The 129,910-nt window shown below is 44.6% G+C and overlaps 2 protein-coding genes and 1 long non-coding RNA gene across 3 annotated transcripts; 2 read left to right on the top strand and 1 right to left on the bottom strand.

Moving 5' to 3' along the window:
• Positions 1 to 13,387: 13,387 nt before the first annotated feature.
• LOC136582302 (uncharacterized) lies at positions 13,388 to 83,869 on the bottom strand. The gene is made up of 3 exons (XR_010787168.1): positions 83,806 to 83,869; positions 16,982 to 17,051; positions 13,388 to 13,563 (listed from the first exon to the last, which is right to left on the bottom strand). It is a non-coding gene; the product is annotated as an uncharacterized lncRNA (long non-coding RNA).
• On the top strand, positions 16,869 to 57,762 carry LOC136582299 (cathepsin W-like). The gene is made up of 11 exons (XM_066583218.1): positions 16,869 to 16,943; positions 17,100 to 17,154; positions 18,368 to 18,481; positions 20,064 to 20,203; positions 22,861 to 22,954; positions 23,807 to 23,887; positions 29,833 to 29,952; positions 32,159 to 32,223; positions 46,316 to 46,400; positions 54,394 to 54,452; positions 57,237 to 57,762. Exons 1-11 carry the CDS (start codon positions 16,872 to 16,874, stop codon positions 57,342 to 57,344), a joined length of 993 nt encoding a protein of 330 aa, XP_066439315.1. The 5' UTR covers positions 16,869 to 16,871; the 3' UTR covers positions 57,345 to 57,762.
• Positions 83,688 to 118,491, top strand: LOC136582301 (cathepsin W-like). Its single transcript, XM_066583220.1, has 11 exons — positions 83,688 to 83,767; positions 83,925 to 83,979; positions 85,821 to 85,934; positions 87,159 to 87,298; positions 88,520 to 88,613; positions 89,549 to 89,629; positions 98,568 to 98,687; positions 101,228 to 101,292; positions 107,444 to 107,528; positions 115,984 to 116,042; positions 118,206 to 118,491. The coding sequence occupies exons 1-11, from the start codon at positions 83,696 to 83,698 to the stop codon at positions 118,311 to 118,313; spliced, it is 993 nt and encodes a 330-aa protein (XP_066439317.1). The 5' UTR covers positions 83,688 to 83,695; the 3' UTR covers positions 118,314 to 118,491.
• Positions 118,492 to 129,910: the final 11,419 nt, after the last annotated feature.

Below are 129,910 nucleotides of genomic sequence, written 5' to 3' on the forward strand. Positions count from 1 at the left end.
TTGACAGTAGCATTTCCTACTGTCAAAGTTGCAACACACAACATGAAAACCACGTATTCGTGCGATGCGATGCAACAGAGAGGAAGGCTCCAAAGGGAAACCTGGGCTACAACACCTCAGTCATGTGCATATCGCTGGGCCAGCAAGGTTTTTGGGTCGGGTTGTTGCATGATACAGAATATCACATGTGTGAAGGAACCTATAGGAAAACATGGGCTTCTCATACATGCAATTTGTAGCATTGTAGCAATGGTACAAAATTGCGCGACTTTGTCGCCCATGTGAACGAGGCCTAAATAGGATGTACCGCAGTACATGTATTCCTGTAGCTTCATGCATTCAGCCTCAGGGGTAATTATTATTTCTTTCACACTGTATGTGTCACAACATTTACACCGGTTAGGCATACACCGAAGTGATCCCACCCTCCTGTCACTTTTCATTGGTTCCTTTTTAAAATTCCGGGGACAAGAAGGGGCCACAATATTTTTTAAGGTCTTATTTTTTCGAAAAATCACCCTAGGATGTTCTGTTATAGAGGGATTTAACAGTGGACTGCATTTAAGTATGCTGCAATGTTAATTCAAAACACCCCTTAATTTACCATGTAGTGCATTATATTTAGCTATAAACTCTACTTCAGAGATACCCTCCGATCTAATCTGTTTGGATTTATCATCTATTATCGCATCATTACTAGATGGATAGTCAATTTTTCTAGCCCTCTTGTAAGCTGTTTCAACAAAAGAGCTAGGATAACCCCTTTAAAAAAACGACTCTTTAAAATGACTGAATTCAAACAATCAATTGTTTGAATCAAAGAACAGTTTCCATGGACATGATGAAACTTACCAAAGGGTAGATTGGTCCTCCAATGGCATGTGTGTCCATTGGTAAAATCCAAATAACTGTTGGTGTCAACTGTCTTAAAATGGGTCCTTGTATGCACTTTATTATCCATAACAAAAATGTCTAGATCTATAAAATATTATCTCTTTCTGACTAAAGGAGCCAAGATTCCAATCACTATTAATGAGGTCCTTGATAAAAGATACTATGTTCATCACCTTCCCAGATGAACAAAATGTCGTGAATGAAACACTGATTGAAATGAATATTCTCATGATGTAATTGCCATTCAAAGGCTCCCATATAGAGATTAGCCAGGCTAGGGACAAATTTAGTCCCCATTGCCATTCCCTTTATTTCAAGAAAATAGTTGTCATTGTATCTGAAATAATTGTTTTTCAGGATAAAACTTATTGCATTCAATAAAAATTCCCTCTGATGACACAGCATAAGGGGATCCTCTTTTACAAATAACTCAGCAGCCTCTATACCCTTTTTATGCGGAATGTTCGTATAGAGAGCTTTAACATCCATGGTGACCCAATAAAATGACACCTTCCTTGTAATATTCTTCAAAAGTGTTAGAAGGTGCCCCATATCTTTTAGATATGCTGGAAGAGTGACTACGTACCTTTTGAAGGTGCCTGTCAATGAATTCAGATAACCGACTGGTCACGAAATCAACCCCTGACACAATCGGTCTCCCTGATGGATGCGGTGGGGCTTTATGCAATTTGGGTAAAAAATAAAAATACGGTATATTGGGGTTCTTTAAACATATAAAATTTCTCTCAGTTTTAGTCATGCTGCCGTTGGAAAGGGCTTGATCTGCAAGCTGATATAATTCTTTCTGAATTTTCCATGTCAGATCTTCCAAGATCCTCACGTAATTGTCTCTATCCCCCAATATGTGGAGGGCCTCTGATATGTAATAATTATCTAAAATTACTGTAAAGCTGTAAAGTACATAAGGAAGCGGCCATGGACTGCATAGATGGAGCATGCCTGTAAGGCTAAGAAGTGGTTGCAACCTCCAGTCTGGGGTTAAGTTTGAACAAAAAGGGGTGTTACCTTAAAAGTTAAAAGTGAGGAGAGTGGGAGGGGTGGCATATTCTGCAGTGGGACATCAGTACATGCAGTCTGAAAAGAATCTAATATTCCTCTATGTGTATACATATTTTTTTCCTCGGTACCTCTGAAGTAACAACGACTTCATTATATTTTTTGTGCGAACGGCAGGTGGATGTACACCATTGCTAGGCTGCTTGACAGCCTCATCACGTCTCCCATATACTGTCCTCTCCCCCTCATCACATCCCCCAAATACTGTCCTCTCCCCCTCATCACGTCCCCCATATACTGTCCTCTACCCTCATCACATCCCCCATATACTGTCCTCTCCCCTTATCACAGCCCACATATACTGTCCTCTGCCCTCATCACAGCCCCCATATACTGTACTCTGCCCTCATCACAGCCCCCATATACTGTCCTCTCCCCCTCATCACATCCCCCAAATACTGTCCTCTCCCCCTCATCACATCCCCCATATACTGTCCTCTCCCCTCATCACTTCCCCGATATACTGTCCTCTCCCCTCATCACATCCCCCATATACTGTCCTCTCCCCTTATCACAGCCCCCATATACTGTCCTCTCCCCTCATCACATCCTTCAAATACTGTCCTCTCCACCTCATCACATCCCCCATATACGGTCCTCTCCGCTCATAACATCCCCCATATACTGTCCTCTCCCCTCATCACACACCCCATATACTGTCCTCTCCCCTCATCACATCCCCCATATACTGTCCTCTCCCCTCATCACATCCCCCATACACTGTCCTCTCCCTCATCACATAACCCATATACTGGCCTCTCCCCCTCATCACATCCCCATATACTGTCCTCCCTCATCACATCCCCCAATATACTGTCCTCCCTCATCACATCTCCCCATATACTGTCCTCTTCCTTCATTACATCCCCAATATACTGTCCCCTCCCCTCATCACATCCCCAATATACTGACCCCCCCTCATAACAACCCCCATATATTGTTCTGTCTCTCCCTCATAAAATCCTTTATATACTGCCCTCTCCCTCAGCATAGCCCTCATATACTGCCCTCTCCCTCCTCATTAGAGCCCATGTATACTGTCCTCTCTCCCCTCATTATAGACTCCCAAAAATATACTGTCCCCTCCCATCATCACATCCCCATATACTGCCCCCCGATAACAACCCCCATATATTGTCCTGTCTCCCCCTCATCACATCCCTCATCATAGCCCGTACATATTGTCCTCTCTGCGCTCATTAGAGACCCCATATACTGTCCTCTCCCACCTCATCACATTACCCATAATCTGCCCTCTCTCTCATCACATTCCTCATATATTGCCCCCTCCCCTCATCACATCCCCCATATTCTGTCCCCTCCCCTCATCGCATCCCCCATATACTGTTCCCTCCCCTCCTCCCATCTCCCATATGCTGTCCTCTCTTCCTAATAACATCCTCCATAGACTGTAAACATCGTCCTCCCCCTCATTACATCCCCCATATACTGTCCTCACCCCCCTTATCACATCTGCCATATACTATTCTCTCCACTCATAATATCCCCTATACTGTCCTCTCTCCCCTTATCACATCCCCACATACTAACCTCTTCCTTCATCACATCGCCCATATAGTATCCTCTCTCCCCTTATCACATCCCCTATATACTGTCCCCTCCCCTTATCACATCCCCCATATACTATCCTCTCCCCTCATCATATCCCCTATACATCACAATTATCATATACTGTCTTCTCCTTTCTCATCACATTTTGCATATACGGTCCTCTCCCCACAATTACAGACCCCATGTAGTCCTCTCTCCCCTTATCACATCCTGCATATACTTTCTGGTACTGATTTACCTTGACACCACTGGAAGTGGTGGATGTACACCACTGCTAGGCTGCTTGACAGCCTCATTACATCTCCCATATACTGTCCTCTCCCCTCATCACAGCCCCCATATACTGTCCTCTCCCCCCTCATCACATCCGCCAAATACTGTCCTCTCCCCCTCATTACATCCCCCATATGCTGTCCTCTCCCCTCATCACATCCCCCATATACTGTCCTCCCTCATCACATCCCCCATATACTGTCCTCTTCTTTCATCACATCCCCCATATACTGTCCCCTCCCCTCATCACATCCCCCAAATACTGTCCTCTCCCCCTCATCACATCCCCCATATACTGTCCTCTCCACTGATCACATCCCCCATATACTGTCCTCTCCCCTCATCACATCCCCCATATACTTTCCTCTCCCTCATAACATAACCCATATACTGGCCTCTCTCCCTCATCCCATCCCCCATATACTGTCCTACCTCATCACATCCCCCAATATACTGTCCTCCCTCATCACATCCCCCATATACTGTCCTCTTCCTTCATCACATCCCCCATATACTGTCCCCTCCCCTCATCACATCCGCAAAAAAACTGACCCCCCCTCATAACAACCCCCATATATTGTTCTGTCTCTCCCTCATAACATCCTTAATATACTGCCCTCTCCCTCATCATAGCGTTCATATACTCTCCTCTCCCTCCTCATTAGAGCCCCTGTATACTGTCCTCTCTCCCTTCATTATAGACTCCAATATACTGTCCCCTCCCCTCATCACATCCCCATATACTGCCCCCCCATAACAACCCCCATATATTGTCCTTTCTTACCCTCATCACATCCCCATATACTGCCCCCCCATAACAACCCCCATATATTGTCCTGTCTTACCCTCATCCCATCCCCCATATACTGTCCTACCTCATCACATCCCCCAATATACTGTCCTCCCTCATCACATCCCCCATATACTGTCCTCTTCCTTCATCACATCCCCCATATACTGTCCCCTCCCCTCATCACATCCGCAAAAAAACTGACCCCCCCTCATAACAACCCCCATATATTGTTCTGTCTCTCCCTCATAACATCCTTCATATACTGCCCTCTCCCTCATCATAGCGTTCATATACTCTCCTCTCCCTCCTCATTAGAGCCCCTGTATACTGTCCTCTCTCCCTTCATTATAGACTCCAATATACTGTCCCCTCCCCTCATCACATCCCCATATACTGCCCCCCCATAACAACCCCCATATATTGTCCTGTCTTACCCTCATCACATCCCTCATATACTGTCCGATCCCTCCTCATCATAGCCCTTATATACTTTCCTCTCTACGCTCATTAGAGACCCCATATACTGTCCTCTCCCCCTCATCACATTACCCATAATCTGCCCTCTCTCTCATCACATTCCTCATATACTGTCCCCTCCCCTCATCATATCCCCAATATACCGTCCCCTCCCCTCATCGCATCCCCCATATACTGTTCCCTCCCCTCATCCCTTCCCCCATATGCTGTCCTCTCACTCATAACATCCTCCATAGACTGTCCTCCCCCTCATCACATCCCCCATATACTGTCCTCTCCCTTTATCACTTCCCCCATATACTGTCCTCTCCCCTTATCACATCCCCCATATACTGTCCTCCCTCATCACATCCCCCAATATACTGTCCTCCCTCATCACATCTCCCCATATACTGTCCTCTTCCTTCATCACATCCCCCATATACTGTCCTCTTCCTTCATCACATCCCCCATATACTGTCCCCTCCCCTCATCACATCCCCAATATACTGACCCCCCCTCATAACAACCCCCATATAATGTTCTGTCTCCCCCTCATAACATCCTTCATATACTGCCCTCTCCCTCATCATAGCCCTCATATACTGTCCTCTCCCTCCTTATGAGAGCCCCTGTATACTGTCCTCTCTCCCCTCATTATAGACTCCAATATACTGTCCCCTCCCCTTATCCCACCCCCATATGCTGTCCCCTACCCTCATCGCATCCCCATATACTGTTTCCTCCCCTCATTCCATTCCCCATATGCTGTCCTCTCCCTCATAACATCCTCCATAGACCGTTCTCCCCCTCAATACATCCCCCATATACTGTCCTCACCCCCTTTATCACATCCACGATATACTATCCTCTCCACTCCTCTCCACTCCTTTCTCATCACATTTTGCATATACTGTCCCCCCCCCCCCAATTACAGACCCCCATGTAGTCCTATCTCCCCTTATCACATCCTGCATATACTTTCTGGTACTGATTTACCTTGACGCCACTGGAAGTGGTGGATGTACATCACTGCTAAGCTGCTTGATAGCCTCATCACATCTCACATATACTGTCCTCTCCCCTCATCATAGCCCCCTATATACTGTCCTCTTCCCCTCATCACATCCCCCATATACTGTCCTCTCCCCCACATCACATCCCCCACATACTGTCCTCTCCCCTCATCACATCCCCCAAATACCGTCCTCTCATCACACCCCCCCAAATACCGTGCTCTCCCCTCATCACAGTCCCCATATACTGTCCTCTGCCTTCATCACATCCCCCAAATACTGTCCTCTCCCCTTATCACATCCCCCATATACTGTCCTCTCCCCTCATCACATCCCCCATATACTGTCCTCTGCCCTCATCACAGCCCCCATATACTGTCCTCTGCCCTCATCAGAGCCCCCATATACTGTCCTCTCCCCCTCATCACATCCCCCGAATACTGTCCTCTCCCCTCATCACATCCCCCATATACTGTCCTCTCCCCTCATCACATCCCCCATATACTTTCCTCCCCCTCATCACACCCCTCATATACTGTCCTCCCTCATCACACCCCCCCCCCGTATACTGTCCTCCCTCATCACATCCCCCCATATACTGTCGTCTTCCTGCATCACACCCCCCATATACTTTCCTCTCCCTCATCACATAACCCATATACTGGCCTCTACTCTCATCCCATCCCCAATATACTTTCCTCTCCCTCATCACATAACCCATATACTGGCCTCTCCCCTCATCACATCCCCATATACTGTCCTCCCTCATCACATCCCCCGATATTCTGTCCTCCCTCACCACATCCCCCCATATACTGTCCTCTTCCTTCATCACGTCCCCCATATACTGTCCCCTCCCCTCATCATATCCCCAATATACTGACCCCCCCCTCATAACAACCCCCATAAATTGTTCTGTCTCCCCCTCATAACATCCTTCATATACTGTCCTCTTCCTTCATCACGTCCCCCATATACTGTCCTCTTCCTTCATCACGTCCCCCATATACTGTCCCCTCCCCTCATCACATCCCCAATATACTGACCCCCCCCTCATAACAACCCCCATATAATGTTCTGTCTCCCCCTCATAACATCCTTCATATACTGCCCTCTCCCTCATCATAGCCCTCATATACTGTCCTCTCCCTCCTCGTTAGAGCCCCTGTATACTGTTCTCTCTCCCCTCATTATAGACTCCAATATACTGTCCCCTCCCCTCATCACATCCGCATATACTGCCCCCCATAACCCCCATATATTGTCCTGTCTCCCCCTCATCACATCCCTTATATACTGTCCAATACCTCCTCATAATAGCCCCTATATACTGTCCTCTCTGCGCTCATTAGAGACCCCATATACTGTCCTCTCCTCCCTCATCACATTACCCATAATCTGCCCTCTCTCTCATCACATTCCTCATATACTGCCCCCTCCCCTCATCACATCCCCCATATTCTGTCCCCTCCCCTTATCGCATCCCCCATATACTGTTCCCTCCCCTCCTCCCATCCCCCATATGCTGTCCTCTCCCTCATAACATCCTCCATAGACCGTCCTCCCCCTCATTACATCCCCCATATACTGTCCTCACCCCCCTTATCACATCCGCCATATACTATCCTCTCCACTTATAATATCCCCTATACTGTCCTCTCTCCCCTTATCACATCCCCCATATACTTTACTTTCTTTCTTATCACATCCCCACATACTAACCTCTTCCTTCATCACACCCCCCATATAGTATCCTCTCTCCCCTTATCACATCCCCTTTATACTGTCCCCTCCCCTTATCACATCCCCCATATACTATCCTCTCCCCTCATCATATCCCCTATACATCACAATTATCATATACTGTTTTCTCCTTTCTCGTCACATTCCGCATATACTGTCCTCTCCCCCCAATTACAGACCCCATGTAGTCCTCTCTCCCCTTATCACATCCTGCATATACTTTCTGGTACTGATTTACCTTGACACCAGGTATATCAGCTAGTACTACATTTGTGTGTAGCTCTTCCTAATTCAGTTTAAACTGTTTTTCATACCTTGCAAAATTTTATTACTATTGTCGTCCTATTACATACGTAATTGGGTTATGATTAATTGGTGTTCGACCTCCTGGGAGCCCTGCCAGTCCTGAGAATGAAAGGCCTTCAAATGTAGCTCTGCATAGTGGTACTCTCTGCAACTTGCCTGTGCAGGAAACTGCAGTCTGCCCCATGCACTTAACCCTTTAAGGACGCGGCCCTTTTTCGTTTTTTATTTCATTTTTGGTTTTTCCTCCCCCCTTTTAAAAAATCATAACTCTTTTATTTATCTATCGATCCATGTCTGAGGGCTTGATTTTTGTGAGATGAGTTGTATTTTTCAATGGTCCTATTTAATGTACCGTATAATGTACTGAAAAACTTAAAAAAATTCTAAATGGAGTGAAATGGAAACTTACGATTCTTTGATCGCTCCTGCAGTATGATGTAATGGCATAGCATTACACTATACCCCGATCTGACAAGCATTCTATCAATCGTCGTTTGCTCATTTGCTTGGGCAAGTGATAATCGTTCCATGTAAAAGCACCCAAAAGCAGGGAGGTAGATAAGGACTTCATTCTGTATTGTCTTCTGTGTATTTCTGATACTTAAAGGGGTTCTGTCACTAAAAAAGATAAATGCTATACTTATCTATTCCTCCACCACTCCCCCCCCCCCCCCTCATACTTACCAGATCTTCACCTCCCTTATCTTCTCCTGTCTCCTGCAGTCCAGGGGGTCACTTCACCTCCAGCTGCCTGATTCTTCTCCCTTCTGTGAGATTACGTACATTTAGTTGGCAGTCTTCCAATGAACGTTATGTCACAACTCACAGGCCAGCAGGAGGACTGCCTATCTTCTTCAGGGATTGCTCATGCGAGCTGTGTCTGAAATAGATTACTATTCCTTCCTAGGCAGTGAAGCTACAGCACAGGGATGTGACCTTCACTGACCCAGCCGAAGGAATTTGAGATATGCAGACCTGATAACAAGCTGGGCTTAGCCTGCAGTGAGCTGACCTGGGACACTGGAGAAGCTGACAAAACCCCTTTAAGCCCCATTTACATGCAAAGATGATCACTCACAATTTGTTCAAAAGATAGTTTGAGTGACAGTTTTGAGCGATCATTTTGCATAAGCTACTAATGTGAACTTACTAATCATCAGTAGTAGTTTATTAACTTCATTTGCATGTATTTAGAGAACAGCAGGTTATCTGTCTCTAAGTACATCTCTTTTGCTCTGCTGTGGGCTGCACATTGAATTCAATGTTATCAGCACTCCCCATGGAGAACTTACAGTGCAGTCCCTGCTATCCGGGACAATGGATTTTATGCTGACTTGAATTCAGTCCTCCAGTGCTGCCCACCATACTTCTCCTGCATGCTATGTCATCAAACAAGATCCACCTACACAATTGTGACATTTTCTGCCCCATCACCTAGTGTCATCTTGGCATTGTGGTAATGCAGACTGAGGATAATTAACCTGGACAGCTGTATAGGTGTGTCTGGAGGAGATAAAACCTCCAGACCCACTGAGTTGCAGAGAGCTAAGGGAGGATGCTGAGCCAACTGCAGGAGCTGCAAGCCTGAGGGCCGGTGTGCACCAAACTGTGTCTGTCACGAGTCCGACAGGGAAGGACGCCCCCTAGACACTCTGGTTGGGTATGGTGACAAAGATACTGTGGTTTTTAAACCCAGAAGGAGAGAAAGAAAGTTCTCAGGACTTCAAATCCAGAGGGTTAAATGAACTGTGTTGAAATGAGAATGCTAATGTCTGGTCAGTGGTCAGTCGGCCAGGTTTTGTCTTGTGTTCTGGTGTATGTGTAGTTTGGAAATACTGCGAACCATTGCAATAAAGCTGAAGGAGATTTAAAGAAGTCCGGTTGTCCATAGTCTCTGTAAGAGTGGTACAATCCATCTCAGGTGAAGTGGATGGCAATCTTATTTGCTGACTAAAGCCCAAGTTGTCACAGCACGCAGGTGGGGGTCGCTGTTACAGATTTTGCATTGGGACCCAGGAGCTCTTGTACTCTTAACATGATCAGTGAGAGTCATTATGTTGGATGTAGATGCTACAACTTTTCTGTGGATTGTTTTGTATTTGCAACAAATTTGCATAATAAAGTCGCGTGTCTGGATGCAGCCCTAAACTACAGTGTCATAATAACACGTCAGCCCTATAGACTTTAAAGAAGCCCCAGGGTCTTGGAGTGTGACAGTTCCCGGGAGGGGGGGGGGCATCTTCATCTATGGCCTCCTCAAAGTTCCGCGGACGTGCTGCTGGCTTCTATGCATGTGTGCCACTGGCAAAATGTCAGGCGCATGCATAGAAACCAGGAAAGCCCTGGAAATTTGAAATCTCCCTGCTCCCAAAGCCTGGAGATTTCACGGTGGGATATGGTATCCGGTCATGCGATCATGTAAATGTTAAAGTTCTCTCTCCTCACGGATCTGATCCATGAGAGAAGATGAAATCACTTACTTAAGGCCCCCAGATTTGTCCCCCAGCAGGATCTTTATCCACGGACCTTTACCTGGCTTCTGTCCATCAGGAAAATGGCAGATGTAAGTGGAGATTTAAAGCCTGGAGCAGTGAACAGGGCGCGGTGAGCGGTCCATGGTCACGCGATCATCCTTATCTTTTGGTATTTATTATCCATATGTAAAAGTTAAAAAAATAATTTAGATCGTTACCTGCAATGCCTACATAATTTACAATAAGTCCCCCGGGAATGCTTACTTTCCTGCAGTTCCAGGAGCAGCTTGTTGAGTGCCTTCTGTTTGAGACCACCGCACCTCAGCAAGGATACGAGACTGAGGAAGTACAAAGGTTCACAGAGCACAACTTTTTACACTGAGGTCAAGAAATAAAAACAAAAAAAACATGGCAAAAATAATGTGTTTTCTCTCTCTGCTCTCAAAGAAATAAAAAAAACAATAAAAGTTTTACAATATATTATATGTACCTAAAAATGGTACAGATAAAAACTACAGTTCGTCGCCCAAAAAAACAAGCCCTTCCGGTGTATGTGCAGCTTGGAAATACTGTGAACCATTGCTGTGTGCAATAAAGCTGGCAGACACCAAAGATTTAAAGAAGTCCGGTTGTCCAGAGGGTTAAATGAACCGTGGTGAAATGAGAATGCTAATGTCTGATCAGTGGATAGCCGGCCAGGTTTTGTCTTGTGTTCTGGTGTATGTGCAGTTTGGAAATACTGCGAACCATTGCAACAAAGCTGGAGGAGATTTAAAGAAGTCCGGTTGCCCAGAGTCTCTGTAAGAGTGGCACAATCCATCTCAGGTGAAGTGGATGGCAATCCTATTTTCTGACTAAACCCCAAGTTGTCACAGCACACAGGTGGGGGGTCGCTGTTACAGATTTTGCATTGGGACCCAGGAGCTTTTGTACTCCTAACATGATCAGTGAGAGTCATTATGTTGGATGTAGATGCTACAACTTTTCTGTGGATTTTTTCGCATTTTCAAAACAGAAATGGACACATGAAACAACTTCCAGCAGGTCTGCAGACAACATCAGACTTGAGAGGTGCAAAATAAAATTATCTTTCAACCTGAGATATGAATCTGTCATATTTTTGTACATTTTTGGAGCATTCAGCTCCATGGAGATGATTATCTAACACCATCTACATTCTGTGGTGGCTCTGCAGTACATAAATATTAACACCCACTAAAAAGAGATTACTACTTTAATCTGGTTCTGAGACATCTGAAGAAAGAAAAACCACGTAAAACATTTTAACTTTAGGACCCCTATTCCTGCACTTCTGTCAGAGTCTTGGTAGCTTGTAGTTGGTTTTAGTGCATGTTTGTCTGTTCATTGCTTCTCTGAAGTAACTTTGGAAAGTGCTACAAATTGCATGTATGTTGAGCCAATGCTTTCCAATGGGTTCTTCCACACGAGCCATGTTTTGTAGTCTGCAACATTGCGAGACTACAAAATCGCAGCATGCTCTATACAACCATGATTTGCGATTTTGTTCTAGCTCATGTCTCCCTATGGAGCCTTCCTTTTTCTTGCATCGCATTGCACAAAAATGTGGTCTTCATGCTGTGCGATGCACATTTTATAGTAGGAAGTCCTACTGTAAAAGCCCTAGCTGCAGTAAAAAAAAAAAGAAATAATAATAATACATCACCTAAGAGGCACTGTCCGGCTCCGACGCTGGTCTCTTCTTCACGTCGACTTTTGTCTTCAGTCTTCTGCCAGCCCTTCCTGGATTGAAGGATCAAAATCCCTGCCTTCAGAAAAGGGCTGGCTGTGATTGGTTCATGAGGCCGGTGGATCAGCCAATTAGAGCCAGTGCTCAATGAACCAATTACAGCCATTCAATTAACCAATTTTCTCATGTCACTATTGTGTCGCCCTTTTGGATGCCCTTAGAAAAGCAGTATATCAGCAGCACTATCACTTGTACCACATCAGTGGGAGGTTAGCAAGTATGCAAAGCTTATATAACGGACCTGGCACAGTCCATATAGATCAGTCCCAAACGCCACAAATTTTGCATCCAAGAGTGCTTCAGATAAAATGCATCCGTCTTGATGCTCCTTTATTACTCCATAGACACAGAACTACGTTTTAACCAGCGCAGGGGTCTTTTCAAGTTACTAACATGTAACAAACACCTATACTGGTTGCATGCCTTGCAGCCGCAGGTGTGAGGCCATGATAGCACTGGCTTCCTTTGTTGATCGGATCATCCTGTTCAGTCAGTCTAATACATTGCAGCGTCAAAAATGGTTACTGCACCTGCGCACATTGTTGAATACTCGCTGATGGTGTCACTCCATCTCCATGGCAATCCAGTGTAAATCAGTACTGCAGCCCACATCTAACTCTCTCACTTGCTTATACTGTGATCAATGATCACCCTAATTGTGCTATATAACTCCGATTAAATAAACACATATACAGTGCCCATATTCACATGCCTATCTATACAGGATACTACAGTAATTAGAAAAAACTTGCATCCATACTAACTGCAATGTGTATGTGTCATCCATCAAAGGGTTATATGTATATATCAGAATAACAATAAGGATCTTACAGCGAACAATGAGTACCAGCACCTGAAGAATATTGTCATTCTCATAGTGCAACTACTCCAAAACAATGTGTATCTGTGAACGCCTATCTTCAGTCAACATTGAAAAATTCCTCTGTTTCTGTACATTCCACCCTCACAAATTGAGAAAGACTAAAATCTTATCATACATCATTAAAGGGCTCTTAATTACATCGCAGTACTGTCAAAACGGACATATAGATGTCATAGGGAAAATAAATCACATATAGCAAGTGAAATTTGAAAAAATATATATATATATTTTTTATATATTGCCGCCAGCTATGAGATTTTTACAGGGGTGAGCCAGGCAACGACACCACAACTGCCCCAGCATGGAGTCTGTAAAAAAAGATATGCATATTAAAAAACATTCAATAGTTAAAAACAATAGAACTGAAGACACATGCAGAAATCATGTCAAACATATGATAATGGGTCGTATTCCAAATTTAGTCCCATGGGCTATAACATATCAAGCTCAAATATCCACTTGGCCTCCCTGAATTTGAGTCTCCTCTTCCTGTCTTCCCCTCTCGCACTATGTGGCTCACAATCAATGATTTGGTATCTCAATTGGCTAATGGAATACTGTTTCTCCAAAAAATGTGTAGCCACCGCCACGTCAGTTCTGCATTCCATTGTAGTCTCACCAACACACAAAAGCCCACATAGTTCTGCGGCCCATTTGATTGCGGCCTCACATACATGCGTTTTGTAGAGAGAATTTGTAGCCCTTGAGAAAGAGGCCTTAGGAGAAATCACAGTAGGGAACCTGACCTACCTGCAGATTGTTACACACAGTTGACTATCCAGGTCAAGTTCAGCTCATAAATAACGCAGGACGTATTACAACCGAATCTCCCTCTGATCGAGTACCGTCTCCCTGTCCGTGGGTGGGTAAATGAATTAACTCTAAACATGTTACAACAGCTTGAGCAGCATAAGCAGGAGAAAATGCCTGTCTTCAGATCGGCAAGTAACCATTGTGTCAATGGTCTCTTACGGATATGAGTAGTATGGACTAATGTGTCCTTAAAAGTAACCCCACACCGGTAAGCCATTAATGGGGGCACACAAAATTCAGGAACATGAGGATGACACCGGGTCTACACTGCCCAATGCTTTCTGACAATCTATGTGTGTGACTCTACCACTCATGGGACATATGATAAAATAATGGGGATACGCGATTATTCTTTACTCTTTTCTACAGAAGTCAAAAGTGTGTTACGGTTAGTGGAACAGGCCTTCACCATAAATTGCTTTGTCAATCTATCAGGGTAGCCCCTTTGTTGGAATTTACTGCACATCTTGACTAGGCGTGCATCAATATTTTCATCCATTACAATCCTTCGCGCCCCCAACAGCTGGCTCCAAGGCAAGGAGTCGTACATTCTGGGCGGATGACAACTACTGTACTACAATACAACTATAGACTGTTTCTTTCAGTTTGTTTAGTATAAAGGTAAGTCTTCAGTTGTCCCTCGCTCTTATAAGTCATTGCGTTCAGAAACTGCACCCGTTCATTTGAGCTTGTGAGTGTAAACTTCAAGTCAGGGAGGATACTATTGAGTTCAAGGTGAAAGGAGTGTAACTCAGCTTCAGGTCCATCCCATATAATGAAAATATTGTCTATGTATCCCATCCAAATATGAACCTTAGGCCAATACTGCGACGTTTATATGTGTGATTGCTCTACATATGCCATATAAATATTGGCGTAAGTCGGAGCCACGTTCAAGCCTATCGCAGTCCCCCGACATTGCCTGTAGTAAGTATTACCATACAAAAAGTAGTTGCTATGAAGGATCATTTCTAACAATGTCAAAAGAAATGTCAACTTCCTATTGGCGCCTCTAGACCTATCTTGTGTTGGATGTTAGTATATGAGGTCAGTGTTTCTTATAAAGTATAGGTGTTTGTCACATCTTATTAACTTGAAAAAGACCCCTGCTCGGGTCAAAACATAGTTCTGCAGCCCATTTGAATGCGGCCTCATATACATGCGTTTTGTAGTGAGGATTTGTAGCCCATAAGAAAGAGGCCTTAGTAGAAATCATAATAGGGAACCTGACCTACCTGCAGATTGTTACACACATATAAGTTTAGCTCAAACAGGTACAGTGCCAAAGGATTCAACATATATGTGGTCAATAACTAGCTGGGGTCAGCTCAGAGAGGCTGGGTTGAGTGGGTGACTGCATATTAGCCTGCAATGAACAAGTTGCTCCTCCACACCATTGTCTGACTGACTGCATATCTTTAGAGCTTATGGCGGTTGCGCCTGCCCTACGGCGATTGTGCCTGCTTTATGGCGATCGTGCCTATGGCGACCGTGTCTGCTTTGCAGATTATCAGGTATTGCATTTTTGGCTTTTTCAGTGAATAATGTCTTTGTTGTTTTCCTCATCTCTGTGATTTTATGTAATTTATAGTGAGTTAGCGTAGGTACTGACGGACGCAATGTGGCCTCGACGTGGACCGTCAGCCTATGCGTTTTTGCCAAAATGCAGTACCAACACCCGCATTTTATCAGTATGCATTAGTATTTTTGTATGTAGTTTGCTAGGGTTGTTGGGGGGGCCCAAGATGTCAGCCAGCGTGGCCCACTTTGGAGATACAGGGCAACCTGCTGTTATATCAGTGAGGGTTGATATCCTGTATGGTGGATCACCATCCATTTGTGGCTGGCATCTTTGGTATCATTCACATGTGCAGGCTATCATTATATGGAGTCGCTCCTCCCCAATCTGGGCTGGGTTGAGTGGGTGACTGCATATTAGCCTGCAATGAACAAGTTGCTCCTCCACACCATTGTCTGACTGACTGCATATCTTTAGGGCTTATGGCGGTTGTGCCTGACCTACGGCGATGGTGCCTGCCTTATGGCGATCGTGCCTATGGCGACCGTGTCCGCTTTGCAGATTATCAGGTATTGCATTTTTGGCTTTTTCAGTGAATAACAGCTCAGAGAGGTGCAGTAACAAAAATGTAGTATGGAGGCCCAAAAACTATAGTAAATTCAAAACTTACTAAATTTAGCAACGAAATAGGTATTGAATACAGACAAAGTACAAGGGGGGCACAAACACTGCTGTAAAGTAAGCCGGGTGAAACATAAAAATCCACAAAATTAGAGCATGATACAGGGTAAATGGCTCTTTAACTGGAAACTAGATAAAGGGGTTTTCCAGTTGTAAAATATTGATGGCCTGTCCTCGGGATAGGCCATCAATAGTAGATCTCTGGCGGTCCGACACCAAGGACCCCCACGGTCAGCTGTTCTCTGGAGCAATAAACTCAGGTAATTTCTGCAGGAAGCAGACAGCTCTGTTCTCACTGCAGTGGCCAGAGTTACTGTATAAATCTGCCCAGTGCCTTAGAACACCAGCCCAGAGAATTACTTATTTGTGGGGTTCCCATGCAGCAGACTCTCACCAATCTACTATTGATGTGTTCGCTTTCTCACCACAACTTCCTCTTTTTGAATTTTTTTGCATTATTAGTTGGAAATGTTCTTGTGGCTAGCACGCAGTATTGACCAGTCACCTGTCATCTTTTTATAGTTGTGGTTTCCTTATCAGATATAAATTAAGTATATAACAGGTTTTGCAATTTGATTACTTAATCATACTTAATTCTTCACGATGTATCGAGCCTTCGCACTTCACGCTTTGTTGTGTGTTGTCACACATACCGTCTCAGGGGTCACTGAATTGGTAATTGCTGATTTTTTTAAATATTGTCGTATACTCACTTCCTTTCTGTTAATTCCATGAACTTGTAGCTTTTCCTTCTTTCCTATCCAGAGTTGAATTCAGGCTGATCTGTAATAGAATTCTGATGTAAATATTAACTAAATTTATTTTTACCAGGAGGAGTTTGAGAATTTTATGAAACAATTTAATAAGGTTTACAAGAGTCCAAAAGGTAAGCACATCACCTTTCTGTGCACACTTATTATTGAATTATGGTTTTTAACCTTATGCATGTCTTTCTGTGAATTTGAAATACATATTATGATATCTTTATAAAATATAGTTACCCAGGGATGAAATTAAACAGTAGCGTCTTTTCTTTCAACTTGCACATTATTATGTTCCCATAACGGAACAGGAAAACGGAACTCCCGACGCATATGTGAAAGCAGCCTTAGTTATATAGTTATGTAACACTTCTTCGATGTTTCAAACTGAACTGGACACATTTTTATCCAGAGGGCAAAATAATGAAAATATATTTAAATTATGCATCCAGTTTTAATAATAATAATAATAATAATTATCTTTATTTGCATAGCGCCAACTTATTCCGCAGCGCTTTTCAAAAAGTTTTAAAAATCAACATTTATAATTTGCCCTGAGAAGGGAAAAGCTATAGGAATCACTGTGCATAGAGCAGGCTGTGAGAAGAGTGATTGGACATGAATGTCCACCAGCACTCAGCCCATTAGTAGACGTGCTCATTGCTATACACTCTTAACACCAGGTGGCATCATATCATGTAAGTAAATGTCGTAGCTCTTCCCAGGGTCATTTTTGTAACAGAATGTTAATGACAAATATTATTTTTTACAATCTATACATTGAATATGATAATAAAATGGGTTGTGCAAGATAAAATATTGTTTTTACAAACAGGTCCCCCACTGTGTGTAAACATATCCAAGAGTTCATACTCACCTACTCAACACTTCCCGCGAGTCCCCCACTGCTGCTCCGGGTCTCCGCTGTGCTGTTTTGCTTACAGGCAATGATTGCTGAACTGTCATGGGCTGCAGCAGCCTGTTTATCAGCCTGCAAGCATAACGTCAGTGAGGAAACTCGGAACCGCTTGTGGGAGATGAGCGGGGAGCAGTGAGTATGAGCTCTATATTATGATTACATTGGGGGGCTTGTGTCTAAAAAACATTTTATCTTGGATAATCCTTTCAATGACGGGACATCACAATATCTTTCATTTAACATGATTTTGGTATTGATCACTGAATGCCACTAGGGGTTCAGGATAAATGTGTTAATTTTTAGGTAAAGTGCGCCACCTCTTATTTGGTCTTGAACCTACTTTACAGTTAACTATGCTTTCTAAACAATATGTACTACCTAACAACGAAACTGTGTATTTTATCGTTACATCTTTGCAGAATATCAATATAGACTGTCTGTGTTTGCCACAAATCTAAACATTGCACGTCAGATGCAGAAAACGGAACTAGGAACCGCAGAATATGGGATCACTGAGTTTAGTGACCTTACACGTGAGTTATCATGAAATTAATCTTTAAAGGGATATTCTAGGTACAGACATTTATGGTTTATAGATAGGTCAGACCCCTCCATCCCCATTCAACCATAAATGTATTTCCATGAAATAGCCCTTTAAATTGAAACTATGGTCAAAATTTCATATTCCTTAAAATGTACCTACTAGGTTCATACAACATACTAGGGTCCTTTTTTCACTCTGGTCACACAAATGTACATTTCACACTACAGACAATAAATATTGCTACATACTATTGGGATGTACAGTGGAAATTGCCAACACAATGCCCCCTCTCTCCAACCACACAGATTTCCTGTTCTGCTCAATCCCTGCATTTACTCTTCATATATTGTTATTACAGAAAATTGTGCATTCCTTGTTAGCTAGTTCTATTGGCTCTTTGGTTCTAGTACAGTATGAAGTAGCCAAAATAGAGCAGAACATTCTCAGCATCACCAGTATTATGTGTAGAACGTTTGCAGGGGTGGGCAAAGCAAAAAGTCTGTAATGTGATGCCACAGCCAGTAGATGCAGAGCAGGAAGTCTGTAACCTGATGCCACAGCCAGTAGATGTAGAGCAGGAAGTTGGTAACGTGATGCTACAGCCAGTAGATGCAGAGCAGGAAGTCTGTAACCTGATGCCACAGCCAGTAGATGCAGGCCAGAAATCTGTAAGGTGATGCCACAGCCAGTAGAGGTACAGCAAGAAGTCTGTAAGGTGATGCCACAGCCAGTAGATGCAGAGCAGGAAGTCTGTAACGTGATGCCACAGCCAGTAGATGCAGAGCCAGAAGTCTGTAACGTGATGCCACAGCCAGTCGATGCAGAGCCAGAAGTCTGTAACGTGATGCTACAGCCAGTATATTCAGAGCAGGAAGTCTGTAAGGTGATGTCACAGCCAGTAGATGCAGAGCACGAAGTCTGTAAGGTGATGCTACAGCCAGTAGATGCAGAGCAGGAAGTCTGCAACCTGATGCCACAGCCAGTAGATGCAGGCCAGAAATCTGTAAGGTGATGCCACAGCCAGTAGAGGTACAGCAAGAAGTCTGTAAGGTGATGCCGCAGCCAGTAGATGCAAAGCAGGAAGTCTGTAAGGTGATGCTAAAGCCAGTTGATGCAAAGCAGAAAGCGTGTAACGTGATGCCACAGCCAGTAGATGCAGAGCAGGAAGTCTGTAAGGTGATGCTACAGCCAGTAGATGCAAAGCAGGAAGTCTGTAAGGTGATGCTAAAGCCAGTTGATGCAAAGCAGAAGGCATGTAACGGGATGCCACAGCCAGTAGATTCAGAGCAGGAAGTCTGTAAGGTGATGCCACAGCCAGTAGATGCAGAGCCGGAAGTCTGTAAGGTGATGCCACAGCCAGTAGATGCAGAGCCGGAAGTGATCTCAGAAAAGGAGGCACCATTTTGGAAACTTCTATGTTCAGCCCAATGAAGGCACTTTCCTTTTCACTTCCGGAATGTGCATTTCGGGGATCAGAGGGATAGAATTAACAGCCCTAGTCATTTGCCCATATTTCATACTGAGACTTGTAACATCCATGTTTTTTACTTAAATTGTCATTATGTATCTAGATGAAGAGTTCATAAGAAATGGTTTGAGTTCTATTGCTGTTCCTCCAAATAATATGACACAACTGAAGGTAGAGGCTAAACCAGTTGGCAAAACCTGTGATTGGCGAAAGGCAGGAGTCATTTCAGAGGTCAAATTCCAGGTAAGATACAGATACAATATGAACATTACGATATATCACTAGGGGCTAAGAAAAAAATACCAAAGTGCCATAAGCAAATAATTTGTGGACAGTTTTCACAATGCTAAATGAAATAAGGAGTGCAAGTTTTTAAGGAAGCAAACATCAGAGTCGGAGGTTGTTTGATTAAGAATTATAAATATCAAAGCTAGCTGCGCTTTTCTGCTTCACCTCTTACTGAAAAGATTCTCCTTTGCAGAACTTTTACTTAGGCCGGGCTCACACAGTCGGACCAGATTCTGACCGCAGTGGGTTCCGGCTGTGAGTTCAACTGGCGACCCTGCGTACCTTATTTTCTCTGTATTGCGGATGACCGCGGCGGCTCGCTGTTGGTCATGCACAGTACAGTTTTGTTTTTTTAAAGGGGTTCTGACATGAAAAAAAAAAAATTGTACTCACCTTGCCTGGCCTGGCCCGATCGCCAGGCATGTCCCCTCCAGCCGGCATCTTCTTCTGTGCCTTTAAAGCAGAGCAGGAGTGGTCAAAAAGACCGCTTCCTGCTCTGGTCCGTCCGTCAGGCACTTCCGAGGTCAACGGACGGACCGCCACAGCAAGCACGTCACAAGCAGTGCTTGCTGTGGGCGGCCCGTCCGTCCAGCTGAACTCCGGAGTGCTGAGCATGCGCAGTGGAGACGCGGCCCGTCCTGACTCCTATCAGAGGGCACCTCTCCACTGCGCATGCGCGCGATCCCGGAGCGGCGCGGCTGCTGGAGAAAGAAGACTGCCTGCCGGGAGGCATACTAGCACTTTCTGCTTAGGTTAAGCAGCGCTGCTGATTAGAGCCACCTGATTGGCTCTTCGGCACCACGTGACTGCACAGCGTGCACCAATCAGGTGGCTCTAGTCAGGCTGCTTAACCTAAGCAGAAAGTGCTAATATGCTGCCGGGAGATGACCCCCCCGATGTCAACAACAACATGAGAACAGGTAAGTGTTATCTTTTTATCCTTTAGCAGCCATTAACCCATGGGTTCCCTGGGTCCATTAGGCAGACCAGGGAACAATGGCTGCTAAAGCATAAAAAAATTATTCATGTCAGAACCCCTTTAATGTTTATATTTCCTGCTGTTACTTAGCAATGTTAATTGTGCATGGATAGCAGGGTCCACAGCAAAATAGAGCATGCTGCGATTTTTCTCCACCCGCGAAATACACAATTTGTATCCAAGAGTATAAGCTATTTTACATGCTTTGCAATGCCCGCTTTTTGCTGAGGATTCCGCAGAGTCCCCAAATCTTCTCCTTATAAATTAACCCTGTACATTATGCAATTGATTTAAAATCAGTCATATACATGGGCTTAATTATTATAAGGGTAAAAGTTGGCACATGGGAGTAAAACATAGCAAAACACCTACTCAAGCTCCTAACTGGAGTAAGTTTTCATCTGGTACACTGAGCCAAAGCCATTGCTACAAGCAATGTAAAGGAGATTTCACAAGTCTTCACATGCAGCTGGTTTAAACCCTGGAAATAGAGGGGTTAAAATTTGTGACAGATCCGCAAAAAAATACCATGGCAAAATCCGTACCGTAATGGTGTGGATTTGCCCCCTGCGGATTTGTGGCATATTTGTTGTTGGCTTCCCGCTGTGGAAACCCGTAGCAGATATGCGCCATGTGAAGGTGGTCCAAAACAGTATTCCCATGCAACAGAAAAAGCCTGTGGCTGAGATTTTACCCAGATGTAGCAGCCAATGGCGGCACAATCTTCCCCGTAAAATCTGAAAGATCGTGAGGCTATTGGCAGCTGCAGGAGGGTAGAGTCGCAGCAGCAAGACTGTTTTTGCTGCATGGGAACGCAGCCTAAGAGCATGGACGCATGTAATGGAAATGCTGCAGATTTACTGCAAAGCAATTTGTTGCAAAAAATGCACATCATTTTACCGTATCAGCAGTGTGGATGAGGTTTCAAGAAAATCCGCAAGATATTGGCATACAGTGATGGCAAACTTGGCACCGCAGGTCAATTTCTGTAGCACTAGAATGAATAAATACGCGGGTGTTTTAATACTGCTTCTGCAGGCAGTTCTATTTGTGATTAATTATCCCCATGCTATTACGAATCTTTGAGATTTGCCGCATGATGTTGATTGATAGAGGTGTGTTCATGGTGAAATTGTTTTGCTTAAGCGAATATTATTTGTGAATTTCTATACGAAACACTGTGGGGAATTTTACAAAAAAAAGTCACACTGTGCATGGCCGCGTGCGTGAGATATGTGGTCATACGCAGTACACACCCTGGCAACACACGGTGAGACATCTGCAGGGTTTTACACATACGGTCGGTGAATAACGCATTATGTTGTAAATGAAAAAGCAAAAAAAAACAATATTTGGTTGCTCTGGGCTCTATTTTTAATACTTTTCATATATAAATTGCAGCAAATTTAAAAACAGAGCAGCAGGCCATAAGAGTAATATTAGAGAAAGTTCTGGAAGAAAAAGACAGTAATTGCTTTTGAGTAGTAGTGCATATATATATATATATATATATATATACATATATATATATATATATATATATATATATATATATATATATATATATATATATATATATATATATATATATATATATTAGCACATATAACAGCTCTTTAAATTCATTCTCTAGGGAAGGTGTGGCTCTTGTTGGGCTTTTGCTGCTGTTGCAAATATTGAGGCACAATGGGGAATCCTTGGATATCCAATGAACCTATCAGTTCAACGTAAGTAACTGCCCTTCTTTGTCACAATGCGCCTGAATTAGTATAAAGATGAGACTCCTATACATTACTTTCAGTTCTCTTGTCCATTTTTATGAAAGATGCCATTTACTTGCATCTTTTACCTGGGCAAAGTTGTGGACAGTCATAAGAATGGGAGGGGCCAAATGACAATGATCACATCTAGCAGAGTTTCTTCTAAAGGTGGTGGGAAAGGAGTGATATTGATGGTCTGTTAATAGTTAGAATATTGTGCCCCTTCATTGTTGCTTGGCGGGAGGGCTAGGGGTCATACCCAACAGTCAAAGGTTGAATCATAAAATAGAATCATAGAATAGTAGAGTTTGAAGCGACCTCCACGGTCATCTGGTCCAACCCCCTGCTCAGTACAGGAATCACTAAATCATCCCAGACAGATATTTGTCCAGCCTTTGTTTGAACACTTCCATTGAAGGAGAACTCACCACCTCCTGTGGTAACCTGTTCCACTCATTGCTCACCCTCACTGTCTAATATCTAATATGTATTTCCTCCCTTTCCGTTTCATCCCATTGCTTCTAGTCTTTCCTTGTACAAATGAGAATAGGGCTGATCCCTCTGCACTGTGACAGCCCGTCAGATATTTGTAGACCGCTATTAAGTCTTCTCTCAGCCTTCTTTTTTGCAAGCTAAACATTCCCAGATCCTTTAACCATTCTTCATAGGACATGATTTGCAGACCGCTCACCATCTTGGTAACTCTTCTCTGAACTTGCTCCAGTTTGTCTATGTCTTTTTTAAAGTGTTTCTTTTACATATTCTCATCCTAACATTATTTCTGCTTTCACATTTGTTCACCTAAATGCTTTTTTCCAGAGGTTCTAGATTGTGGTCCTTGTCAATTTGGCTGTAAAGGAGGATATATTTGGGATGCTTATACAACTGTCATACAGCAAGGTAAGATACATTATATTTACTTATAGAGGAATTTAACATAATAGGTCATCTCAACTGCTACTAAAAGGTTTTTTCCTAATACAGTACTACTTACATTAAAAACATATAGCATAAAAATAGAACATAATTTAACACAGGTTTCTAACCTCTTAAAACACAGGATGCTTATTTAAACATAAACACCATTTAATACTATTTTTAGTCCTTCCTAGTATTGCCTGAAATATAGCACATCTGTTACGTTTGTCCTGAACTGCAACAAAACCCAGCAAAGATTTGGTACCTGAGGGGTTAGGACAGATGTGTAAGCTTGGTGATCCGGTGGCTAGACACAGAGGCAGACACAAGAGGTGCTAGCGTCCTCCTACCAAGGGACGATGGGGACAAAATAAGGCTTGGGCGTCCGCCCACCAACAGACAGGTAGGACAAATCAGAACTTTGCTAGCAACAACCAACGGATACAGGCTTCAAAAAAAGTAAAAAATGAATCCAGCGCTCGCTAGGGAACACATGCGGCAACCCTTCTCCAAAGTCTCAGTAAACAATTTTATTTGCAACGCGTTTCGTTGCGCTCTGGCGACTTTTTAAAGCAAAATCTAATTTGTGGTAACAACTCAACGGATGGGTGGATAAAAAATAGAACAGCATACAGACATAAACCAGTGACTGACAAACACTGAAAACCCTCACCTAGCATATCTGCACACATAAACAGATGGAATCGCCACAGTAGGTAAGAGGTATTAGTTTGTATTTTGGCCAAGACACTTAACCCCTTAGGCCTCGGTCAGACGGGCGTTTTTTGCCGCGATTTGCGTATCGCATGACGGATGCGCATCCGCAAATCGCGTGACCGAAAAATCACCGGAAAAATCTGCTCCTAGCCGTGTTTCCTTTGAAACAGGCCCGATCACAGGAGCACTGTCCAGCCCATTGAATTCAATGGAGCCAGCAATACAGCCGGCTCCACTGAAAGCAATGGGCTGCCGGCGAGTGCAGGATTGAATGACAGCTGAGAGCTGCCCCAGATTGGTCCCTGCGCTGAGCCAATCAGAGGCAGCACTCACTCACCCATTCATGAATTCATGAATGGGTGAGTGAGAGCTGCCTCTGATTGGTGAGGGCTCTGACCAATCAGAGGCAGCCCATTCAACAGGCGGGGATTTTAAATCCCCGGCTGCTGAATACTACCCAGAGCAGTTCAGGAGAACTGCCGGACGGCCGCAGCTGAACTCCGTCTGCAGGGACAAGGTGAGTATATATATATTTTTTATTTTTGCACATTTTTGGATGATTTTTAGGGAAGGGCTTATATTTTTAAGCCCTTCCCGAAAAATTCACCCCGCGCTCGCCGGCAGCCCATTGCTTTCAATGGAGCTGGCTGTATTGCCGGCTCCATTGAATTCAAGGGGCAAACCTCATTCTTCTCTGCCACAGCTGTTACAGCTGTGGCAGAGGAGAATGATTTGTGTAGTATATGTTCTCAATGGGGTCGGCGCTGCTGCCGCCAGCCCCATTGAGCGCATATAGAGAACACTAGGAATCGCAGATAGGCGCGATCTGTAATTCCTTGTTTCCTATAATTTATCGGACAAGCGCATAAAAAGCGCCCATGTGTCCGATACCATTGCAAAGCAATGATTCTATAAAATCGCAGATCGCATGCGCAAATCGCACGAAAAATCGCCCGTGTGACCGAGGCCTTAGGGAGCTTTTTTGCTTTTTTCCATTTTTCTTTGTTCTTCCTCTCTTTTAAAAAATTGTAACTCCCTTTTCTTATCCATCGACGTCGCTGTATGAGGGCTTGTTTTTTGCGGGACGAGTTGTATTTTTCATTGGTACTATTTATTGTACCATATAATGTAATGAAAAACGTTTTTAAAATTCTAAGTGGAGAGAAATGGAAAAAAACTACATTCCACCATATTTTGGTGCATCCCGTTTTCACGGCGCACAAACTGCAACAAAAATGACCAGATAACTTTATTCTGTGGGTCAGTACGATTACTACGATACCAAAATTGTATAGTTTTTTTTTGCTGTACTTCTTAGATTCTTTTTTAAAGGTATTTAATTGTTTAAAATTATTTTCTGTCTCCATTTTCTGCGCACAATAGCTTTTTTATTTTTCTGTCAACATAGTTATGTGAGGGCGCATTTGTGCAGTACATCCTGTCATTTCCAATGGTACTATTTTTGAATATAAACAACTTTTTAATCGCTTTTTATTACATTTTTTTCTTGGAGATAGGGTGTGCAAAAAAGCGCATTACTGGCATTATTTTTTTTTCGGACGTCGTTCAGTGTGCGGGCTAAATAATGCATTACTTTGATAGATCGGACTTTTACAGACACAGCGATACCAAACACATATTTTTGCTTTATTATTTAGATTTTTTATTGCAAATATGGCAAAGGGGGGGGGGGGGGAGTTGAACTTGTATTACTTCTTTATTTTTAATAATTAATAAAACTTTATTCTTTTTATTTTTATACTTTCTTTTAGTCCCCAGGGGGACCACAACCTGCGATGCTTTGATCGCTCCTGCAGTAGGATGTAATGCAATAGCATTACATCATACTTCATTCTGACAGGCAGCCTACCAAACCACCCCACGGGGACGGCTTGATGGGAAGTCTGCTAAGACAGCCATGAGGCCTTTCAGAAGGCCCCCGACTGCTATGACACCTGCACGGCTCCCCCGATCTCACCGCGCGGGGGGAGGGTCGTACAGGACCCCCAAACATCGGTCGGGGGATTTAGATGCCCCTGTCTGAATTGACAGCGGCATTTGAAGCGCTCATAGCCTGCGGGTGTCAGCTGTAATAAATAGCTGATGCCCGCACTGTATTGAGGGAGATAGCGGCGCTATCTCTCTCCATACACGTCCTGCAATGGCAGGATGTAAAAAGACTATTGGGCCATCACTAAGGTGTTAAGACCATGAGCCTGTGACAATGGTCCTCGTTGTCTCATGGGTCCCTACTCTCACAACTGGGGGGATTGGCTAGCTGGAGAAACTCCACACCCAGCCAGCTCAATTATCCCACATCTGTGGAAATGTGCTCCTGGAAAGCTGTAGAACTACAGGTCCCAAACCTAACTAAGGCTTAAAACAGACATATGTTCATCAAGTTCAGCCTATCATCCTGCACTATCAATCCAAAGGAAGCCAAAAACACCATTTTATGGGAAAAAATTGCTTTACAACTCCTTACCTGCCTCAACGATCCTTCTAAAGTAAGATAGTGACTATATATGTAATACCATTGCACTCAAGAAAGGCGTCAGACTCCTCTTGAACTCTTTTAGTGCGTTTGCATCACCACTTCCTCAGGCAGAGAGTTCCATAGTCTCATTGCTCTTACAGTAAAAAACTCCCTTCTATGTTGGTGTAGAAATCTTCTTTCCTTTAGACATAGAGGGTGCCCCCTTGTTACAGTTACAGTCACAAGGACAGGTTCCACACAGCTTTGCAGGATAACTTCATTCAGCTTTACTGAGGGACATGGTTTATTTTTCAATGTCCAGTTGTCTCCCTGGACCGCTCTCTCTGGCTCTCAGCCAACTTCTCCTCTAAGTGTGGCAGGAACCAACACCTTAAGGCTGGGTTCACACAGCGCGTAATTTCCACGGAATTTCCGTGCAAAAATTTTTGCACAGAAATTCCACCTGCGACTTTCCCGGGATTAGCCAGCAAAGTGGACGAAATTTGTAAAAATCTCGTCCACACGCTGCAGCCGATCCATTGTAGCCAAGCTGTGCTGAAATTGACATTCTGCATGAAATGTCAATTCTTTCCGCGTTTCCATGGCAGCCTCTTTCCTTTCTATGGGAAGAGATAACCGCAGCAGAATGCAGGCGGCGAAGCCGCTCCAAAAACTGCAGCAAAAGGCCGCAGGTTTTGAAGCTGCATGTCTCCTGCAGAAATCTCACAGTATTTCCGTGTGTTCATTCCGCGGGATTTCAATCCTGTGTGAACCCAGCTTTATTCTACTTCCTGCAACATCTACAGGTGTTTTCCCTCATCTCAACACCAGAATCCCTGGCTGTAGCTCCCTACAGGCCATTCTGTGTACTACACTCCTACAATAGTTATTAGGTCGCCCCTTAGATATCTTTATTTCAAACTACATAACCCCAATTTTGATCATTTCTTAAGGTCCTGTGGTCCACCCATTCAATTAATTAATTTAGTTGTCCGCCTTTGTACCCGCTCAAGCTCTGATAAGTCCTTCCTTTGTACCCGTGGCCCAAACTGTACACAATATTCCATGTGTGGTCTGACCAGTGACTTGTAAAGAGGAAGAACAACGTTCTCGTCACGTGCCCCTAGACCTCTTTTCATGCTCCCCATGATCCTATTTTCCTTTGAAGCAGCTGCCTGCTACAGTTAAATGTACAATTAACTAATATCCCCAAGTCCTTTTCCATGTCTGTTTTGTCCAGTGGTTTCCCATTTAGTTTATAATGGTGACATCCATTTTTCCTGGCTACGTCCTTAACATTATACAGGGTTATTCAAAAAGGAGCAGATTTCGGGATTTAATTACAAACTAACTGCAAAAGAACAGGTCCACAATCCGCACATCACCGAAAAGAGGAAGATTGAAAGTTTTTTATGGCATACCAGTAAGGTCCATTTTCTGCTGCACCGCAGCGCTGTTTCTTGTTGTTCACAGTTTATAGGAAGATGGCGACACCACAGGAGAAATAGTCTGGTGTGCTTAAGTTTGCCAAGAGTGAATCCATTGTTTAACTGAATTCTGGCGTCAATTCAAAGAACAACGGCCTCGTCACAAGCAAATTTATGAGTGGCACAGAAAATTTGTTGAATTTAGTTGTATATGCAAACAGAAACACAGTGGTAACTGTTTCTCCTGTAGTGACACCATTTTCCTATAAACTGTGCACAACAAGAAACAGCGCTGCGGTGCGGCAGAAAATGGAACTTACTGGTATGTCATAGAAAACCTTAAACTGTTTGTGGACCTGTCTTTTGTAGTTAGTTTGCTATTAAATCCTGAAACCTGTTCCTTCTTTTTTAATAACCCTGTGTTAAACCTCATTTGCCGCTTTTCTGCCCGAGCCTCCGACTTATGCAGATCCATTTGCAACTGTATCCTGTTCTCTCTGGTGTTAATTATTTTACATCGTTCTGTAAATATTGAGCAACTGCAAATATAATTTTTTTCACTGTACAATCCCTCCATGAGGTTGTTAATATATTAAAAAGAATAGAGCCCAATATTGCCCCCTGTGGTACCCGACTAGTAAAGCCCCATTCACTCGCAACGATTATCGCTCAAAATTCAATCAAACGATGGCATATGAGCGATAATCGTTGCATGTAAAATTGTTTACTCTTCGGCTGAACAATGATTTTAGGGGTGAGCTTAAAATCCATTGTTCAGCTGGAGAGTATATAACACAAACCACATGCTATGTTCTGCACGGGAGCAGCTGATTACATTGTATTCATGCTGACAGCCCTTGACAGCTTGTGTGAGTACAAAAGAGCTAATTGCATAGCTCAGACCACCCGCAGGGATCTGCAAACAGCTCCTGGAGGCTCATTTACACACAAATGAAACTGATAAAGTGCTAATTGGCATTAGTGTTTATTAGCACTTTATGCAAAATAATACCTAAAACTGTCAATCTTTCAATCGTTTGAAAGATTGTATTTGCGTGTAAAGGGGCCTTAACAGTGACCCGATCAGAGTATTTACCATTTATAACCACCCTCTACTTTCTACCACTGAACCAGTTACTTACCCACTTACACACATTTTCACTCAGACTAAGCATTTTCATTTTATATACCAACCTTTTATATGGCACAGTATCAAACGCTTTAGAAAAAATCTATTGTATTATATAAATTATATAATTACATAAACATCATACTTTAACTACAATTTTCTCTAATTTCATCTACAGAGGGATTGGTATGTGAAGATGATTACCCATATGAAGCGATAACACTGCAATGTAGAAGTAAGCGGTTCAAGAGAGTTGGGAGTGTATATGGCTTTGTAATGCTCGATCAGAATGAAGATGGTAAGGAATATAATATTGAGTCAAATTTGTTCTTTGTATGGTGGAAACTTTAACTGTAAAGAAATCCTGCTGATGTTCCTAGGTAAAAGGTTTATACATGTGCTATGTTTAGCAAATGTGAAAATTCTATTTATCTAATTTAATGTGTAAATGCATATAGTCATCAATTAGATAATCACCTAAATATATAAAAGGTATATGCCATATACATTTCATTGCTAGGTTACGACCATTGTAGTCCCAATCAATCCAAAGAACAGGGTTCCCCAGACCTGCAATACAAATATACAGTTGACTACAAAATAGGAGGTGTGGAAGCAGCAATGTTAATTGGCTCAGCTGCTTCTATGTCTCCTATAGACTTCAATAGAACATTACTCTATACAAGCAGCCAACTCTTAGCAGCAGTGCGGAACTAGGCACCTCCCTGTTCCTGGGAAGAAAGGTGTTTTGATTTTTGTTGTTCTGTGTGCATGGTATGTGCAAGAGAGCTGTTCCATTCCCTGTTGGTCTGACATTTAGCAAGCACTGGGGATACGTTCCACTCCCTCTGATGATGCAGGTGGTGATACAATTTGCAAGTCACCAGCCCAGAAGCCTCATTGCACCAGCCTGCTCTGCACTTGTAGGAATGGCCAATATAAAAGTGCTATTTTGGAGAAAGAAGTGCAATGTGAAGCACGGGGTTCAATAGACTGCCAGGAGGTCTCAGTGACCAACAGAGGGCTCAGTTACAAGTAGGCCCATGTGCGATGCTGATGGGACCTAAATGACTTTCCCAACAGAGAAATGGAGAGCGTCACTATGACTGTGGTGACGCAGGCAGCTATAGATGACATCTGTGAGACGCAAAAAGCTAGTGTCCATGCATGGGAGGAGGGGGATCTTCCTCCGCACCATAACCTGATGATGACAACTGACCAGAGACAGCTTGAGAACTGACCTGAGGACAAGAAAGGCAGCAGTGATGACCAGGCTGCAGTCCTAGACCAGTTGACCAGATTACTGGGCTGCTGGTGCAGATGCCAGGTGAGAGAGTCAGTGGAAGCTAATGCCATTGAGAGTGTAGGGTCCAAGAGGTGGATAGCAACAGGGTTAGTTTCACTGAGTCAATGAAAAGTATTGCCTCAGCCCACACGTCAACACCAATGGCAACATAACTGTGGAAGGCATAATGCCCTGGGCAAATAATGCTATTATAAGGAAAAGAGACCCCAAGCCAAGCCAGCCAGTATTGTCATCAGCCCTGTGTCAGGGAGGCCCCCTTGGGACTAGGCACCTATATGTTGTTGTTAGCCGTTTAGTTGTTCACAACCCTCAGTGACTCTGAAGTATCAGCTTTGACAGTATCAGCTATCGTGTTCTTTGGCAACCAGGTCTTCTTTTGCCACTGATCTGTCCAAGCATTATAGATTTTTCTAGCAACTCTGCTACAACTCTATTACATGGCCAAAATCCGTGAGCCTGAGCCAGGTGATCTTGTCCTTTGTGAGCCTAAGCCAGGCCAACTTCATCTCCAGTGATATATAGGGTCTTATACGATTCAGGAGTTCTCTGTTTGTTACTCTTGCCATCCAGGGCATACGCAGCAGCTTTCGCCAGCAATACAGCTCAAACACATCAATTCTCCTTCTATCAGCTTTTTTCGCAGGCCAGCTTTCACATCCATACATGGCTATGGGGAAAACGGTGGTTTGCACTATCCTGGCTTTAGTGGTTATGATGATATTCCTACTTTTCCAGATTGGAAACCCTATGTAAGAGCTCCCAAATGATTTGGCACCTATAGACTGTGTATATAGAGACTGTTAATCTTTATCCCCATAATGCCTGTTTATTGACACTGCTGTGGTAATGTTGGGGCTGGGCAATATGGCCTAAAAGTAAAAATGTAAAATTATTTTTTTCTATATGAACAATTCTCATTTTTAAACTCCTTTTTCTTATTTTTGTAAAACCAACCAAAAACAATGCTAAGACTTAATACAACTCAGCATTTGCTCAATATATACTGATATTACCTCAGTGTTTTTGACTCCTAACTGGTAAAGTATGGAGGGTAATACAAGGGACAAGGTAAATATGGAGGGTAATACAAGGGACAAGGTAAATATGGAGGGTAATACAATTTTAGCACAGTTAAAGCAATAGGAATGCAAAATGAAATGAATACAGTGATAACATATACTTGTGTTTTTTATTTAAGTTATGGCTTGCTATACCATGAATCATGGGACAATTGTTGTGGCCCTCAATGCCGTTCTTCTCCAGGTAAATATTTTATGGGCAGAATATTTCACTGTATTTAAGTGAATGGGAGCAATGCCAGCAATATCAACCTGAAATAAGACAAGGCAATGGGGAGAAAGGCACTCAATCAATAATGACCCAAAACAAAAAGCATTCTGAAGATGTAGGATAATGTGAACTTACATATACAAGGGTAGGAGGAACCCTGCCCTCTCTCTAAAAGACCTCACCATCAATTACATGTTCAGCAATACATTTTCCGTAGACGTTTGTTTCAACACCACTATCCTCAATGTCCACATCTCACAGCCATATGTTGCAATCAGGAAGACAATGGCTGTGATTAACCTTCGTTTTGATGGTGACTTAAACATCCTCGCACTTTTATATTGAGCCTATGCTCACCATGGCCATACACCCCAATGCTGATCGATGCTTTATTTCACTTATTGAGCTGCCACTATGATCGATGAGGGACCGAAGGAATACAAAACTATTAACGAGTTTTTTTTCCTCGTTGTTTACCTTTATGTGGATTTCCTTGTTGGCAGTGGTCATGATCTTTGTCTTCTGGATGTTCAGGCTAAGTCTCATCTTCTCAATTTTTGTTCCTTTAGCTTCAAGATCAATGTCTTTGGATGCTTCACTGTCTCTACTACTAGGGTAGTATTGTCTGTGTATCTTCCACCTATTTTTAACTCCATACACTGATCATTTAAGTCCAGCCATCTCATGATTACTCCCGCATAGAGGTTGAAAAGAAAAGGGGAAACAATGCATCCTTGTCTTGTACCCTTTTTGTTCCTGAATAGAGATGAGCGAACGTACTCGTCCGAGCTTGATGCTCGGGCGAATATTAGCGTGTTCGGGATGCTCGTTACTCGTAACGAGTACCACGCGATGTTCGGGTTACTTTCAGTTTCCTCTCTGAGACGTTAGCGTGCTTTTCTGGCCAATTGAAAGACAGGGAAGGCATTACAACTTCCCCCTGTGATGTTCCAGCCCTATACCACCCCCCTGCTGTGAGTGGCTGGGGAGATCAGTTGTCACCCGAGTATAAAAGTCGGCCCCTCCCGCGGCTCGCCTCAGATGCCTTGTGAGATAGCTGAGGGACAGTGCTGCTGGTGCCGGAGCTGCTGTAGGGAGAGCGTTAGGAGTTAGTGTAGGCTTCAAGAACCCCAACGGTCCTTCTTAGGGCCACATCTAACAGTGTGCAGTAGTGTGGAGGCTGCTGTTAGCAGTGTTGCACTTTTATTTATTTTTTTCCAAATCGGCGGTGCAGAGCATTGCGCCCTGCAGTAATACTACAGGGACAGAAGTGGTGGTTAGGCAGGGAGAGTGTTAGGAGTTAGTGTAGGCTTCAAGAACCCCAACGGTCCTTCTTAGGGTCACATCTAACAGTGTGCAGTAGTGTGGAGGCTGCTGTTAGCAGTGTTGCACATTTTTTTTTTTCCAAATCGGCCGTGCAGAGCATTGCGCCCTGCAGTAATACTACAGGGACAGAATTGTGTAGGCAGGGCCAGAAGACATATATTATTGATTGAATATACGCAGTGGGCCTTTCCTTTAAAAAAAAGGGCAAAAATTCTATTTGGCCTGCAGGCTTGCGCCAATTTATTTCCTGGCTGGGAAATCACCGCTCTGCTGTAGTTAATAACTGTGCAACACTGCAGTTCTGTGACACAGTGCAGGGCCACAACACATTTATTATTGATTGAATATACGCAGTGGGCCTTTCCTTTAAAAAAAAAGGGAAAAAATTCTATTTGGCCTGCCTCTGACAGTCCTCAGCCTTCTGGGTACGTGTGTGCTGGGTGGAGAACGTAAAAAAAATCATACGCAGCCAGCTAAGTTTAACAGCAGGCTTGGGCCAATTTATTTCCTGGCTGGGAAATCAAATCACTGGTAATACACCATGCTGAGGGGTAGGGGTAGGCCTATAGGACGTGGACGTGGGCGAGGACGCGGAGGCCCAAGTCAGGGTGTGGGCACAGGCCGAGCTAGTGCGGTGGCCAGGGGTAGAGGCAGGGCCAGACCGAATAATCCACCAACTGGTTCCCAAAGCGCCCCCTCGCGCCATGCCACCCTGCAGAGGTCAAGGTGCTCTACGGTGTGGCAGTTTTTCACAGACACGCCTGACGACCGACGAACAGTGGTGTGCAACCTTGTCGCGCCAAGATCAGCTGGGGAGGCACCACCACCAGCATGCGCAGGCATATGATGGCCAAGCACCCCACAAGGTGGGACGATGCCCGTTCACCGCCTCCGGTTTGCACCACTGCCTCTCCCCCTGTGCCCCAACCTGCCACTGAGATCCAACCCCTCTCTGAGGACACAGGCAGTACCGTCTCCTGGCCTGCACGCACACCCTCACCTCCGCTGTCCTCGGCCCCATCCAGCAATGTCTCTCAGCGTAGCGTCCAGACGTCGCTAGCGCCACAGTTTGAGCGCAAGTACGACGCCACGCACCCGCACGCTCAAGCGTTAAACGTGCACATTGCAAAATTGATCAGCCTAGAGATGCTGCCGTATAGGCTTGTGGAAACGGAGGCTTTCAAAAGCATGATGGCGGCGGCGGCCCCGCGCTACTCGGTTCCCAGTCGCCACTACTTTTCCCGATGTGCTGTCCCAGGCCTGCACGACCACGTCTCCCGCAACATTGTACGCGCCCTCACCAACGCGGTTACTGACAAGGTCCACTTAACAACAGACACATGGACAAGCACAGGCGGGCAGGGCCACTATATCTCCCTGACGGCACATTGGGTGAATTTAGTGGAGGCTGGGACAGAGTCAGAGCCTGGGACCGCTCACGTCCTACCCACCCCCCGAATTGCGTGCCCCAGCTCGGTGGTGGTATCTGCGGGGGTGTATGCTTCCTCCACTAAACCACCCTCCTCCTCCTCCTACGCAACCTCTGTCTCGCAATCAAGATGTGTCAGCAGCAGCAGCACGTCGCCAGCAGTCGGTGTCACGCGGCGTGGCAGCACAGCGGTGGGCAAGCGTCAGCAGGCCGTGCTGAAACTACTCAGCTTAGGAGATAAGAGGCACACGGCCAACGAACTGCTGCAGGGTCTGACAGAGCAGACCGACCTCTGGCTTGCGCCGCTGAGCCTCCAACCGGGCATGGTCGTGTGTGACAACGGCCGTAACCTGGTGGCGGCTCTGCAGCTCGGCAGCCTCGCGCACGTGCCATGCCTGGCCCATGTCTTTAATTTGGTGGTTCAGCGCTTTCTGAAAAGCTACCCCCACTTGTCATACCTGCTCGGAAAGGTGCGCCAGCTCTGCGCACATTTCCGCAAATCCCACACGCACGCTGCCACCCTGCGGACCCTGCAACATCGGTTTAATCTGCCAGTGCACCGACTGCTGTGCGACGTGCCCACACAGTGGAACTCTACGCTCCACATGTTGGCCAGACTCTATGAGCAGCGTAGACCTATAGTGGAATACCAACTCCAACTTGCGCGGCGCAGTGGGAGTCAGCCTCCTCAATTATTTACAGAAGAGTGGGCCTGGTTGGCAGCCATCTGCCAGGTCCTTGGAAAATTTGAAGAGTCTACCCAGATGGTGAGCGGGGATGCTGCAATCATTAGCGTCACCATTCCTCTTCTATGCCTCTTGAGAAGTTCCCTGCAAAGCATAAAGGCAGACGCTTTGGAATCAGAAACGGAGGCGGGGGAAGACAGTTTGTCGCTGGATAGTCAGAGCAACCTCATGTCTATATCTCAGCGCGTTGAGGAGGAGGGGGAGGAGCATGAGGAGGAGGGGGAAGAGACAGCTTGGCCCACTGCTGAGGGGACAGATGCTGCTTGCCTGTCATCCTTTCAGCGTGTATGGCCAGAGGAGGAGGAGGAGAAGGATCCTCAAAGTGATCTTCCGAGTGAGGACAGCCATGTGTTGCGTACAGGTACCCTGGCACACATGGCTGACTTCCTGTTAGGATGCCTTTCTCGTTACCCTCGCGTTACACGCATTCTGGCCACTACGGATTACTGGGTGTACACACTGCTCGATCCACGGTATAAGGAGAGCCTTTGCACTCTCATTCCCGAAGAGGAAAGGGGTTCGAGAATGATGCTATACCACAGGGCGCTGGTGGACAAACTGATGGTAAACTTCCCATCCGACAGCGCTAGTGGCAGAAGGCGCAGTTCCGAGGGCCAGGTAGCAGGGGAGGCGCAGAGATCAGGCAGCATGTACAGCGCAGGCAGGGTAACATTCTCCAAGGCCTTTGCCAGCTTTATGGCTCCCCAGCAAGACTGTGTCACCGGTCCCCAGTCAAGGCTGAGTCGGCGGGAGCACTGTAAAAGGATGGTGAGGGAGTACGTAGCTGACTGCAGCACCGTCCTCGGTGACGCCTCTGCCCCCTACAACTACTGGGTGTCGAAGCTGGACACGTGGCCTGAACTCGCGCTGTATGCCCTGGAGGTGCTTGCTTGTCCTGCGGCTAGCGTCTTGTCAGAGAGTGTGTTTAGTGCGGCTGGGGGAATCATCACGGATAAGCGTACCCACCTGTCAACCGACAGTGCCGACAGGCTTACACTCATCAAGATGAACAAAGCCTGGATTTCCCCAGACTTCTCTTCTCCACCAGCGGACAGCAGCGATACCTAAGCAATACGTAGGCTGCACCCGCGGATGGAAGCATCGTTCTCTCTCACCATCCAAAACGGGGACATTTCTGCTTCATCAATCTGTGTATTATAATCCTCCTCCTCCTCCGGCTCCTCCTCCTGAAACCTCACGTAATCATGCCGAACGGGCAATTTTTCATAGGGCCACAAGGCTCACTCATATAATTTTTCTAAACAATTTTTATACGTTTCAATGCTCTTAAAAGCGTTGAAACTTTAACTTGAACCAATTTTTCGTTAAACTGGGCTGCCTCCAGGCCTAGTTACCACTTTAGCCACATTAACCAAAACGATTAATGGGTTTCACCTGCCATCTTGGTTGGGCATGGCCAATTTTTTCTGAGGTACATTACTACTATTGGTACACCAATTTTTTGGGCCCTCACCTACAGTGTAATCATAGTAATTTCTATGTTCTTCGCCTGCACTCATGGTACAGAAAGGTGTGTGGGTTGGCCTACACTTTAGCTACATAAATGTAACTGGGGCCTTGTCTATACTGCAGCTACTGAAATGTGAAAGAGACTGTTATCTACCTAAACTGCTGCAATGGGAATGTTACTGGGGCCTGTCTTGAGTGCTACTATTACTGAAATGGAACTAAGACTGCGCTCCCCCTATACTGCTGCTAGTGATATGTTAGTGGGGCCTGTCCCTAATGCTACCGCTGAAATGTTAATAATTGTGGGCTCTGCCTATACCGCTGCTAATGGTATGTCACTGGGGTGTGGAAACAGAGGCTTCACAAAGACATGATGGCGGCGAGGCCATTTCCCACCAACGCTGTTACTGTTAAGGTGCATATAACCACGGACACGTGTAGAGGACACATAGTGCCTCCAAAACATCCCCCTCCACCTCCAACAATGAAAACATTCTTGGCAAATACCTTTGCATTGGCCCGTCTGGTGGCAGTCCAAGAATTTCACCTTTAACGACACAACAAGAGAGCACCACCACCATCCCCCCGCCACGGCCCACTTAATCCTGGCCACATTCCGAAAACCAACTACATAAAACCGTGCTACTAGGTCCGCAGTCACCACCACATTACCACCAACGAGGTTACTGTTAAGGTACATATTACCAGTCTGACTGGGGCATGCAGTGTGGGCCGAAGCCCACCTGCATTAAGCACGACATTACTACCTCAGCTGTGTTAGGCAATGCAATGGGATATTTTTATCTACTACCGGTGGGTTCCAGGGAGCCACCCATGCTGTAGGTGCACACGGAGTTTAACCTACATCTGTCCACTTGTAAAGAACCCCAGTCAGACTGGGGCATGCAGTGTGGGCCGAAGCCCACCTGTATTAAGCACGACATTACTACCTCAGCTGTGTTGGGCAATGCAATGAGATATTTTTATGTACCGCCGGTGGCTTCCTGGCACCCACCCATGCTGTGGGTCCACAGGGAGTTGTTACTACATCTGTCCACTTGTAAAGAACTCCAGTCTGACTGGGGCATGCAGTGTGGGCCGAAGCCCACCTGCATTTAATCGGACGTTACCTCAGCTGTGATGGGCACTGCAATGGGATACATTTATGTACAGCGGGTGGGTTCCAGGGAGCCACCCATGCTGTGGGTGCACACGGAATTCCCATTGCGGAGTTGTACCTGGCTGTGACTATTTATAAAAAACCGCGGTCTGACTGGGGCATGCAGACACCTTGACAGAATGAATAGTGTGTGCACATAGGTTCCCCATTGCTATGCCCACGTGTGCAGCTCCAGATGGAGGTGGCACAGGATTGGATTTCTCATTGCTTCTGTACAGCATTGTGGACTATCGGCCCGCCCCTTTTATGGGGGGGTCGCTGCCTAGCCATGCCAACCCTCTGCAGTGTGTGCCTGCTTTTCCTGTGGCAGACGCACTTATAAATAGACATGAGGGTGGCGTGGCATGAGGGCAGCTGAAGGCTGGGCAGGGACAGTTTGGTGTGCACTGTGGACACTGGGTCGTGCGGGGGGGTTGGCCAGCATGTAACCCAGGAGAAGTGGCAGCGGAGTGTCATGCAGGCAGTGATTGTGCTTTGTTGGAGGTAGTGTGGTGCTTAGCTAAGGTATGCCATGCTAATGAGGGCTTTTCAGAAGTAAAAGTTGTTGGGAGGGGGGGGGGCACTCTTGCCGCTATTGTGGCTTAATAGTGGGACCTGTGAACTTGAGATGCAGCCCAACATGTAGCCCCTCGCCTGCCCTATCCGTTGCTGTGTCGTTCCCATCACTTTCTTGAATTGCCCAGATTTTCACACATGAAAACCTTAGCGAGCATCGGCGAAATACAAAAATGCTCGTGTCGCCCATTGACTTCAATGGGGTTCGTTATTCGAAAAGAACCCTCGAGCATCGCGATAATTTCGTCCCGAGTAACGAGCACCCGAGCATTTTGGTGCTCGCTCATCTCTATCCCTGAACCATTCTGTATCCTCATATATACTTCTCACTATAGCTTATTGATTGCTGGAACTCCTACCTTCTTTGGTGCTTATCATGCTCAATGAAGTAAAAAGCCTTGGCGTAATCAATGAAACACAGGTAGATCTTATTTTAATACTCTCTTTCCTTTTCCATGATCCACTTCAGGATTGCGATGTGGTCACGGGCCCCTCTACCCTTGCGGAATCCATCTTGAACATTAGGAAGTTCCTGGTCAAGGATATTGCCCAAGCGCTTCCCGATGATTTTCAGAAGCACCTTGCTTGCTTCCACAATCCTTGACATTGCTCTTCTTTGGTAGTGGGATGAAAGAGGATCTCTTCCAATCCTTTTGCCATGCGTAGGTCGTCCAGATTGTCCGGCATAGTGTTGCAAGTGCAGCTCCTGGAACTGGTTTGAGCAGCTCTGCAGGGATTCCATCGATGCCAGGTGCTTCTCTGTTTGGCAGCTGTGGCATTACTCTTCGCCCCCATGTTCCTCTGGGTGGTCACAGCTGGTGCCGGGGTATAGTTCTACTGTATATTACTGGTTTCTCTTTGGAATTTGGCATTGAGTCGCCTTACCTCATCCAGCCTTCCTTTAGCCTTAGGTTTTATCAGCATCCAATAGAAAAGAAGGCAGGCAGCACCCAGGAATCCAAAAAACGATCAAAGTCTTGTCATAAAAAAATTCCATACTTTATTCCAAAACGTCTGACATGTTGACAAAGGCCACAGTCAGTTGGTCGAAACATTGTGTCTGTGAACATGTCGGATTTTTTGGAATATCATATGGAATTTTTTATCACGAGTATTTGATCATTTTTTGGATTCCTGGGTGCTGCCTGCCTTCTTTTCTATTGGACGTTAGCACAGTTAAGTACTCCCACACTGGACTGTATTTAGTGCTGCTGAGTTCACACTCTTTTTGGATTTTAGATTTTATCAGCAATCCGGAGGGGGTTGCAATTAGCTAGCTCCCACTGTGAACTTGCTTCTCATATGAGACATATTCTTGAGTGATTTTAGTGATATTTCCCTTTATTTCTGCCCACAGTTTGTTTGGATCCCCACTTTCCTGCCTGAGCAAGTCAAACCTGTTCCTCTCCTCAACTGCGTATTGTGCGGGGATCTTGCAGACATCAAATTTCCTCTGTATGGCAGGACGCCTGAGCTTGCATAGTCTGACCCTGACTTTGGCTATAAGGAGTTGGTGATCGGACCCACAGTCTGCACCTGGTAGTGTTTTTGCAGAGAAAATTGAACCTTTCTATTTCTGCTGGTAGAGCATATAGCCTATTTGGCTGTGATGTGTAGAGGCATTGTTTCAGCTGGTTAAGGTGTTGGTGATTCTAAACTTTTTCTCCTGGTCCCCAGAATCATTCCTCTTCCCTAAGCTGCATTTGACGACCACTCCTCATCCTCTCCTTCTTCGACTTTGGCGTTGAAATCATCCATGATGTAGATAATGTCCTTTCTTGGGGTTTTGTCAAATTAATTCTGGACTGGGCATAGAAGTCCTCAATGTCCTGCTCTTATGCATCTGCTGTTGGTGCATACACTTGGCTGATGGTCACATTCAGAGGTTTTGCACTGATGTGGATGGACATGAAACCTATCAGTGATGTATTTGATGTATCTATGCACCTAGCGTTTATTTTTTTTTCCACAATGACAACCCCTTTTATCCTTTTTGTCTTGTTTCCCCAGTAATAAAGAGTGTAGTCATCTGAGCTGAAGTCCCCAAATCCAGTCCAATGCAGTTCACCGACTACCATTAAATCCACACTCACTTAAAGGGGTTGTCCCGCGAAAGCAAGTGGGGGTATACACTTCTGTATGGCCATATTAATGCATTTTGTAATATACATCATGCATTAAATATGAGCCAAACAGAAGTTATTCACTTACCTGCTCCGTTGCTGGCGTCCCCGTCTCCATGGTGCCGTCTAATCTTCAGCGTCTAATCGCCCGATTAGACGCGCTTGCGCAGTCCGGTCTTCTTCTTTTCTGAATGGGGCCGCTCGTGCCGGAGAGCGGCTCCTCGTAGCTCCACCCCGTCACGTGCTGATTCCAGCCAATCAGGAGGCTGGAATCGGCAATGGACCGCACAGAAGCCCTGCGGTCCACCGAGAGCGAAGATCCCGGCGGCCATCTTCATGAGGTAAGTAAGAAGTCACCGGAGCGCGGGGATTCAGGTAAGCACTATCCGGTTTTCTTTTTTAACCCCTGCATCGGGTTTGTCTCGCGCCGAACGGGGGGGGCTATTGAAAAAAAAAAAAACGTTTCGGCGCGGGACAACTCCTTTAAGTATATAAGTGAAAAACCTGTGGTATCTGTTTCTATGATATATCTGCATCCTTGAGAAAGGGGATTACTTGTTAAACACCCCTGAAATGCATGTAATATTAACCTGCATCTTCATTATGCTTTTCCTCCCATTGCCTTGTTTATTTCTATTTGTTCTGGCCCTGGACCATGGATTTGCAGGTGGCAGTTTGTCTATTATGGTTCAATTTGGTTGCTGGATTGCCTTAGCTTTATGTGAAGCTCACTTTGGATATATAGTGATACTACTGGGTATCACACTCCTGGTAAGATAGTACATCTTTATTTTAACTCTGTTCTTCAGTGGTGCTACCTGTTTGGAACCACTTTTAATTCTAAGCAATGCCCACCTGGGTTGGTGCGCAGTGTATGGCGCTGTCTGCAGCAGACCCCAGCCGATTAAGTATGTATGATCTATCCTCAGGACAGGCCAATGGTTCAAAGAGGGACAACCCTTTTACACGACAATTATTACTGAGATGGAAATACTCATGCATATGAGGAAGCTAGAGATATGGAAACAGCCAATCTGGTGGCTGCCATAATTGTCTGAGATGAGCGTAACCCTTTAATGTACCAGAATCACGCTCAATACATAATCTTATTACATGTCCACAGCACAAGAACTAAGCTTTCAACACAAATACAGTACCAGAAGCAAGCTCATATATATATATATATATATATATATATATATATATATACAGAGGTGTAGCTTGAAGCTTCTGGACCACAATGCAAAATGTGTAATAGGGCCCCCAACTCTAATGCTTTATTCATAGTACTGGGCTCCCTATACGAAGTGGAGAAGGCTTTTGGCCCCCCAAGCTCCTGGGCCCGTGTGCAACTGCATCCTCTGCATCCCCTATAGTTACACCCCTGTGTATATGTAGATAAGAGGCGTAACTTGAAGCTTCTGGACCCCAACACAAAATCTGTAAGGGGGCCCCCAATTATAATGCTTTATGCATAGTACTTGACTCCCTATATGGAGAAGAGAGGCCTTATGGGCCCCCTAAGGCCCTAAGGCTCCTCAGCCTAGGTGCAACCACATGTGCTTACAGTACTAACCAGACACAGTCAGAGGGAGAATAACCATTTACATTTAGTAATGCACATGTCAGCTCTGATTTAGAGTAATTCTCTTTCCCATCTTTCTTCATCTTGTTCAGAACATTATGATGAGCTTTCCTCAGATGGGCTCAGTAATCCTGACATTTCATCATATAGATATGTCAAGTAGAATAGGCTGGTTTCCATTCTCATACACTGCTTTTCATGGCCCCCCTCAAATAGATCTCTCCTCATGACATCCTCTAATAGGTTACTCCCCATGGCCCCCTGTTACAGAATGCTCCGTATGGCCCCCTCTCATAGATTTCTTATTCTCCCCACCTTTAGACTGCTCCCCAGGGCTCCTCTCCTTTCCTTCTACCACAGTATACAACAGATATCTCCTCCTCCTTTAAAACCTTTTGCTTCCTCTGCTGTGCAGGACCTTCTTCATGTGACTTTGATATTACAGAAGATCCTGCAGCAGCTTCTCTAGATGTATTTTGGTGCAATTTTTTGAATATCACAGGAAAACCACAGCATGCAGAGTATTCTCAGGTCCACCAGGGAATTCATCATTGTCCCGATAGGCCTGTGTGAGCCTAAACTGACCCCCCAATGAAGCAGACATTTTATGGGAGGCTCAAAGGGATTTTATTTTACTGATTATGCAAATACTTTACAGACATGTCAACAGTGATTTTCCACAAAAGTGAAACCTACTGGGACTAATTTACTATTGTAAATGTGCCAGTTTTCTTATGCAAATTGTGCTAGAAAAGTGTCTTACATAATTTGCACTGCAGTGTTGAAGACTCTTCTAGGCACTTTTTTGAAGTGTCTTAAAAAAGGGCATGGCTTCATGGGAAGGGTGCATGGCCTTGCAGTTGGTGGGGTGACTCTAATATTATATTGTGCACCAGATTGTATGAGCAAAATATGGTGTAAACTAAGCCAACTAATAGGTATAAGTTAGACTAGTCTAAACATTCACTAGATTTATCATCCTGCAGATTGACTGTAATAAATCTGGTGCATTTTAACCCTTTAATGACACAGGACATAAGTTTATGTCCTAGGCACCAGGAACCTTCTTGGAAATTACAGGAAAAATAGTAATGCAATTGGTGCACCTACTGCTGGATCAGGGTACCACCTCTACCTGCATAAACAGTGTTCCCATATTCCAGAGCTCCCTTTCCAGAAAAAATGGATGCATGTGGCACTGTTAGGTAAAAAAGAAAAGGCTCCCTAAGTCGCTGCTTGGGCAAATTCTCCTAAGCGTTTAGATCAAGGCACTATGCAATGACAAAGTATTGTGTGTCAAGTATAAGGACAAGAGGGATGTTCCTATATAGAGCACAATACACGGCCTCAGCAGTACCGCCTGCTGAGTACAAGGTACCAGTACAGAAACCCCCAAACCAGACTGTGTCGTTGACTACAATAGGTAGATGGGAGGGGTTAACCTGTCTAATCCAGTCATCAAGCTGTATAGTGACATGTGTTAAACAGGGATATGGTATAAAAACTGGCCGTGCACATTATACAGGTAGCACTGTAAAATGCCTACGTGGTATATTGTTGTGCTGGCCAGACGGGCACCTTTCTTGAATTCTAGGAAGAGGTCATCAAGGCCCTAATATTTGCGCAACAGAAAGGAGGGAGCCCAGTACTTCTGGAAGCAAGGCCACACATATAGTACCAGGGCAAAAGTTTTCTAGTGAAATTCCCTCCACTGGTAAGAAGGAAAGGGCCCAAAGAGGTGCAGAGTCTGTTACAAACAAGGGATAATGAATAGGACAATTGATCACTGAGGGGTCCAGTTTCCAAAATGGGATAAATTATTGGGGTTTCAAATGTCCCGTTACCTCAGAATGCTAACTCTAGAAAGAAAAAATGCTGGACTGTAGGCACAAACCTTATAGAGTAAAACACATTCAGATGAGGGGATTGCCCGGCTTCTTCTTTAATGATTAAATGCATTAACAGGCAGCTCACAACTCGTTTCGGGGACGTATCCCCTTCCTCAGAATTAGCTGGAGAAAGCACAATAGTGTTGCCACATGAGCTCCATCTCTACTCTAGGAAAAAAAGAATTGGCCCACATATGGAATATTTCTAAAACCTGCAGATTCAGGGTAATACTTTTTGAGTTTAGTTTCTCTGCTAATTCCTGCTGTGTTATAGAAAAAAATGGTTTTAAATTGAAAATCTGTAGAAAAAAAATGAAATGTTCTAATTTCTGATTTAATTTACTTTAATTCCTGTGAACCATCTAAAGGGTTAACAAACTTCCAAAATGCCATTTTGAATACATTGAGGAGTGCAGCTTTTAAAATGGGGTGATTCATGGGGGATTTCTGATATACAGGGCCTTAAGCTATGTCAAAACTGAATTGGTCCGTAGTAAAAATCAGATTTTAAAATTTCCCAGCAAATGTGAAAAATTACTGCTAAATTTTTATATATTTGTCGGAGTCCTAAAAAATAAAATAACACTTAAAAAAATGATTGCAGTATAAAGTAGGCTTAAGGTAAATGTTAATATTAATTATTTTGTGGTTTATGACTATCTGTCTTAGAAGCAGAAAGATCAATTTGAAAATTGTGATTTTTCTTTTTTTTTTTTAATAATAATAATAATAATAATAAAGACAAAATGTATTGTTGAAAATTTCCCCCTAACATAAGATACAATATGTCACTAATAAACAATCTTAGAATTGCGTTGATAAGTAAAAATGTGATGAAGCAAAGCCATTGTTTCGTTCTCACAGCATGTTACTCGGGCGCAGTTCCTTCGAGCGAGTAAGCATAGGTTTGGACCTATCTTTCTGCTTATTCTTTTGCGTTCACAATAGAATGAATTTGAACTATAAAAAAAAGGACTTTTGACTTGTTCATATGCAAATACACTACAACGATTCTCGCTCCAAAATCGATCAAAGCCGTCTTTTGAGCGAGAATCGTTGGGTCTAACTGCACTGACATGGTGCAGTTTACGTTAACGAGTCGCTGATCATTTTCTTTCAGCATGCTGAAAGAGAACGATTAGCCTAATCAGGAGTTCACATCGGGATACAACTGATACCATTGTTTCAGCTGGTATTCTGCTCCGTGAACACAGCCGGGTATGAAGAACACAGCGGTCCAGTTGTGTTCTGCATACCCCGCACGGAGCGCAAAGCTGTATGCCAGCTGAGCGCTCCGTGAACATCCGGGGTATGAAGAACACAGCGGTCCAGCTGTGTTCTGCATACCCCGCTTGTAGTGTTCGGCTGTATAACAGCCGAGAGCTCCGACAAAAGAACAGCTGGATGCAGAAGACAAATGGCCCCACTTATCTTCTGCATACCCCGTTCGGAGCGCTCAGCTGTATAACAGCTGTGCACTCCATGAACACAGCAGGAGTTTACAGAAGACAGCGCTCCAGCTGTCTTCTGTATACCCCCCTCGGAGCACAAAGTGATTTCTCAAAACTATCGTTTGAGCGATCACATTGCCCTGTAAATGTACCCAACGATTATCGCTCAAAAGTTGCTCAAAAGACATCTTTTGAGCGATAATCATTGTGTCTAAGCCGGGCATTAGACAGTATTAGTAAATCTGCCCCATTGTGTTCTGTCTGTATGTCTAAGTAGTCACTAATAATTTATTTTTCTTTTATCAATACAGCATTACAAGAATGGAGTGATACAGAATTCTAACTGTGATCCAAATTACCTAAACCATGCTGTTTTAATTGTGGGATATTCAAAAGGTAAAAATAAATTCTAACTCTTGTTTAGTTTGCTCCTAGACAGAAGTTTTCATATGATACTTAATATCATACCAGATATATCTGATCATTGATGTGTATATATGTACTTGTAATTATTAGGACATTATAGTAGCAGTGTTTCTGGTGGCACATCATACACACAGCAGTTTTATTACCACACAAGACCAACACAGCTTGGCTCCTGCCACAGCAGTGACATCACCACAGGTCCTTTAGCCGAGTGGTCCCCAACCTTTTTGGCACCAGGGACCGGCTTCAAGCAAGACCATTTTTACAAGGCCCGACAGGGTTGGGCGGGACATGGGCGGGTCTTTGATTATATGGGGCGGGGCTATGAAGGGGGTTGGAGTTTAGTGCATTCTTATTTAATTATGACATTTAGAATGTCCTGGCAGTATGCACATAGGGCAGTATAATAGACCCCCCCCCGCCTGGCAGCACACACATAAGGGGCAGTATATAATCTATCCCCCCTCCCCAGCACACACATAGGGCAGCATATAATTTATCTCCCCTCCCCAGTAATAGACAGCCCCCACCCCTTAGTAATAGACAGCCCCCACCTCTCAGTAATTAGCAGCCCCTCCACCTGTAATAAGTAGCCCCCACCCCCCAGTAATAAGCAGGTCCCCCCCATAAGAAGCAGGCCCCCCCCCATAATAAGCAGGTCCCCCCCCCCAGTAATAGGCAGGTCCCCCCCAGTAATAGGCAGCCCCCCCAGTAATAGGCAGCGCCCCCCAGTAATAGGCAGCGCCCCCCAGTAATAGGCAGGCCCCCAAGTAATAGGCAGCCCCCCCCATAATAGGCACTCCCTTCCCCTGTAATAAGTAGCCCCCACCCCCCCAGTAATAAGCAGCCCCCCCAGTAAGCAATCCCCCTAATAATAAGCAGCCTCCCCCCAGTAATAGGCACCCCCCCAGTAATAAGCAGCCCCACCCAGTAATAAGCAGCCCCCCCCAGTAATAGGCAGCCCCTTCCCCTGTAATAGGCAGCCCCAATCCCCCCAGTAATAAGCAGCCCCGCCCATTAATAAGCAGTTCCTCCCCCAGTAATAGGCAGCCCCCCCCCAGTAATAGGCAGCCCCGCCCCCAGTAATAGGCAGCCCCCCCGCCCCCAGTAATAGGCAGCCCCTTCCCATGTAATAACCAGCCCCCCCAGTAATAAGCAGCCCCTTCCCCTGTAATAAGTAGCCCCCACCCCCAGTAATAACCAGCCCTCCCAGTAATAGGCAGCCCCTTCGCCTGTAATAAGTAGCCCCCCCCAGTAAGCAACCCCCCCAGTAATAAGCAGGTCTCCCCAGTAATAAGCAGATCCCCCCAGTAATAGGCAGTCCCCAGTAATAGGCAGCCCCCCCTCCAGTAATAGGCAGCCCCCCCCAGTAATAGGCAGCCCCTTCCCCTGTAATAAGTAGCCCCCCCACCCCCAGTAATAACCAGCCCCCCCCCAGTAATAGGCAGCCCCCCCCAGTAATAGGCACTCCCTTCCCCTGTAATAAGTAGCCCCCACCCCCCCAGTAATAAGCAGCCCCCCCAGTAAGCAATCCCCCTAATAATAAGCAGCCTCCCCCCAGTAATAGGCACCCCCCCAGTAATAAGCAGCCCCACCCAGTAATAAGCAGCCCCCCCCCCCAGTAATAGGCAGCCCCTTCCCCTGTAATAAGTAGCCCCAATCCCCCCAGTATTAAGCAGCCCCGCCCATTAATAAGCAGTTCCTCCCCCCTGTAATAAGTAGCCCCCCCTCCCAGTAGTAAGCAGCCCCGCAACCCATATACTTACCTCCTCCCTGCTGTCAGCATCCCTCTCTGCCCTGACGTCAGTGTGCAGCCCGGAACGCTTCCTCCCCGAGTCCTCTCCTGCGGAACTAATGAGCAGGGGACTCGGGGAGGAAGCGTTCGGGGCTGCACACATCAGTGTGCGCCGGGATCAGCGCGATTACCAGCGGGGAGCTGCGGAGCCCCCTCTGGTAATTGCTTCAGTGGTGAGCGGCGTCGGCACGCCGCGAGCCACGTAACACAAGGCAGCGGGCCGGATTCGGCCCGCGGGCCTTGTGTTTAGAGCAAAAGTTCCCGGCGGTGCCGCGGACCGGCGCTAAACACCCAACAGCCCGGCCCCGGTCCGCGGCCCGGTGGTTAGGGACCCCTGCTTTAGCCCACCTCTGTGGTGGAGGTAGGTCAGTGTGTTCTGACAGGAATGCTGAGTTGTGTCTGACATAATAGCGGTTTAGTTGTATTCTTTTTGTCCTCCCCTTTTCAAGAACCCTAAATGTGTTGTTCTTCTGTCGGTCCGACTCTGTGTTTTATATATGTTGTAGGACCTTTAATGATGTCACCAGGGAATGGAGCGATGACATCACCAGGGGTGGAGCATAAGAATCACACACACACACACACACACAACTCACAGACAAGTGGTCGTTAGTAGTTTGATTCTGTTAAACTGTTCTAACATAGGCTTCATACGTGGAATAAACATATGATACTGTAAAGTACAAGAATTGCTAGTAATACATGGCTGTGAGGTATTTTATTCTTAGAATTGTAAAACTGCATAAGATAAGATTGTAGTGTAAACATGTAGGAGTAAGGCCTCTTTCACACAGGCGACAGCGCTATCGCCGCAAGAGAAATGCAGCAACATCGCATGTATTCTGTGCAATATCACTGTGTTTTCTCGCAGCTAAATCACGATTTTGTGTTGCTACAAAGTCATGCCTGGCACTATAAAGTCGCGCGACTTTGTAGCGTTCTTTTGCCAAGATTTTTGGGGAGGTTTGAAATATAAGTCCTACCCAGAAAATAGGCCCTATCTGCCTTTTAAAAAAAAAAACAATGAAACTACTAACGACCACTTGTTTGTCAAATTTTGTATGTGTGTATGTGACATGTAAGTTACATGCAGGGCCTGACTGCACCTGCGATGTCAGTTACCGACTCTTAGCTCCACCCACTTGATCACACGACTGTGACATCATCTCAGGTTCCTTATCCGCCTTCTGCAGTGAATGAGGAATTATGGGAGGACAACATTGCCCACAAACCCCTGCGGCCTCAGTTGCTATAAATACAGCAGTACTCAGTCTGGCAGTTTGTATGTTGTGAGACAGCTGGACACCTGTGTGGAGACTTCAATACATGACAGCTTACAAATGTCCACACACATAGCTGGCGGTGCACATTGACCAACAACATTGAAGCATAGTCTTTCACCATTATCTTTACATTTCGCGAACGTGATATCATGTCATCTCATGTGCTAATGCCTCCAACACGAGTCCAGCCTTCATCTAATCATCAATTGTTGTCCAGCGTTGAAATAAACCATCGCTGTCGCGCAAACATGTCACCACAGACGGTTCAACACCGCCATGAAGCTAATGCAGCTTACATGATATAGCAACAAGCCATGATTTCACCTGAGCCACCAACTGAAGTTTTACATCTCGTGCAGCAGATATGCAAGAGCTAGGAGAGAACGTGTTTCCTCAGCAAGCAGCTGAAGTTCGTAAATAATGTGCAGCCCATATGCAAAAGCAACATAGCAGAGCTGAGTATGCGTGTGACGTGCATGTAGCAGACCTGTGTGGCACATTGTGCCACCAGAAATACTGGTAATATAATTTCCTAATAATTACTAGTACACTACTTATCAGGCGCTGTCCGCACCGGTGCACTTCTTCTCCGCAGGTCCCCGCCACACTTGCTTGTAGTTTTCAGCCAACGCTTTCTGGTCAGAGGTTCAAAAACCCTGCCTCCAAGAAGCGCTGGCTCTGATTGGTTCTTGAGCACTGCGGTTCAGCCAATCACTGCAGCGCACGATGAACCAATCACCGTCATCGCATTGGAGTAATTATAGGGGAAAAGGTAGGATTTCCTACTGTAAAAGTTGCATCGCACCACACGAAAGCCGCAATTTCGTGTGATGCAACACATAGGAAGGCTCTAGTAGGAACACATGTGTTACAAAACATCACAAATCACAGCAATATTTAGCATGCCACGATTTTTTTCTCTCGCAATGAAGCAGCCTACAAAACATGGCTAATATGAAGGAACGCATTGGAAAGCATGGGCTTCACATACATGCAATTTGTAGCGCTGTCGCATCGCAAGAAAATCGTAAGAATTTGTTGCCCATGTGAAAGCTGCCTAATGCTAAATAAACCCAGGGAGAGAAATAACTAGTGAAATCAATTACAAGGTACCTGGATACAACCAAAAGAAATTACTTATAGAGGTTTTTTGGGGCTAAGGACTTAAACAGATAGGCGTGTTTTAGTACCATTACACAGCTGTGAAAATCACGGTCACATAACGGGACGAAAAAGACCCCATTGATTTCAATGGTTTAGTTTTCACTATTGGGATTCTCGCGTATTAATACTACGAGCGAGAAAAGATAGGCCTTTACCTTTTTTTTCTTGCACGTAGAAAAACTATCAAATGGCTGTGATTGGTTTATTGAGTGCTGCAGTGATTGGTTCTCGATCCAATCAAAGCCAGCGCTTCCTAGAGGCGGGGTTTTTAAACCTCTGACCAGGAAGCACTAGCTGAAAACTACAAGCCAGTGTGCCAGGGACTTGTGGAGAAGTGTGGCGGCACGGACAGCGTCTGTTAGGTAATGTATTGAGGGTTTTTTGTTTCTTTAAATGCAGCTAGGGGTCATTTTAGGGGAAACAGTAGGATTTCCTATTGTAAAAGTTGCATTGCACCGCACGAAAAACGCGTTTTCGTGCGATGTGATGCAACACAAAGGAAGGCTTCATAGGGAAACATGGGCTACAAAACATAGCAAATCGCAGCATTTTTTTCTCGCAATGTAGCAGCCTACAAAACATCACTAATGTGACGCAACCCATTGGAAAGCATGGGCTTCATATACATGCAATATGGACGAAAAATAACCATTCATTTCATGATTCTCACGCATTAATACTATGCGCAAGAAAATATAGGACTTTTCTTTTTTTTCTCGCACGTAGTTTTTCTACTTTGTTTTTCAAACTCGCGCGCAGTAGTGGCGAGCATATTAGTGTATGTACCCATCTGTTTAAGGCCTAAGAGATTGATTAACTATCCTAAAGATATACAATCTGCTGCTCTGGACCCCTGCTGATCAGTTGTATGAAGTGGCCGCTGTCAGTCAGTCAGTGAGGGCTTTCGCATTTATATATATACTGTATATATTTATAAAGATGGTTCCTGAAGAATCTGCCTCAGTGTCTTAGGATCCTACATCACCCTAAGGGCTCCTACCCACTTGCGTCTTTTTTAACGCTGCGATATCGCAGAGTTTTTTTTTACTCGAATGTCACTGGGACTTTCTAATGTTAAAAATGCATCGCACAAAAATCTGAAAGCACAAACTTGCGATGCGTTTTTAATATTAGAAAGTCCCAGTGACAATCGCGTAAAAAAAACCAGCGATATCGCAGCGTTAAAAAAACGCAAGTGGGTATAAGCCCTTAGGCTGTCTGCAGCGGGACTGCACTAAAATTTCGCAAGACTTCCGTAGCAGAAAGGCTCCTTCAAAACCTGCGCCATTTGGCACGGGTTTGAAGTGGCTTTTCTGCCTGTATTCCACTGCGGAAATCTCTCCCTATAGAGAAAAGAGAGCTCACAGCAGAAACAGCGAAACAATTGTCATGTCACGGATTTGTATTCCATGCCACACATCAGTTTCAGTATGGCTTGTCCACAGTGTATGAACAAGATTTTTGCAAATCTTGTCCACTTTACTGTTTAATTTCAGGTTTAAATATGCCTGGAGAATTTCTGTGCCCCATGTGAACCCAGCCCAAGACTACCAAATACTACACTGCAGCTCCGAATACCTCCCCAGGAGCACCGAGCACCATACTGTGTACAAACTAGGTTCCCAAATGTGCCAAACAAACACTACTCTTCACCACTACTGTCAGCAGCATTATCAGTGCAGTTTTTGCTTAGACATGGTGGCTGGCCCACTGACCAATCAACTGGCCCACCAGGAATCTACCTGCTAGGCCTATTATCAGTCCAAGCCTGCTAGGAGAAGATTCAAAATATTGCAGCCATTTACATCCTACCTGCTAATGTTATCTTCAACTTAAAAGGCAAGCCACCAACAGCATATTTCACACAACTTTCCAGTGATTTGGTCTTATTTTCCTAACCCAAACACGTAGATATACACTAAGGGTTAGTTTTATGCTAAACAAATTAATTGGCCATTATGTTTATGTGCCATATGTATATACAGGATAACCTCTCCAAAGACTGCATCTTTAAAAAGGCAAAAAAAAAAGAGGTCAGCACTAGAGATGAGTGAGCGTACTCGGAAAAACACTACTCGCTCGAGTAATTTGCTTTATCCGAGTATCGCTGTGCTCGTCCCTGAAGATTCGGGTGCCGGCACGGAGCGGGGAGCTGCAGGGGAGAGCGGGGAGGAACGGAGGGGAGATCTTTCTCTCCCTCTCTCTCGCCCGCTCTCCCCTGCTCCCCGCTGCGACTCACCTGTCAGCCGCAGCGGCACCCGAATCTTCAGGGACGAGCACAGCGATACTCGGATAAAGCAAATTGCTCGAGCGAGTAGTGCTTTACCGAGTACGCTCGCTCATCTCTAGTCAGCACGCAAAAGCCTCAATAAAAAGAATTACATTTTATTAAATAGAATTATATTAAAATATCACGTAACAGAAGAGATGAGTTCCCAAACAAAAATAAATAATGCGTCAAAAAAGGAAGGCCTCTAGCATGTCATGTTAACTCTTTCCAATCCAATTTTGGATTCAGGGTTTCCTAAAAAGCTTTCTCATATTGCTGTTATACAGCTGTGCCATCTGCTGGCTAAAGCCAGTGTGTGTGCGCCAGAGAGGCTTCGACAGCGGAGTGGCTGGCAATAGATGGTAAGAATACCCTGTCGGACGTCTTCTGAGATTGGAGCTGTACAAGTTTCAATTAGAATGTAGGAAGACGTCAGACAGACGATTGTAAAGGGTTAATAGACCAAGGTCTATGCAAAACATATCCAATGCTATCAGAGTCATGTTACCAATGATGACTGTAATACAACAAGCATATTGAATACTACATATTCACATGTACAGGACAATAATAAGAACATGACAATAGTGGCAACCTTATAACCTGCGCTCCGACATGCGTTTCGCTAAAGCTTCCTCAAGGGGTACCTTTAAGGTAATCTTTAAGAAGGCTACCTTCTTATCTGGCCTAGGCTTCATCTCAAAGAGCTTTTACTGTACAACACCCTGACAGCTAATGCTTCACATGCTGATCTGATCCAGAAAAAAAATTTGTGAAGGACTCACAAGACAATTCTGGGGGAGCAGTCAGCAGCAATTAATTGGAAGAAGTTGCTGACTTGCTGCACTGCTGCTGCCTGACCACAACACTTTTGTCATTCTCCAACTCTCTCTCTGCTGGCCTGTCGGCAAAGAGAGAACAATGTGTTTCTCAGTGGTGGAATTTCTGACTGGCTAGAACTTTGGGCGGGCAGCTGGGCAATCATGCAAGCCTTAGCCAAGGTACCTAAATTAAGTAGGCTAATGTGACACACCCTTTACCCCCTTTAATCTCACCCAGTCACCACTTCATGATTGGAGGCAGCACTGCTGTGACACAACCTTGCTCTTTTACAACACACAATGCAAGAAAGCAGAAAGCTTGAGCTTAAAGATGAGGAGGTGGTTTCATCAGCCATGGGCATCCCGGGGAACCTTGGGCAACCACCCAAACTGCCCTCATTTTTATTCTATATTGGCTCACATTCCACTTTTATTAGTACTCACAGGTGGAGCATAATTGGCCTAATTGACCAGCTCTGCAACAGCTAAACTTTCTTAAATCTGATTACTTAATGGTCTAAATAGAATTTGTACTTATTTTAGCTGAAGAGGTTCACCTACTACATACTAGATAAAGTACAGGTACTAGATAAGGTCAGTTTTACTTAGAATTGTTGCTTTTTTTATGCAGGTGAGCTTGGACATTATTGGATCGTGAAAAACAGTTGGGGGAAAACTTGGGGAGAAAATGTAAGTATTGTGTAAAAAATGTATATTTATTCATTTCACCAAGGCATAGACCTTAGTCGTGAAGCCAAAGACAGAATGGCTTAAACATTAGACTACCGTTGCAAGGAAAAGTGACCCCTTTTTTAAATTACTTGGATTACTGCACTGATTACTAATAAAATAATAAAGTCATAATTATAGGCAAACAGTGTCTATGGGCCTTTCACATGGGACAGCTGTCGGATGATAATTGTTCCTGTGTCTTTATAAAGGGGCGATCTTCGCTCAGTGAATGGAGGCGTAGCGTCCCAGAGATTGTTTGGCTCGCAAGCCTCCATTTACAGTAAACGGGACGATCACCGTTTGATTTTCATCGTTCACCGTTCAGTGTAAAAGAGCCCTTACTAAACTGATAACACACAAATAATACATGGCTGAAGAAGATGTAGCACTGCATGTCTAAAATGACAAAGTTTGTGTTGTAGGCTCTAGAAAAGGGGTGCACAAGCTTTTCTGGTCTGAGGGCCATATTGTTTTACTCAACCACTCCTATGGTTTGCCATAAAACTTAAAGAGGTATTATCATCTGAGACATTCATGGCATATCAAAGTACATGCCTGAAAATGTTTGATAGATACAGATTCCACTTCCAGGATCCCCATCTATCAGGAAAATGAAGGTCCTTTTTTCAACACTCAATCAACACTCCAGAGAGGAGACTGCATGAGAATTCAGAATGCATGCATTATGCTCTAACCATTATTGATTATGGGGGTAAGGCCAAATGCACATGGGTGGGTCGGATTCTGCTTGCGGAATCCTGCACAGAATCTGGCCCTGATCTCTGCGTACCTGTCATCTTCTTCGCCGGTGACCGCACTAACCTGTCTTCTTCTCCTCTGTTCTGCAGATTATCTGCACAGCTCGCTGTTCGACATGCATAGTACAGAATTTTCTTAAACTCTTAGGCCTCATGTCCACGGAGAAAATCAGATCCGCTACGGATTCTCCATGTAGAATCCGTAGCCGGTCCCTCCTGCCCCGCGGACATGAGGGCTGAAAATAGGAATAAATGAGAATAAACTCGCCTCCCATCCGCTCCGTTTCTTCTCTTCGCTGCGGCGTCATCTACGCTCGTCGCGGCCGGATCTTCTTTCTTCGGCTCGGCGGATGTGCATGATGACGTCGGTGACGTGCCCCGCGCATGCGCCGGGCCGAAGCAAAATGATCCGGCCGCGACTGAGAGAAGATGGCGCGGCGCCGAAGAGAAGAACCGGAGCGTGTGAGTGAAATATGATTTTTGGAGACCCACATGAAAATGGAGCATGGTCCAGATTTTTTCATGCTCCATTTTTTTTAAAATCACTTTTATTGACGATCCGCGGGTATTTATCTACCCGCGGGTGGTCAATGCATCCCTATGGGGTGCGGATCCGCGCACGGGAGAAGAGTTAAAATCCGCTGCGGATTTTAATTCTTATTTTCCCCGTGGACATGAGGCCTTAATGCTTTTTCTGCAGAATCCGTGGCTTGTCCACAATGTCAATTGCTGACTGACTGCTATTCGGACGGCTTCCATTGACTTTAATGAAAGCCGTCCGTGCAGGAACCACAGTAAAATGGAGCCTGCTGCGATTTTTCATCCGTGAGTGGAAACTTCAATTGGTTTCTGCTCGTGTGCATGAAGAATAATTTTTCCATAACATGCTATGGAGGGTTATTGCTGCCGAACCTGGAGCTGGACGCCCACTCTGGATTCCGCAGCAAAAATCAGCCCATGGACATGAGGCCTTTCACAACTTCAATCAATTACAAGAAAGCCACATGTGTGGTGCCCCAGTGGCCACCCAGACATGAGGCCCGCGCGGAGGAGCTGGGAGGGTATAGTTGGCACTTGTCACGGTAGTTCTTACTAGATTCCTTCCCGGAGAGACGCACGCAACCTCAGCCCAAGTACTGCTAGGCCTCTTCCAGGCAACGCTGGGACAGTGAATATCTGTGTACGTATGGTGGACTGTAGACTTGTCACGTGTGATACCACCGTTCCTTCTCACTGTAGCTTGTACCTGGCGGTTAAATGAAGAAAGTCCACACACACAGTTAACTTAAAAACCTCAGTCCCTGGGAATGGACAGAGACTGGAAAAACTTTACTTGAAGCTTGACAGCATACAGCTTAATACACACCGAGCAATAAAAAAGACTTCGGCAGCATCCAGGGTGCAAATTGATATCCAAAGTTTTATTCCCCCATCACAGAAAAACAGGCAACGTTTCGGCCATGTTGGCCTTTGTCAGCTTAATACACACCAGTGGAGGTAGTAGAGTAGACTTGAGGTCACAGAGGAGACACAGGATGACACTGGTCCTGCAGTCCACGTTATCTGTGTGGTACCGCTCCTGGAAAGGAAACACTCCGGAGGAGGATGGGGGTAGGATCACTCCACAGACACTCACTTGATTCAGTACTTGGATCATTGCACGGCAGACTCTTCTCTTCACTCAGCTCTCACTATTAAATGAAGGTTCCTGGGATAGGAACATCAGGATACCTTTCCTTAAACTCCATTCTCTTCACCACATGAGGGTTCCTGTGTGCCATTCCTCTTATCTCTGACATAGAGAATACATGTGAGCTGGCACATACAGACATTTCTGTACCCAGGTGCTTGGGGACTGCACAGAACAGCATGTGGCTCGGGGACCGCTTTTAAACAAGTATGGATGTAAATTAGAGCTTTAAATGTTGGTACATTATAACAGTAATTCTAATATTAATACTAATAGTTTCTCTCTATTCCTCAGGGTTTTTTTAGAATTGCCTTTGGGAAAAACATGTGCGGTATCTCAAGGTTGCCTATAAGCGCTATTACAGCCTACCCAGGAAGTAGAAGCATGCGCTGTCCTGCCTAACGTGAACTTCAGTTTCAATATTTGTACTAATCTGATACCAGTCAGGCAAAATGCTCTTCTCCAGCCTAGTAATACACATGCAATGCTTTAGCTAACTTGGTGGGAATATCTTTTTTTCCCTTTTTTTAATCTTTACTATATAATCATGTACTCGGTTTACCTGCTTACTCTGCAAAAGCAATGCGAAAATGTCTTACAAAATTATTAAAGTGCATTTCTAGCAAAAGCAAAAAAAGGTTCAGCAGTTTTTCTTTGTTGTTCTGATTGATGTTTCTGGAAATCCGAGTAACAACCAAAGTAGCCAGTGGCATAGCTCCCATGTGTTCTGCTTCAATATATGTTAATGGGGTTGTCTGAAATTTTTTTTGATTTTTACTATTGATCACCTGTCCTTAGGACAGGTCATCAATAGTTAATCAGCACTCAGGATCCATGCAAGGACTTCAGGGTCTGTATGATATTGATATATATACTAACGGTCTTGTATGGGTATGCCTTTTTACATAATTTATAATATTGAGGGAGCCTTCATGCTGGCGAGAAAATCTGGTGATTTTCTCGCAATGCGAGAGTGAGTAGGAACACATGATTGTGAAACCAATGAATCTCAATGGTTTCATTCTCTGTTGTGATGTTTTTACTCCTGCGATGCTGCATGAAAAAAAAAAATAGCAGTATGTCTATTCTTTTTGCTGGCTCTATTGAAAACACTGGGAGAAGATCGCAATCCCCTGCTTCGGCTATGACAGCTGCAGCAGGGAATTCCTTCAGCCCTGCAGGGATATGAGGCTGTTGCATCTGGGGTTTCACCTTGTTCTCAATGGGGCCAGCAGCAGCAGTGCCAGCCTCATTAAAAGCAAAGGGAAAACATTGCAATGAAAAGGGAAAACATTGCTGTGAAAGCAGTGGCAGGGAATTCCTTCATCCCCACGGGGAGTCCCCTCATCACTGAACACTGTGGCTGCAGTGGCAGGGTGTTCAGTGATGAGGGGACTCCCCGCGGCGATGAAGGAATCCTCTGCCACTGCTGTCACAGTTTTCAGTAATGAGGGTACGACCCATGGGGATGAAGGAATCCTCTGCCCCTGCTGTCACAACAGCGGCAGAGGATCGTAATGTTCTCCCATTGCTTTCAATGGGGCTGGCGGCCCCATTGATAACAGTGGGCAACATCACAAAAAGAATGGGACGAAAGTAATGGGATGAAGGGATTCCCCGCAGTTATGCGAGGCTCATATGAAAACACCTCACATCCAGGGGTTTTTAGAAGGCTTCCGACAGCGATATCGGGCTGTGAATCACAGCCCGATATCACTCTTGCCAGTGTGCAGGAGCCCTTAGGATATGTTGTATATTTACTATGGACTTGCACACATTATGAGAGTATAAGGCCTGTTTCACAGGGGCTACAAAATGGCATGATTTTGTGTGATTGTGTAGGCCGTGTGAAACAGGCCTAATATGATTGTTTTTGCATGATGTTACACAGTGGTTTGCTGCTTTAGTGAGCGCCTTATGCCTTTTTTTTTTCAATATTTGCTAATAAAGAGATATTTCAATTTGAATGGTGTATATTTTGTAGATCTAGATGTTCATGTGATTTCTATGTACACACCATATACAATATTTTGCTTTTATATATAGGATAGGTAATAGAGATGAGCGAACGTACTCGTCAGAGCTGGATACTCGTTCGAGTATTAGCGTGTTCAAGATGCTCGTTACTCGTAACGAGCACCATGCGATGTTCGGGTTACTTTCACTTTCATCTCTGAGACGTTAGCGCGCTTTTCTGGCCAATTGAAAGACAGGGAAGGCATTACAACTTCCCCCTGCGACGTTCAAGCCCTATACCACCCCCCTGCAGTGAGTGGCTGGCGAGATCAGGTGTCACCCGAGTATAAAAATCGGCCCCTCCCGCAGCTCGCCTCAGATGCGTTGTGACATAGCTGAGGGACAGTGCTATCGTGTTGGAGCTGCTGTAGGGAGAGTGTTAGGAGTTAGTGTAGGCTTCAAGAACCCCAACGGTCCTTCTTAGGGCCACATCTAACCGTGTGCAGTAGTGTGGAGGCTGCTTTTTGCAGTGTTGCACATTTTTTTTTTTTTTTTGGTATATCGGCCGTGCAGAGCATTGCGCCCTGCAGTAATACTCCAGGGACAGAAGTGTGGAGGCAGGGAGAGCGTTAGGAGTTATTGTAGGCTTCAAGAACCCCAACGGTCCTTCTTAGGGCCACATCTAACCGTATGCAGTAGTGTGGAGGCTGCTTTTTGCAGTGTTGCACATTTTTTTTTCTTTGGTATATCGGCCGTGCAGAGCATTGCGCCCTGCAGTAATACTCCAGGGACAGAATTGTGGAGGCAGGGACAGAAGGCATATATTATTGATTGAATATACGCAGTGGGCCTTTTCTAAAAAATATTGGAAAAAAATTTATTTGGCCTGCCTGTCACTGTGCTCAGTGTTCTGGGTCCGTGTGTGCTGGGTGTAGTAGTTCTACAAAATCATACGCAGCCAGCTAAGTGTTACAGCAGGCTTGCGCCAAATTATTTCCTGGCTCTGAAATCACCGCTCTGTTGCAGTTAATAACAGTGCAACACTCTGCAGTTCTGTGACACACTCCAGGAACAGAAGACATATATTATTGATTGAATATACGCAGTGGGCCTTTTCTAAAAAATATTGGGCAAAAAATCTATTTGGCCTGCCTGTCACTGTGCTCAGTGTTCTGGGTCCGTGTGTGCTGCGTGTAGTAGTTCTACAAAATCATACGCAGCCAGCTGAGTGTTACAGCAGGCTTGCACTAAATTATTTCCTGGCTCTGAAATCACCGCTCTGTTGCAGTTAATAACAGTGCAACACTCTGCAGTTCTGTGACACACTCCAGAGACAGAAGACATATATTATTGATTGAATATAAGCAGTGGGCCTTTTCTAAAAAATATTGGAAAAAAATTTATTTGGCCTGCCTGTCACTGTGCTCAGTGTTCTGGGTCCGTGTGTGCTGGGTGTAGTAGTTCTACAAAATCATACGCAGCCAGCTAAGTGTTACAGCAGGCTTGCGCCAAATTATTTCCTGGCGTTCCGTAAACGAAGTCAGCCTCCAACCACAGGCCAATAAGAGGCACATTTAATTACAGCGTTCTGTTTCTGCACTACTGGTAATACACCATGCTGAGGGGTAGGGGTAGGCCTATAGGACGCGGGCGAGGACGCGGAGGACAAAGTCAGGGTGTGGGCACAGGCCAAGCCAGTGCGGTGGCCAGGGGTAGAGGCAGGGCCAGACTGAATAATCCACCAACTGGTTCCCAAAGCGCCCCCTCGCGCCATGCCACCCTGCAGAGGTCAAGGTGCTCTACGGTGTGGCAGTTTTTCACAGAGACGCCTGACGACCGACGAACAGTGGTGTGCAACCTTTGTCGCGCCAAGATCAGCTGGGGAGGCACCACCACCAGCATGCGCAGGCATATGATGGCCAAGCACCCCACAAGGTGGGACGATGCCCGTTCACCGCCTCCGGTTTGCACCACTGCCTCTCCCCCTGTGCCCCAACCTGCCACTGAGATCCAACCCCCCTCTGAGGACACAGGCAGTACCGTCTCCTGGCCTGCACCCACACCCTCACCTCTGCTGTCCTCGGCCCCATCCAGCAATGTCTCTCAGCGTAGCGTCCAGACGTCGCTAGCGCCACAGTTTGAGCGCAAGCGCAAGTACGACGCCACGCACCCGCACGCTCAAGCGTTAAACGTGCACATTGCAAAATTGATCAGCCTAGAGACGCTGCCGTATAGGCTTGTGGAAACGGAGGCTTTCAAAAGCATGATGGCGGCGGCGGCCCCGCGCTACTCGGTTCCCAGTCGCCACTACTTTTCCCGATGTGCCGTCCCAGGCCTGCACGACCACGTCTCCCGCAACATTGTACGCGCCCTCACCAACGCGGTTACTGCCAAGGTCCACTTAACAACAGACACGTGGACAAGCACAGGCGGGCAGGGCCACTATATCTCCCTGACGGCACATTGGGTGAATTTAGTGGAGGCTGGGACAGAGTCAGAGCCTGGGACTGCTCACGTCCTACCCACCCCCCGAATTGCGTGCCCCAGCTCGGTGGTGGTATCTGCGGGGGTGTATGCTTCCTCCACTAAACCACCCTCCTCCTCCTCCTCCGCAACCTCTGTCTCGCAATCAAGATGTGTCAGCAGCAGCAGCACATCGCCAGCAGTCGGTGTCACGCGGCGTGGCAGCACAGCGGTGGGCAAGCGTCAGCAGGCCGTGCTGAAACTACTCAGCTTAGGAGAGGAGGCACATGGCCCACGAACTGCTGCAGGGTCTGACAGAGCAGACCGACCGCTGGCTTGCGCCGCTGAGCCTCCAACCGGGCATGGTCGTGTGTGACAACGGCCATAACCTGGTGGCGGCTCTGCAGCTCGGCAGCCTCACGCACGTGCCATGCCTGGCCCATGTGTTTAATTTGGTGGTTCAGCGCTTTCTGAAAAGCTACCCCCACTTGTCATACCTGCTCGGAAAGGTGCGCCAGCTCTGCGCACATTTCCGCAAATCCCACACGCACGCTGCCACCCTGCGGACACTGCAACATCGGTTTAATCTGCCAGTGCACCGACTGCTGTGTGACGTGCCCACACAGTGGAACTCTACGCTCCACATGTTGGCCAGACTCTATGAGCAGCATAGGGCTATAGTGGAATACCAACTCCAAGATGGGCGGGGCAGTGGGAGTCAGCCTCCTCAATTATTTACAGAAGAGTGGGCCTGGTTGGCAGCCATCTGCCAGGTCCTTGGAAACTTTGAGGAGTCTACCCTGATGGTGAGCGGGGATGCTGCAATCATTAGCGTCACCATTCCTCTGCTATGCCTCTTTTTTTTTTTTTTTTTTTTTTATTAAATTTTTATTGAGGAATATGAACAATACATGAACTAAAAGCAATGGGAGATCACAATAGTTACATTACAGCCATGCATACACTGTTGGTCTCTTCTGACATAGTGACATAATAACATCCTCAGAAATTTTTTGAAGACGAAGAAATGCATCTGCTATAAATGACTAAATACTACATCCAGATAGAAATGAGCACTCACAGTGACGAGCTTTGTAATTTCAGTCAACATTTCTTTTGATGGAAAAATATTTAAAGACGAACAAGAAGTTACATAATGTAACTTGTAACATAGTGCAACAAAATAAGAAAGTGCAACAAAGTAAGAAAAGGCATCATAAGCGAATCACTTAAACTGGTTATATGGGCTCCCTCCACACGCTCCACATCTCCTCATGCTTCAGTATACTATTCTCCCTGAACGCCAGCCATCTCTCATATACCTTCTGTTCGGACATTCTGACGGCATATTCGTGTGGTCCCGGAGGGGCTACTTTCTTCCAATGTTTTGCAATAATAGCTTTAGCTGTCATCAGGGCATGGCCTATTAACTTTCTAGATGGAGGTGGGAAATCCTCTAAACCGACCAGTAGCAGTGTCTGCTCCGCCCTCCAGCGGGTCTGGGAGTGCAGACTCTTATCCAGAAGGTCCAACACCCCCCGCCAATAGACCTGCAACTTTGGGCATGACCAAAAAATGTGAGAAAGATTGCCCCTGCCCCCGCATTCTCTCCAACAGGCCCCATCCCCTCTGTGGAATCTGCTACTAATTAGAGCTGGGGGGTAATACCAACGCATGTTAGTCTTCATTTGTACCTCCAGAATTCCCATCCCCTTGGTAGCCTTCCCAGCTAGTTTAAAAGCGTTACTCCATTTGTCTATTGGGATGGTTGACCTCAGTTCCCTCTCCCAGTTTAGCATGTGAACTTTTTTAGTTAGGGTAATGTTGCCTGTTAATATGTCGTAAAAGGGCCTCGTCTCCGATTTACCCAAATCGGAGCAGGCCGAGATTTTCTCTAGAATTCCATGTGGGATCCTAGTTGTATGTAATTGGGATTTATGTAGGAAGTGAGCTATTCTTGTGTGTCTATATATATCTTGCGGGGGTAGGCTGTATTGGGAAGCCAATAGCCCGAAAGGCTTTACTTCTGCATTTAACAACAGATCCGACATTAGTGTTATGCCCTTATTTCTCCAATCTTTTACTTCCAGATCTGGGAGAAATAGGCACACCGTCTCAAGAGGTATCTGCGGGACCTCCAGTTTGTCATAGGAGGCTAGTTTTACAGTTAGGTCTTTCCAGACTTTAAGCGAAGCGTGTGTAGTAGGAGAGAGACAGTTTGCGTTCTCTTTTAGGCATACCGGCTTGTTCGCGAGACACGACATGCCCTCCAGAGAAGCTGCTAAGAGCATTGGTCTACAGGAGCTAAGTTTTGCGAAATGGCGCTCCATACCGGCCCAGCCCGTTATGTCCCTCCGGGAAAGCCACCCTCTGGTCTGGTTCAGGAGAGAGGCCTTGTAATAACTCACTACATCTGGTATGCCCACCCCCCCTCTTGAGCGGTGCGTAGCCAGTATAGACAACGCCAGGCGAGGTTTTTTGCCATCCCATATGAAGTTTGATATTTGTTTCTGAAATTTAGATAGTGTACCCGACGAGATGATAATCGGCAGTACACGAAAGAAATACAGGATCTTGGGAAATATCTTCATTTTAAAGGTCATGACTCTGCCGTACCATGACAGGCCTAGCCTGGTCAGGCGGTCCAGGTCCTTTTGTATGGAGATCAGTAATGGTGGGAAGTTAATTTTTTCCAAGTCTTTTGTGTCAGGAGACAGACAAATTCCCAGATAAGGGAGCTCTTTTTCCCTCCATTCAAAGGGGAACTCTTTCTTTATAGAGTCTTTCAAGTCCCTTGAGACATTTACTCCCATAATCAGGGATTTATCAATATTCAATTTATATTGCGAAACTGCTCCGAAGTCGTGCAGAATGTGATGAACCGCTCTCAGAGAGCTGAGCGGGTTCGACAGAGTGAGGATGACATCATCTGCGAACAACCCAATCTTGTGCTGGCGGAGGTTTAACGGTATCCCTCCAATATCCAGCGATGTTCTAATGGCCTCTGCCAGCGGTTCAATCGAGAGAACATATAGTGTGGGAGACAGCGGGCAACCCTGCCTCGTGCCGTTAGTAATTTTGAACTGTCCGGACAGAGTCCCGTCCACCAGTGCCCTGGCAGAGGGCGTGGAATACAGGGCATGAATAGCTCGTTGAATTCCCTCACCCATGCCAAATCTTCCTAATGTGAGGAAGGAGTACTCCCAATGAACACGATCAAAAGCCTTTTCGGCGTCAAGTGCGAGCATGATCATAGGGAGGCGGGAAGTCTTCACGGAGTGGAGGAGATTAATAATTTTGCGAGTGCCATCTGATGCCTGTCTACCTTTCACAAACCCGACCTGGTCGGGGTGAATGACTTCCGGGAGTACATCCAAAAGTCTCCCCGCCAATATCTTGGAATATATTTTTGCATCCACGTTTAGTAAGGAAATTGGCCTGAAATTGGATGGATCATCGGGGGGCTTACCGGACTTAGGAAGTACCACTATGGTTGCCTGGAGGTTCTCCTCCGGGAACGCACCGTTGCGCATGGCTAAATTAAAGTGGTGTGCTAAATGTGGGGCCAGCAGTCCTTGGAATATTTTAAAATATTCGGCTGAGAAGCCGTCCGGGCCGGGGGCTTTTTGGTTTTTCATTATTGTAATGGTATCCAGAACCTCCGTCAGAGATATTTCTTTGTCTAATTCAGACATCTGTGATGTAGAGATTTTGGGTAGGGTTAGTTTGTCTAGAAAACTCTCTATCTCCTCTCTATGTGGCTGCTTTATGGAAATATCGTCCTTCAGGTTATACAGGTCATTATAAAATGAGCTGAATCTGTCGGCGATCTGTTTTGGGTGGGAAATCTTGAATTCTTTTCTTTTTGAGTTCCATACAAACGGGATCTTGGATTTAATGGTCTTTTTTTTGACCAGGGTGGCCATTAGTCTTGTTGGTTTGTTTAAATAGGAATATATGTTAGCTTTGCTTATGGTAGTTTCTTTTTCAAAGTCCCCTTGCAAGGTTCTTCGAAGTTCTAACCTGGCATTAAGGAGTTTATTATGAGAAAGTGTCGAAGGGGATGCTTGGAGTTCCCTCTCCAGAACGTGGATATTTGTTACCAAAGACTCAATCTTGTCGCGTTTCGTTCTCTTATATTTTGCACCCAATTTTATAAGTACTCCTCTTATAAACGCCTTATGGGAGTTCCAAAGAGTGTGTGGGTTTATGTCAGGAGTGGCATTTATGGCAAAGAACTCCTCTAGGCTTTTTTTAATTTCTTTTTTGTATTCGGGAATTTTCATGAGGTAGACGTTGTTTTTCCACATTTTGGCCCTCTGGTTAGGGGTACCTAGGTGGATTGGCGCCGTTATTGGAGCGTGGTCAGACCACGTTGCCGTGCCTATGGATGCATCTGCTACTGAAGCAATTAATTGCTTGTCCACGAGACATAAGTCTATGCGCGAGAATGTCCTGTGACGGGGCGAGTAAAAGGTGAATTCCTTTGCCGCTGCATTTAAGCAGCGGAAGGTGTCATACAAGGCCATCTCGCGTATCCAACGGCCCAGGGGAGAATCTTTCTTTGCGTGACTTTGAGTGGAGTCTAAACTGCCTTCAGGCACTAAATTAAAGTCCCCGCAAAAAATCAGCGGGCCCTTGGCAATTTTACGGACTTTTCTCATGAGTTTGTTCAAGAAGTGGACTTGTTTAGTATTAGGGGCATATATATTTATGAGTGTGACCTGTGAACCCCTCATATTGCCCACCAAAATTATAAAGCGACCCTTAGGGTCGCACACTTGGGTGTCTATTTCAAATGTAGTGGAGTCCCTGACCGCAACCATAACCCCCGCATGTTTCTTAGGAGCAAACGCAAACACCAAGTGGGGGAATCTCTTGTGTGTCATAAGCCTGCCATCTGCTTCCAGTAAGTGTGTCTCCTGAATACAGACCAGATCGGCGTTGTGGGGCAGAGCCTCCCTCCAAACAGCCCTTCTTTTGTTCGGCGAATTCAGGCCATTAGCGTTCAGGGACAGCACTTTCAACGCCATTTTTTCATATAAAGCAATAAGAAGCTAGGAGCAGGAGAGCCAGCATAGTAGGTGATGCCTGTCAAAAAACTACAAACAAAACTAGGAAAACAAAATCTGGTTAAGCAGAAAAAAGAGCAGCCAAAACATACATTTAGGGGGTATTTAGACAAGATGCAAACAAACAAAAGGGTACAATAAGGTATGACTGGGCAAGCCGAAACTTGCGGTTTTGTTACGGGGAACGAAAGTTCGTGTAGGAGTGAGAAATAGAAATAGAAGCATCACTCAAAATCGCAAAACTTAATACCGTCGGGCTCAGTGGACCGTATAGCTTTCTTTGGCAGAAATTTAAGGAAATATCAGTTCCTTTGTGTAGCTTGGAGGAGACAATCAGGTGTTGCGAGCAGCTTTTCTTTGGTTTCTTCCAACCTCTCGATCAGGGCGGGGGAGTGAAGGATCGTTCACTTTTATACCCCACACTTTCAGGGTGGATTTGGCGGAGGTAGGGTCAAGAAAAACATGAGAGGAATTCTCCCTTGTCACGATTATCTTGGTGGGAAACCCCCACCTGTATTGGATCTTGGCCTCTCTCAGGGCTAGGGTCACTCCCGAGAAGCTGCATCTCGCCTCCATCGTAGCTTGGGATAAGTCGATGAACAAACGGATGTCTGTGTATGGGCTCGGAAGGGCACCCATTTTTCTTGCAGTTTGCATAAGAGCCTCCTTTGTGCTAAAATAATGGAAGCGTACAATAATGTCCCTCGGACTGTTGTCACTCAGGAATTTGGGCAGTGGAAGTCTATGTGCCCTATCAATTTTGAGCTCTTGCTCAGGGATATTTGGTAGGATCTTTTGGGTCAAGCGCGTCACATAATCCGTCAACTCGGGGTTCGCAACTTTTTCAGAGACGCCTCTTATTTTTACATTATTGCGCCTGCTTCTGTCCTCAAAGTCGCTTATTTTGTTTTGCAGTTTGGTAACCAGGCCTTCCAAATCATAGTGGGCGTCAATAAGAGCATTATACTGAGGAATCCACATGCTGGGTAAGATTTTTTAGGTCAGTTTGAATTGTGTGCCTTAAGGCTAAGATGGCCTCTTTAATGTACAGTTCTGAGGCGGGTCTTTCTGTGGCCACTAGATTGTTTATTTCACCATCTGGTGCAACCATAGGGGAAGCCTCCTCCAAATTCTCCCCTCCCCCGTCCTCCGCCAGTTTTTGGCGTTGTTTGGCCGGACTGCTGGAAGCAGAGGGAGGCTGATCTCCTTGCAGAGGTGCCGCCGCCATTTTGTTTTTTGTACTGCGGCTGCTGGGGAGATTCGTTTTAACTCTATGCTCTCCCTTGTTTTGGCTCTCTCCCTGTCCCGGTACCCCTGGCTGTTCCCTGACGTTAGGGGTGTCCATCTTATAGAGGGGCTGTGAATCGGTGGGGCCGGGAAGCCCTCTTACCGGAGTGTCAGCCACCGGCGTGTCTTCTTCCTCCGCCGCCATTACAGGGAGAGGAGCGTGCGGACCGAAAAACTCCTCCAGCCGCGTCGGCTGGGCTTTGGAGGCTCTTCTCCTGGCTGCTGCCATGTACCCTGGCACTTCTTCTTGCCGAACGGCAGTAAGGTGAGCCCTCCGGTTAGCTGTGGAGGTCGCTGAGCGATGCTGCTGGTCAGAGGCTAGTTAAACACGGCCGTCTCGATCTCTCTCCAGGCCACGCCCCCCTCTGCTATGCCTCTTGAGAAGTTCCCTGCAAAGCATAAAGGCAGACGCTCTGGAATCGGAAACGGAGGCGGGGGAAGACAGTATGTCGCTGGATAGTCAGAGCAACCTCATGTCTATATCTCAGCGCGTTGAGGAGGAGGGGGAGGAGCATGAGGAGGAGGGGGAAGAGACAGCTTGGCCCACTGCTGAGGGGACAGATGCTGCTTGCCTGTCATCCTTTCAGCGTGTATGGCCAGAGGAGGAGGAGGAGGAGGATCGTGAAAGTGATCTTCCGAGTGAGGACAGCCATGTGTTGCGTACAGGTACCCTGGCACACATGGCTGACTTCATGTTAGGATGCCTTTCTCGTGACCCTCGCGTTACACGCATTCTGGCCACTACGGATTACTGGGTGTACACACTGCTCGATCCACGGTATAAGGAGAGCCTTTGCACTCTCATTCCCGAAGAGGAAAGGGGTTCGAGAATGAGGCTATACCACAGGGCGCTGGTGGACAAACTGATGGTAAACTTCCCATCCGACAGCGCTAATGGCAGAAGGCGCAGTTCCGAGGGCCAGGTAGCAGGGGAGGCGCAGAGATCAGGCAGCATGTACAGTGCAGGCAGAGGAACATTCTCCAAGGCCTTTGCCAGCTTTATGGCTCCCCAGCAAGACTGTGTCACCGGTCCCCAGTCAAGGCTGAGTTGGCGGGAGCACTGTAAAAGGATGGTGAGGGAGTACGTAGCCGATTGCAGCACCGTCCTCGGTGACGCCTCTGCCCCCTACAACTACTGGGTGTTGAAGCTGGACATGTGGCCTGAACTCGCACTGTATGCCCTGGAGGTGCTTGCTTGTCCTGCGGCTAGCGTCTTGTCAGAGAGTGTGTTTAGTGTGGCTGGGGGAATCATCACGGATAAGCGTACCCACCTGTCAACCGACAGTGCCGACAGGCTTACACTCATCAAGATGAACAAAGCCTGGATTTCCCCAGACTTCTCTTCTCCACCAGCGGACAGCAGCGATACCTAAGCAATACGTAGGCTGCACCCGCGGATGGAAGCATCGTTCTCTCTCACCATCCCAAACGGGGACATTTCTGCTTCATCAATCTGTGTATAATATTCCTCCTCCTCCTCCTCCTCCTCCTGCTCCTCCTCCTGAAACCTGACTAATCACGCCGAACGGGCAATTTTTCTTAGGGCCACAAGGCTCACTCATATAATTTTTCTAAACAATTTTTATACGTTTCAATGCTCTTAAAAGCGTTGAAACTTTAACTTGAACCAATTTTTCGTTCAACTGGGCTGCCTCCAGGCCTAGTTACCACTTAAGCCACATTAACCAAAGCGATTAATGGGTTTCACCTGCCATCTTGGTTGGGCATGACCAATTTTTTCTGAGGTACATTAGTACTGTTGGTACACCAATTTTTTTGGGCCCTCACCTACAGTGTAATCATAGTAATTTCTATGTTCTTCGCCTGCACTCATAGTACAGAAAGGTGTGTGGGGTTGGCCTACACTTTAGCTACATAAATGTCTATACTGCAGCTACTGAAATGTGAAAGAGACTGTTATCTCCCTAAACTGCTGCAATGGGAATGTTACTGGGGCCTGTCTTGAGTGCTACTATTACTGAAATGGAACTAAGACTGCGCTCCCCCTATACTGCTGCTAGTGATATGTTAGTGGGGCCTGTCCCTAAGGCTACCGCTGAAATGTTAATAATTGTGGGCTCTGCCTATACCGCTGCTACTGGTATGTCACTGGGGTGTGGAAACAGAGGCTTCACAAAGACATGATGGCGGCGAGGCCATTTCCCACCAACGCTGTTACTGTTAAGGTGCATATAACCACGGACACGTGTAGAGGACACATAGTGCCTCCAAAACATCCCCCTCCTCCTCCAACAATGAAAACATTCTTGGCAAATACCTTTGCATTGGTCCGTCTGGTGGCAGTCCAAGAATTTCACCTTTAACGACACAACAAGAGAGCACCACCACCATCCCCCCGCCACGGCCCACTTAATCCTGGCCACATTCCGAAAACCAACTACATAAAACCGCGCTACCAGGTCCGCAGTCACCACCACATTACCACCAACGAGGTTACTGTTAAGGTACATATTACCAGTCAGACTGGGGCATGCAGTGTGGGCCGAAGCCCACCTGTATTAAGCACGACATTACTACCTCAGCTGTGTTGGGCAATGCAATGGGATATTTTTATGTACCGCCGGTGGGTTCTAGGGAGCCACCCATGCTGTGGGTCCACAGGGAATTATAAATGCATCTGTTTCCACTTCTAAAGAACCCCAGTCAGACTGGGGCATGCAGTGTGGGCCGAAACCCACCTGCATTAAGCACGACATTACTACCTCAGCTGTGTTGGGCAATGCAATGGGATATTTTTATGTACAGCCGGTGGCTTCCTGGCACCCACCCATGCTGTGGGTCCACAGAGAATTATAAATGCATCTGTTTCCACTTCTAAAGAACCCCAGTCAGACTGGGGCATGCAGTGTGGGCCGAAGCCCACCTACATTAAGCACAACATTACTACCTCAGCTGTGTTGGGCAATGCAATGGGATATTTTTATGTACCGCCGGTGGGTTCCAGGGAGCCACCCATGCTGTGGGTCCACAGGGAATTATAAATGCATCTGTTTCCACTTCTAAAGAACCCCAGTCAGACTGGGGCATGCAGTGTGGGCCGAAACCCACCTGCATTAAGCACGACATTACTACCTGAGCTGTGTTGGGCAATGCAATGGGATATTTTTATGTACAGCCGGTGGGTTCCAGGGAGCCACCCATGCTGTGGGTCCACAGGGAATTATAAATGCATCTGTTTCCACTTCTAAAGAACCCCAGCCAGACTGGGGCATGCAGTGTGGGCCGAAGCCCACCTGCATTAAGCACAACATTACTACCTCTGCTGTGTTGGGCAATGCAATGGGATATTTTTATGTACCGCCGGTGGGTTCCAGGGAGCCACCCATGCTGTCAGTCCACAGGGACTTCACAATAGGGAGTTGTACCTGCCTGTGTCTATGAATTAAAAACCGCGGTCTGACTGGGGCATGCAGACACCTTGACAGAATGAATAGTGTGTGGCACATAGGTTCCCCATTGCTATGCCCACGTGTGCAGCTCCTGATGGCGGTGGCACAGGATTCTATTTCTCATTGCTTCTGTACAGCATTGTGGGCTATCGCCCCGCCCCTTTTAAAGAGGGTCGCTGCCTAGCCGTGCCAACCCTCTGCAGTGTGTGCCTGCGGTTCCTCGTCATGGCAGACGCACTTATAAATAGACATGAGGGTGGTGTGGCATGAGGGCAGCTGAAGGCTGCGCAGGGACACTTTTGTGTGCACTGTGGACACTGGGTCGTGCGGGGGGGTTGGGCAGCATGTAACCCAGGAGAAGTGGCAGCGGAGTGTCATGCAGGCAGTGATTGTGCTTTGTTGGAGGTAGTGTGGTGCTTAGCTAAGGTATCCATTGCTAATTAGGGCTTTTCAGAAGTAAAAGTTGTTGGGTGGGGGGGGGCACTCTTGCCGGTATTGTGGCTTAATAGTGGGACCTGGGAACTTGAGATGCAGCCCAACATGTAGCCCCTCGCCTGCCCTATCCGTTGCTGTGTCGTTCCAATCACTTTCTTGAATTGCCCAGATTTTCACACATGAAAACCTTAGCGAGCATCGGCGAAATACAAAAATGCTCGGGTCGCCCATTGACTTCAATGGGGTTCGTTACTCGAAACAAACCCTCGAGCATCGCGATAATTTCGTCCCGAGTAACGAGCACCCGAGCATTTTGGTGCTCGCTCATCTCTAGTTATGATCAATTTTCCTATAGGTGTCATTATCCAATAGGATTTTATAAATTTGTGATATATACAGATCCGTATCCATCAAAATTATATTACCCCCCTTATCTGACTATTTGATTCTATTAGCGGCTAGTTGTTTTAAATCTCTCTTCTCCCTAGGAGTCAGATTGTTTCTTCCAAAGACTCCTTCTTTATCTTGATTTTCTCTTTTTAATTTTAACACCTCTTCCTCCATAATTTGTTGAAAGTCATCCATGAATCTTGTACGTGAGGCTATCAGATAACATAGGGGGTTTGGTATAGCAAATTCAGATTTTTTTCGTGTTTTTCCTTTGTGTAATAAGCCCCCCTCCTCTTCAAGTTGTTGTAAGTCCAATAAGGCCATCACCTCCTTAAATGATTTGTTCTCAAACTCATTGCAGGATGCTTTGTTTTTTAATCCTTCCTCAGAATTATCATAATTATCATTTCTATTTAGAGAAAAATGTCTTTTGACCGTCAGGTTTCGTATGAATTTGTTTATATCCATTAGGCCTTAGTCACACGGGCGATTTTTCGCGCGATTTACGCATGCGCTTGCGACCGGCGATTTTATAAAACGTATCGGACACATAAAGCTTGTCCGATAAATTATAGAACAGAAATCACAGATCGCGCCTATCTGCGATTCCTTGTGTTCTGTATATGCGCTCAACGGCGCCGGCGGCAGCAGCGCCAACCCCATTGAGAACATATACTACACAAATCATTCTCTTCTGCCACAGCTGTAACAGCTGTGGCAGAGAAGAATGATGTTTGCCCATTGAATTCAATGGAGCCGAGAATACAGCCGGCTCCATTGAAAGCAATGGGCTGCCGGTGAGCGCAGGATGAATTTTCGGGAAGGGCTTAAAAATATAATTAACAGGTGAAAATGTAATAAGATTACTATTTAAGGAAGGAAGTAACATATTGTGAATGAGGTGATCAAGACCTGAGAAGGTTGAAACGCGTCCTCAGGACGGTTGTATTTTTCTTGTTATCATGGGCACATACTGAATAAACAGAAGAAAGCTTTTCTCTCTATGCATCCAAGCTCCTATCATTGAAATGCACGTGAATATTAACTCCCACTAAAAGAAGATTAATACTGTAACTGTAACTGGTCTCTGGTTCTGAGACATCTGAAACACCACGGAAAACATTTTAACTTTAGGACCCCTATTCCTGTACTTCTGTCAGGGTCTTGGTAGCTTGTAGCTGGTCTTGCTGCATGTTTGTCTGTTCATTGCTTCTCGGAAGTAACTTTTAGGCCATTTTCAAAATCTCTCTACAAAATCAACGCTACAAAATGCATGCATGTGAAGCCCATGGTTTCCAATGGGCTCTTTCATGTGAAAGAACCCATTGGAAACCATGAGCTTCAGGCCGCATCCACACGGCCGATTTTATTGCAATGCGACAGTGCTACAAATCGCATGTATGTGGAGCCAATGCTTTCCAATGGGTTCTTCCACACAAGCGATGTTTTATAGCCTGCAACATTGCAAGACTACACAATCGCGGCATGCTCTATACTGCTGCAATTTACAATGTTTCCCTATGGAGCCTTCCTTTTTCTAACATCACATCACACCAAAACGCGGTTTTTGTGCTGTGCGATGTACATTTTACAGTAGGCATTCCTACTGTAAAATCCCTAGCTGCAGTAAGAAAAAAAAAAAACATCACCTAAGAGGCACTGTCCGGCTCTGATGTGCGTCTCTTCTTCACGTCGACACTTGTCTCAGTCTTCTGCCATGCCTTCCTGGATTGAAGGATCAAAATCCGTGCCTTCAGAAAGGGTGGCTGTGATTGGTTCATGACCCCAATGGATCAGCCAATTAGAGCCAGTGCTCGATGAACCAATCACAGCCATTCAGTGAACCGATTTTCTCATGTCACTATTGTGTCGCCCGTTTGGATGCCCTTAGAAAAGCAGTATATCAGCAGCACTACCACTTGTACAACATTAGTGGGAGGTGAGCAAGTATGCAAAGCTCACATAACAAACCTGACACCACAGTCCATAGAGATCAGTCACAAAACGCCAAAAATGAGCAGCGTCCAAGAGTTCTTCAGATAAAATGCATCCGTCTTGATGCTCCTTTATTACTCCATAGACACAGAACTATGTTTTGACCAGCGCAGGGTCTTTTGAAGTTACTAACAGGTGACAAACACCTATACAGTTCGCATTCCTTGCAGCTGCAGGTGTTAGACCGTGATAGCACTGGCCTCACACTGGCCCCACTCCTCTTGATCAGATCATCCTGTTCAGTCAGTCCAATACATCGCGGCATCAAAAATGGTTACTGCACCTGCGAACATTGTGGAATACTCGCGATACCTCAAAGAGGTTAGAGGGATACATTCTTGTTTTGCCTGTGTGAGTATTGATAGAGTCGCTCCATCTCAATAGCAACCAAGCGTAAATCAGTACCTGCAGCCCACATATTACTCTCTCACTTGCTTATATTGTGAACAATGATCACCCTAATAGCGCTATATAACTCTGATCAAATAAACACATATACAGTGCCCATATTCACATGCCTATCTATACAGGATACTACAGTAATTAGAAAAAACTTGCATCCATACTAACTGTAATGTGTAGCGTCATCCATCAAAGGGTTATATGTATATATCAGAATAACAATAAGGATCTTACAGCAAACAATGAGTATCAGCACCTGAAGAATATTGTCATTCTCATAGTGCAACTACTCCAAAACAATGTGTATCTGTGAACGCCTATCTTCAGTTAACGTTGAAAAATTCCTCTTTTTCTGTACATTCCACCCTCACAAATTGAGAAAGACTAAAATCTTATCATACATCGTTAAAGGGCTCTTAAATATATCGGAGTACTGTGCAAAAACCGACATATAGATGTCATAGGGAAAATAAATCCCATATAGCAAGTGAAATAAAAAAAAAAATATATATATTTTTTATATATTGCCGCCAGGTATCAGATTCTTACTGGGGTAAGCCAGGCCACGACACCACAACTGCGCCAGCATGGAGTCTGTAAAAAAAGAGCTTCTGCCTGTAATGTCTATAAGTGAATGATACTTGTAATTACCTGTTTGCAAAGTTTAATTCAAGTAAAGTTTTACCGGGCCTCAATCGTTCCTGATGACCCGAGGTACAATACACTTGTGCAGTGTTTATTAATCCGCCGTGTATGAATGCCGGTGTATGGAACGGTGGCGTCACGAACTTGACAACTACTACTGCCCTCATCCTGAGAACTTCTGGCCCTATCCTCTGCTGCAGTAACTCTCTCCGGGACTAGGAGTTGGTAAGTACCACCGTGACAGGTCCACACACTACACCCTCCCAACTCCAGCTGTATGCTTGGGTAGAAAGTCACTGCACTGGCTACCCATCCACTGCAGAAAAATAATAATAATAATAATCTTTATTTGTATAGTGCCAACTTATTCCGCAGCGCGAAAAAAAATTAAATTCCTCACACACGAAGCTCTCCATGGTGCAGCACCACTGTACATCGCTTCCCTCCTGTCTGTACACCACCCATCCTGCACACTACGCTCCGAAAACACATTTAGACTAAACACTCCTCTAATACGAACCTCACATGCTCACCTACAGGACTTCACCAGAGCAGGCCCTATTCTCTGGAACGCTCTACCCCAGGCATCTGTACAATTCCTGATGCACAAAAGTTCAGACGCGCCTTAAAAATTCCCCTCTTCAGGGAGGCATACCAAATCTCCTGACCCACTCCCGCTGCCGCTCCCTTATCACATACAACCTATACCCCTGCAGCTCCTTACTATCCCACCTCATTTGTTTCCTAATAATTGATTTCCACATGTAACTCCCATACTGCCTGCTTTCCCCTATGCCAGTAATGTCGAACCTTTTAGAGACCGAGTGCCCAAACTGCAACCCAAAACCCAGCTATTTGTAGCAAAGTGCCAACACGTCAGGGGGGCGTGGCTTATCACAACGTATTATTTTACCCCTGTCGTTCTAAAAAGGACAGGGCTGCTTCAAAATAGACAGCGTGCAGATATTGACTGCTTTTTGGATGCAGAAATACTGCAAAATTCTGCAGGATTTCCGCATCCAAAAAGCAGTTAAAATCTGCACACTGTCTATTTTGAAACAGCCCTGTCCATTTCCACCATATGTAAACATACCCCACCGGTAATAGTGACACCACCAGCAGCCCCAGCGATAATTGTGACCCCACAGCGATAATAGTGACACTCCCCCCCAGCAGCCCCAGCGATAATATTGAACCCCCTAGCTGTCCCAGCAATAATAGTGCCCCCCCTCGTGAACCCAGCGGTAATAGTGACATCCCACAGCAGCCCCGAGTATAATAGTGACCCCCCCCCAGTGATAATAGTACCCCCCCACAGCAGCCCCGAGCAGGCCCCTAATAGTTCTCCTCCCTCCTTATCACAGTGTTCCCTAATAGCTCTTCCCCCTATTATCACACAGTATGCTCCTAACATTTCTTCCCCCCTTATCATAGATTATGTTCCTAATAGTTCTTCCCCCCTTATCACACAGTATGCTCCTAATAGTTCTCACTCCCTTATCAGGGCTCAGTCACACGTGCGGCGATCCGCGCGTATTTCCGTATGACCAGGTCCAATACCAGCCATATGTTCTTTATCTGGCAGGTGCGGATCTTCGTCCACACCTGCCGAGCGGGCATTTTTCCGCAGGGAAATATGCATGGATCGCCGCACGTGTGACTGAGCCCTCACACAGCATGTTCCTAATAGCTCTTCCTATCCTTATCACGCAGTATGCCTCTAATAGTTCCTACTCCCCCATATCACACAGTATTCCCTAATAGCTCTTCCCCCTGTTATTACGCAATGTAACCTAATAGTTCTACCCACCTTACCACACAGTATGGCCCTTTTTCATTCTCTAGTTACCCTATCACTTGGAATGTTACTGTTGCCACCAACCACATTTCATTCCACTTTAGGCTGGGTTCACACGTGGAGGAATTGCCGTGGAATTTCCGTGCGGACTTTCTGCATAGAAATTTCTCCAGCAATCTTAAGCCCGAGTCTAACCAGCAAAGTGGACAAGATTTGCAAAAATCTCATCCACAAGTGAGCTAGGATAGCCCCTTTAAAAAAAAACGACTCTTTAAAATGTCTGCGTGGTCATCAAACGTTTGAATCGAAGAACAGTTTCTATGGACATGATGAAACTTACCAAAGGGTAGATTGGCCCTCCAATGGCGTGTGTGTCCACTGGTGAAATCCAAATAACTGTTGGTGTCAACTGTCTTAAAATGGGTCCTTGTATGCACTTTATTATCCATAGCAAAAATCTCTAGATCTAAAAATATAATCTCCGTCTGACTAAAGGTGCTCGTAAAGCCAAGATTCCAATCGCTATTATGAGGTCCTTCATAAAAGAAACTAAACTATGCTCCTCACCTTCCCAGATGAAAAAAATGTTGTCTATGAAGCCGAATATTCTCATGATGTAATTGCCCTTCAAAGGCTCCCATATAGAGATTAGCCAGGCTAGGGGCAAATTTAGTCCGCATTGCCATTCCCTTTATTTCAAGAAAATAGTTATCATTGTAGCTGAAATAATTGTTTTTCAGGATAAAACTTACTGCATTCAATAAAAATTCCCTTTGATGACACAGCATAAGGGGATCCTCTTTTACAAATAACTCAGCAGCCTCTATACCCTTTTTATGCGGAATGTTCGTATAGAGAGCTTTAACATCCATGGTGACCCAATAAAATTACTCTTCCCTTGTAATGTTCTTCAAAAGTGTTAGAAGGTGCCCCGTATCTTTTAGATACGCTGGAAGATTGACTACATACCTTTGAAGGTGCCTGTCAAAGAATTCAGATAACCGTCTGGTCTTGGAATTAACCCCTGACACAATCGGTCTTCCCGATGGATGCGGTGGGGCTTTATGCAATTTGGGTAAGAAATAAAAATACGGTATATTGGGGTTCTTTGAACATATAAAATTTCTCTCAGTTGTAGTAATGCTGCCGTTGGAAAGGGCCTGGTCTGCAAGCTGATATAATTCTTTCTGAATTTTCTGTGTCGGATCTTCCAAGATCCTCACGTAATTGTCTGTATCCTCCAATATCTGGAGGGCCTCTGATATATAATAAGTCTTATCTAAAATTACTGTAAGGCTGTAAAGTACATAAGGAAGCGGCCATGGACTGCATGGATGAAGCATGCCTTTAAGGCTAAGAAGGGGTTGCAGCCTCCAGTCTGGGGTTAGGGTTAAATAAAAAAGAGACGTTACCTTTAAAATTAAAAAGTAAGAAGAGTGGGAGGGGTGGCACATTTTGCAGAGGGTCATCGGTACATGCAGTCTGAAGAGAATCTAACACTCCTCTATGTGTATACATATTTTATTCCTCGGTTCCTCTGACTTTATAAAATTTGCCGTGTGAACATTAGGTAAACACCTGTACAAAATTAACTCTGGCAAAGCTGGATATATAATAATAATAAACTTTATTTGTATAGTGCCAACATATTCCGCAGCGCTTACATAGACAGGGGGAATACAGTAAGACAAAAAGTACAAAAATTACAGAACCACGGTTACATAGTAATTAGTTGATGGAAACAATAGGGGCGAGGGTCCTGCTCCAACGAGCTTACATACTACAAGTAATGGGGTGATACAGAAGGTAAAGGACTGGAGATGTGTACAGTATGGCGAGGTGGAGAGTGAGGAATTCTATACACATAGACAATGGTCAGATATTTGGCCGTGTGACGGCAGAATCGGTATGACTGCAGGAGCGGTTTATGATGGCTAGCAGGGATTGCAGTCAATAGGTCAGGGAACAAGTTATCAGGCGGAGTACAGAGGGGTTTGTTTAGGGAATGCGGTATGCCTCCCTGAAGAGGTGCACGCCTAAAGTTCTGCGAGTCCTGGATTGCTTGGGTATCCTTTGGTAATGCGTTCCAGAGGACCGTTGCTGCTCTGGCGAAGTCTTGGAGGCGGGAATGAGAAGTTCGAATTAAAGGGGCGCTCAGTCTGGTTATGTTTGCAGAGCAGAGAGCCCGGGCTGGGTGATGGATTGAGATGAGGTAGGCAATATAGGATGGTGCTGCACTGTGGAGGGCTTTGTGGATGAAGGTAGCGAGTTTGAATTGAATTCTGTAATTAGCGGGCAGCCAGTGACCGGCACAGAGCAGAGGCGTCCGAGTAGCGGCTGGACAGGAAGATGAGCCTGGCTGTCGCATTCAGGATGGATTGGAAAGGGTAGAGTCTGGTGCAGGGGAGGCCGATCAGCAACGAGTTGCAATAATCGAGCCGAGAGTAGATGAGGGCAACAGTAAGCGTTTTTAGTGTGTCCACAGTGAGAAAAGAGCGATTCTTGTGATGTTCTTGAGGTGCAGCTGACATGTTCGGGCGAGAGATTGGATGTAGGGGGTAAATGATAGATCAGAGTCGAATATGACCCCAAGGCAGCGGGCATGTTGTCTAGGAGTTATGGTGGCGCCACACACTGAGATGGAGATGTCAGGATGAGGTCGGTTAGTGGAGGGTGGATATACCAATAAGTCCGTTTTAGAGAGGTTTTGTTTTAGGTAGAGAGAGGACATAGTGTTAGAGACAGCAGACAGACAGTGATGTTTTGGAGGAAAGGTGCAGAGATGTCATGGGAAGAGGTGTATAGCTGGGTGTCATCAGCATACAGGTGGTATTGGAGACCAAATCTCCGACAGCAGACAGACAGTCGGTGATGTTTTGGAGGAAACGTGCAGAGATGTCATGGGCAGAGAAGTATAGCTGGGTGTCGTCAGCAATATCAGCTAGTACTACATTTGGAGCTATACAGTATGTATAGCGCTCCCTAATTCAGTTTCAACTGTTTTTCATACCTTGCAAAATTGTATCATATTACTGTTGTCATCATATTATATATGTAATTGGGTTACGATTGATTGGTGTTTGACCTCCTGTGAGCCCCGCATGAGCATGAAAGGCCTTCAAATGTAGCTCTGCATAGTGGCACTCTCTGCAACTTACCTGTGCTGGAAACTGCGGTCTGCCCCATGCACTTAACCCCTTAAGGACGCGGCCCTTTTTCATTTTTTCCGTTTTCGGTTTTTCCTCCCCTCTTTTAAAAAATCATAAATCTTTTATTTATCCATCGATCCATGTCTGAAGTCTTGACGAGTTGTATTTTTCAATGGTACAATTTAATTTACCATATAATGTACTGAAAAACTAAAAAAAATTCTAATGGAGTGAAATGGAAAAAAACCCCTAAATTCTGCTATATTTGAGTGTGTCTTGTTTCTACGGCATACACACTGCAACAATAATGACATGATAAATTTATTCCATGGGTCAGTACGATTACTACGATACCAAATTTATATTGTTTTTTTTTTGCTGAACTACTTTTATTTTTTTCAAAAATATATATATTTTTTAAATTTTCTGTCGCCATCTTCTGAGAGCCATAATTATTTTATTTTTACATCGACATAGTTGTGCGAGAGCTCATTTAGTGCGGGACGTCCTGTATTTTCTGTCGAAGTAGGTACGACTTTTTAATCGCTTTTTATTATATTTTTTTCTTAAAGACAAGGTGACAAAAAAAAGTGCAATTTTGGCACTCTTAATTTTTTTCTGATGACGTTCATCCTGCATGGTAAATAATGCATTACTTTGATAGATAGGTGCACTAATTGCCATTAGTAGCTTATTATCTTTATTTACATGTATTTAGAGAACAGCAGGTGGTCTGTCTCTAAGTACATCTCTTTTGTTCTGCCTTGGGCTGCATGTTGAATTCAATGTTATCAGCACTCCCCATGCTGAACTCAGCTTGCGGTCCCTGCTATCGGGGACGATGGATTTTATGCTGACCTGAATTCAGCGATGTACGAACAGTGAACAAAAAATGCACAATGGGAGCACATTTACACGCAATGGCTATTGTTCAAAAGCCATCGTTGGAATGAATTTTGAGCGATAACAGTTCTGTGTAAATTGGCCTTTAGTCCTTATAATCACAATAGATAAAGAGAGACAGACAATGAAGTACAGTCTTCTAAAGGTGACTTCAAGTCCAAGTATCTGCTTTCCAATACACAATTCAATTCATAGTTCCAATCCAGTCCTCCAGTGCTGCTCACCTTACTTCTCCTGCACCCTATGTCATCAAACAAGATTCACCTACCCAATTGTCACCTTTTCTGTCCCATCACCTATTGTCATCTCAGCACTGTGGTAATGCATACTGAGCATACTTAACAGGGACATTTGTATGGGTGTGTCTGGAGGAGATAAAAACTCCAGACACACTGAGCTGCAGAGAGCTGAGAGAGGATGCTGAGCCAGCTGCAGCAGCTGCAAGCCTGAGGGCCAGAGTGGACAAAACTGTGTCTGTCATGAGTCTGACAGGGAAGGACGCCCCCTAGACACTCTGGTTGGGTATGGTGACAAAGATACTGTGGTTTGTAAACTAAACAAAAGGAGAGGGGAAAAGTTCTCAGGACTTCAAAATTAGAGGGGTAAATGAACTGTGTTGAAATGAGAATGCTAATGCTAATGTCTGGTCAGTGGTCAGCCTTTTAATTTTTTTTTTTGTGTTCCAGTGTACGTGCAGTTTGGAAATGTGAACCATTGATGTAGCAATAAAGCTGGCAGACACCAGAGATTTAAAGTAGTCTGGTTGCCCAGAGTTTTTGTAAGAGTGGCACAATCCATCTCAGGTGAAGTAGATGGCAATCCTATTTCACAGCCATTCAATTAAATGCTTTTATTGTGTCACTATCGTGTTGCCCGTTTGGGTGCCCTTAGAAAAGCAGTATATCAGCAGCACTACCACTTGTACCACATCAGTGGGAGGTGAGCAAGTATGCAAAGCTCATATGGTGGACCTGACTCCATAGTCCATATAGAAGCCATTAATGGTGGTGGCAAACAAAATTCAGGAACATTGGCATGACAACGGGTCAACACTGGCCAATACCTTCTGACAATCTGTGCCCCTTTACCACTCATGGGACATATCATGAAATAAAGGGGATATGCCGTTCTTCTTTCCTCTTTTCTACAGAAGTCAATAGTGTGTTACGGTTAGTGGAATGGGCCTTCACTATAAGTTGCTTTGTCAATCTATCATGGGTAGCCCCTTGGAAATTGGAATTTACTGCACATCTCATCTAGCCGTCCATCAATATGTTCATCCATTAAAATCCTTCGCACCCTCAACAGCTGGCCCCAAGGCAAGGAGTCGCACATTCTGGGCGGATGACAACTACTGTACTACTATACAACTATAGACTGTTTCTGTCAGTTTGTTTAGTATAAAGGTAAGTCTTCAGTTGTCCCTCGCTCTTATAAGTCAATACGTCCAGAAATTGCACCCGTTCATTTGAGCTTGTGAGTGTAAACTTCAAGTCAGGGAGGATACAATTAAGTTCAAAGTGAAAGGAGTGTAACTCAGTTTCAGTTCCTTCCCATATGATGAAAATATCGTTTGTGTACCGGATCCACATCCGAACTTTAGGCCAATATGGCGACGTTTATATGTGTGATTCCTCTACATATGCCATATAAATATTGTCGTAAGTCGGAGCCACATTCAAGCCCATTGTGGTCCCCGGACATTGCCTGTAGTAAGTATTACCATACATAAAGTAGTTGCTATCATTTCTAACAATGTCAAAAGAAATGTCAACTTCCTATTGGCCAATTCAGACTTCATCAAGACAAAAACGTACCGCCTCTAGACCTATCTCGTGTTTGATGTTAGTATACAAGGTCAGTGTTGTGTATAAAGTATAGGTGTTTGTCACATCTTATTAACTTGAAAAAGACCCCTGCTCGGGTCAAAACATAGTTCTGCGGCCCATTTTATTGCGGCCTCACATACATGTGTTTTGTAGCGAGAATTTGTAGCCCTTGAGAAAGAGGCCTTAGGAGAAATCACAGTAGGGAACCTGACCTACATGCAGATTGTTACACACAGTTGACTATCCAGGTCAATTTCAGCTCAAACAAGTACAATGCCAAAGTTTTCAACACATATTTAGTCAATAACTAGCTAGGGTCAGCTCAGAGAGGTGCAGTAGCGAAAATGTAGTATGGAGGGCCACAAACTATAGTAAATTCAAAACTTACTAAGTTTAGCAAAAAAGTAGGTATTGAATACAGACAAGGTACAAGAGGGGCACAAATACTGCTGTAAAGTAAACCAGGTGAAACATAAAAATCCACAAAATTAGAGCATGATACAGGGTAAATGGCTCTTTAACTGGAAACTAGTTAAAGGGGTTTTCCAGTTGTAAAATATTGATGGCCTGTCCTCGGGATAGGCCATCAATAGTAGATCTCTGGCGGTCCGACACCAAGGACCCCCACGGTCAGCTGTTCTCTGGAACAATAAACTGAGCTAATTTATGCAGGAAGCAGAAAGCTCTGTTCTCACTGCAGTGGCCAGAGTTACTGTATAAATCTGCCCAGTGCCTTAGAACACCAGCCCAGAGAACTACTTATTTGTGAGGTTCCCAAGCAGTAGACCCTTGCCAATCTACTATTGATGTGTTCGCTTTCACACTATAACTTCCTCTTTTGAGAGGTTTGAATTTGTTGCCATTTTTAGTTGGAAATTTTCTTGTGGCTAGCACGCAGTATTGACCAGTCACCTGTCATCTTTTTATAGTTGTGGTTTCCTTATCAGATATAAATTAGGTATATAAAAGGTTTTGCAATTCGATTACTACATATGAACAATCATACTTAATTCTTCACGATGTATCAAGCCTTCGCACTTCACGCTTTGTTGTGTGTTGTCATACATACCGTCTCAGGGGTCACTGAATTGGTAATTGCTGATTTTTTTAAATATTGTCGTATACTCACTTCCTTTCTGTTAATTCCATGAACTTGTAGCTTTTCCTTCTTTCCTATCCAGAGTTGAATTCAGGCTGATCTGTAATAGAATTCTGATGTAAATACTAACTAAATTTATTTATTACCAGGAGGAGTTTGAGAATTTTATGAAACAATTTAATAAGGTTTACAAGAGTCCAAAAGGTAAGCAGATCACCTTTCTGTGCACACTTATTATTGAATTATGGTTTTTAACCTTATGCATGTATTTTTGTGAATTTGAAATACATATTATGATATCTTCATGAAATATAGGTACTCAGGGATGAAATTCAACAGTAGCGTCTTTTCTTTCAACTTGCACATTCAGATATCTAAACTTGTATCTCCCAGCAAGCCCCTATTATTTCCTGTTTCTAATTTCTTTTATATGGAAAAGAGATGTTTGCTGTATATGTAGATCTCTCTTCCCTCCTGTGCTCCTCGCCCCTCCCCCCGCATGGTGCTCAGAAGTGTAGTCAGTTACTCGAAAAAAACCGAAGCTCGCTCGAGCATCAGCCTTAAACGAGTGTGCTCGCTCATCTCTAGTTGTAATGTTATGCCAATCTACCACAAATATTTTCAGGTGATACTCACATCAAAGCTGCATCAAATTCTTTATTGGCTATATAGGGTGTAATTTATTCCATAACCTATCATATAAAATGCAGAAGGCACACATGTTTATTATATACAGTGGGATACACATTTAACCAACCTAGGTAATCTTATACAATCAATATTTTTTCAATAAATGTCATTCTATTCTATAGACACTTGCTAGAGTAAGGGTGGTTTTACATCATTTTAGGTAGATAAAGTGATTTGCACATTTGATAGTTATCACATTGGATATTTTTAAAATTGTTTGGATCATCAATGATAATTGTTAGTCTATGGCCAACTTTAGACCAAGCTTGCAGGTTTGGGTGGTTTTACATCCGAGCTTGGGGTTCCACTTTCCTGTTCCGTTCGGGGACTATTATGTTCCCATAACGGAACAGGAAAACGGAACTCCCGCCACATATGTGAAAGCAGCCTTAGTTATATAGTTATGTAACACGTCTTCGATGTTTCAAACTGAATTGGACATATTTTTATCAAGAGGGCAAAATAATGAAAATATATTTAAATTATGCATCCAGTTTTAATAATAATAATCTTTATTTGCATAGCGCCAACGTATTCCGCAGCGCTTTTCAAAAAGTTTTAAAAATCAATATTTAAAATTTGTTCTGAGAAGGGAAAAGCTATAGGAATCACTGTGCATAGAGCAGGCTGTGAGAAGAGTGATTGGACATGAATGTCCACCAGCACTCAGCCCATTAGTAGACGTGTTTATTGCTATACACTCAAATAAATGTCATAACTCTTCCCTGGGTCCATTTTTGGAACATAATGTTATTGGCAAACATTATTTTTTACAATCTATACATTGAATATGATAATGAAATGGGTTGTGCAAGATAAAATATTGTTTTACAAACAGGTTCCCCAGTGTGTGCAAACATAACCAAGTGCTCATACTCACCTACTCAACACTTCCCGCGAGTACCCCACTGCTGCTCCAGGTCTCCGCTGTGCTGTTTTGTTTAGCCAATGATTGCTGAACTGTCATTGGCTGCAGCAGCTTGTTTACGAGCTGACTTCGGCTGACTATAGCCTGCAAGCATAACGCCAGTGAGGAGACCCGGAACAGCTTGTGAGAGTATGAGCTCTATATTATGATTACACTGGGGGGGGGGGGGGGGGGGAGCTTGTGTCTAAAAAACATTTTATCTTGGATAATCCTTTGAATGACGGGACATCACAATATCTTTCATTTAACATGATTTTGGTATTGATCACTGAATGCCACTAGGGGTTCAGGATAAATGTGTTAATTTTTAGGTAAAGTGCGCCACCTCTTATTTGGTCTTGAACCTACTTTACAGTTAACTACGCTTTCTAAACAATATGTACTACCTAACAACGAAACTGTGTATTTTATCGTTACATCTTTGCAGAATATCAATATAGACTGTCTGTGTTTGCCACAAATCGAAACATTGCACGTCAGATGCAGAAAACGGAACTAGGAACCGCAGAATATGGGATCACTGAGTTTAGTGACCTTACACGTGAGTCATCATGAAATTAATCTTTAAAGGGATATTCTAGGTACAGACATTTATGGTTTATAGATAGGTCAGACCCCTCCATCCCCATTCAACCATAAATGTATTTTCATGAGATAGCCCTTTAAATTGAAACTATGGTCAAAATTTCATATTCCTTAAAATGTACCTACTAGGTTCATACAACATACTAGGGTCCTTTTTTCACTCTGGCCACACAAATGTACATTTCGCACTACAGACAATAAATATTGCTACATGCTATTGGGATGTACAGTTAAAATTACCAACACAATGCCCCCTCTCTCCAGCTACTGCCAGGGGGTAAACCACACAGACTTCCTGCTCCTCTCAATCCCTGCATTTATTCTTCATATATTGTTATTACAGAAAATTGTGCATTCCTTGTTAGCTAGATCTATTGGCTCTTTGGTTCTAGTACAGTATGAAGTAGACAAAATAGAGTAGAAAATTCTCAGCATCCCCAGTATTATATGTAGAAGGCTTGCAGGGGTGGGCAAAGCAGTAAGTCTGTAACGTGGTGCCACAGCCAGTAGATGAAGAGCAGGAAGTCTGCAAGGTAATGCCACAGCCAGTAGATGCACAGCAGGAAGTTTGTAAGGTGATGCCACAGCCAGTAGATGCAGAGCAGGAAGTCTGTAAGGTGATACCACAGCCAGTAGATGCACAGCAGGAAGTCTGTAAGGTGATGCCACAGCCAGTAGATGCAGAGCAGGAAGTCTGTAACATGATGCTACAGTCTGTAGATGCAGAGCAGGAAGTCTGTAATGTGATGCTACAGCCAGTAGATGCAGAGCAAGAAGTCTGTAATGTGATGCTACAGCCAGTAGATGCAGAGCAAGAAGTCTGTAATGTGATGCCACAGCCAGTAGATGCAGAGCCAGAAGTCTGTAAGGTGATGCTAAAGCCAGTTGATGCTAAGCAGAAAGCATGTAACGTGATGCCACAGCTAGTAGATGCAGAGCAGGAGGTCTGTAAGGTGATGCCACAGCCAGTAGATGCAGAGTCGGAAGTGATCTCAGAAAAGGAGGCACCATTTTGGGAACTTCTATGTTCAGCCCAATGAAGGCACTTTGCTTTTCACTTCTGAAATGTGCATTTCGGGGATCAGATGGATAGAACTAACAGCCCTAGTCATTTGCCCATATTTCAAACTGAGACTTATAATATTCATTTTTTATACTTAAATTGTCATTATGTATCTAGATGAAGAGTTCATAAGAAATGGTTTGAGTTCTATTGCCGTTCCTCCAAATAATGTGACACAACTGAAGGTAGAGGCTAAACCAGTTGGTGACTCCTGTGATTGGCGCAAGGCAGGAGTCATTTCAGAGGTCAAAGACCAGGTAAGATACAGTATAAGATACAGTATGAACATTACGATATATCACTAGGGGCTCAGAAAAAATTCTAAATAGAGATGAGCGAGCACCCAAATGCTCGGGTCCGCGTTAATCGAGTCGAGCTTTTCGTAAAATTCGACAGCTCTACCCGAGTAACGAACCCCATTGATTACAATGGGAGACTCGAGCATATTTGTATGTGGGACGCCGGGTCCCGAGCTTTTTTTTTCCCTTCATTCGTGTTCTCTCGTTCTTTCTCTCTCTGTCTCTGTCCGTAGCAGATATGCGCCATGTGAAGGTGGTCCAAGACAGTATTCCCATGCAACAGAAAAAGCCTGTGGCTGAGACTTTACCCAGATGTAGCAGTCAATGGCGGCACAATCTTCCCCGTAAAATCTGAAAGATCGTGAGGCTATTGGCAGTAGCAGGAGGGTAGAGTCGCAGCAGCAAGACTGTTTTTGCTGCATGGGAACGCAGCCTAAGAGCATGGACGCATGTAATGGAAATGCTGCAGATTTACTGCAAAGCAATTTGCTGCAAAAAATACGAATCATTTTACCGTATCAGCAGTGTGGATGAGGTTTTAAGAAAATCCGCAAGATATTGGCATACAGTGATGGCAAACTTGGCACTGCAGGTCAATTTCTGTAGCACTAGAATGAATAAATACGCGGGTGTTTTAATACTGCTTCTGCAGGCAGTTCTATTTGTGATTAATTATCCCCATGCTATTGCGAATCTTTGAGATTTGCAGCATGATGTTGATTGATAGAGGTGTGTTCATGGTGAAATTGTTTTGCTTAAGCGAATATTATTTGTGAATTTCTATACGAAACACTGTGGGGAATTTTACAAAAAAAAGTCACACTGTGCATGGCCGCGTACGTGAGATATGTGGTCATACGCAGTACACACCCAGGCAAAACACGGTGAGACATCTGCAGGGTTTTACACATACGGTCGGGTGAATGAGGCATTATGTTGTAAATGAAAAAATCCCAGTTTGGTTGCTCTGGGCTCTATTTTTAATACTTTTCATATATAAATTGCAGCAAATTTAAAAACAGAGCAGCAGGCCATAAGAGGAATATTAGAGAAAGTTCTGGAAGAAAAAGACAGTAATTGCTTTTGAGTAGTAGTGCATATCTATCTATCTATCTATCTATCTATCTATCTATCTATCTATATCAGCACATATAACATCTATTTAAATTCATTCTCTAGGGCAGGTGTGGCTCTTGTTGGGCTTTTGCTGCTGTTGCAAATATTGAGGCACAATGGGGAATCGTTGGATATCCAATGAACCTATCAGTTCAGCGTAAGTAACTGCCCTTCTTTGTCACAATGCGCCTGAATTAGCATAAAGATGAGAATCCTATACATTACTTTCAGTTCTCTTGTCCATTTTTATGAAAGATGCCATTTACTTGCATCTTTTACCTGGGCAAAGTTGTGGACAGTCATAAGAATGGAAGGGGCCAAATGACAATGATCACATCCAGCAAAGCTTCTTCTAAAAGTGGTGGGAAAGGAGTGATATTGATGGTCTGTTAATAGTTTGAATATCGCGCCCCTTCATTGTTGCTTGGCGGGAGGCTAGGGGTCATACCCAACAGTCAAAGGTCGATGGTCTATCCTAGGGATAGACCATAAGATTGAAGTCCCATTAAATCACTTTATTTTTGGTACTATACTGAATGTCTTTTTTAGAATCATAAAATAGAATCATAGAATAGTAGAGTTTGAAGCGACCTCCACGGTCATCTGGTCCAACCCCCTGCTCAGTGCAGGATTCACTAAATCATCCCAGACAGATATTTGTCCAGGCTTTGTTTGAACACTTCCATTGAAGGAGAACTCACCACCTCCCGTGGTAACCTGTTCCACTCATTGATCACCCTCACTGTCTAATATCTAATCTGTGTCTCCTCCCTTTCAGTTTCATCCAATTGCTTCTAGTCTTTCCTTGTACAAATGAGAATAGGGCTGACCCCCCTGCACTGTGACAGCCCTTCAAATATTTGTAGACAGCTATTAAGTCTCCTCTCAGCCTTCTTTTTTGCAAGCTAAACATTCCCAGATCCTTTAACTGTTCTTCATAGGACATGATTTACAGACCACTCCCCATCTTGGTAACTCTTCTCTAAACTTGCTCCAGTTTGTCTATGTCTTTTTTAAAGTGTTTCTTTTACATATTCTCATCCTAACATTATTTCTGCTTTCACATTTGTTCACCTAATTGCTTTCTTCCAGAGGTTCTAGATTGTAGTCCTTGTCAATATGGCTGTAAAGGAGGATATAGTTGGCATGCTTATACAACTGTCATGCAGCAAGGTAAGATACATTATATTTACTTATAGAGGAATTTAACATAATAGGTCATCTCAACTGCTACTAAAAGGTTTTTCTAATACAGTACTACTTATATTTTAAACATAAAAATAGAACATAATTTATCAAAGGTTTCTAACCCCTTAAAACACAGGATGCTTATTTAAACATAACAACTAGAGATCAGCGAACGTGCTTGTTTAGAGCAATTACTCAAATGAGTATCACTTGTTTTGAGTAACTGCCTACTCGGGCAAAAAGATTCAGGGGACGCCAGGGGTGAGCGGAGGTTGCGAGGGGGAAAGAGAGAGAGAGATCCCCCTCTTCCCCCCTGCTCCACCTTGGCGCCCCCCGAATCTTTTTGCCCGAAGTAGGCAGTTACTCGAAAAAAGCAATACTCATTCGAGTAATTGCTCTAAACGAGCACGTTCGCTAATTTCTAATAACCACAATTTAACACTATTTTTAGTACTTCCTAGCATTGCCTGAAATATAGCATATCTGTTACGTTTGTCCTGAACTGCAACAAAACCCAGCAAGGATTTGGTACCTGAGTAGTCAGGACAGATATTTAAGTTTGGTAATCAGGTGGCTAGACACAGGAGCAGACAGACACAAGAGGTCCTAGCGTCCGCCTACCAACAGACGAAGGGGACAGAATAAGGCTTGGGCATCTGCCCACCAACAGACAGGTAGGACAAATAAGAACTGAGCTTCCAACAACCAACAGATGGGTGGATAAAACAAAGAACAGCATACAGACATAAGCCAGTGACTGACAAACACCGCAAATCCTCACCTAGCATATCTGCACACAGAAACAGATGGAATCATCACAGTAGGTACGAAGTACTGGTTCGTATTTTGGCCAAGACACTTAAGACCATGAGCCTGCAACAATGGTCCTCGTTGTCTCATGGGTCCCTACTCTCACAAAACAACTTACCTCATGAATACTCCCTGTAAGCGGGGCAATCGTCCCAATAGGGATGGCCCCACACTGGAACATAAGGACTTGGCTCACACCAACACACAAAGGAATTCATACCACACAAAATAGGACTGTTAACACCACATGTCCGGCCACCTGCACAGACACACAGAACACATCACTGTTTACAACTACAGAACAACATGCATTAATGCAAACACAAGAGGGAAAGAGGAAACCAGCTCCCTTCAGCCAGAGGGGCTGGTATTTATATGCAGTAGGCCAATGGGAATTGGCTAGCTGGAGAAACTCCACACCCATCCAGCTCAATTATCCCACACCTGTGTAAATGTGCTCCTGGAAATCCATAGAACTACAGGTCCCAAACGTAACAATCTCTATTAACATTGTATGTAAGGCTGAAAACAGACATATGTCCATCAAGTTTAGCCTATCATCATGCATTGTTGATCCAGAGGAAGGCAAAAATACAATTCTATGGAAAAAATTGCTTTACAACTCCTTACCTGTCATAATGATCCTTCTAAACTAAGAAAGGGACTATAACATGTAATATCGTTGCACTCAAGAAAGGCGTCAGACTCCTCTTGAACTCTTTTAGCGAGTTCGCCATCACCACGTCCTCAGGCAGAGAGTTCCATAATCTCACTGCTCTTACAGTAAAGAACTCCCTTCAATGTTGGTGTAGAAATCTTCTTTACTTTAGACATAGAGGGTGCCCCCTTGTTACAGTCACAGTCCTGGGTATAAATAGATGTTGGGAGAGATCTCTGTATTGTCTACTGATATATTTATACATAGTGTGGCAACTTGGGATCATTCGCTCACATCACAGGTAGACACCTGCAGGTTAAAATCCAATTTCTCATTTATTTTTACCTTCAAAGCAACATCAGCTTGCTTCAGCACAGCTCCAAGCAATTAAATGAAATGTCCTTTACTTCAGGCTTTCAATACTAGGCAGTCCAACTGCGATTGTCATCCAGCTTTCTTCAGGACAGGTTCCACACAGCTTTCCAGGACAACTTCATTCAGCTTTACTGAGGCATGCAATTTATTTTTCAATGTCCAGTTGTCTCTCTGGACCACTCTCTCTGGCTGTCAGCCAACTTCTCCTCTAAGCGTGGCAGGAACCGACACCTTCAGGCTGGGTTCACACGAGACGTAATTGCCACAGAATTTCCGTGCAGAAATGTTTGCATGGAAATTCCACCTGCTACTTTAATCCCGGGATTAGCAAGCAAAGTGGACGAGATTTGTAAAAATCTCGTCCACACGCTGCGGCTGATCTGTTGCCGCCAAGCGGTGCTGAAATTGACATGCCACACGGAATGTCAATTCTTCCCCCGTTTCCCAAGCAGCCTCTTTCCTTTCTATGGGAAGATATGGTTGCAGCGGAATGCAGGCGGTGAAACTGCTTCAAAACCCGTGGCAAAAGGCTGCAGGTTTTGAATCTGCATTTCTCCCACGGAAATCTCACAGTATTTCCGTGTGTTCATTCCACGAGATTTCCACAGGATTTTAGTCCTGTGTGAAGCCAGCCTTATCCTACTTCCTGCCACACCCACAGGTGTTTTCTCTCATCTCAGGCACCAGAATGCCTTGCTATAGCTCCCTACAGGCCATTCTGTGTACTACACTCTTACAATAGTTATTAGGCTGCCCCTTAGATATCTTTATTTCAGACTAAATAACTCTGATTTTGAGCATTTCTCAAGGTTTTGTAGTCCACTCATTTGACTAATTAATTTAGTTGTCCAACTTTGTACCCGCTCAAGCTCTGATAGGTCCTTCTTTTGTACCGATGCCCCAAACTGTAGACAATATTCCATGTGTGGTCTGACCAGTGGCTTGTAAAGAGGAAGAACAGTGTCCTCATCTTGCGCCCCTAGATCTCTTTTCATGCACCCCATGATCCTATTTGCCTTGGCAGCAGCTGCCTGACACTGGTTGCTCAAATTAAATTTACAGTTAACTAATATCCCCAAGTCCTTTTCCATGTCTGTTTTGTCTAGTGGTTTCCCATTTATTTTATAATGGTGAGATGTATTTTCCCTGGCTATGTGCTTAACCTTTTTACGGGGTTATTCAAAAAAGCAGATTTCGGGATTTAACTACAAACTAACTACAAAAAAACAAATCCACAATCCGCACATCACCGAAAAGAGGAAGGTTCAAACTTTTTTATGAGATACCAGTAAGGTCCATTTTCTGCTACACCGCAGTGCTGTTTCTTGTTGTTCACAGTTTATAGGAAAATGGCAACACCACAGGAGAAATAGTCTTGTGTTCTTGAGTTTGCCAAGAGTGAATCCATTGTTCAACTGAATTCTGACGTCAATTCAAAGAACAGCCGCCTCGTCACAAGAAAATTTATGAGTGGCACAGAAAATTTGTTGAATTTAGTTGTATATGCAAACAGAAAAACAGTGGCAACTGTTTCTCCTGTGGTGTCGCCATCTTCCTATAAACTGTACACAACGAGAAACAGCGCTGCGGTGCTGCAGAAAATGGAACTTACTGGTATGTTATAGAAAACATTGAACCGATTGTGGACCTGTCTTTTGTAGTTAGTTTGCTATTGAATTCTGAATAACCCTGTATTTATCTGTGTTAAACCTCATTTGACGCTTTTCTGCCCGAGCCTCAGACTTATTCAGATCCATTTGCAACCGTATCCTGTCCTCTCTGGTGTTAATTATTTTACATAGTTCTCTAAATATTGATCAACTGCAAACATTGATATTTTACTGTAAATCCCTTTATGATGTTGTTAATATGTTAAAAAAATAGAGCCCAATATTGCCCCCTGTGGTACCCCACTAGTAAAGCCCCATTTACATGCAACAATTATCGTTCAAAATTCGTTCAAAAGATGGCATATGAGCAATAATTGTTGAATGTAAATGCTACCATCGTTTACTCTTTAGCTGAGCAATGATTTTAAGGTGAGCTTAAAATCCATTGTTCAGCCAGAGAGTATATGCTGACAGCCCTTGACAGCTCCTGTGAGAACAAAGGAGCTAATTGCAGAGCTCAGACCACCTGCAGGGATCTGCAAACAGCTCCTGGGGGTTCATTTACACACAAATGAAGCTGATAAAGTGCTAATGGGCATGTGTCCATTAACACTTTATGCAAAATGATCGCTAGAACTGTCAATCTTTCAATCGTTTGAAAGATTGTCTTTGCATTTAAATGGGCCTTAACAGTGACCCAATAGCAGTATGTACCATTTATAACCACCCTCTACTTTCTATCACTGAGCCAGTTACTTACCCACTTACACACATTTTCACTCAGACTAAGCATTCTCATTTTATATACCAACCTTTTATGAGGCACAGAATCAAACGCTTTGGAAAAAATCTATTGTATTATTTAAATTATATAATTACTAGAGATGAGCGAGCACCAAAATGCTCGAGTGCTCGTTACTCGAGACGAACTTTTCGCGATGCTCGAGGGTTCATTTTGAGTAACGAACCCCATTGAAGTCAATGGACGACCCGAGCATTTTTGTATATCGCCGAAGCTCGCTAAGGTTTTCATTTGTGAAAATCTGGGCAATTCAAGAAAGTGATGCGAACGACACAGAAACGGATAGGGCAGGCGAGGGGCTACATGTTGGGCTGCATCTCAAGTTCCCAGGTCCCACTATTAAGCCACAATAGTGGCAAGAGTGGGGCCCCCCCTCCCAACAATTTTTACTTCTGAAAACCCCTCATTAGCAAGGCATACCTTAGCTAAGCACCACACTACCTCCAACAAAGCACAATCACTGCCTGCATGAGACTCCGCTGCCACTTCTCCTGGGTAACATGCTGCCCAACCCCCCCCCCCGCACGACCCAGTGTCCACAGCGCACACCAAAGTGTCTCTGAACAGCCTTCAGCTGCACTCATGCCACACGCTGGCCTCATAGCCACACCACCCTCATGTCTATTTATAAGTGTGTCTGCCATGAGGAGGAACCATAGGCACACACTGCAGAGGGTTGGCACGGCCAGGCAGCGACCCTCTTTAAAAGGGGCGGGGCGATAGCCCACAATGCTGTACAGAAGCAATGAGACATCCAATCCTGTGCCACCTCCTTCAGGAGCTGCACACGTGGGCATAGCAATAGGGAACCCATGTGCCACACACTATTCATTCTGTCAAGGTGTCTGCATGCCCCAGTCAGACCGGGTTTTTTTATAAATAGTCACAGGCAGGTACAACTCCGCAATGGTAATTCCGTGTGCACCCACAGCATGGGTGGCTCCCTGGAACCCACCGGCGGTACATAAATATATCCCATTGCATTGCCCATCACAGCTGAGGTAACGTCAGGTTTAATGCAGGTGGGCTTCGGCCCACACTGCATGCCCCAGTCAGACTGAGCAGACCCCAGTTACAACTCCGTGTGGACCGACAGCATGGGTGGGTCCCAGGAAGCCACCGGCGGTACATAAATATATCCCATTGCATTGCCCATCACAGCTGAGGTAACGTCTGATTAAATGCAGGTGGTCTTCGGCCCACACTGCATGCCCCAGTCTGACCGGGGTTTTTAATACATAGACACTGGCCGGTACAACTCCCTAATGTGAAGTCCCTGTGGACCCACGGCATGGGTGGCTCCCTGGAACCCACCGGCGGTACATAAATATATCCCATTGCATTGCCCAGCACAGCTGAGGTAACGTCAGGTGTAATGCAGGTGTGCTTCGGCCCACACTGCATGCCCCAGTCAGACTGGGGTTCTTTAGAAGTGTACACAGGCAGGTATTGTGAAGTCCGTGTGGACCGACAGCATGGGTGGGTCCCAGGAAGCCACCGGCGGTACATAAATATATCCCATTGCAGTGCCCTGGACAGCAAAGCTAACATCAGATTAAATGCTGGTGGGCTTCGGCGGTACATTAATGTATCCCATTGCAGTGCCCTGCTCAGCAGAGCTAATGTCAGATACAATACAGGTGGGCTTCAGCCCACAGTGCATGCCCCAGTCAGAGTGGTAATATGTACCTTAACAGTAACCGCGTTGGTGGGAATGTGGTGGCGACTGCGGACCTAGTAGCGCGGTTTTATTTAGTTGGTTTTCGGAATGTGGCCAGGATTAAGTGGGCCGTGGCGGGGGGATGGTGGGGGGGGGGCTCTCTTGTTGTGTCGGTAAAGGTGAAATTCTTGGACTGCCGCCAGACGGACCTATGCAAAGGTATTTGCCAAGAATGTTTTCATTGTTGGAGGAGGAGGGGGATGTTTTTGAGGCACTACATGTCCTCTGCACGTGTCCGTGGTTATATGCACCTTAACAGTAATCTCGTTGGTGAGAAATGGCCTCGCCTCCATCATGTCTTTGGGAAGCCTCCGTTTCCACACCCCAGTGACATAGCATTAGCAGCGGTATAGGTAGAGCCCAGAATTAGTAACATTTCAGCGGTAGCATTAGAGACAGGCCCCAGTAACATATCACTAGCAGCATTATAGGGGGAGCACAGTATTAGTTCCATTTCAGTAGTAGTAGCAGTCCAGACAGGCCCCAGTAACTCTTCCGAAGCAGCAGTATAGGGGGAGCACAGTCTTAGTTCCATTTCAGTAATAGTAGCACTCAAGACAGGCCCTGGTAACAATTCTGAAGCAGCAGTATAGGGGGAGTGTAGTCTTAGTTCCATTTCAGTAGTAGTAGCAGTCTGGAGAGGCCCCAGTAACATATCACTAGCAGCAGTATAGGGGGAGCACAGTATTAGTTCCATTTCAGTAGTAGTAGCACTCAAGACAGGCCCCAGTAACAATTCCGAAGCAACAGTATAGGGGGAGCACAGTCTTAGTTCCATTTCAGTAATAGTAGCAGTCAAGACAGGCCCCAGTAACAATTCCGAAGCAGCAGTATAGGGGGAGCACAGTATTAGTTCCATTTCAGTAGTAGTAGCAGTCAAGACAGGCCACAGTAACATTCCCGTTGCAGCAGTTTAGGGAGATAACAGTCTCTTGCACATTTCAGTAGTTGCAGTATAGACAAGGCCCCAGTTACATTTATGTAGCAAAAGTGTAGGCCAACCCCACACACCTGGCTGTACCATGAGTGTAGGTGAAGCCCATAAAAATTACTAGGATTACACTGTAGGCGAGGGCCCCAAAAAATTGGTGTACCAACAGTACTATGTACCTCAGAAAAATTGCCCATGCCCAACCAAGAGGGCAGGTGAAACCCATTAATCGCTTTGGTTACTGTGGCTTAATTTGTAACTAGGCCTGGAGGCAGCCCAGTTAAAATAAAAATTGGTTCAGGTGCAAGTTTCAACGCTTTAATGAGAATTGAAACGTATAAACATTGTTTACTAAAGTAATATGACTGAGCCTTGTGGGCCTAAGAAAAATTGCCCGTTCGGCGTGATTACGTGAGGTTTCAGGAGGAGGAGCAGGAGGAGGAGGATGAATACAATACACAGATTGATAAAGCTAAAAGGTCCCCGTTTTTGATGGTGATAGAGAACGATGCTTCCATCCGCGGGTGCAGCCTACGTATTGTTTAGGTACCACTGCTGTCCGCTGGACAATGGAGTGATGAGGCTGGGAGGAAGCCAGAGGATTCAGAGTTGCAGCAGTGGACGGCGTAGAAGTCTGTGTGGTCGATAGATTGCTGGATGCACTTTCTGCCATCCACGACAGGACCTGCTCACACTGCTCATTTTCTAACAAAGGTCTACCGCGTGGACCCATTAATTGTGAGATGAATCTGGGGACCCCTGAAATTTGCCTCTCTCCTAATCCCGCAGCAGTCGGCTGCGATACACCTGGACCAGGAGCTCGGCCTGTGCCCACACCCTGACTTGGGCCTCCGCGTCCTCGCCCGCGTCCACGTCCTCTAGGCCTACCCCTACCCCTCAGCATGGTGTATTACGAGTAGAGCAGAAACAGAACGCTGTAATTAAATGTGCCGCTTATTGGCCTGTGGTTGGAGGTTGACTTCACTTACGGAACGCACAGCAGAGCCAGGAAACAATTTTGCGCACGCCTGCACTGAGACATAGGTGCGTATGACTGAGCTAGTGGAATTCACAGCACAGAAGCAGTCAAGTGGCCAAAGGCCACTAGTAGGCCTTAAGTATTTTGCTTCTATTTTTTTAAATGCTGAGCTGATACAGCAGACAGATACTGTAGGCAGCGTATATTATGTATACTGTTTCCCTCTGGCAGGATGACGGCGGTGATGTAACGGAGACAGCAGAGCCAGGAAACAATTTTGCGCAAGCCTGCTGTAACACTTAGCTGCGTATTAATTAGGACTACTAACCCCAGCAGACACGCAGTACACTGACGACGGTCACAGGCAGCACAAATACAGTATTTTTCCCCAATTTTTTTGAAAAACCCCACTGCCTATATAGCCTGTATATCTCTTTCCCTGTACCACTGTCCATGCCTCACCAGTACTGGCCCTATACTCTGTACAATGACTGCAGACTGAGGACGCAATGCTCTGCACGCCGGATATACAAAAAAAAAAAAAGTGCAACACTGCTCACAGCAGCCTCAACAGTACTGCACACGGTCAGATGTGGCCCTAAGAAGGACCGTTGGGGTTCTTGAAGCCTAATATAACTCCTAACGCTCTCCCTATAGCAGCAGCAGCATCAGCAGCACTTTCCCTGATCTCTGTCAGAATGCATCTGTGGCGGGCCGCGGGCGGGGCAGATTTTAATACTCGGGTGTCACCTGATCTCCCCAGCCACTCACTGCAGGGGGGTGGTATAGGGCTGGAACATCACAGGAGGAAGTTGTAATGCCTTCCATGTTTTTCTATTGGCCAGAAAAGCGCACAAATTTCTCAGAGATGAAAGTGAAAGTAACTCAAACATCGCGTGGTACTCGTCTCGAGTAACGAGCATCTCGAACACCCTAATACTCGAACGAGTATCAAGCTCGGACGAGTACGTTCGCTCATCTCTAATAATTGCATAAGCATGATGCTTTAACTACAATTTTCTCTAATTTCATCTACAGGGGGATTGGCATTTGAAGATGATTACCCATATGAAGGACTAACACTGCAATGTAGAAGTAACCGGTTCAAGAGAGTTGGCTATGTATATGACTTTATAATGCTCACTCACAATGAAGATGGTAAGGAATATAATTTCAAATTTGTTCTTTGAATGGTGGAAACTTTAACTGTAAAGAAATCCTGCTGATGTTCCTAGGCAAAAGGTTTATACATGTGCTATGTTTAGCAAATGTGAAAATTCTATTTATCTAATTTAATGTTTAAATGCATATAGTCATCAATTAGATAATCACCTAAATATATAAAAGGTATATGCCATATACATTTCATTGGTAGGTTCCAACCATTGTAGTCCCAATCAATCCAAAGAACAGGGTTCCCCAGACCTGCATTCCAAACATACAGTTGACTACAAAATAGGAGGTGTGGAAGCAGCAAAGTAAATTGGCTCAGCTGTTTCTATGTCTCCTATAGACTTCAATGGAACATTACTCTATACAAGAGGCCAACTCTTAGCGGGAATGTGAGACTAGGCACCACTGTTCTTGGGATCAAAGGTGTTTTGATTTTTGTTATTCTGTGTGGATGGTATGTGCAAGAGAGCTGCTCCATTTCTTGCTGGTCTGACATTTAGCAAGCACTGGGGATACGTTCCACTCCCTCTGATGATGCAGGTGGTGATACAATTTGCAAGTCACCAGCCCAGAAGCCTCATTGCATCAGCCTGCTCTGCACTTGTAGGAATGGCCAATATAAAAGTGCTATTTTGGAGAGAGAACTGCAATGTGAAACTGCACCCACCTGTTGATCCCCTCAGAAACTTGGCATGAAGGGGGAAACTTGTTTAAAACCCTGCTGTAGTGGCAGCTGCAGCACGGGGTTCAATAGACTGCAAGGAGGTCTCAGTGACCAACAGAGGGCTCAGTTACAAGTAGGCTCATGTGTGATGCTAAATGACTTTCCCGTCTGAGAAATGGAGAGCGTCACTACGACTGTGGTCACGTAGGCAGCCACAAATGACATCTGTGAGACCCAAAAAGCTAGTGTCCATCCATGGTAGGAGAGGGATCTCCCTCCCTACCATGACCTGATGATGACAGCTGACCAGAGACAACTGGAGAACTGACCTGAGGACAAGAGAGGCAGCAGTGATGACCAGGCTGCAGTCCAGGGCCAGTTGACCAGATTACTAGGCTGCATATGCAGATGCTAGGTGAGAGAGTCAGTGGAAGCTAATGCCATTTAGAGAGTGTATGGTTTAAGAGGTAGATAGCAATAAGGTTAGTTCCACCGACTCAATGGAAGTTATTGCCTCGGCCCACATGTCAATACCAACGGCAACAGAACTGTGGAAGGCATAATGCCCTGGGCAAATTATGCTACTATAAGGAGGAGAGACACCAAGCCAAGCCAGCTCGTATTGTCATCAGCCCAGTGTCAGGGAGGCCCCCTTGGGACTAGGCACCTATATGTTGTTGTTAGCTGTTTAGTCGTTCACAACCCTCAGTGACCCTAACGTATCAGTTTTGACAGTATCAGCCCTCGTGTTCTTTGGCAGCCAGGTCTTCCTTTGAAACTGATCTGTCCAAGCATTATAGATTTTTCTAGCAACTGTGCTACAACTCTATTACATGGCCAGTGTACGTGAGTCTGAGTCCAGTCATTTTGGCCTTTGGTGATATAACGGCCCATTTACACTGCCCGATGATCGATCAAATGACAGTTTGAGTGACAGCTTTGAGTGATCATTTTGCTCAACTTTTAAGTAGCTACTCAGCGACTTAAGAGCAATTAAGTGTGCAAATGAAGCGTTAGCTGAAAGCAGTTAATAGCCTGAGGGCTATTATCTGCATTCAGTTCCTTTGTTCTCCAACGGGAAACAATGCTATCAGCACTCCCCATGGAGAACTGCTGATAAGGCTGAAGGGCGATTTTCAGGTTGGACTGAATTTAACGATCTGCTAGCAGTGCACGAAAAGTGCATGATGGACACGCGTTTAGATGCAACGATTATTGCTAAAACGATTGCTTTTTAGCAATTTTTGAGTGATCATCGCTCCGTGTAAATGGGCCTTTACTCTTGCCGTCCAGGGCATACGCAGCAGCTTTCGCCAGCGCCACAGCTCAAACGCATCCATCCACCTTCTATCAGCTTTTTCCACAGTCCAGCTTTCACATCCATACATGGCTGAGGAGAAAACGGTAGTTTGCACTATCCTCGGTTAGTGGCTATGACGATATTCCTACTTTTCCAGATTGAAAACTCTATGAAAGAGCTCTGAAATGATTCAGGCACCTATAGACTGCATATAAAGAGACTGTTAATCTTTATCGAGATAATGCCTGCTTATTGATACTGCTGTGGTAATGTTGAGGCTGGGCAATATGGCCTAAAAGTAAAATGTAAATTTTTTTTATAAGGACAATTATCATTTTTAATCTTGATTTTCTTATTTTTGCAAAACCAACCAAAAACAATGCTAAGACTTAATACAATTCAGTATTTTCTCAATATATACTGATATTACCTCAGTATATTTGGCTCCTAAGTTGAAAATGGTAAGTATGGAGGGTAATACAATTTTAGCACAGTTAAAGCAATAGGAATGCAAAATGAAATGAATACAGTGATAACATATACTTGTGTTTTTTATTTAAGTTATGGCTTGCTATACCATGAATCATGGGACAGTTGTTGTGAACATCAATGCTGTTCTTCTCCAGGTAAATATATTATGGGCAGAATGTTTCACTGTATTTAAGTGAATGGGAACAATGCCAGCAATATCAACCTGAAATAAGACAAGGCAATCAATCAATAATGACCCAAAACAAAAAGCATTCTGAAGATGTAGGAAAATATAAATTTACATATATAAGGGTAGGAGGAACCCTACCCTCTCTCCAAAAGACCCCACCATCAATAAAATGTCCAGCAATAAAATCTTCTGCAGACCTTTATTAACTCTTCCTGCTCCAGGACGTACATTTACGTCCTGGAGCGTCGGGGTATTTATGAAGAGAGGTTGTGCCTTGATTTTCAGAAGCACCTTGCTTGCTTCCACGATCCTTGACATCGCCCTTCTTTGAAAGATGATCTCTTCCAATCCTTTGGCCATGCAGAGGTCCTACAGATTGTACGGCATAGTGTTGGAAGTGCAGCTCCTGGAACTGGTTTCAGCAGCTCTGCAGGGATTCCATTGATGCCAGGTGCTTCTCTGTTTGGCAGCTGTCCCATTATTCTTGGCCCCCAAGTTCCTCTGTGTGGTCACTACTGGTGCCACGGTAAAGTTCTACTGTATAATACTGGCTTCTCTTTGGAATTTGGCATTAAGTCGCCTCACCTCATCCAGCCTTCCCTTAGCCTTAGCTTTTATCAGCAATCTGGATGGGGTTGCAATTAGCTAGCTCCCACTGTGAACTTGCTTCTTGTATGAGACATGTTCTTGAGTGATTTCAGTGATATTTCCCTTTATTTCTGCCCACAGTTTGTTTTGATTCCCACCAAGTCAAACCTGTTCCTCTCCTCAACTGCATAATGTGCGGGGATCTTGCTGACATCAAATTTCCTTTGTATGGCAGGATGCCAGAGGTAGCATAGTCAGACCCTGACTTTGGCTATAAGGAGTTGGTGATCAGACCCACAGTCTGCACCTGGTAGTGTTTTTGCAGAGAAAATTGAATATTTCTATTTCTGCTGGTAGAGGATATAGCCTATTTGGCTGTGATGTGTAGAGGCATTGTTTCAGCTGGTTAAGGTGTTGGTGATTCAAAACTTTTTCTCCTGGTACCAAGCATCATTCCTCTTCCCTAAGCCGCGTTTGCCGACCACTCCTCATCCTCGCCTTCTCCAACTTTGGCGTTGAAATCATCCATGATGTAGATAATGTCCTTTCTTCGGATTTTGTCAAATTAATTCTGGACTGGGCATAGAAGTCCTCAATGTCCTGCTCTTATGCATCTGCTGTTGGTGCATAGACTTGGCTGATGGTCACATTCAGAGGTTTTGCACTGATGTGGATGGACATGCCCCTATCATTGATGTATTTGGGGGTCTCTATGCACCTTGTGATTTTTCTTTTCTGTTTGCTTCAATGGCAGGCCCTTTTATCCTTTTCAGCTTGGTTCCCAAGTAATAAAGAGTGTAGTCATCTGAACTGAAGTCCCCAAATCCAGTCCAATGCAGTTCACTGACTACCATTAGATCCACACTCACTTAAGTATATAAGTGAAAAACCTTTGGTGTCTGTTTCCATGATATATATGCATCCTTGAGAAAGGGGATTACTTGTTAAACACCCCTGAAATGCATGTAATATTATCCTGCATCTTCATTATGCTTTTCCTCCCATTGCCTTGTCTTATTTCTTTTTGTTCTGGCCCTGGACCATGAATTTGAAGGTGGCAGCTTGTCTACTATGGCTCCATTTGGTTGCTGGATTGCCTTAGCTTTATGTGAATTTCACTTTGGATATATAGTGATACTACTGGGTATCACACTCCTGGTATAATAGTACATCTTTATTTTAACTCCATTTTTCAGTGGTGCTGTCAGTTTGGAAGCACTTTTAATTCTAAGCAATGCCCACCTGCGTTGGTGCACAGTGTATGGCGCTGTCTGCTTCCTGCAGCACAACGGCTCTGCACATGAACACAGAGAGTCGGAAAACAGCTGATCAGCAGGGGTCCTAGGTGGCAGACCCCAGCCGATTAAGTATGTATCATCTATCCTCAGGACAGGTCAATGGTTCAAAGAGAAACAACCCTTTTACAAGGCTGTCCCATCTCAGACAATTATTACTGAGATGGAAGTACTCATGCATATGAGGCAGCTAGAAATATGGAAACAGCCAATTTGGTAGCTGCCATAATTGTCTGAGGTGAAAGTAACCCTTTAATGGACCAGAATCCCGCTCATTACATATCTACAGCACCAGAACAAATCTTATTACATGTCCACAGCTCATAACACCAACACAGCACCATAAGGGCGCCCACCCACTGGCGATTTTTTTTCCTTTGCGTTTTGCGTTTTTTCTCAAGAGCAATTAGAATTGAATGTGTTCCTGTCCACTGGCGTTTTTTTTTTTCGGTCCGTTGCAATTTTTAACATAGGAACTGTCAGTTGCATACGTGTCCTTATTTTTCTCTTAATGCACCCATGAATGTCAATGGAAAAGGCGCGAAAAAGACGCGGAAATGCCGCGAAAAACGCCGCGAACATCGCGCGGAAAATGCTGCGTTTTTCACGCACGAAAATCGCAAACGCCAGTGGGTGGGCGCCCTAAGTAAGCTCATATAGTAAATACAACGCCTAAACCAAGCTCAAGCTACAGAAGCTTCAAGCTACACCTCTGCAGGCACACACATGCATACATATATATATATATATATATATATATATATGTATGTATGTATGTGTGTGCCTGCAGAGGTGTAGCTTGAAGCTTCTTGGCCATAATGCAAAGTCTGTAATAGGGCCCCCAACTCTAATGCTTTAGACATAGTACTGGGCTCCCTATATGGAGAAAAGAAGGCTTTTGGGCCCCGAAGGCTCCTGGGCTCTGGTGCAACTGCTCCCTTTGCATCCCCTATAGTTATGCCCCCATGTATATGTATATCAGAGGTGTAACTTGAAGCTTCTGGACCCCAACACAAAATCTGTAAGGGGGCCCCTAATTATAATGCTTTATTTATAGAACTGTACTCCCTATATGGAGAAGAGAGGCCTTATGGGCCCCTAAGATGCATTTTGGCGCAATGTTTTGAATATCATAGGAAAACCACAACATGCAGAGTATTCAATAGGTCCACCAGGGAATTCATCATTGTCCCGATGGGCCAGTGTGAGCCTAAATTAGCCCCCTGATGTAGCAGACATTTCATGGGAGGCTCAAAGGGATTTTATTTTACTGATTATGCAAATACTTTACAGACCTGTCAACAGTGATTTTCCACAAAAGTGAAACCTACTGGGACTAATTTACTATTGTAAATGTGCCAGTTTTCTAATGCAAATTGTGCTAGAAAAATGTCTTACATAATTTGCACCACAGTGTTTTAAACTCTTCTAGGCACTTTTTTGAAACGTCTGAAAAAAGGGCATGGCTTCATGGGAAGGGTGCATGGCTTTGTAGTTGGTGGGGTGACTCTAATATTATATTGTGCACCAGATTGTATGAGCAAAATATGGTGTAAACTAAGCCAACTAACAGGTATAAGTTAGACTAGTCTAAACATTCACTAGATTTATCATCCTGCAGATTGACTGTAATAAATCTGGTGCATTTTAACCCTTTAATGACACAGGACATAAGTTTATGTCCTAGGCACCTGGCACCTTCTTGGAAATTACAGGAAAAAATTGTATGGCATTTTCTGCACCTACTGCTGGATCAGGGTACCACCTCTACCTGCATAAACAGTGTTCCCATACTCCAGAGCTCCCTTTCCAGAAAAAATGGAGGCATGTGACACTGTTAGGTAAAAAAGAAAAGGCTCCCTAAGTCTCTGCTTGTTCAAATTCCCCTAAGCGGTTAGATCAAGGCACTATGCAATGACAAAGTATTGTGTGTCAAGTATAAGGACAAGAGGGATGTTCTTATACTGAGTACAAGGTACCAGTACAGAGGCCCCAAACCAGACTGCATCCTTGACTACAATAGGTAGATGAGAGGGGTTAACCTGTCTAATCAAGTCATCAAGCTGTATAGTGACATGCGTTAAACAAGGATTTGGTATAAAAACTGGCCGTGCACATTATACAGGTAGCACTGTAAAATGCCTACATGGTATATTGATGTGCTGGCCAGACGGGCACCTTTCTTGAATTCCAGGAGAAGGCCCTAATATTTGAGGAACAGGAAGGAGGGAGCCCAGTACTTCTGGAAGCAAGGCCACATATATAGTACCAGGACAAACATTCCTAGTGAAATTCCCTCCACTGGTAAGAAGGAAAGGGCCCAAAGAGGTGCAGAGTCTGTTACAAACAAGGGATGATGAATAGGACAATTTATCACTGAAGGGTCCAGTCTCCAAAATGGGATAAATTCTTGGGGTTTCAAATGTCTCGATGCCTCAGAATGCTAACTCTATAAAGAAAAAATGGTGGACTGTAGGCGCAACCCTTATAGAGTAAAACACATTCAGACGAGGGGATTGCCCGGCTTCTTCTTTATTGATTAAATGAATTAACAGTCAGCACACAACTCGTTTCGGGGACGTAGCCCCTTCCTCAGAATTAGCTGGAGAGAGCACAATAGAGAGCTCCATCTCTACTCCAGGAAAAAAATAATTGGCCCACATATGGAATATTTCTAAAACCTGCAGTTTCAGGGTAATACATTTTGAGTTTAGTTTCTCTGCTAATTCCTGCTGTGTTATAGAAAAAATGGTTTTAAATTGAAAATCTGTAGAAAAAAAAATGAAATGTTCTAATTTCTGATGTAATTTACTTTAATTCCTGTGAACCATCTAAAGGGTTAACAAACTTCTAAAATGCCATTTTGAATACATTGAGGAGTGCAGCTTTTAAAATGGGGTGATTCATGGGGGATTTCTGATATACAGGCCCATAAGCCATGTCAAAACTGAATTGGTCCGTAGTAAAAATCAGATTTTAAAATTTCCTAGCAAATGTGAAAAATTACTGCTAAATTTTTATATATTTGTCGAAGTCTTAAAAAATAAAATAACGTTTAAAAAATGATTGCAGTATAAAGTAGACTTGAGGTAAATGTTAATATTAATTATTTTGTGGTTTATGACTATCTGTCTTAGAAGCAGAAAGATCAATTTGAAAATTGCGATTTTTCTTTTTTTTTTTATATATATATATATAATAATAATAAAAAAGACAAAATATATTGTTGAAAATTTCCCCCTAACATAAGATACAATATGTCACTAATAAACAATTTTAGAATTGCGTTGATAAGTAAAAATGTGATGAAGCAAAGCCATTGTTTCGTTCTCAGAAGCATGTTACTCGGGCGCAGTTCCTTCGAGCGTGTAAGCATAGGTTTGGACCTATCTTTCTGCTTATTCTTTTGCGTTCACAATAGAATGAATTTGAACTATAAAAAAAAGACTGTTGACTTGTTCATATGCAAATACACTCCAACGATTCTCGCTCCAAAATCGATCAAAGCCATCTTTTGAGCGAGAATCGTTGGGTCTAACTGCACTGACATCATGTAGTTTTCGTTAACGAGTCGCTGATCATTTTCTTTCAGCATGCTGAAAGAGAACGATTAGCCTAATCAGGAGTTCACATCGGGATACAACTGATACTATTGTTTCAGCTGGTATTCTGCTCCGTGAACACAGCCGGGGTATGAAAAACACAGCGGTCCAGCTGTGTTCTGCATACCCCGAGCGGAGCGCAAAACTGTATACCAGCTGAGCGCTCCGTGAACATCCGGGGTATGAAGAACACAGCGGTCCAGCTGTGTTCTGCATACTCCGCTCGTAGTGCTCGGCTGTGTAACAGCCGAGCGCTCCGACAAGACAACAGCTGGATGCAGAAGACAAACGGCCCCACTTATCTTCTGCATACCCCGTTCGGAGCACTAAGCTGTATAACAGCTGTGCACTCCGTGAACACAGCACGAGTTTACAGAAGACAGCGCTCCAGCTGTCTTCTGTATACCCCCCTTGGACCAAAGTGATTCCTCAAAACTATCGTTTGAGTGATCACATTGCCCTGTAAATGCACCCAACGATTATCGCTCAAAAGTTGCTTAAAAGACATCTTTTGAGCGATAATCATTGTGTCTAAGCCAGGCATTAGACAGTATTAGTAAATCTGCCCCTTTGTGTTCTGTCTGTATGTCTAAGTAGTCACTAAAAATTTATTTTTCTTTTATCAATACAGCATTACAAGAATGGAGTGATACAGAATTCTAACTGTGATCCAAATTATCTAAACCATGCAGTTTTACTTGTCGGATATTCAAAAGGTAAAAATAAATCCTAACTCTTGTTTAGTTTGCTCCTAGACAGAAGTTTTCATATGATACTTAATATCATACCAGATATAGCTGATCATTGATGTGTATATATGTACTAGTAATTATTAGGACATTATAGTAGCAGTGTTTCTGGTGGCACATTACACACACAGCAGCTTGATTACCACACAAGACAAACACAGCTTGGCTCCTCCCACAGCAGTGACATCACCACAGGTCTTTTAGCCCACCTCAGTGTGTTCTGACAGGAATGCTGAGTTGTGTCTGACATAATAGCAGTTTAGTTGTATTCTTTTTGCCCTCCCCTTTTCAAGAAACCTAAATGTGTTGTTCTTCTGTCGGTCAGACGCTGTGTTTTATATATGTTGTAGGACCTTCAATGATGTCACCAGGGAGCGGAGCTATGACATCACAAGGGGTGGAGCATAAGAATCACACACAAACACATACAACTCACAGACAAGTGGTCGTTAGTAGTTTGATACTGATAAACTGTTCTAACATAGGCTTCATACGTGGAATAAACATATGATACTGTAAAGTGCAAGAATTGCTAGTAATTAGAGATGAGCAAGTATACTCATTTCGAGTATTTACTCAATCGAGCACCGCGATTTTCGAGTACTTCTGTACTGGGCGAAAAAGGGACGTGGCCGAGTACGCTCGCTCATCTCTAGTAGTAATACATGGCTGTGAGGTATTTTATTCTTAGAATTGTAAAACTGCATAAGACAAGATTGTAGTGCAAACATGTAGAAGTAAAGCCTCTTTCACGCAGGTGACAGCGCTATCGCCGCGAGAGAAATGCAGCAACATCGCATCTGTGTTATGTGCAATATCACTGTGTTTTCTCGCGGCTATATCGCGATTTTGTGTTGCTACAAAGTCACGCCTGGCACTATAAAGTCGCACGACTTTGTAGCGCTCTTTTGCCAGGATTTTTGGGGAGGTTTGAAATATAAACCCTACCTTGAAAATAGGCCCTATATGCCTTTAAAAAAGAAAAACTATGAAACTACTAACAACCACTTATTTGTCAAATTTGTATGTGTGTGTGACATGTAAGTTACATGCAGAGCCTGACTGCACATGTGATGTCAGTTACCGACTCTTAGCTCGGCCCACTGATCACATGACTGTGACATCACCACAGGTTCCTTATCCGCCTTCTGCAGTGAATTAGGGATTATGGACGGACAGCATTGCCCACAAACCCCTGCGGCCTCAGTTGCTATAAATACAGCAGCATTCAGTCTGGCAGTTTGTATGTTGGGAGACAGCTGGACACCTGTGTGGAGACTCCAATAAATGACAGCTTACAAATGTCCACATACATAGCTGGCGGTGCACATTGACCCACAACATTGAAGCATAGTCCTCCATCAGTATCTTCACATCTCCTGAATGTGATATCATGTCATCTCATGTGCTAATGCCGCCAACACCAGTCCAGCCTTCATCTAATCATCAATCGTTGTCCAGCGATGAAACAAACCATCGCTGTCGTGCAAACTTGTCACCACAGACGGTTCAACACCGCCATAAAGCTAATGCAGCTTACATGATACAGCAACAAGCCATGATTTCACCTGAGCCATCAACTGAAGTTTTACATCTCGTGCAGCAGATATGCAAAAGCTAGGAGCGAACATGTCTCCTCAGCAAGCAGCTGAAGTTCGTAAATCACATGCAGCTCATATGCAAAAGCAACATAGCAGAGCTGAGTATGCGTGTGACGTGCATGTAGCAGACCTGTGTGGAACATCGTGCCACCAGAAACACTGGTGATATAGTTTCCTAATAATTACTAGTACACCACTTATCAGGCGCTGTCCGCTCCAGTACACTTCTTCTCCACAGGTCCCCGCCACACTTGCTTGTAGTTTTCAGCCAACGCTTTCTGGACAGAGGTTCAAAAACCCTGCCTCCAAGAAGCGCTGGCTCTGATTGGTTCTTGAGCACTGTGGCTCAGGCAATCACTGCAGCGCGCGATGAACCAATCACTGTCATCGCATTGGAGTAATTATAGGGGAAAAGGTAGGATTTCCTACTGTAAAAGTTGCATCGCACCACACGAAAACTGCAATTTCGTGTGATGCAACACATAGGAAGGCTCTAGTAGGAACACATGAGCTACAAAACATCATAAATCACAGCAATATTCAGCATGCCACAATTTTTTTCTTTCGCAATGAAGCAGCCTACAAAACATCGCTAATATGAAGGAACCCATTGGAAAGCATGGGCTTCACATACATGCAATTTGTAGCGCTGTCGCATCGCAAGAAAATCGTGAGAATTTGTAGCCCGTGTGAAAGCCGACTAATAAACCCAGGGATAGAAATAACTAGTGAAATCAATTACAAGGTACCTGGATACAACCAAAAGAAATTATTTATAGAGGTTTTTGAGGGCTAAGGACTTAAACAGATAGGCGTGTTTTAGTACCATTACACAGCTGTGAAAATCACGGCCACATAACGGGACAAAAAAGACCCCATTGATTTCAATGGTTTAGTTTTCACTATTGGGATTCTCCCGTATTAATACTACGCGCGAGAAAAGATAGGCCTTTACCTTTTTTTTCTTGCACGTAGAAAAACTATCAAATGGCTGTGATTGGTTTATTGAGTGCTGCAGTGATTGGTTCTCGAGCACCGCAGCTCAGCCAATCAAAGCCAGCGCTTCCTAGAGGCGGGGTTTTTAAACCTCTGACCAGGAAGCATTAGCTGAAAACTACAAGCCAGTGTGCTGGGGACTTGCGGAGAAGTGTGGCGGCATGGACAGGCCCTGTTAGGTAATGTATTGGGGTTTTTTTTTGTTTCTTTTAATGCAGCTAGGGGTAATTTTAGGGGAAATGGTAGGATTTCCTTTTGTAAAAGTTGCATTGCACCACACTAAAACTGCGTTTTCGTGCGATGTGATGCAATACAAAGGAAGGCTCCATAGGGAAACATGGGCTACAAAACATAGCAAATTGCGGCATTTTTTTCTCGCAATGTAGCAGTCTGCAAAACATCACTAATGTGATGGAACCCATTGAAAAGCATGAGCTTCACATACATGCGATTTGGACGAAAAATAACCACTCATTTCATGATTCTCATGCACTAATACTATGCGCAAGAAAAGATAGGACTCCCTTTTTTTATCGCATGTAGTTTTTCTACATGCGAGAAAGATAGGGCAGAACTTATCTTCCCGCTTTTTGTTTTTCAAACTCGTGCGCACTAGTGGTGAGCATATTAGCGCATGTAACCATCTGTTTAAGGCCTAAGAGATTGATGACCTATCCTAAAGATATACAATCCGCTGCTCTGGACCCCTGCTGATCAGTTGTATGAAGTGCCGCTGTCAGTCAGTCAGTGAGGGCTTTCGCATATATATATATATATATATATATATATATATATATATATATATATATATATATATATATATATATAAAGAAGCTATGATTCCTGAAGAATCTGCCTCAGTGTCTTAGGATCTTACATCACCCTAAGGGCTCATGTCCACGGGCAAAATATGATTTAAGATCCGCAGCGGATCTCCCGCGCGCGGATCCGCATCCCATAGGGATGCATTGACCACCCGCGGGTAGATAAATACCCGCGGATCGTCAATTAAAAGGGATTTAAAAAAAAATGGAGCATGGAAAAATCCGGACCATGCTCCATTTTCGTGCGGGTCTCCCGCGGGGACGGCTCCCGCGGGCTTCTATTGAAGCCTATGGAAGCCGTCCGGATCCGCGGGAGACCTAAAATAGGAATTTAAAGTATTTACCATCCGGCGCGGGCGGGGAAGGTCAGCTGTTCCTCACGGCCGCATCTTCCTTGCTTCGGCTCGGCGGATGTGCCCGGCGCATGCGCGCGGCACGTCGGCGACGTGCCGGCGACATGCCGCCGGCGTCAGGAATTCATCCGCCGGCCGAAAATGAAGATCCGGCCGTGAGGAACAGCTGATCTTCTCCGCCCGCGCCGGATGGTAAATACTTTTAAATTCTTATTTTCGGCGCTCATGTCCGCGGGGCAGGAGGGACCCGCTGCAGATTCTCCATGTAGAATCTGCAGCGGATCTGATTTTCCCCGTGGACATGAGGCCTAAGGGCTCCTACCCACTTGCGTTTTTTTAAACGCTGCGATATCGCAGATTTTTTTTTTTACGCAAATGTCACTGGGACTTTCTAATGTTAAAAATGCATCGCACAAAAATCTGAAAGCACAAGCTTGCGATGCGTTTTTAATATTAGAAAGTCCCAGTGACAATCGCGTAAAAAAAACCCTGCGATATCGCAGCGTTAAAAAACGCAAGTGGGTAGGAGCCCTTAAAGGGGTTGTCCCGCGCCGAAACGGGTTTTTTTTTTTTAACCCCCCCCCCCGTTCGGCGCGAGACAACCCCGATGCAGGGGTTAAAAAAACAAACCGCTCAGCGCTTACCTGAATCCGTCTTCATACTTACCTGCTGAAGATGGCCGCCGGGGTCTGCTCCCTCCGTGGACCGCAGCTCTTCTGTGCGGTCCATTGCCGATTCCAGCCTCCTGATTGGCTGGAATCGGCACGTGACGGGGCGGAGCTACACGGAGCCGGCATTCTGCACGAGCGGCTCCATTGAAGAGAGCAGAAGACCCGGACTGCGCAAACGCGGCTAATTTGGCCATCGGAGGGCGAAAATTAGTCGGCTCCATGGGAACGAGGACGCTAGCAACGGAGCAGGTAAGTATAAAACTTTTGATAACTTCTGTATGGCTCATAATTAATGCACAATGTACATTACAAAGTGCATTAATATGGCCATACAGAAGTGTATAGACCCACTTGCTGCCGCGGGACAACCCCTTTAAGCTGTCTGCAGCCGGACTGCACTAAAATTTTGCGAGACTTCCGCAGCAGAAAGGCTCCTTCATAACCTGCGCCATTTGGTGCGGGTTTGAAGTGGCTTTTCTGCCTGTATTCCACTGTGGAAATCTCTCCCCATAGAGAAAAGAGAGCTCACAGCAGAAACAGCGATAAAATTGTCATGTCACTGATTTGTATTCCATGCCACACATCAGTTTCAGCGTGGCTTGTCCGCAGTGTATGAACAAGATTTTTGCAAATCTCGTCCACTTTACTGCTTAAAGGGGTTGTCTCGTGAAATCAAGTGGGGTTATACACTTCTGTATGGCCATATTAATGCACTTTGTAATATACATCGTGCATTAAATATGAGCCATACAGAAGTTATTCACTTACCTGCTCCGTTGCTAGCGTCCTCGTCTCCATGGTTCCGTCTAAATTCGCTGGCAGCTTGCTTTTTTAGACGCGCTTGCGCAGTCCGGTCTTCTGCTCTCAGCACGAGCCGCTTCAGCCTGCTAGCCACTACAGCTCTTCTGCGCATGCGCAGACGAGCTGTCACTTCTCGGGAGCGCGCTGGAGTGGCCATTCTGTACCATCCTCTCTTAGAGGAAGGTGCAGAAACTTGAGCCGCCCAGCTGTCCCGAGAAGCCGCCCAGCCGCCCTGAGAAGCCGCCCAGCTGTCCCGCCGTCCTGCCGCCCAGGTAAGTGATGGGCCGGGGGGTCTGCCGCTGGGCCGGAGGGGTCTGCCGCTGGGCCGGAGGGGTCTGCCGCTGGGCCGGGGGGGGGGGGGGGGCTGCCGCTGGGCCGGGAGGGCCTTCGTCTGTTGTCAGGGATCTAGCGCCGGTTACCTGCTGCCTGGTGGTGGGTGACTGTGTGCCGTGGTCGGCCGCGTTCAATCCAGGGGTCCAGTCGGCGGCTGCGGGGCGGCTGGTTGTCAGGGAGACACAGCTGGTAGCGTCTCGGGAGCGCGCACGTCGGGCTACAGCAAGCGATGGGAAAAAAGCCGGCGGCCATCTTGGGAAAATTTTTATAAGTTGCTGAAACGCTGGAACTGTAAGTACAAACCAGCTAGAAAAGTCATTTACAGGGGGGCTTAGTAATGTATGCTTAATAAGGGGACTGGGCAAAAAAAAAAAATTCACTGCTTCCTCGAGACAACCCCTTTAATTTCAGGTTTAAATATGCCTGCAGAATTTCTGTGCCCCATGTGAACCCAGCCCAAGACTACCAAATACTACACTGCAGCTTCGAATACCTCCCCAGGAGCACCGAGCACCATAGTGTGCACAAACTACCTTCCCAAATGTGCCAAACAAGCACTACTGTTCACCACTACTGTCAGCAGCATTATCAGTGCAGTTTTTGCTTAGACATGGTGGCTGGCCCACTGACCAATCAACTGGCCCACCAGAAATCTACCTGCTAGGCCTATTATCAGTCCAAGCCTGCTAGGAGAAGATACTAATTATTGCAGCTATTTACATCCTACCTGCTAATGTCATCTTCAACTTAAAAGGCAAGCCACCAACAGCATATTTCACACAACTTTCCAGTGATTTGGTCTTATTTTCCTAACCCAAACACGTAGATATACACTAAGGGTTAGTTTTATGCTAAACAAATTAATTGGCCAGTATGTTTATGAGCTCTATGTATATACAGGATAACCTCTCCAAAGACTACATATTTAAAAAGGCAAAAAAAGAGGTCAGCACGCAAAAGCCTCAATAAAAAGAATTAAATTTTATTAAATAGAATTATATTAAAATATCACATAACAGAAGAGATAAGTTCCCAAACAAAAAGAAATTATGCATCAAAAAAGGAAGGCCTCTAGCATGTCATGTTAACCCTTTTCAATCCAATTTTGAATTCAGGGTTTCCTAAAAGGTTTTCTCATATTGCTGTTATACAACGGTGCCATCTGCTGGCTAAAGCCAGTGTGTGTGCGCCAGAGAGACTCTGACAGCGGAGTGGCTGGCAATAGATGGTAAGAATACCCTGTCGGGCGTTTTCTGAGATTGGAGCTGTACAAGCTTAAATCAGAATGTAGGAAGTCGTCAGACAGTGGCTTGTAAAGGGTTAATAGACCAGCGTCTATGCAAAACATATCCAATGCTATCACAGTCATGTTACCAATGATGACTGTAATACAACAAGCATATTGAATACTAAGTATTCACATGTACAGGAGAATGATAAGAACATGACAATAGTGCCAACCTTATAACCTGCGCCCTGACGTGCGTTTCACTAAAGCTTCCTCAAGGGGTACCTTTAATGTAATCTTTAAGAAGGCTACCTTCTTATCTGGCCCAGGCTTCATCTTAAAGAGCTTTTACTGTACAACACCCTGACAGCTAATGCTTCACATGCTGATCTGATCCAGAAAAAAAATTTGCGAAGGTCTCACAAGACAATTCTGGGGGAGCAGTCAGCAGAAATTAATTGGAAGAAGTTGCTGACTTGCTGCACTGCTGCTGCCTGACCACAACACTTTTGTCAGTCTCCAACTCTCTCTCTGCTGGCCTGTCGGCAAAGAGAGAACAATATGTTTCTCAGTGGTGGAATCTCTGACTGGCTGGAACTTTGTGCGAGCTGCTGGGCAATCTTGCAAACCTTAGCCAAGGTACCTAAATTAAAGGAGATGTCCCGCGCCGAAACGGGTTTTTTTTTTTTTAACCCCCCCCCCCGTTCGGCGCGAGACAACCCCGATGCAGGGGTTAAAAAAACCACCCGCACAGCGCTTACCTGAATCCCGGCGGTCCGGTGACTTCAATACTTACCGCTGAAGATGGCCGCCGGGATCTTCTACCTTCGTGGACCGCAGCTCTTCTGTGCGGTCCACTGCCGATTCCAGCCTCCTGATTGGCTGGAATCGGCACGTGACGGGGCGGAGCTACACGGAGCCCCTCTCTGGCACGAGCGGCTCCATAGAAGAAAGCTGAAGACCCGGACTGCGCAAGCGCGGCTAATTTGGCCATCGGAGGCCAAAAATTAGTCGGCTCCATGGAGACGAGGACGCCAGCAACGGAGCAGGTAAGTATAAAACTTTTTATAACTTCTGTATGGCTCATAATTAATGCACAATGTATATTACAAAGTGCATTATTATGGCCATACAGAAGTGTATAGACCCACTTGCTGCCTCGGGACATCTCCTTTAAGTAGGCTAATGTGACACACCCTTTACCCCCTTTAATCTCACCCAGTCACCACTTCATGATTGGAGGAAGCACTGCTGTGACACAACCTTGCTCTTTTACAACACATAATGCAAGAAAGCAGAAAGCCTGAGCTTAAAGATGAGGAGGTGGTTTCATCAGCCATGGGTATCCCGGGGAACCTTGGGCAACCACTCAAACAGCCCTCATTTTCATTCTATATTGGCTCACATTCCACTTTTATTAGTACTCACAGGTGGAGCATAATTGGCCTAATTGGCCAGCTCTGCAACAGTTAAACTTTCTTAAATCTGACTACCTAATGGTCTAAATAGAATTTGTACTTATTTTAGCTGAAGAGGTTCACCTACTACATACTAGATAAAGTGGAGGTACTAGATAAGGTCAATTTTACTTAGAATTGTTGCTTTTTTTATGCAGGTGAGCTTGGACATTATTGGATCGTGAAAAACAGTTGGGGAAAAACTTGGGGAGAAAATGTAAGTATTGCATAAAAAATGTATATTTATTTATTTCACCAAGGCATAGACCTCAGTCGTGAAGCCAAAGACAGAATGGCTTAAACATTAGGCTACAGTTGCAAGGAAAAGTGACCCCTTTTTAAAATTACTTGGATTGCTGCACTGATTACTAATAAAATAATAAAGTCATAATTATAGGCAAACAGTGTCTACGGGCCTTTCACATGGGACAACTGTCGGATGATAATTGCTCCTGTGCATTTATAAAGGGGCGATCTTCACTCAGTGAATGGAGGCGAAGCGTCCCAGAGATTGTTTGGCTCGCCAGCCTCCATTCACAGTAAACGGGACGATCACCGTTTGATTTTCATCGTTCACCGTTCAGTGTAAACGGGCCCTTACTAAACTGATAACACACAAATAATACATGGCTGAAGAAGATGTAGCACTGCATGTCTAAAATGACAAAGTTTGTGTGATAGGTTCTAGAAAAGGGGTGCACAAGCTTTTCTGGTCTGAGGGCCATATTGTTTTACTCAACCACTCCTATGGTTTGCCATAAAACTTAAAGAGGTATTATCATGGGAGACATTCATGGCATATCAAAGTACATGCCTGAAAATGTTTGATAGATACAGATTCCACTTCCAGGATCCCCATCTATCAGGAAAATTAAGGTCCTTTTTCAACAATCAATCAACACTCCAGAGAGGAGACTGCATGAGAATTCAAAATGCATGAATTATGCTCTAACCATTATAGATTATGGGGGTAAGGCCGAATGCACATGGGTGGGTCGGATTCTGCTTGCGGAATCCCGCACAAAATCTGGCCCTGATTTCTGCGTGACTCTGCGTACCTGTCATCTTCTTCGCCGATGACGGCACCAACCTGTCTTCTTCCAGCTCCTCTGTTCTGCAGATTATTTGCACAGCTCGCTGTCTGACATTCACAGTACAGAATTTTTTAAAACTCGTGCTTTTCCTGCGGAATCTGCGGCTTGTCCACAATGTCAATTGTTGACGGACTGCTGGTCGGACGGCTTCCATTTACCTCAATGAAAGCCATCCATGCAGGAACCACAGTAAAGTGGAACATGCTGCGATTCTTCATCCGTAAGTGGAAACTTCAATTGGTTTCGGCTCATGTGCATGCTATGGAGGGTTATTGCTGCGGAACCTGGAGCTGGACGCCCACCCTGGATTCCACAGCAAAAATCATCCCATGGACATGAGGCCTTATGGTAAGTGGTAACAGTCTAACATTCCACAACTTCAATAAATTACAAGAGAGCCACATGTGTGATGCCCCAGTGGCCACCCAGACACGAGGCCCATGCTGAGGAGCTGGGAGGGTAGAGTTGGCACTTGTCACGGTAGCTTTTACCAGACTCCTCCCCGGAGGGAAGCATGTAACCTTGGCCCAAGTACTGCTAGGCCTCTTCCAGGCAACACTGGGACAGTGAATACCTGTGAATACCTGTGTACGTATGGTGGACTGTAGACTTGTCACGTGTGATACCACCGTTCCTTCTCACCGTAGCTTGTACCGGGCGGTTAAATGAAGAAAGTCCACACACACAGTTAACTTAAATACCTCAGTCCCTGGGAACGGACAGAGACTGGAAAAACTTTACTTGAAGCTTGACAGCATACAGCTTAATACACATCAGTGCAGGTAGGACAGTAGATTTGAGGTCACAGAGGAGACACAGAATGACACCGGTCCTACAGTCCACGTTATCTGTGTGGTACCGCTCCTGGAAAGGGAACACTCCGGATGAGGATTGGGGGTAGGATCACTCCACAGACAATCACTTGATTCAGTACTTGGATCACTGCACAGCGGACTCTTCTCTTCACTCAGCTCTCACTCTTAAATGAAGGTTCCTGGGATAGGAACATCAGGATACCTTTCCTTAACCTCCATTCTCTTCACCACATGAGGGTTACTGTGTGCCATTCCTCTTATCTCTGACATAGAGAATACATGTGAGCGGGCACATACAGACATTTCTGTATCCAGGTGCTTGGGGACTGCACAGAACAGCATCACAGATCACATGTGGCTCGGGGACTACATTTAGAGACTCAAGTACGGATGTAAATTACAGCTTTAAATGTTGGTACATTATAACAGTAATTCTAATATTAATACTAATAGTTTCTCTCTATTCCTCAGGGTTTTTTTAGAATTGCCTTTGGGAAAAACATGTGCGGTATCACAAGGTGGCCTCTAAGTGCTATTACAACTTACCCAGGAAGTAGAAGCATGCGCTGTCCTGCCTAACGTGAACTTCAGTTTCAATATTTGTACTAATCTGATACCAGTCAGGCAAAATGCTCTTCTCCAGCCTAGTAATACACATGCAATGCTTTAGCTAACTTGGTGGGAATATCTTTTTTTCCTTTTTTTTAATCTTTACTATATAATCATGTACTCGGTTTACCTGCTTACTCTGCAAAAGCAATGCAAAAATGTCTTACAAAATTATTAAAGCGCATTTCTAGCAAAAGCAAAAAAAAGGTTCAGCAGTTTTTTTTTTGTTGTTCTTATTGATGTTTCTGGAAATCTGAGTAACAACCAAGGTAGCCAGTGGCATAGCTCCCATGTGTTCTGCTTCAATATATGTTAAAGGGGTTGTCCGAACTTTTTTGGATTTTTACTATTGATCACCTGTCCTTAGGACAGGTCATTAATAGTTAATCAGCACTCAGGATCCATGCAAGGACTTCAGGGTCTGTATGATATTAATATATATACTAACGGTCTTGTATGGGTATGCCTTTTTGTATAATTTATAATATTGAGGAGTCTTCACGCTGGCGAGAAAATCGGGTGATTTTCTCGCAATGCGAGAGTGAGTAACAACACATGATTGTGAAACCAATAAATCTAAATGGTTTCATTCTCTTTTGCAATGTTTTTACTCCTGCGATGCTGCATGAAAAAAAAAATTGCAGCATGTCCATTCTTTTTGCCAGCTCTATTGAAAACACTGGGAGAAGATCGCAATCCCCTGCTTCGGCTATGACAGCTGCAGCAGGGAATTCCTTCTGCCCTGCTGGGATATGAGGCTGTTGCATCCAGGGGTTTCACCTTGTTCTCAATGGGGCCAGCAGCAGCAGTGCCAGCCAAATTAAAAACAAAGGGAAAACATTGCAATGAAAAGGGAAAACATTGCTGTGAAAGCAGTGGCAGGGAATTCCTTCATCCCCGCGGGGAGTCCCCTCATCACTGAACACTGTGGCAGCAGCAGCAGGGTGTTCAGTGATGAGGGGACTCCCCGCTGGGATGAAGGAATCCTCTGCCACTGCTGTCACAGTTTTCAGTAATGAAGGTACTCCCCATGGGGATGAAGGAATCCTCCGATCCTGCTGTCACAACAGCGGCAGAGGATCGCAACGTTCTCCCACTGCTTTCAGTGGGGCTGGTGGCCCCATTGGTAACAGTGGGCAATATTACAAAAAGAATGCCGCCCTATTGAAAGCAATGGGATGCCGGACGCAGGTTTCAGTCCCAAATCTAATCTAATCCTAAGAATAATAGAAAGATCAGGAAAAAGCATAAGATATTAACACAAAGTTCACATACGGAAGGAAATGATAACCACCACGATCTTTGTTATTGATGATTTATTTGTATATGTATATGTATATACAAGTATGTGGAAACGTACATATATATTTTCTTCTCTATTTCTATTTTTTTTCCTCCCTTTTCTTTTTCACTATTATTCTACTTTCTTTTCTTATTCAATTATTATACCTTATACAATATGTTGATACCAGCCGAATGAACACAAACAGAAACCTTTGAGATACACCAAGGACTTTTCGACTGGAAAATGTTATGTTATATATTATACTATGCTGTTTAAACATATGAAAAATTTCAATAAAAAAGAGTTTATAAAAAAGAAAGCAATGGGATGATGGGATTCCCCGCAGTTATGCGAGGCTGTTCTCATATGAAAATGCCTCACATCCAGGGGTTTTTAGAAGGCTTGCGAGAGCGATATCGGGCTGTGAATCATAGCCCGCTATCACTCTCGCCAGTGTGCAGGAGCCCTGAGGATATGTTGTATATTTGCTATGGACTTGCACACATTATGAGAGTATAAGGCCTGTTTCACAGGGGCTACAAAATTGCATGATTTTGTGCGATTGTGCAGGCCGTGTAAAACAGGCCTAATATGATTGTTTTTGCATGATGTTACCCAGTGGTTTGCTTCTTTAGTGAACGCCTTCTGCCTTTTATTGCAATATTTGCTAATAAAGAGATATTTCAATTTGAATGGTATATATTTTGTAGATCTAGATGTTCATGTGATTTCTATGTACACACCATATACAATATTTTGCTCTTAAATATAGGATAGGTAACATCAATATGTAAACAATGATAATTTGCACTGCTTTATGTATGATAGGCATGCATGTAACATACAAATCCCAATATCAAAATGCAGTTAGATGGGTGCTTGATATCTTTTAGCAGTACAATTTATTTGTTGCCATATTCTGAAATAACATAATAAATCCTTTACTGTTGTTAACATAGGAGATATAAAGGGGATCCAAGGTATCACAGTAGCATTCTAACATTCACGCTTGAACCTGGGTTCCAATGTCATTTACATTGCTCGGCTCAAAAGGATGGACCCCAAAGTACAAAGTGCAATCTGAAATATGACTCTGTTGCCTTTTTTATACACTTTTGAAGCACTTATCTCCTTAATGATGATTATATAAAACTATATATGTTCTGGAGCGACTGCAGTACATGAATTTTAGAAACATCCCGAAAACAAAATCTGGTTCTGAGACATGTAGAGATGAGCGAGCGTACTCGTCCGAGCTTGATACTCGTTCGAGTATTAGGGTGTTCGAGATGCTCGTTACTCGTAACGAGTACCACGCGGTGTTCGGGTTACTTTCATTTTCTTCCCTGAGAAATTTGCGCGCTTTTCTGGCCAATAGAAAGACAGGGAAGGCATTACAACTTCCCCCTGCAACGTTCAAGCCCTATACCACCCCACTGCAGTGAGTGGCTGGCGAGATTAGGTGTCACCCGAGTATTAAAATCTGCCCCTCCCGCGGCTCGCCACAGATGCATTCTGACATTAGTTCAGGGAAAGTGGTATCTTGGTGGAGCTGCTATAGGGAGAGTGTTAGGAGTGATTTTAGGTTTCAAGAACCCCAACGGTCCTTCTTAAGGCCATAGAAATCGCAGATCGCACCCATGTGCGATCTGCGATTTCTGTTCTGTTCTGTTCTGTTCTGTTCTGTAACAGCTGTGGCAGAGAAGAACGATGTTTGCCCATTGAATTCAAAGGAGCCAGCAATACAGCAGGTTCCACTGAAAGCAATGGGCTGCCGGCGAGCGCGGGGATAAATTGTCGGGAAGGGCTTAAATATATAAGCCCTTCCCTGTAATTCATCCAGAAATGTGTTACAATAAAAATATATACCGGCGTATAAGGCGACGGGGCGTATAAGACGACCCCCCAACTGTCACCTTATACGCCGGCAATACAGTGGAGCAAAGAATAAAAATCATTACTCACTTCTTCTGACGTTCTGCGGTGCTCCTGCAGGCTGTCGCTCCCTCCTGGTTCCCGGCAGAGCATTGCTTTCTCTACGAAGGGCTTTAAATCCCCGCCTCCAGAAACACACGTGCCTTCAGCCAATCACAGCCAATGACAATGATGTCATTGAATAGCTGTGATTGGCTGTGTTTCTGGAGGTGGGGATTTCAAGCCCTGCGTCCAGAAAGCAATGCTCTGCCGGGGACCAGGAGGGAGCGACAGCCTGCAGGAGCACCGCAGAACGTCAGAAGAAGTGAGTAATGATTTTTATTCTTTGCTCCACTGTATTGCCGGTGTATAAGGTGACAGTTGGGGGGTCGTCTTATACACCCCGTCGCCTTATACGCCGGTATATATTTTTATTTTTACACATTTCTGGATGAATTGCAGGGAGGGGCTTATATATTTAAGCCCTTCCCGACAATTCATCCTGCGATCGCCGGCAGCCCATTGCTTTCAGTGGAACCTGCTGTATTGCTGGCTCCATTGAATTCAATGGGCAAACATCGTTCTTCTCTGCCACAGCTGTTACAGCTATGGCAGAGGAGAACGATCTTTACGCTGACAGTGCGGGGGGGGGGGCACTCTTGCCGCTATTGTGGCTTAATAGTGGGACCTGTGAACTTGAGATGCAGCCCAACATGTAGCCCCTCGCCTGCCCTATCCGTTGCTGTGTCGTTCCCATCACTTTGTTGAATTGCCCAGATTTTCACAAACGAAAACCTTAGCGAGCATAGGCGATATACAAAAATGCTCGGGTCGCCCATTGACTTCAATGGGGTTCGTTATTCGAAACGAACCCTCGAGCATTGCGAAAATTTCGTCCCGAATAACGAGCACCGGAGCATTTTGGTGCTCGCTCATCTCTAGAGACATGCAAAGAAAAATTTAAACGAGATCAAACCTTTCACTTTCAGGCCCCCTATGTCTACACTTCAGTTAGGCTCTTGGTAGCTAGCAGCTGGACTTGGTGCATGTTGGTTTCCGTAGGGATAATGTAAAGAAGAAGATGGTTGCAGATAGCAATGAAGGTCTCATAGGTGACTAACCGGGACAAGTTCAAACCAAATAGTTCAGAACATTAGTCCTGTAAGCTGGATAGGGATTTTAAGATGTATTAAGGACACTAAACTGCCCCTGCATTTCAGCCATTTGAGTGAAATTTACACTTATTCAGATACAGGCGAACCCTTTAGATACATTCAATTGTAAGTGTTCCTAAAAATTTCCTAAAAAAACCCAGCTAAATGTGCCATAAAAAGAATTACATCTATATACCCTACTAGGATTTAGATCATGGTTTTCCTTATTGGACAACCCCTTTAAGTGATAGCATTTAGCAGCTACTGAGACTCCTACAAAATTTGCCACGGTGCTGATGTAGCCGTGCACCTCTTTCTAAGTTTTTCCATCTGAAAGATATCTGCATTTGTTTCGGTTTACGATGCACATTTTGTTTTCATTCAGTATTGACTATTTACTTGTTACTGTCTCATTAATTTAGACCCTAGATCAGACTCTAAAATTAATTCAGACCCCCTAAATTAATTAAGACTCCTAAAGTGGATATCTGATCTATACAGTATGCACTTAGCGCTTCCTAATTCTGTTTAAACTGTTTTTCTGATGTTGTAAAACTATTATATTACTAGGATATGTCATTAAATTTATGATTGGTGGGTGTCTGACCACTGGGACCCCACCAATCCGGAGAATGAAAGGACCTCAGATGTAGCCTTGCATGGTGGCACTCCCAGTCATCCGCCTGTGCAGGGAACTGCATTCAGCCCTATGCACTTAAATTAAAACAGTAAATGGGATGCAGTACTACACCAGCACTGCGGTCCCTTCATTCTCAGAAGTTGGACATACATCTATATATATAAAGGCGAAAGGCCTCGCTGACTGTCTAACTCGCCACTAATTCTCTAACTCCCTGGTTCGTACAAACTTGAAATTTGGTACAACCATTTTTTAGGTCCTAAATAGGAAAAGTAAAGGGGTCGCAACTTGATTACTCAATTCTAACTGAAAAACTAAGTGACCCCCTATGTTATGTACCTAATCTAATTCTCTAACTTCCCAATATCGTACAAATGTGAAATTTTGCACGACCATTCTTTATGTCGTAAATAGGAAAAGTAAAGGGGTCAAACTTCATTATTCAATTCTAAGTGCAAAAGTAAGTGACCCCCTGTGTATTGTAAGTAATAACACACATATGAACCGCACAAACTTGAAATTTGCCACAACCATTCTTTACAACCTAATAGAAAAAGCAAAGGGGTAGCAACTTGATTATTCAATTTTAATCCTGAAATACTGTACGAAAATCTGTCTTACATGAGATATTTCTTTTCTCAGAAACCATGGCATTTTTTATGTGCCTTACATGTTACGTTATTCTAGTCCTTAATTTTCTCACAGTGCATCCTATATATTGAAGATTGCATAAATTACAGGAAATCATGTATACTATGTTTTCCAAGTCGCAGTTGATATAATTTTTTATTTCATATTCCCTTCAACCCTCCTTATCCTTGAATTTATTGCATATCTTGGTCAAACACTGCAATAGGACTTACCACATTTAGTAAAACCTTTATATTTTACCATTGTTTGGTAGAATCTTTCGTTACCAATACACTTGGGGATAATATATTGGCTAGATTTCTACCTCTTTTCGCTACAAATAAAGTTTTACCCTCCAATAATTTATCTGTTGTTTGATCTTGTCGTAAAATTGGTAAATATTTATAGAATAGACTCCTGATTAGATTGAATTCATTACTACCCTGTTTCCCTGAAAATAAGACATACCCTGAAAATAAGACATAGCATGATTTTTCTGGATTTTTGAGGATACAAAATGCTTTTTCAGGCTTTTTGAGGATGCTTGAAATATAAGCCCTACTCCAAAATTAAGTCCTGCTAACAGTTAATTTAAAAAGTCAATTTAAATAGTGTCCAGGCAGCTATACATGTAAATAAGTTAAACCTTTTTGAACAAAAATTAATATAAGACACTGTCCTATTTTGGGGGAAACACATTATATCTAGTAGAGAATATTAGTTTTTTATTTTTATTCCTAAGTTTTTTCTGGTGCCGTGTTCCCTTTATTAACTCCTCTCTATTCATTCTTTTCACTCTTTTCTCTGAACTATCCAGAATTCGTTTGTTGTAGCCTCTCTCCGTTAATCTTTCCCTAATCTCTTTCACTGTTGTAACAAAGTTGTCATTGGTAGTGCATGCTCTTTTTGCCCTTATCATTTCTCCTAACGGGATAGCTCTTATCACATGTGGCGGATGTACACTCTCCGCATGTAAAATCATGTTGCCCGCCATTACTTTCCTGAATAATTTGGTCTCTATAATACCTGTCTTCAAATTCCCTGACAATTTCAGGTCCAAAAAGGACACCTTCTCCTCTTCATATAAGCCTGTAAATTTTAGGTTATATGGGTTCTCATTAATGAATTTTAGAAATTTTTCCATCAGTTCTGATCTAACTTCTCCCTCTTCTTCCTTGCATAACATAATAATGTCATGTAGATAGCGGCTATACCATGTTAAATTAGCAAATAAGGGGTTATTTGCGTTATACACATAATCCATTTCCCACCAACTCATAGTTAATATTGCCACGGTCATTGAGAACCGGGAGCCCATAGGGGCCCCTGATATTTGTACAAAATATTCATGGTTGAAGGAAAAAAAGTTTTGACATAGTAGTAGAGATGAGCGAACGTACTCGGTGAAGCACTACTCGTCCGAGTAATGTGCTTTATCCGAGTACCTCCCCGCTCGTCCTGAAAGATTCGGGGAGCGCCGCTGCTGACAGGTGAGTTGCGGCGGGGAGCAGGGGAGAGCGGGCGGGAGAGAAGGAGAGATCTCCCCTCCGTTCCTCCCCGCTCTCCCCTGCAGCTCCCCGCTCCGCGGCGCTTCCCGAATCTTTCAGGACGAGCGGGGAGGTACTCGGATAAAGCACATTACCCGGATGAGTAGTGCTTATCCGAGTACGTTCGCTCATCTCTACATAGTAGGAATTCTATTGCTGATATCATAAACTCTTTTACATTATTTTTCAAATTACTGTATCTTGTCAGATGGTAACTGATTGCCCTTATAGCTATGTGGCGGGGGATGCTTGAATATAGGTTGACCACATCGCATGTAACCCAAAAGCAATTTTTGTTCCATTTTATGTTCTGCAATTCTTGAATAACTGAGCGGCTATCCAAAAGGAAACCCAGAGTTCTTCTTACTAAGGGTTGCAGGGATCAGTCCACGCACGAACTTAAACGTTCCCAGGGTGAACCGATCCCTGCAACTATAGGGCGTAATGGTGGGGGGAATGTGCCCTTATGAGTTTTTGGGATTCCATAAAATGCTGGTAATACAGGATCTGGTGGATACAGAAATGTAGCCTCTTTGTCATTCAAAGCCCCTGTAGATACACCATGATCCAACAGCTTTTTCAAAATTTTCATGCAATTTTCCATTGGGTTATGATTAGAGATGAGCGAACGTACTCGTCCGAGCTTGATGCTCGGGCGAATATTAGGGTGTTCGGGATGTTCGTTATTCGTAACGAACACCACACGATGTTCGGATGTTCGGGTTACTTTAACTTTCTTCCCTGAGAAATCATTTCTATATGCGCTCAATGGGGCCGGCGGCAGCAGCGCCAACCCCATTGAGAACATATAGAAGACAAATCCTTCTTCTCTGCCACAGCTGTAACAGCTGTGACAGAGAAGAACGATGTTTGCCCATTGAATTCAATGGAACCGGCAATACAGCCGACTCCACTGAATGCAATGGGCTGCCGGCGATCGCGGGATGAATTGTCGGAAAGGGGTTAAATATATAAGCCCTTTCCTGCAATTCATCCAGAAATGTGTAAAAATAAAAAATATATATATACTCACCTGGTGCCGACAGACGGAGTTCAGCGCGGCAGGCTGCAGTTCTCCTGAACTGCTCTGAACAGCTGTGAGTAGTATTCAGCAGCCGGGGATTTAAAATCCCCGCCTGCTGAATAAGATGCCTCTGAATGGTCACAGCCTGACCAATCAGAGGCCAGCCCTCACTCACACCCATTCATGAATTCATGAATGGGTGTGAGTGAGGGCTGGCCTCTGATTGGTCAGGCTGTGACCATTCAGAGGCATCTTATTCAGCAGGCGGGGATTTTAAATCCCCGGCTGCTGAATACTACTAACAGCTGTTCAGAGCAGTTCAGGAGAACTGCAGCTTGCCGCGCTGAACTCCGTCTGTCGGCACCAGGTGAGTATATATATATTTTTTATTTTTACACATTTCTGGATGAATTGCAGGAAAGGGCTTATATATTTAACCCCTTTCCGACAATTCATCCCGCGATCGCCGGCAGCCCATTGCATTCAGTGGAGTCGGCTGTATTGACGGCTCCATTGAATTCAATGGGCTAACATCGTTCTTCTCTGCCACAGCTGTTACAGCTGTGGCAGAGGAGAACTTGCTGTGTCATTCCCATCATTTTCTTGAATTGCCCAGATTTTCACACATGAAAACCTTAGCGAGCATCGGCGAAATACAAAAATGTTCCGGTCGCCCATTGACTTCAATGGGGTTCATTATTCGAAACGAACACCCGAACATCGCGGGAAGTTCGTTTCGAATAACGCGAACCCGAACATTTTGGTGTTCGCTCATCTTTAGTTATGATCAATTTTCCTATAGGTGTCATTATCCAATAGGATTTTATAAATTTGTGATATATACAGATCCGTATCCATCAAAATTATATTACCCCCCTTATCTGACTGTTTGATTCTATTAGCGGCTAGTTGTTTTAAATCTCTCTTCTCCCTAGGGGTCAGATTGTTTCTTCCAAAGACTCCTTCTTTATCTTGATTTTCTCTTTTTAATTTTAACACCTCTTCCTCCATAATTTGTTGAAAGTCATCCATGAATCTTGTACGTGAGGCTATCGGATAACATAGGGGGTTTGGCATAGCAAATTCAGATTTTTTTCGTGTTTTTCCTTTATGTAATAAGCCCCCCTCCTCTTCAAGTTGTTGTAAGTCCAATAAGGCCATCACCTCCTTAAATGATTTGTTCTCAAACTCATTGCAGGATGCTTTGTTTTTTAATCCTTCCTCAGAATTATCATAATTATCATTTCTATTTAGAGAAAAATGTCTTTTGACCGTCAGGTTTCATATGAATTTGTTTATATCCATTAGGCCCCGGTCACATGGGCGATTTTTCGCGCGATTTGCGCATGTGCTTGCGACCGGTGATTTTATAAAACCATTGCTTTGCAATGGTATCGGACACATGGGCACTTTTTATGCGCTTGTCCGATAACTTATAGAACAGAAATCACAGATCGCGCCTATCTGCGATCTGCGATTCCTTGTGTTCTGTATATGCGCTCAATGGGGCCGGCGGCAGCAGCGTCAACCCCATTGAGAACATATACTCCACAATTCATTCTCCTCTGCCACAGCTGTAACAGCTGTGGCAGAGAAGAATGATGTTTGCCCATTGAATTCAATGGAGCCGAGAATACAGTCGGCTCCATTGAAAGCAATGGGCTGCCGGTGAGCGCAGGATGAATTTTCGTGAAGGGCTTAAAAATATAAGCCCTTCCCTGAAAATCATCCAAAAATGTGTAAAAAGTAAAAAAAAACATATATACTCACCTTGTCCCCGCAGACGGAGTATAATAACAGAATCTTGATATTTTGTTCTGAAAATACATTGCGGCAACTAATGATAAATTATGCATATCCTGTGATATGAATGATTATTGATGAAAGGTAAAAAACTATATAGGTTGTTTAAGGTGTACATTGGATATTACAGGGGGGGGGGGTCACAGTAGCAGAAGGAACACCTGGATGTTAATGTTATTTATCACAGAGAGGGTTCAGCTTATGCCTCTTAAAACATAGCTTTTATTTAAAGAAAAAAATTAAAAAGGATTTTTGGGATAAATCCTAAGGAGACACAGACACACACACATAAACCATTTGGAACGAATCCCCAGTGGTGAGTCGGGGAATATAGAGCTGAAAAAGGACCACTCCTGGGACAAGGTTCATGTAATAACCGTATCAGGTAAGAAATCTCCTATTTCCCAGCGCCCACCAGATATTTATCAATAACTGGGGACAACATAGGGGTCAGCTCTAGAGATGAGCGAACCTACTCGGCCACGCCCCTTTTTCGCCCAAGCCCCACGATTTTCGAGTACTTCTGTTCTCGGGCGAAAAGATTCGGGGGGCGCCGTGGGTGAGTGGGGGGTTGCAGCTGGGAGTGGGGGGGGGAGAGGGAGAGAGAGAGAGGGCTCCCCCCAGTTCCCCGCTGCTACCCCCCGCTCCGCCACGCCTCCCCCGCCCCCCGGTGCCCCCCGAATCTTTTCACCCGAGTACGGAAGTACTCGAAAATCACGGTGCTCGATTGAGTAATTACTCGAAACGAGTAGGTTCGCTCATCTCTAGTCAGCTCAAAAAAAGGGATGTTCCTAGCTCATATAGAGTTCCTAATAGGAAGACAGCTAATAGATAAGTAGGAGAGAGAGTAGGTGCTCCAAAGCTAATTTCCGGTGCACGGTTCTCACTGTAGATTCCGCTGTCTAGTACGTCACCAACCGTGAACATATACAGGTAACTGAGAGCGGGTTTCTCAGGTAAAGATGTAGATGCCAAACGAATAAGCAGCAGAACTGCCGTCACGGGTGACTCAAGATCATCTGACTTCTTGTGAACATGACAACAAGAAAAAAAATCCAATTCAACAAATTCAAAAGGTTCACAGGTTCTACGCGTTTCCGCTACAGATAACGTAGCTTCATCAGGAACCAGAAATAAAAGAATAATGCGGTCTATCAGGTTGAAACTCTGATCTAATAAACTCCCCAGTATGGAGATAGCCACATAAGAGGGAGAGATAGTCGATCCTATCACTAGGCTAGAGTAGATAAACCAACCCAGTTCCCCCCCCCCCCCCCCAAGGAATAGCAGGAACAAAATAATAAACAGCAGCAGCACCAGCCTCAGAGGCTGATAGACCACATTATCACATTAGGAGATTTCTTACCTGATACGGTTATTACATGAACCTTGTCCCAGGAGTGGTCCTTTTTCAGCTCTATATTCCCCGACTCACCACTGGGGATTCGTTCCAAATGGTTTATGTTTGTGTGTCTGTGTCTCCTTAGGATTTATCCCAAAAATCCTTTTACATTTTTTTCTTTAAATAAAAGTTATGTTTTAAGAGGCATAAGCTGAACCCTCTCTGTGA

This window comes from Eleutherodactylus coqui, chromosome 11, assembly GCF_035609145.1.
Source record: "Eleutherodactylus coqui strain aEleCoq1 chromosome 11, aEleCoq1.hap1, whole genome shotgun sequence".
Taxonomy (NCBI): Eukaryota; Metazoa; Chordata; class Amphibia; order Anura; family Eleutherodactylidae; genus Eleutherodactylus; species Eleutherodactylus coqui.

What these genes read in the sequence shown, in the direction of transcription:
- LOC136582299 (XM_066583218.1), top strand. Translation starts at nt 16,872, where the DNA reads ATGTATCGAGCCTTCGCACTTCACGCTTTGTTGTGTGTTGTCACACAT. An exon ending in AATGAACCTATCAGTTCAAC is followed by an intron (nt 22,955 to 23,806) that starts GTAAGTAACTGC and finishes GCTTTTTTCCAG; the next exon opens with AGGTTCTAGATTGTGGTCCT. An exon ending in TACAACTGTCATACAGCAAG is followed by an intron (nt 23,888 to 29,832) that starts GTAAGATACATT and finishes TTTCATCTACAG; the next exon opens with AGGGATTGGTATGTGAAGAT.
- LOC136582301 (XM_066583220.1), top strand. Translation starts at nt 83,696, where the DNA reads ATGTATCAAGCCTTCGCACTTCACGCTTTGTTGTGTGTTGTCATACAT. An exon ending in GGTTTACAAGAGTCCAAAAG is followed by an intron (nt 83,980 to 85,820) that starts GTAAGCAGATCA and finishes ACATCTTTGCAG; the next exon opens with AATATCAATATAGACTGTCT. An exon ending in TACAACTGTCATGCAGCAAG is followed by an intron (nt 89,630 to 98,567) that starts GTAAGATACATT and finishes TTTCATCTACAG; the next exon opens with GGGGATTGGCATTTGAAGAT.